This window comes from Spea bombifrons, chromosome 6 (genome assembly GCF_027358695.1).
Source record: "Spea bombifrons isolate aSpeBom1 chromosome 6, aSpeBom1.2.pri, whole genome shotgun sequence".
NCBI classification, from domain to species: Eukaryota; Metazoa; Chordata; class Amphibia; order Anura; family Pelobatidae; genus Spea; species Spea bombifrons.
This window is the reverse complement of record NC_071092.1, coordinates 26,435,384-26,554,233: the sequence shown is the minus strand read 5'-3', so window position 1 is coordinate 26,554,233 and position 118,850 is coordinate 26,435,384. Positions and strand designations below refer to the sequence as shown.

Genomic DNA, 118,850 nt, shown 5'->3' with positions numbered 1-118,850 from the left:
CGTAAAGAGGGAACACAGAAAAACAAGCAATTGAACTGCAGACACCGGGGCAGAACTGACGTTACCGAACTCAGTGACATTGAGACTGGTATCTCGCAAAAAGTTGGCAGATTCAATAACGAAGAAAAGAAGATGAATATCACCTGTATCCGTTTAACTAATTAAAAGACTGGATGGGAATTGGACAATGGGGGGGGGGGTAAGGGTATTTATTAAGTCATAGCCTCGACAAAACATGTTTTTTTGTTGTTTGTTTGTTTTACTTTGATCTTACGTGTTTTGATATACTTGTTACCTTATCCAGCAGATTTTTTCTCTGCTTCTCAGGAGAGGGTTGAGAAGAACTAAGCTGTTTTGGAATATTCCATATAGCACTTTATTGATCACCATTGCACTTTAAACAACTCTGGCACTTTTAAGTGATTTGGAAGGTGGAAGACAGATTTGATTAATTAAGCTTTTATTGCACTGAAATGATTCACAGTGGATATGTTGTTTGTGAGTGTATTTAAATACATTTGGTATTATTGCTTTTATCATATTGTGATCCTGCACCCACACAGGGTACCAAACAGCACGGTCCTCTAGGGTATTAAAGCCACATCTCGGTGAGGTAATCAACCACGATTTATTTGTAGTCCACGAATGCAGATATTTACAGAATTACATAGAACACAAATTCCCTATAAACAAAAGCCTAGCTCGTCTGAGCACTTACTAACATAGAAATCCCTCACTACTCAGGGTCTAAACTAAACAGAACGTAAGCTCACCAACCTTTTTGATGGTCTCTTTTGCACATAGCATAGCCCTGCTGCTTCCAAACAAAACTCTCTCTCTCTCCCTCTGTCCAACAGGTAAGGCTTTATTGCAGTCAGTGCAGGTAATTACTTGCAGCTGACCAGTGCATTGGAGTCAGCTTAAACGCCTGGCCTGGATCCTGTGTCAGTCCAGGTGAATGTAAACTGCGGGGTGGAGCACTAGCCTGCCCTATATGTCATACAAAACCCTGCAAAATCGAGGGGGGATATGTACCCTTTCCACAACAACAACCTGCACCTTGTTACAATATATATAGTACAGTGCTATTTTGTTCCCTTTTCTTTATTTCCATATGTCCATCCCTGTCTTCATGGAGACACCCAGCCCTATCTTTTAAATAGATATATATTTGATGCACCGTTTTTGTTTTTGTTCCAGTGAGGTAGAACGAATAAGGATGTCGTCTAGATAGATGACCATACATTGTTGCAACATATCTCATAAGAAATCATTAATGAATTATTGGAAAACAGCAGGAGCATTGCACAAATCGAAGGCCATTCCAAGATACTTGTAATGTTGTTAAATGTTGTTTTTCATTTGTGCCCTTTATTTCCTATGAGATTGTATGTGCCTCTTAGATCCAATTTGGAGAAGACCGTAGCGCCCTTAAGGCCGTTAAAAATGTATTTAATCAATGATATAGGATATACCTTTTTTTGGTCAGGCAATTAAGACCTTTTAACACAAGGTCTCAACTCACCGACCTTCTTGTTCACAAAGAAAAAGCCTACACCTGCCAGAGAGGTAGTTTTGCAGATGAACTCGCGGGAAAGAGCATCCACAACATACTCCTCCATGGCCTTAGTGAAAGACAGAGGGTATACTTGACCCCTAGGAGGAATGTGAGGAGGTAACTCTCTGGCTTGAACTTTTCCAAATACATCACTTTTTGCACCAATCAGAACTGGGATTATGCTTCTGTAACCGAGGACAACCAGGTAATGTGGAGACAAAATTGCGTGACATTGGAGTCGAATCCAGATGTGCTGCCTGGTTCAAGAGAGTTTGCAGAGCCAGCACCAATTGGTCTGTGTGTTAGTCCTAAAAGTAATGTCAGGAACCGCAAACCAGGGTGCAGTAAAATCACATCTTTATTAAACAAATCAAAATAATAATAGCACCATCCAGGGTTGTAGTTAAAAAAATAAAGTGAGAAACCAGAGAGGGTAGTCAGGCGAGCCGGAGTCAGGACACCAGAAGCCAGAGAGGGTAGTCAGAACAACCAGAGTCGGGAACACAAAAGGTGTCTTCCCTTTCTTTGCGGGCTATGGTTACCACCTTATCATGATACCTGGTTCAATCATACCTGATCCAGTTCCCATTGCATCAAAATTGATTTGTTTCTTCAGTTGTCTTCTCTGCTCACTGCACAAAGTACAAAAAAGGACTGCTGCCGTACCCTAACTCCTCGCTATCGACCAGAGTGACAAAGTGTAGTCTCTAACATCCCATATATGACATACCTGTCCTACTATCCATTGGCTTTGCTGTAATTCATCTTCAGTTACCGGACACCTAACATATCCATGTTAGGTGTCACATGTAAAAACATTTCACATGTTTTTATTGAAACCATTTGTGAACACATTCACTCAAGAGACCCCGATTCACCAGGAAATTCAAGGGGTTTTATGCTGATGCTCACAGCGTGCAACATTGTGTCCCTAGCTCTGTATTCCTGCCCCTTACTAGACCTGGTTTGTTTGTAGGATTAACCATTTGCCTTCTACCTGCCATTCTGAGTTATATGCATTCACTTCTATTCTAGACTCCTTTACTGCAACTTCTTAGGCTGGTTCCTAACAGTCTGCTTATGTGTGTGTCTGGATATGTTAGTGTGTGCATGTTAGTATGAGTCTGCGTGTGAGTATTGCTACTGTTGAGTGCCTGGTTATGTTAGCGTAAGTGGCTTAGTTGTTGTTCATGTTAGAGTAAGTCTCAGAATGAGTGATTTCATATGAGTTTCTGTGTGTGTGTGTATGTGTTAGAGTGAGTGTCTGGGTGTGCGCGTTAGGATGAGTGTCCAGATATGTGTTTTAGTGTAGGTGTCTGTGTGGATATGTTAGTGTGTATGTGTGTTAGTGTCCAGGTGTGTGTGAGTGCCTGTGTGTGTATGTGTTAGCATGTGTGTCTGGGTGTGCGCGTTAGAATGAGTGTCCAGGTATGCGTTTTAGTCAGTGGCGACTCTAGAACCAATATATAGGGGGGGGGCACACAAGATACCACAGTCAAACTGGGGGGGCATTAATAATTTCCACCATTAAATCATACCACTGAAAAAACTCCGTCATAATATCTCCAGAGAGCCACTATACTAACTTGCATTCATTAGCTACATATGTGTTCATACAATTATTTACAAATTAGATCAACAAAACTAAATTAAGATTGTTATTTGTTCTTCACATAGCTCTGAGGAAGCTCTTCAGGTTACCTTTAATCACAAGTCACACACTTATACTAAAGACACTTTCTATTGAAAAACTATTTTATCTGTACTTGATCCATTGTATATTGTATTTTTGAATATGATAGTCCTACCTATTTCTAGGTGCTACAATTTACCACATCTATAGCTGTACTTTTCTCCTGGAAAACAGTTGGGAAATGCTCCATGTGTGTGTTTGGTTGTGCTAGTGTATGTGTTAGTGGGAATGTCCCACACGAGATCAGGCTCTACTTCCCACCTGTCCCCAATTTTGTATTGTGGTATGTGTAAATGCTCCATTGTGTGTGTTTGGTTGTGCTAGTGTATGTGTTAGTGTGAATGTCCCACACGAGATCAGGCTCTACTTCCCCCCTGTCCCCAATCTTGTATTGTGGTGCTGGACACCTCTGGCGATCGGCTTGTTCAGAGTTAACCTCTGTAGCCTACATGAAACTTCAGTGATGACAAAGAGTCTACAGAGATGTTACATTATCTGAAACTGTTACAGGGTGGAAGCCATACGAGTTAAAGACTGAGCCATCTTAATAGTGCTATGAAATTGATTGTTGTAAGCAAACTCAGTAAAGGTTAGTAAATGCAACCAGTAATCCTGTTGATGAGAAATGTAAGATACTGTTCCAACGTCTGATTAATCCTTTCAGTCTGGCCATTATTTTGCAGGTGAAGGGCTGTGGACAGGTTCCTCTATATCCCTAAACACTAAAAGGCTTTCCAAAAATGAGATGTAAACTGGATGCCTCTGACTAAAGTAATTGCTATAAAGTTCATTGCTATATTCTCCCGTGGCTTGAAGGGCACAGATAAGGAATGTAGCAGACCAATAGGGCTTAAACGAGATCACTTAGTGCGAATACAAATGGTACAAGTGGATACGTAATGTAGGACATCCCTGTACAAGGAATATATTGATTAAATAGGCCAAAATGTCTCTTTTCTTCCAATCTTAAGGGATATCCACGTGTTGTCTGTAAGGTACGGCTTCTGAAGCAAAATCCATTGACCTTGAACGTACTTGTAACATCCCCACAAAGACTTATTTTCTCCAGAGAAAACAATCCCAATACGGACAGCCTTTCTTCAAAACTGAAATTCCTTTAATCGTTTTTGTAGCCCTTCTCCGAACTCTTTCTGTTTATGTATGTCCTTTTTTGTACTGGTGCCTAAAACTGCACTGCATATTCGAGATTTGGTCTTACCGATGACTAATAAAGAGACAGAATCATGTTTTTGATCTCTTAAACACATTCCCCTTTTAATACATGCAAGCATCTTGCTAGCATTAGCACACTTGTCTGAGACTGTGCACAACTGCAAAGTCTTTTGTCAATAAGAACATCCAAGTTTTTTTTGTTTTTCCTACCCTAGTGCATAATTTTACATATATCTATATTAAAACGCATCTGCCAATTTACTGCCCATTCTCCCATTTTGTCTAAATTCTTTGCAGAGAAACATGCTTAAACTTATATCATTTTGTGTCATCTGCAAAAATGTAGACATTATTTCCAGTATCTTCTTATAAATCATAGATAAATGTCCCAAGGATCAAAATGGTATCTAAAGAAAGCCTGAAAAAAACCACAATATATAATTTAACAATTATTCTAGTCTTGATGAACAAATAATTGTAATTTTAATGAAGACAGGGGGCGCATATTTGCATTATCTTCTTTTACTGTCACTATAGCAGCAAAGATAAAAATAGAACAGATCACAACCAATTAACAAAAAGATATAATAGCCAATTCTGAAGTGTTTCATTATATTTTTGTGACTGATGTGATTCCGATGTCATGCGCCCGCTTTCAATTCATGGATTGTGCCGAATTGTAATATTGATGTCATACTGTACATTACTACTGTTATTTCATGTGACACCTTCCCGATTAATAAAGAAGTTTAAAAAAAATAAAAAGATATAACATAATATAGTTGAATGCAGCCACTCCTTCTTCCTCTTTCTGATGAACGCAAACCATGAAAACTGTCAAATGGATAGAATGGAAACCAAGGAAGCGAATCCCAATAGGCTTTAAACTGGAATAAAAAAGAGGGATACATAGCAGCAAACTGCAAGAAATTGATGAATAAAAATCTAGTCTGAATAACAATAATAATCTCATAAAGAAAAAACGTGACATTTAATACAAAAAGAAAAAACGTAGTAAAAAAGTAATACACATAAGAAAGGGAAGAGCGGTAGGGAAATATTTGCCTCATGTCTTTATTAAAATTCTGATTATTCATTCATCAAGAAAAGAATAATTGTTAAATTTTAAGGCATGACAGGAGGCTTCATATTTACAATTTGAACATTGAGATAATTATGGTAATACCGCCAAAGTTAACAGACAAAAATGAAACGCACAAAATGCTCAAGACCAATCAGCTGCCTGGAGACCTAAAAGGGAGCTGCCTGCTAAAAAGGCACGTGAAGCTACCGCTCCATGGATGGAATGCACCTAAACTGTTGATCAACACCTGTCAGGGTGCAAGTAACCACTGGATCCATCGTGCTAGGGTAGAAGAGGCCACAGGATGAAAAGGTTTAGCCTACAAGATCAAAGGTTGAGAAGCTGAATATTAGAAGCAAACGAAATGTAGGTGCAAAGGCATCTAGCAAGTTTAGGGTCGTTCATAAGATACGGATAAGAAATGGAATTTGAAAGTGTTTTTGTTCATTTTCGAATCATGGAGAGAAGGAAATAGCGTCGACTTTTAGGGTCCGAATGCCAAAAGCTCTTTGAAAAGTTTGAAAAGTTTAGTCGTAGGCTAAACTTACATTACTCCTTTGCTTACTTTCTGGACAGTTAGAAAGCACTGCTACATCCCAAAAGAAATCGTAACGTGGAGCAAGAGGTCTACACAAACAAATCCTCAGGAGCAAACTAATGGATCCTTGCCAATAGGTCCCTCCTTGGAACCACATGACCACTGGAAATAGCAGAACTGAAAACATGAATAGATCGGTATGATTTTCCTGAAGGAAAAAGTTCCGCTAAATTTTTAAAAAAGAAACATTATAGGAGACAAATAAGGATCCACCTATTCCATACATCAATGAGACCAGGTTCTCCATACTGCCTGATAAGACTTGTGGGTACCTGGAGCCCGTGAATCTCTAAGCAAATCTCTAGCGTCCTGTGTAATATTGATCCCCTGAAAATCGTCCAGGCAACCAAGGAGACGACCATAAAGAATGAGAGGATGGACCTGACCTAGTAGAACAGACTGGAATATTGTAAGGATCCTAGAGGATCCTGAACGGAGAGTTCCATGAGGGCTGGAAACCAAGGTTGAGAGTGCCACAATGGAGTGACAGGGAGCATCAGGAAGATTAAAGTAGCTGGTTGTAGCTACATACTGGGATTTCATGCGCACTTTGGGTATTGATAGAAGAGACATATGTGTGGATCGTAGGGGTGAGCAGGGATGTAGGGTGTTAATAGCTCTTTCAGGTAACATGCTCCCTGGTCCTTTAGGGCTTTAAATGACAACACACCTATCTTAAAGTGAATTTGCCATTTGATAGGAAGCCAATGGAGAAACCGTAAAATAGGTGTAATATGGCATGAACGGGGTTGATTTGTTAATAGTCTGGCTGCTGCGTCCTGAGCCGAGTGCAGTTTGTGAAGTTTTTTTTCTGGGAGGCCTACATACAGTGGGTTGCAATAATCCAGACGAGATGTCACAAATGCATAGCATAGGGTGGCAGTATCCCCTGGTGGGATTAGGTGCTTTAACCTGGCTATATTCCTCAGGTGGAAGAAGGTATATTTTTTTGCAGCAGAGATTTGACGTTTAAGTGACAAACCACCGTCAAGAAGTACTCCGAGATTTCGCACTTCCCTTGACCCGAGTAGCTCTGAACCCCTGAATTCTATGACGGTTTGGTTAGTATTTCCTAGGATCGGCACAGTTATCCTTTGTCCTCTGATCCACAGGACTTCTGTTTTATCAGGATTTACCTTTAACCAGCTAGCTTGCATCCATTCTAAGAGATCTGCTAGGCATCTGTTGAAAAGAGATGTTGGATTCTTAGTTCCTAGTGTAAAGGAAAGGTAGAGCTGCGTGTCATCTGCATAGCAGTGGTATCTTAATCCATGTTGTCTGATGATGTCCCCCAGTGGCAGCATGTATATGGCAAATAGTGTGGTACTCCACATGTTAGTGGTGTGAGAGCTGAGGAACACATTCCTGATGACACCCTCAGTGACCTGTTTGTGAGGAAGGATTTAAACCATGTTAGAACTGTGCCTCCCAGCCCACATAGGTCTTGCAGCCGCTAAATAAGAATCTTTTGATCAATGGTGTCAAATGCTGTTTACAGATCTAGAAGAATTAGGATTGATCATCCAGAACGCGAACTAGGGCAGTTTCAGTGCTATGACGTTTTCTGAAGCCTGATTGGAAAGAATCAAAGATATTATTACTTGACAGATGGGCCTCTAGTTGCAGTAACACACATTTTTCAATGATTTTCCCAGAAAAGGGAGGTAAGAGACGGGCCTATAGTTCGTTAAGCATTCTGGGTCTAAGGAAGGCTTTTTTAGAAGAGGTTTCATGATTGCTTCTTTCAGTGGGTCTGGAAAAACTCTGGAGTCCAGAGAACATTGGACTATTTTTGTAAAAATTGGGCCTACTGTTTCTGAACATGCAGGGAGGAGATATATAGGTGTAGGATCTAAGTCACATGTTTTGTGAGATTGAAATGATTTCTTTCTTGCCCAGGATGTTAAAACTTGTCCACAGGGTCGGGGCATTTGAACCCCCCTTTTGGAACCTTAGTAATGCCTTTGGCTGTCCTTCTGCAATAGAGGTCCGAATGGAAGCTATCATATCTGAAAAGTAGGAGGTATGCAGGCAAGATGGCTTGCAGAGCCTTTCCACGGTGCGGAAGAGCTGTGCCGGTCTGTTGTGTGCAAGGCTGATTTCACGAGACAGGAATGTAGATTTTTTCTTAGTTATTGTGAGTTGGTAATGTGCTCAGTTAAGAAACGCTTATCATCCTGGTTGTGTGTTTTACGCCACCTTCTTTCAAGCTTACGGCCTTTTTTCTTCAGCATTCTGATGGTGTCGTCAAACCACGGAGCATGGTGGATGGTTTTGATAGGTTTAAAACTAAGTAGTTGTTGTCCTAAGGAGGTCATATCAAATTTAGTGTTCACAAATGGAGATTTGTTAACTGATATTTCTGTAGGTAAAATCAGTCTATGTGGTTTAATATATGAACAGTGGCTGTGACAGTGACAGTGAGTCACACCAAACAAAAACAAAAGTTTTAGATTTGAGAAAAGCTGACTTTTCTAAAATAAGAATATGTGTAAAGGAGTCACTATCAGACTTGGGCCATTCAAATGAAGTCCAGGAGAAATGGGATTATTTAAAAGTTGAATTATTGAAGGTAACAGAAAATTGTATTAGGCTAGTCGGTAAGAGCAAAAAATAGTTAATGTTAGCCTTTAGTAAATGCCAAAAAACTAAGTAATGAAGATAGACAGATCTATAAGACTAGGCAGAAAGAAGCAAAGCAAGTTATAAGAGCTGCCAAATCACACACAGAAAAACAACTTGCCCAGTCAGTAAAAAAGGGAGATAAAACATTTTGATATATATAGGTAAGGAAAGTAAAATAAGGAGTGGTAAGATTAAAAATAAAAGAAGAAAGGTATGTAGAAAAGGATAAAGGTCTAGCTGACTGCCTCAATGAATATTTCTGTTCAGTTTTTACAGATGAAAATGAAGGAAAAGGGCCTCAGTTTGGAAGAAAAGACTGTCATTTGATACATGTGAGTTTTTCGAGGCAGAGGGTCTACTTCATTTGTCTTACGTAAAGAGAAATAAGTCGATGGGGCCTGATGGGATATACCCCAAGTTATTAAAATAGCTTTGTGACGTACTAACAAAACTGTTAACAGATTTGATTTAACGAATCATTGGTAACGGGAGTAGTTCCAGAGGATTAGAATTTAGCAAATGTTGTGCCCATTCACAAAAAAGGCAGTAGGGAGGAGTCTGGCAACTACAAGCCAGTAAGTCTTACATTGGTGGTAGAGAAATTAATGGAAACTATGTTAAAAGATAGGATTGTTGAACATCTGAAGTCACATGAGTTTCAAAATAAAAAACAACATGGGTTTACCTCAGGAAGATCTTGCCAAACTAATCTTATTGATTTTTTTGATTGGGTGACTAAAGTAATTGATCAAGGTGGTGCAGTAGACATTGCGTATTTTGATTTCAGTAAGGCTTTTGACTTATAAATAAATTGCAATCTCTGAGTTTAGATCTCAATATATTGAATGGATTAGGCAGTGGATGAGTGACAGACAACAGAGGGTTGTAGTCAATACAGTATTTTTGGAGCTAAGTCTTGTTACCAGTAGGGTACCTTAGGAATCTGTACTTGGACCCAGTCTCTTTAATATTTTTATTAGTGATATTGCAGTAGGTCTTGATGGTAAGGTGTGCCTTTTTGCTGATAACTCAAAAAAATGCAAAAGGGTTGATGTTCTTGGTGGGAGAAGCCAAGTGGCAACTTATTTATGGAAACTGGAAAGATGGTCAGAGCTGTGGCAACTGGCTTTTAATGTGGATAAATGCCACCTGATGAACCATTACGGTGCCGATGGAGGCAAGATGTGTTCAGTGAAAAAAAAGTGACATCTTTATGGAATGGTGGATGTGGTTATTATATGCAAACTCTGCTATATGTAAGTATTGACGCTAGTCATCCTGTAGATATGTGGTGTAGCCTCTGAGGTATTGCTCGAGAGTCTGGGTCGTGCGATCGGTCTGACTGTTGCTTTGGGGGTGGTATGCCGAAGATAGGAACGTTGTATATGAAGTTGCTCACAGAACACTTTCCAAAAACGTGAGGTGAATTGGGTTCCCTGGTCGGACACTATGTTTTCAGGTAATCCATGCAGACGGAAAATCTCCTTTACAAATAAAGAGGCTGTTTCGGTGGCGAATGGAAGGTGACTGTAAGGAACAAAATGCGCCATTTTAGTGAACCTGTTGACAACTACCAGTAAGGTAGTGAAGTGATTTGAAGATGGAAGGTCTGTGACAAAGTCCATTGATATGGCCATCCATGGTTTAGAAGGATCTGGAAGGGTTTGTAATGAGCCCACCGGTAATTCCTTGGCACGAGCACATATGGTACAAGAAGAAATTCGTTTTTTAATGTCATCCTTAAGGGTAGGCCACCAAAATGACCGTTGAATTAAGTCCAGTGTCTGGTTGATGCCCCTGTGGCCGGCAACAGGTGTGTCATGGTGAGCTTGTAGAACCTGTAGCCGAACCTCGGGAGGAACATATATATGCTCCAGATGGTAATATAACCTGTGACGTTTTTGTAAACTGGAAGTCTCTGAAGTGGTACTGCGTGTTGAGTGTTGCCATACAGAATCCCAAACAGAGTGGGTAAGTGCAATAAAGTGTGTTGGTGGCAATACAGTGTCCTGTTCCAGAGGTGTTACGGTGGATACGTCAAACAAACGGGAAAGTGAGTCTGCTTTCGTGTTGCGAGAACTCCGACGATAGGTAATGTGGAGCTGGAAACAGGTAAAGAACAATGCCCATCTGGCCAACCTTGGTTGTAAACGCTTAGCCGTAGGTATTCCAGGTTCTTATGGTCGGTGTAAACGGTTACTGGATATAGTGCACCCTCCAGGAGATGCCTCCATTCATCTAGAGCTAGTTTGATGGCCAATAGTTCTCGTTCTCCTATACAGTAGTTTCTTTCAGCGGGAGAGAGGGTTTGAGAAAAATAGGCCACAGGATGCAGCTGATCGTCAGCCTCCTGTCTTTGTGACAGGACCGTTCCCACAGCAGTGTCGGAAGCATCCACCTCGAGTGTATATGAATATTTGGGGTCAGGCATCTGAAGTATAGGTGCGGAAACGAACTTGCTTTTCAAGTAATCGAATGCTCGTTGGGCAACATCGTTCCAGACGAACTTGGTGTTCTTGGAAGTTAGTGCTGTGATGGGTTGAACGTGCTTAGAAAATTCTCTTATGAACTTTCGATAGTTGGCAAAGCCTACGAATCTCTGTACCCCTTCACGAACCGTAAGTGGGGGCCAATAAAGGATAGCCTCCACTTTCTTGGGGTCCATATGGATGCTGGTGGGAGAGAGGATATACCCCAAAAACTCAATGCTTTTGACCTCAAACATGCATTTCTCCAGTTTGGCATAAAGTCCGCTTGCACGTAATCTGGCGAGTACTTGACACACATGTTCCTGAGGAAGTTCCAGCGACGGAGAGAGGATTAAAATGTCATCCAGGTACACAATGACAAAGCGGTCCAAAATGTCACGAAAGGCCTCGTTAACAAAATGTTGGAAGGTGGCAGGGGCATTGCAAAGCCCAAAAGGCATCACTAAATATTCAAAGTGGCCGTAGCGACACCTGAACGCCATCTTCCACTCATCCCCCTTTCGTATCCTCACCAAGTTGAAGGCACCCCATAGGTCAATTTTAGTAAAGATCTTAGCCGAACGTGCGTGTTTGAGTAATTCTGGGATCAGTGGAAGGGGATATTTATCTTTTTACTGTAATGTTGTTTAATTCCCTGCAATAGACACAGGGTCGCCGTCCTTCTTATGAACGAAAGATATACCAGCTCCTGCTGAGGACGTAGAGGGACGATTGAAACCCCTGGCGAGACTGTCATCAATATATATTATTTTAATGCAGCCAAGGAATAGCCGGGTCTGGTAGACAGGAATCAAGGTAAGTAAGCAGAGTCAAGGAATAGCTGGGTCCAGAGCCGGCCTTAGGTGTTCTGGCGCCCTGTGCGGACTACTCCTCTGGCGCCCCCCCATCCCAAAAAAAGAAAGGAATAAAAACTTGTAACAAAACCCCAATCACTATATACTACACCAAACATTGATGTGGTGTAGGCCTACCACTTCATTGTCTGGCTTAGTAGTAGGGATGCACCGAAACAAATTCTGGACTGAAACCGAAAGTGCAGCATTTACCTGGCCGAAACCGAATATGACCCCCCCACACCATAAAAAAATCTAACACTTTTATTTAAAGTAAGTAACACACCAAAATAGGACAAAACAATTAAATAACAATATTATATATATATATATATATATATATATATATATATATATATAATTAACAGCAATCACATTCTTATCATGCCCAGGCATACCCAGATTCCAGGATGTACTCGCAGACTTGGCATGATAGGAGTATGATTGCCCTATCTACCCCTTCTCACTCTCTTCTGCCCTATCTACCCCTTCTCACTCCCTTCTCCCTATCTACCCCCTTTCCCCTGTCTCACTCCCTTCTCCCTATCTACCCCCTCCTAACTATCTACCCTTTCCCTCTTTGAAGTTCACTTACCTTTCAGGAGTCCTGCTGTGGGGGTGCAAGGCCTCTGCCTCCCAGCTCTGCCACTGTATGGAACAGTATAGAGTGATGGGAGTTATGATGTACTTTTAGAGCATAATTAGATCATGAAAAAGACATTGGAAATGGTACAGCATAACACCCATCACTCTCACACACTTACCAATCCACACATATACTAATCCACACATATACCAATCCACACATACACCAATTCACACGTATACCAATCCACACGTATACCAATCCACACGTATACCAATCCACACACATACCAATCCACACATATACCAATCCACACATATATACCAATCCACACACATACTAATCCACACATACTAATCCACACGTACACTAATCCACACATACTAATCCACACATATACAAATCCACACATATACCAATCCACACATATACCAATCCACACATATATACCAATTCACACATATATACCAATCCACACATATATACCAATCCACATACATATATACCAATCCACACATATATACCAATCCACACATATATACCAATCCACACATATACACCAATCCACACATATACTCATGCACACATATACACCAAACCACACATACTAATCCACACATACCAATCCACTCTCACTCTCACTGAATGCTTTCCTACCTTTCCTCTTTTCTCCTTACAGCTTCTTTTCCTCCTCTTCGCTCCTCTTCTTCAGTTCTTCTGTCCTCTCTGTCTTCTTCCGGGTCAGAGGGCACGGACAGCGGTGGGCGCGGCTTCAGTGCTGTGCGCCGGGATCTTACAACAAACCCCGGCGCACAGCAGCTGTTGCCGCGCGGATCACAAGGGAGCGATATCGGAGGTCTTTAACAGACCTCCGGCTCCCTTGAACCGGCTTAAAATCACTCAAGGGAGCCGGAGGTCTGTTAAAGACCTCCGATACCGCTCCCTTGCGAGCCTGCTCCTCCAGCGGCGGACATTACTGTCCGTCTCTGGAGGGGTGCCGGGTGCCCCCCTGATGAGCGGCACCCGGTGCGGACCGCCCCCCCCCCCCCCGCTAGGTACGCTGCTGGCGGCAGCGGACCCCGCGGCGGCGCCCCCTGGAGTGTGGCGCCCTGTGCGGTCGCACAGGTCGCACACCCCAAAGGCTGGCCCTGGCTGGGTCTGGTACACAGGAATCAAGGTGGGTAAATGTAACAAGGCTATAGCAATAAGAAGCACAATAACTGAGCACTGAGCAATGCTCAGTGCTCGATTTTAAACTTGCCGCCTAAAGAACGCCACGCCCCTTGGCGTGACATCACCCAAACGCATTCCCCGCCTGAGTGGGGATGCATAAAGTTGAGTGAGGGCACGCGCTGCAGCCATGCGGGATGCAGAGGAGATGGAGAGGACCGAAGATGCACTGCTGGACCTGGTACCCGCGAGTAGCGGGTACTCAGGTGAGTCACTGCGTCTGGGTCTGTTGTACGGGCCCTGACACAATCTGTTGTATGGACCCTGACACAATCTGAACGATCTTCTTTGCAAAACTACGGATAGCAAAGTAACCTGCAATTAACTCAAGACAGCTGATATGTAAAGTGCATTCATTCTCACTCTTTATTTATTTCAATATTCCTACTACCCCTTTTCTCAATAGCTTCCTTTCCTCCCTTTTCTCACTATCTACCCCTCCCCCTATCTACCCCCTCTACCTCCCTTCTCACTATCTACCCCCTCTCCCCCCTTCTCATTATATACCTTCTCCCTCCGGTGGGCGCGCGAGGGCTCTGTCTCCCTGCTTTGCCGTGGTGCGCGCTGCTTCACTGCTGAGCACAGGAATATGACGTCATATGAGATGCTGGCACCCCGTCCGAGCTGGAGACCTTGCGGAGGAGAGTGAGGGGCGCCGAGTGGTTGCTGAAAACCTATTCATGAACGACCACTTGGCGTCCCTCTCTTCTGCGTCTGTGGTCACCCTAGTGCAGACAGTCACTGGCAGATGCAGCCCCATGGGGCAGGACTGAATTTCCTCCACAATATTATAGACATTTTTTTTAATAAAATGGTGCCCTAGAGTAAGACTGGTCAAAGAAGAGCAGCAGCAATAGTAATAGGGCACAGGGCAGGCAGACACATCCCCATGGAGCAGGACTGAATTTCTCCAATATTATAGAAATGAAAAAACAACTTCCCCCAGAGTAAGGATGATCAATGAAATGCAGCAGCGGTAGTAGTAGGGCACAGGGCAGGCAGATGCAACCCCATGGAGTAGGACTGAATGTTTCACTATACTATATAGTATACATATAATAATCAGGGCTGCCATTAATATTGATTGGACCCTGGGTAAGCATTTGCTTGAGCCCACACCACATTCCATTGCATGCAATTACATCTTCCATTCCAACATTAAAAAAACCCTATAAAAAAAGTACTTGCAGGACTGACTCCACAGGAGACCATCTCTATCCCTTAAAGCCTTAATTGTGTCAGACATAATGTTGTATACAAAACAGAAAAAAGGGCGCTTCGAAAAATTTGTGAAAATTAAACAATACTTACATTTATGAAAGTGGACTCTTCAGTAGGTGCCTTCGTTAGAAAGCCCATGGAGCCCTTTCTGGGGAATAGAAAGGAGCTTCTTCCGGTATAACAGAAGACCGGAGGAGAGATAGTTAAAAAGTCCACTTTGATACATTTCAGTATTGTTTCATTTTCACACATATTGTGGTGCCTTTTGTAAATTGTGTGCAGCACCTTATTTTTCTTTTTGTGTATTATACCTGTTTAAGTTGTGTTATTATACCATATATCTGGAATGTATATGTCAAGCGCTGAATATCACTCTCTCTCTCTCTTTTCCATGTTTTGTTGTGTTTTTTGTTTGCTTTTTCTTTTGAGTATTAATGATTGTTGAGTGCCACCTAGTGGAATACTAAGATATTTTCTGAGCCCACATATAATACAAGTCATTTAGTCATTTAGTCATTTAGAGAATATTTAGAAGTTGAACATGAGAACATGAAAACGAACATGAATGGTGCATTTTCGTTGTTGAATACTGAATAAGCTAATGTGGCGGCTGGTAAACGTACACGAAGAAGCAGAAAACGAAGAATCTTAGTGTGCGTCTCCGTTAATATCTCCTAGCTAATCTCCCTGGTTCCGTCCCCCCATACAAGTCACTGCCTCTATCCTATGTTGTCTGCTTAGCATCGCAGGGGTTAATGGTAACATGAATCTGTAGGATGACGCCAGGAGTTATAGGTCCCTAAGAGAGATGGTGACTAATAGAGTAGATAAATAAAGGCTCCAGGCACTCAAGGGTTCCAGCGTCAGGCAGATTTATTGAATGAAGAAAAAAACAATGTTTTGACCTCACAATGAGGTCTTTTTCAAGTTAACCACACATTCAAAAGTAAGAGCTTAAGTAGCACATATCAATATACGGATAGCCAATGAAAAGACCAATCCAATATAGCAACACATGTAGCATAATGATCATGCATTAACATAAGTAAATATTCAAAAGTGTACATCCTATAATAAATAAATGAGATACTTGCAGATGTTAAAAGAAACCAGTAACAAATATGAAGAAATATATCAAGATCCATATGCATTAAATGCCCAAAGGGAATATATTGATAAAATACTATGCAAATACTATAGAATACTGTGCAATCAGTGTATGTAATAGGCACTTACAGAGATTTAACCGGTGCAGTTCCATATAAAAACAGTCAGTGTTAATACTCCAAAAAAAAAATAGTGTGAATTAGGTAAAACAAAAAAACCAAAAAAAATGTGCCGATGCAAATGGGATAATCAGCGCTAAAAGAGTTAGTAAAGTGCATCGATACTAGAGGTCAGCGAAAAAATACTCAAGGTGTAACAAATTCAGTACTTTTATTAAAAACAGTTAAAGAGAGAAGAGAGATTTTGCACAAAATACTTTAAAGTGATACAGTGCTATTAAAGTGTTGCCGAAATCATGTGAATTATAAGGGCCTAAAACTAGTGTAGGACGACATCAGCACATGTAGAACAAATAAAGAATAAATAAAGAAGTTGAATCTGAAAGAAAAAAAGAATACAAATGAATCATAAAAATATGAAAAATAAAGACAATTCAACATATAATTTAAAATAAAATCAAATAAGAGGCATCAAGTCAAATTCATAATTAAGACCCCTAGGAAAGAGGGTATCCAATTCTTTAATCCAAAACGCCTCCCTATATATTTTTTTTACCTTATCTCCCCTTCTGATGGCTTCTGGCACCGTATCAATAATTTGAAATTTTAATTGTGATATATTATGTCTCTTCTCTTTAAAATGTGCAGGAATGGGGAGATCAGTAAGTCCAGTGCATATAGTGGATTTATGTTTTGAAAATCTGTCTGTAAAACGCTGTGTAGTTTGTCCAACATATACTAAGCCACAAGGACATTTTAAAATGTATACCACAAAAGTAGAATTACAAGTAACATGATATTTATTTTCCAGAGATCATTGACTGGCAAGAGACACAATTGTAGCAGGGTACATTACCCTTGTGTATTTGTGTGTCTTTGTGGATTTGGTAGTAGAGATGTCAGCCTTGACTAGTTTATCACGCAAGGACGGGCATCTTTTATATGCTATCATCGGGGGCTGACTAAATTCTGAGATATTTGGAAAGAATAAGCCAATGTTTATAAATGACTTTTTTAACGGAGCAAGATTGTTTACTAAAAGTGGTAATGAATGTGAGTCTAGGTTGTGGAACAGTCCTTTGAAAAGGGCTTAAAAGAGATTCCCTTTCCAAATCATTCACGAATAATAATTGTGATTTTACAACTTCCTCTGGATAACCTCGTTCATAAAATCTTTGTGACATCTCCTGTAACTGATCATTGACCTGCGTTTCCTGAGAGACAATTCTCTTGACCCTAAGGAATTGACTTTTTGGAAGTGATTTGAGTAAAGCAGGTGGATGAAAACTTCAGTAGTGTAGTAAGGTGTTCCTGTCAAGATATTTTCTAAATAAATTAGTCACCAATCTACCATTCTTTTTGTAGATCAGGTACGTAAAGGTACGGTCCTTTAACTGCTGGAGCCGGGTCTCAGAGCAGTTGTCTAAGTCTAAGACAACCACTGAGCAACTTGGCCTCGAAGGAACGGGGATTTGTGCCCCCCTGGCAAAGCACAGGCAGCTTGGCCTGGGGAGACTGACGGCTGCAGCATTAGGAGTTAAAGGTCCAGATGAGCGACTCTATTGGTTGCCGCCAGGGGGCTAGTCTAGCATCAACCAATATTAACCGCATTAACCCCGTATTAATCCCTGCTACAAAAACCATCAAAAAATGAAGATGAAAACGAAGACAAACACGAAAACTTGGCCGCTGCCCAAGTCTAGTAAACACTGATAGATAATCAGTTTGAATTTACTTGTTAGAATTTTATCAACGTTTATGCTGTAGGGATAAAATCATTACAAGAAAATACATTAAAAACAAAGGCATTATTTAGATAATGCACTCTTTCTCTGGTTTCCCTACTTATATCTAGCAAAGTTGCATAAGTGGGATAGTTTACATCTGTGTTACGTAACTGATGTACTTCCTAGACTACACTTTCATTACTATGTGTGTTAGGTACACATATCATACTGTGTAAATATTGAACTTTAATATAAGGCAACAAATGGGTACAGTATTCCACTGTGATTTTCCACTAACTCGTTTAGTTTACCCCTGCAAATTATATATTGTTTTTTAGTTACAATTTTATATATAAACTATCATTAAGTATGAAACAAAATCTAAAAAAGTTGGAAAAATTTAGATTTGAAAGTGTTTTTTGACCAGAATAATCAAGCATGTTCAACAAAAGTATATATATATGAGTTGATAAACCAAAGTATTTTACTTAAGGCATATTAACACTTTTTATGTAATAACTTGACTGCAAACCTGTGCCAAACTTGGCAGTAAAATGTAATTTGTTTCCCTTTTTTTTGCGGTATCAAGAGAAGTGGAGGCAGTCTGGATGTCGAGAGTGGCGGAAGCGGGAGCGCCTTTCATCTCCATCCAGCAGGGTAGTTTCCCTGGCAGCATCTGGTGGGGTGTCCTACTGGATGGATGACACAGTTCCACAGCCTCTGGCCCAGCGTGGCAGGCAAGTCTCCAGTACTGGCAGAAGATTTGTGTCTGCAAGAGATGGTGGATAAAAGCTGCACCACCTTCATCCTGTCTCGCATGGGTCTCCACTCAAAAGGCAACCCATTCAGGGCCAGCAGTGGAAAACGCTCTATTTCCAGGCTGGAAGTGGAGTGAAAGGAAGACGGTAGTGCCGCTGACACACCAGGTCCTTTGTTAGTTGCAGCTGGATGTCTGATTGTGTCAGGATTCGTGGCTGGCAGTGGTTCAGCCTACCAGCCGAGCGGTTTCCCCAGGGTTTTGTTGCTTAAAAATTTAAAATCAAGGTTAGACTAGGGGCCGGATTTAAAAATCCGGAACTGCTAAGCAGAGGCACCCTAGTATAGTTCTGCTGTACTGGTATTGTTGTATTGATTCCTATGGCAAAGTTGTTGCCCTGTTGTGTGCACCATACCTGGCTTTTCTGACTAACTGTTCTGTATATGACACTTGGCTATTTACTGTGCCAAAATCACCTGTGGCTAACCATCATTTTAGCATTGCTATCTGGCATCTGGTGCTGCCTATCCTGGAATTCTACCTGGAGTATTATCTATCTTGGTATCTGATTATTTCTACAATGCTTGCCAACTATAATGCCTATTAGAACGAATAAAACAATAATGGGGCGCAGATTCATATAAGGAAAAAAACAAATAAAACCAATAGTGTAGAGTGTAAAACCAGTGGTATGTGCGAATTCAATGTTGCACTCACAAAAGAAATGGATGATTCAGACCCATCTATGTTGAATGCAAAGTGTCTTTAATATTCTTTGTAGATTCTAAAAGATAAACTTAAAATAGTGTAGTATCCGAGAAAATGTTTAAAATTGCCAGTAGAAGATACACTCACATTTAGTTTGTGCACCAAAAGTGCTTGAAGAGTGTCAGTAAAAAGTCCACCGGTTTTCGAATGTAGAATAGTCCAAGAAATGTACTTCTAAACGCGTTTCGCCGACTTGGCTTCTTCAGCAGAAGTGTAATCAATGAAATAAGACTTATTTTGTTTTTTCCTTATATGAATCTGCGCCCCATTATTGTTTGGTTCGTTTGAATTTCTACACCCTGAGGAGGAGTGTTCGTTTTTGGGCTGCTGCAGTCTTATTAGGGAAGTATTATATTACTTGTTTATTTTATACACAACACGTGATTTTAGGTTTATCCACGTTTTTCATATAATGCCTACTAGACCTGGTCATACCTGAGCCTCCACACTGTTGGGATTATCAACCTCTTGCTAGGTGATTTAGGGCAAATAACTATGTATGTGCTCCTGGATGACAGCAGTTGTAACATTACGCTAAGGTCATGGACTGAGTTTGGCAAATCTCTTACCACCCAAGGCCAGATGCTGGAAGTCCACACAAACACTCACTTTAACTCTCCATAAAAGCTGCTGTCCTTCTACTGCATGGACCACGTTACATGATCTCACTGGGTGCCTCTGTTACACGGCACCCAAACACAATTCTGTCCAAAATATAAACATTTGGCATGTTAACAAACACATTGTGTATGCATGCCAACATAAAATCATGGTTGAGGGCCAATTTCAAAGGTCAACTTCTACATCAAGAAACCTTGTGGTACCTAAGATCTGCACCCCCTGCACTATATTCACTCTAGGGACCTGTATTATGCCCCCGTTTCAAACTGATATACAAAAGCACTTGAATTGTACTTATGTCACTGTCCCCCTATTTTTAGCAAATATTCACAGCACTCAGTACCTTTGCTGATGACATGTTTGTGACAGTCCTGAGACCAAGCATAAACAAAATACAACGTAAGTGGTCAATTTATTAAAAAGCTGAGCTGTCGAGGGCTCATTAAACTAATTTGAGTCAGCTTAAGTTGCACATTTTTGTACACTGACGTATTGGTTTTACTTTTCCACATTAAGTCAAATAGCTGTATATAGTTCCTTTACGCATCAATTCAGTCAATATGCTTTGGACAAGTTCCCACAATTATATGTTTGACTGAACTGGGTAAACACTCATCAGTGGTTAAGACATAGCTAGAAAAATGTTTTATATGTGTAGGCAGTATAGGCACTTACGTCTCATTTATCTTATTTTAAAAGCTTTTTTAAAAGGCAGTTAAATATATATTTAACATACCCTTGAATGCTAAAAGTCACAAAGCAACGTGTATATTTACTGAGGTGAGGGTTAGTGAGTTTCCAATTTGCATGCCTTTGTTCGAAACTTAAAAATGTACTTTTAACTACCCTGCAATATATCTAATAATAAAAAAAACAATAAAATACACACAATGAAAAGGTGTCCCGAGGACCCCATTAACCTAGCAAGTGCTTATGATCACCCTTTTCTTTACATTACATTATATTTATTTTTTATTTTCTCCAACCTGTGTACAGTGGGGCAGGGAAGTTATAAAATTAGCCTCATTTTACATCTAAAACTGAAAAGAAATAACCCATGGGAAACTCTGGCCCCACCCTATGCACTTCACCCCATATTCTTGCCCTGTAGGCTCACGGTTAGTGCTTGCATTTCTCTAAGTGACTTGCTTTCTGCAAGTGGTCAGTTTGTGCACCACAGCAGTTGTAAGAGAAACCAATGTAAGCCATAAATTAATTGTTTCTATTTTGTAAGAACACACATCCCTCCATAAAGTATGAGCAAGCTTGGAGATCTCACTCAGTGTACATCATGGCATATGTATGCATGCTTGCAACAGGTTTTCCTGGCTCCATACTGTTGTGGCAAGTGTTAGCAATTGGCTTCTCTGGAAGCTCACTTTGGAGCTCTGAAAAGGCATATTAAAACATTGAGAGAGATTGACAATCTTAATATGAGTCTCTTGCCTACTAAGCAGAGTTTAGATGGGGTCCTTAGCAATCAGGGAAGAGATCAGTCAGAAGAGAGCCAGGCGCATAGTTGGGTGACTGCTAGACATGGTTGCGGTGGGGGAGGGAAGAAGGAAGTAGTCCTGAGTTTTTCCAACCCAACAAATTTGCCCATTTAAGTGAGTATGTTGGAAAGGCAGACTCAGATGTGGGGTTGTTGGAAAAAACTGTTCTCCCTAACAACCGGGAGAGCAGCTCATCCAGTGTATAGGGGATCCAGAAGGAAGGGAAGCACAGGCATGTTGTGGTGGTAGGGGATTCTATTATTAAGATACAATATGTGGCTCTGATTGCAGCAACCAAATGATGAGCCATATTAGATTTAGTGTTCACAAATGTTGTTTTTTAGTGAATAGTACTGTAGATGAATGTTTGAAATCTAGCGATCATTAGTCTGTCTGGTTTAATATATGAACAGTCACACCAGACAAAAACAAAAGTTTTACATTTTAGAAAAGCTGACTCACTATAGGAGAATACTTTAAGAGTCATTATCAGACTGGGCCATTTAAATGGAGTCCATCAGAAATTGGATTATTTAAAAACTGGATTATTGAAAGTAATAGAAACTTGTATTAGGTTGGTAAGAAACCACTGTGGTACTCCGCAGAGGTGGCTAAAATAGTAAGAAACAAGAAGTTAGCATTTAGTAATAATTTAATTAAAGTGACCTAATTAATGAGAACAAAGAAAGTGAAACAAAAATAGTTTTATAGAAGTCAAAAGAAGTAAGGTATGTAGAAGATGATAAAGGTCTAGCTGACTGCCTCAATTTATATTTCTGTTCAGTTTTTACAGTAATTTGATACATATGAGTTTATCGGTGTGGTCCAGGTTGGAAGGGCCCTTTCTAAACAATTTTGAACTGGCACGAGGAGACAGGAAGAAGGGGTTACACTCCCTAGAGGCACGGGCCCGGTGGCAGCTGCAACCTCTGTAGTTACACCAGTGTGATGGGATACACCCCAAGTTATTTAAAGAGCTTGGTGGTGTACTGGCAAAATTGGTAACAGATTTAATTAAACAATCATTGTGAACGGGAGTACTTCCAGAAGATTGGAAATTAGCAAATGTTGTACCCAATCACAAAAAAGGCAGTAGGGAGTAGTTGGGAAACTACAGGCCTGTGAGTGTTAAATCAGTAGTGGGGAAATTAACTATGCTAACAATGTTAAAGGGTAGGATTGCTGAAAATCTAAAGTCACGTGGGTTTCAAGATCAATATAACATGGGTTTACTTCAGGAAGATCTTGCCAAACTAATCTTATTGATTTTTTTAATTGGGTGACTAAAATAATTGATCAAGGTCGTACAGTAGACGTGTATCCAGATTTACAGTAAGGCTTTTGACTCAGTCCCACATAGAAGACTTATTAATAAACTGCAATCTCTGAGTTTAGATCCCAATATTGTTGAATGGATTAGGGAGTGGCTGAGTGACAGACAACAGAGGGTTGGAGTATATTTAGAGCAAGGTATAAATGGTCAGAGCTATGGTAACTGACATTTAATGTGGATAAGTGCAAAATAATGCACCTAGGGCATAACTACCCAAGGGCAGAACATAGACTATTTGATACTTAGGGATTTTAGGGGTATTTTTTTCAGAGGGCTTAAATGTAGGTAGGCGATGCAATAGAGCAACAGGAAAAGCTAGCAGAATGCTTGGTTGTATAGGGAGAGGTATTAGCAGTAGAAAGAGGGAAGTGCTCATGCCATTGTGGAGAGCACTGGTGAGACCTCAATTGGAGTATTGTGTATAGTACTGGAGACCGTATCTCTTAAAGGATATAGATATGCAAGAGAAGGTTCTACTAAAGAAGGGCTACTAAAATGGTTTGTGGATTACAGGCTAAAGTTTACCTGGGAAGGTTAATATAGAAAGATGTGATGGGTGAACAATTATAGAAACATTTAAATGCTTAAAGTGAGTCAACATGATAAAGGAAGTGAGTTTATTTAAAAGAAGAAATACTACCACAACAAGAGGACATAGAAGGGCCAAGGTTTAAAAGTAACATTAGGAAATATTAGCCTTTCAGCAGAAGTGGTAAATGTTAATACAGTGAAGTCATTTAAGCCAGCATGGAATAGGCATAAGGCTAAACTACATATACAATAAGACTAGAGACTAAAGAAAGTAAGAAAGAAAGTACTCAGAGGTTGGGCTGACTAGATGGGCCGAATTATTATTATCTGCTGTCGCTCTCTATGTTTCTGTGGGATAGAGAAGGTGGTGAATAAACATTTAGGTTCTTTACTATAGGAGTGATTAGTGAAATATGACATGGGAAATTTTTCTGTGGATAGATTAGCATTTTGTATATGATAAATTGTCATTTGTTCGTAAATGTGAACCAGATTAACTGGCCAGCTGTGACAATAATGATAGTGTTGCTTAGTAAATGTGCATACGAATGATTCATACGAATTGCAAATTCACATAATTTTGTCAAATTTGACGATTCATATGAACTTCTGCCAAAATGGCGGCGCTTTCGGCCATTAGAGAATCAGGGGGGCGTCACCGGGAGGTTCACCATTTTGGCAGAAATTTGTGCAAGGTTATGTCTGCAGACAAACATAGAAGATAAAAGAGAGAAAATGAAAAAGGGAAGACGGAGAACAAGCAGAAGTGGAAGCACAAGCAGAAGTGGTCAGCAGAGAAGGTAGGGAGACATTTGGAGAGCGTGAGAGAGAACCAGAATGAGTGTGAGGGATGGGAGAGTGAATGAATGTGGGCACCAGGCAACAAATTTTGTTACTGAATTGAAAGTGCCTCCTGATTTTCATCCGGACCAATTCAGCACTCCTGACCAATATTTATTATTTTTGTATTATATATATATATATATATATATATATATAAAGCACTTTCAAAAGATGGTCAGCACTCCAGGTCTTTAAATTAACAATTTCTCTTTATTCAAAGTCAAGTCGACGTTTCAGTCATTGCTGACTTTCCTCAGGACATATGGAAACTGCTGGTTACTAGCACCAGGCTTGGGAAATTTGGAATGGTGTGCAATGGACTCTGTGAGTAAATTTATATATATATATATATATATATATATATATATATATATATACACTGCTTAAAATATTAAAGGGAACACTTAAACAACACAATGTAACTCAAAGTCAATCACACTTCTGTGAAATCACACTGTCCACTCAGGAAGCAACACTGATGGACAGTCAATTTCACATGCTGTTGTGCAAATGGAACAGACAACAGGTGGAAATTATAGGCAATTAGCAAGACACCCCCAATAAAGGAGTGGTTCTGCAGGCGGTGACCACAGACCACTTCTCAGTTCCTATGCTTCCTGGCTGATGTTTTGGTCACTTTTGAATGCTGGCGGTGCTTTCACTCTAGTGAGACAGAGTCTACAACCCACACAAGTGGCTCAGGTAGTGCAGCATATCCAGGATGGCACATCAATGCGAGCTGTGGCAAGAAGGTTTGCACTGCCAGAGCCCTGCAAAACGACCTCCAGCAGACCACAAATGTGCATGCGTCCACTCAAACGGTCAGAAACAGACTCCATGAGGATGGCATGAGGGCCCGACGTCCACAGGTGGGGGTTGTGCTTACAGCCCAACACCGTGCAGGACGTTTGGCATTTGCCAGAGAACACCAGGATGGCATATTCGCCACTGGCGCCCTGTGCTCTTCACAGATGAAAGCAGGTTCACACTGAGCACATGTGACAGACGTGACAGAGTCTGGAGACACTGTGGAGAACGTTCTGCTACCTGCAACATCCTCCAGCATGACCGGTTTGGCAGTGGGTCAGTAATGGTGTGGGGTGGCATTTCTTTGGGGGGCCGCACAGCCCTCCATGTGCTTGCCAGAGGTAGCCTGACTGCCATTAGGTACTGAGATGAGATCCTCAGACCCCTTGTGAGACGATGTAAAACAATGCTAGACCTCATGTGGCTGGAGTGTGTCAGCAGTTCCTGCAAGAGGAAGGCATTAATGCTATGGACTGGCTCACCCATTCCCCAGACCTGAATCTGATTGAGCACATCTGGGACATCATGTCTCGCTCCAACCACCAACGCCACATTGCAACACAGACAACACGGATGCTTTAGTCCAGGTATGGGAGGACATCCCTCAGGAGACCATCCGCAACCTCATCAGGAGCATGCCCAGGCGTTGTAGGGAGGTCATACGGGCACGTGGAGGCCACACACATTACTGAGCCTCATTGTGACTTGTTTTAAGGACATTACATCAAAGTTGGATCAGCCTGTAGTGTGGTTTTCCATTTTGATTTTGAGTGTGACTCCATATCCAGACCTCCATGGGTTGATAAATTTGATTTCCATTGATAATTTTTGTGTGATTTTGTTGTCAGCACATTCAACTATGTAAAGACAAAAGTATGTCATACGATTAGTTCATTCATTCAGATCTAGGATGTGTAATCTTAGTGTTCCCTTTAATTTTTGGAGCAGCGTATATATATTCACTTCAGGCACATATTATTGACTCGTCTTGAATGTCCTGCCATTATTTTATGACCTAAAGCTCAAGAGCAGTTAGGTTTTGCAACAGGGGGGACGAACGGTGTGGCTGCCCGGGTGCAGAAAGCAAGAAGATTTCCGGGTGGGCCGGCTGATTTTAAAAATGGCTCTTCGCCTCACCCCCTTGAAGACGAAACGTGACACTAGGAGGTTCCCAAAGTCACTGGAGTTCCTTGTGTGGCGGAGAGCACGGAGCAGGCATGAAAGTCAGGTAAAAAAGTACAAAAAATAGGGGCTGGCTGGGGGGCATGATTACACAAGGTGATGAAGCAACAATACACAATGAGGAGAAGGCTTGGGCATTACATATATAATTGCTAAAAGCGGTGCTGGCTGGGGGCATACATACACAATGGGGGAAGGCTAGGGAAAATACACAAGGGTGCTTGATTATAATAGTCTACAATATATAAGAACATATTTTTGTTATAGTCCTGGAGATGCTCAACAACCCAAAGAGTCCATGAAGATCCCCAGGTGCTCTCCCATCCAAATACTAACCAGATGAAACCCTGCTTAGTTTCCAAGATCAAACATATAGAGGGTGGTATGGCCATAGGCATCAGCTGAGTAACCCTGACAGACTTAGAAGCACCATTAGCCAGGTTTACGAGGCTCTCCCCGATAGATGGTCAATCAGCATCACGTACATTTTTGGCTATTTTTTTTTTTAATTTTGGGCCATTTGTTAACCCCAATTTAACTCACCTTTTTCTCTATTCCAGCATTCCCTCCTTACACAAAGTCAGACACTTTCAGGAGGGGGTTGTTGTCTTCGGAGGTTGACTTAAATTTAGACACCTTATTGGGTGACTCCTCTATCCCCACATGAGTGGTAGCAAAAATCAAAACCCTCCTAGCCTATATTTGGTGAATTGCTGGAAACACCTGAACCCAACGTAGAAGGATTTTCCTTTTTTTTGGATCCCTCATCAATCCTATTTACATATTGACTACTTTTTCATACCCTACTAGCACATCTCGCTACTGCAAAGCATGCGTAACAAATGGACCCAAGATATGCATGAAACAGGATTCCCAGTGTTTCCTCCCCATGGAGATTATGAGAGAATTCCGGAACTTATTATTGACAGTTATATAACCTCTCACAGTCTGGTGATAAACCCTCTCTACCAAACAAGCTTGCACAAATCAAGGAATACCTAGAGAACATGGTAAGGCGCAAACCACCCCCAATCCCCCCCCCCCCCCGAGGAGGCAGAGTTCCTCTTTGGGAGACAGTGCTGAGGTTAGGAGTATCTACTCTCATGCCACACTCAAAAAACTCTTAACAAGTGCTCCTGGATAGACTCCCTATCCCATTGGATAGATATGCTATCTCATCTGCTCTATTATACATAACAGATCCCCTCCCAACCATGGCATATCCCTCCTCTACCAGCTCCTCCCCAGTTTTGTTGGGAAGTGGTAACTAGCCCTGGATGTATCCCTCATCCCAACATCAGTGCTCTATAAGCAGTATAGGCCAGGAAATGTCTTTCAAACTATTGGCTCACTGATATAAGACACCCTCACTGGTATTTCAGTATCATCTCAACAAATCAAATACATGTTAGGGATGTGGTGACACGCCAGGCTCCCTCCTTCATATTTGGTGGCAATGCCCAACTTTACCAACTTTATGTGAGTCATAACTATCCTGGGACACATTCATCTATGTGCGTCATGCTTCTTAGAACAGCCTAACCAATCTTATTACTGTCTGGGTGTGTTCTTGAAAAGAAGTATTTAAACAATCAAACGCTGACACACACAACACATAATGCTCTAGTAACATAGTTTGACTTTTTTTACTTTGACTAAAGTAAGTTCCAAATCAAGCTTTACTTCAACAAGTGTCAGTAAAATGAGACTGACAAGATATAAGTGGACATAAATTAAATAGGGCTGTATGATAAGAATGTGTTGTGAGGGTCACTCCTTTTATATATACATCTTAAGCATAAAAAGATATAACATCGTCTTCTAGATTCAGGGGAACATGCTTCTTATAAAAAATAAAAAAATAAATATTCCTCTTCTTTTAGGTATTTCCAACATTTCAAAATGTGAAAGAGGCACATGCATTTTCTACATCAGAGCCCCAGCTAGGTATTATCACACAATAACATGCATTTTCTATATCAGAGCCCCAGCCAGGTAATATCACACGGTAACATGCATTTTCTATATCAGAGCCCCAGCCAGGTAATATCACACGGTAACATGCATTTTCTATATCAGAGCCCCAGCCAGGTAATATCACACAGTAACATGCATTATCATATATCACAGCCCCAGTCAGGTAATATCACACAGTAACATGCATTATATATATATCAGAGCCCTAGCCAGGTAATATCACACAGTAACATGCATTTTCTATATCAGAGCCCTAGCCAGATAATATTGCACAGTACCATGCATTATCATATATCAGAGCCCCAGCCAGGTAATAGCACACAGTAACATGAATTATATATATGTTACATGTTATAAAACATATGACATACAGGAAAAAAGGGATACTCTTGGGAACCTCTCTCAGCTCACAGGCTTCTTGCTCAGCTTCGTTCTGAGTCTCCTGACCCAGCACTTCTGTTCACTGCGCTCTATTTTCTTAGACTCTTCTGACTATTGCAGCCCCTAACTAGTCATTCCAGAATTCCTTGTACCTCCCAGAAAGTGGTTCACCCGAACCCTCTTTCAAGAGATTTCCTGTATGACCCACTTATGGAGGAGATAGACGGTCTATGTGAGAATACACACATCTAATACATCTCCTACTTCAGCTGTCTGAGTTTTTCTTCCAAACCATATGTAGTGCAAATGACCTTACATTATAAAACCAGATGTCTCACCTTACAGAAACCCAAATTTTCCCAAAACCACTATGCATAAAATGTAATATCACATTTTAAAGTCCCCCTTCATTTCTTACAAGTCTACAGTGACATTACATCTAATTAAATAAATCCAGAGCACTAGCATTTTCGGGGATCATATGCCTTTATCATTGTGATATCTCTGCACAGGACGGGCTCCACCACACACACGCATATACACACACACCCTGGAGTGATAAAACTACACCCATAGTTAAACCAACCCTGCACAAAGTCTGCACAAAACATTAACTAAATGACCGATCTAACTTGTACGATCTGTAACTATCACCTGCAGAAGGACTACTAATGACATTTGGCTGTTTTAGCACCAGAGAAAAATACTGTGTTGCTGGTGAAGGTGAACATTAAAAGGTAATGCTTAAGCTATATGAAGGAGAAATTAGAAGACAAAATCTTTTTTGCTAAAACATATTTGCAACAACCTAAAATCCTCACTAGCCAATTCTTTGCTAGAATTTTTTTATTTGGTTGACAAATTAGAACTGCTGTTAATTTGACCGTACTATATGTATTGATTTTTAACCAAGGAGCCACTGTGTGCCTTTAAGACATCTGTGGAACTATAGGAAATATTTTGATGATTTAAGATTACCCACTTCATTCTCAGAAGCCAAATCTCCTTGGTTTGATATTTCTGAAAGTCTTGTATATACCGGTATATAAAAAAAATGTACATTGTCACATGTACCATACATTTGGCTTAATGGATTTCGATCACAATTGATTTCTACTATAACAGCATTTGTTGAGAGAACATGTAATGAAACATTTGGCCCATCAAGTCTAGTCATTTTTTTGAATAGAAAGTCTCAGACTTTAATCCATCCTTGCTCTTGACTTACATTCATGATAGCTTTATGCCTATCCCATACATGTTAAAATGCCCTCCCTGTATTAGCCTCTACCACTTCTGCTGGGATGCTGTCTCACTTATCTACCACCCTCCCAGTAAAGTAAAACAATAGCTGATTGTAAGGAACAAAATCTTTAATGGGCAACAAAATATACATGAATGGTTTAATTTATTTGAAAACTGCAGTCAGGGGCATATCTAGAAATCCCCCGGGCCCACCCAACTTCAACAGCTAGTCTGTGCCATCATTGCCCCCACACAACTGGTCTGTGCCTTATTTGCCCCCCCCTTCCAACATACAACACATAAACACACGTTCCATCTCACCCCACTTACACATCCATGCTCATACATACACACAACTACACATCCATGCATATATATATATATATATATATATATATATATATATATATATATATATATACATACACACACACACACATACATATACAAACACATAAACGCTTATACATATGTCCCACCTCCCGCCCCTGCTTACCTCTCATTGCTACTGCTGCTTTCTCTCTTGCTGATGGCGCACAGTGTGCAAGCAGCCTCTGTTTCACCACGGGGGTCACGTGATGTCACATGACCCCGATACACTCCTGTCCCCCCGTGCCGGTTCAAAATAGTTTAGAAAGGGCCCTATCAACATGAATCAGTACGGACCAGGTCGGAAGTTCCCTTTATAAACATCTTTGAACCGGAACGAGGAGACAGGAAGAAGGGGTCACAGGGGGCTCCCTAGAGGTAGTTACGCCAGTGATGGCATTTGTAATATATATAAACTCTGAACAGGGTTCTCATAAAAAGACCTTCCCAAGCAGATGATGGCTATCATGCAAATTCATGGGCCTCTAGGTAGCCAAACTGTATAAATTGTAAACTGTAGACTTGACTTATTTTGGCTTTGAGTCTCTAATAATTAGCTACTCAATGCTACACATAAAATTGGAATCAGTAAAGTTCAAGGAGTACACGTAAAGCATTCAAATTCCTACAAACTTGTTTCGTGCAATTGTAACATCAGGAAATTTTCAGCAATTTCTTTCGCATCAGCTAGCACATTCCCAAACCCTTCATCAGATCTGTGTTCCACCAAGTGATTGTGCAATTTTTTTCATTTCCTGAATACAGATTGATATGTTTAATGTTGCTTGCGGTAGTATTTTGCTCACTACATTCACCTTTATATCTTATACCAAATGACAACAAAACAGATGTATTTGAATGATTTTATCTTCACTGCTGAGAAACAAGCCTGATATTTGATGTTTATGTCCCTGTTCTCGTCATCAGAGATGTCATATAGTGCATCATATACATGAGAAAAAGATTATACTAATTTCTCCAGCGTTTATTGCTGGTATGAGTGACATGGTTTTTGTTAAGAGAGTGAAGAAGAGATAATACTTGGTCATATCATAATTTGATAACACTAGAGCTGAATGAGATTGGGTCCATGAAGGTTGAATGTAACTCTCTTATATAACAAAGAATATAAAGAGCACATTATTAAGACAACTGAATTTCTTTAAATAAAACAATTCTGTAAAAATATCTAATTCTACAATATGGTGTCCAAATAAAGCAGTGTTTAGTGGTCACTTATTCAACTAGCTCAAAAAATGAGAAAATATAAAGGCCCAGAATCATCTGATTTATATATTTTTTTTATTAACTTATCAAAATCAGAGGTTGAATAACCTACAAAACTACAGTTTAAATGATACTATACAGGCATTAAAGCTGATAAAAAAAATTGACCAAAAAACTAAGAAAGGTTAGAACAAATAATATGGTTACAAAGTTAGTGGATCCGGATAAGACACATATAACACCTGAACAGTGGTGTAACTAGAAACCACAGGGTCCTGGTCTGAAAATTGCCCTATGCCCGTGACTTCACCAGCAACATTTCTCAATGTGCCATTTCCCCCCAAATGACTTCATACCACCTTTGTCCCACACAGCTTATGATTGCCATCTTTGCCCCAAACAGCTTGCCTGTGCCCTCAATCAGCTCGCTTTTGCCATCTTTGCCTTCAGACAGCTTGTCTGTTCTATCTCTGTTCCCTTCCCTGTACAATCTCTATTCAATACACAGCTTGTCAGTGTCACCAGCTTGTCTGTCTAATCGTCTGGCATCAACAAATGAGGTCTGTTGGCAGGTATGCGGATGGAAAATGTGGCACAAAAACTAAAAATGTTTTTTTTTTTTTTTTTAATGTTGTCAACATTTTATTATAAGAATAAGAAAGTCGTGTAATTATGTGTCATGAGAATGTAAATAGTGTAGTTTTTTTAGAATCAAAAACTGCGACGTGCACAACAAACTGTAACAAAATAGAGAATTTGACCTGTATTTCTATCCATTAATCAAATCTCACCTCTTGACCAATCCTCGATGCACATCAGTTTTCACGTATCCAGTGTCTCATCCGCTCTAATTCATGATAATGAATTATTCGTTTTAACTATAGTAAATAGTGTAATCTATTGTTTAGGGAAGTGTTTCAGCCATGTATCCCACATGAAGAGCATTCTGTCACTCCTACCCGAGCTCCATGCATATATCTGTTCATTTATGTAATTTTTAGATACAATGTTTATGATATCTTTAATATCCGGTATAACTGCAGTCTTCCAGAGTTTCGCAAGCAAGGTTCGGTATGCAATGAAAATATGACTTGTCGGGAATTGGACAAGACAGTTCAATTTATCTATACCTATATTCAGTAATGCTGATTCAGGAGGAATTACCATTGGTTTGAAAAATGTAAAAGGTAAATGAGTGGACAATTGGCGACCCGCTCACCTGTTTCACCCCAGAGCAAAGCATCCAAACACTGTCAGTCCATGACGTTTGGCAGTGGACTTCCAGAGCTCAGACACTAGGACCTAGCATAAGCTGCCTACTCCGGCGGAGGTAGCAGATGTTGCCACACTGCAAACGGACCCAGCCATTGGGGTAGAAACTACCCTTACCATTAGGTACATTTTGGGCATGACTCTAGCAAGGAAGCGAACTGGCAGAAAAGAGACGCTGGCGCCACCAGCAGCACTGGAAATGGAAAAAGTAAATGAGTGGGCAATTGGCGACCCACTCACCTGTTTCACCCTAGAGCAAAGCATCCAAACACGTCCATGACGTTTGACAGTGGACTTCCAGAGCTCAGACACTAGGCCCTAGCATAAGGCTACACTGGCGGAGGTAGCAGGCGTTGCCACACCGCGCGATCCACACCGCAAACAGACGCAGCCAGGGGGAGAAACTATCCTTACCATTAGGGTCATTTTGGGCATAGCGAACTGGCAAAAGACGTTGACACCACCACCAGCAGAAGCAGCATTGGAAACGGAAAAGGTGAATGAGTGGGCAAATGACGACCCACTCACCTGTTTCACCCCAGAGCAAAGCATCCAAACACTGTCAGTCCATGACGTTTGGGAGCGGACTTCCAGAGCTCAAACACTAGACCCTAGCGTAAGTTGGCTACACCGGCGGAGATAGCAGACGTTGCCACACCGTAAAAAGTGCAACCAGGGGGATAAACTACTTTTACCATTAGGGAAAATTTACTTTCCAAGCTAAGAGCTGGGTACCCCAACTTGGGCAGATTGAATTAAAGAAAGGCAATCTGCTCCATCAGATGAGGTGCCAATGCGTGAGCGCTGTGGACTCAGTATGTTTCCAGTCACGGGCTCACTTTGAACAGTGGTTGGCGGACATGATAGTAGCTGCTGCGTAACCCATGAGAGTGCATGCCACACACTCTTCTTTTCATCCCAATAGCTAAGAGGACAACATTAGGCGCAGAAGGAACTTCACAGAGGTAAAGTTTGACCATTTCAGCTGCACTACTCTCCTTTCTGCTGCTAGCTCTGTCAGATGGTCCAACTGAACCGACACAACATGGACACCGAATCAGTTACGCAGCTCATTCAATTTATACTTAACCACAATTATTTCAGGTTTGGACAGGACCTCTACATCCAGAAAACTGGGACTGCGATGGGTACTCGAATGGCACCACAATACGCCAACCTCTTTATGGCAAAATTAGAAGAGGATTTCATATCCACCTGCCAAACAAAACCCCTGGTGTACCTTCGCTATATAGATAATATTCTAATCATCTGGACCGCCAGCAAAGAGGAACGTCTCACCTTCCACGAGAACTACAACGCATTTCACCCCACCATCAACCTCACAATCAGCCACTCACCCACAGAAATAAACTTCCTGGACACCACCATCAGCATCAAGAACAATACCATCCACACATCCCTGTATCGCAAACCAGCAGACAGACCGACTTACCTTAAAAACAACCGCATCTGTTCTGATACAGCAGATCGCGACAAACAGCTCCAGAAGCTAAGGGGAGACTTTATGAACCAGGGCTACAATGCCAGGATAATTGACAACCAGATACAGAAGGCCACCAACATTCCCAGAAAAAAATTACTAAAGTACAAAGAACATCATACTGGAACCCGTGTGCCTCTGGTTGTCACTTACCACCCCCAGGTAGAAGCTCTACGCAAAATATCTAAAGAACTTCAAGCAACACTACACAGCGATGACAGACTCAGGGAAATTTTTCCACAGCCTCCCCTACTTTCCTTCAGACAGCCCCCCAATCTTAAACAACTATTAACCAGGAGTGCCCTGAACAAGTCCACAAAAAAAGGCACTTTCCCCTGCCTACAAGGAAGGTGTAAAACATGCGCACACATCCACACTGTGGACATGGTGCCTATACCCAATTCAAATACACGCCATAAGATCAATGGTGCCTTCTCCTGCAAATCTTCTAATGTGGTTTACCTTATTATGTGTGCAAAGTGTCCAACAGCCCTCTATGTGGGTGAAACAGGCCAGCCATTGCATAAAAGGTTTAATTCACACAGATTCCACATCAACAACAAGAGAGCAGAGACACCAGTGGGAGAACATTTTTGCCAAAATGGACATAGCATCAGTGACATCAGACTGGCTATATTAATGGGACTGTTCAAAACTCAGAGGGAGAGAAAAATACGGGAGGTTAAATTAATACTTAAATTTAACTCTTTAAATGCTGGCCTCAACCGGGATAGGGAATTTGTATCCCATTATCACTTTGTAGATAACAAACCAGACATGCACACAACCTGACCCCATTAGAGTTGTGAATACCTCCTGACACCTCCTTTTATGACTCCAATCCACCTCTGATTTTAACACTATTGACTGATCAAAGAACCTTGTCTTGGACATTTTGATGTTATCTGCTTCCCAATTGTAACCATGCTATTTGACTGATACTTAAAGCAGTAGCGTACCTAGCGGGGGGCGGGGGGGGCGGTCCGCACCGGGTGCCGCTCATCAGGGGGGTGCCAACTTGCCGGCACCCGACACCCCTCCAGAGACGGACAGTAATGTCCGCCGCTGGAGGAAAAGGCTCGAAAGGGAGCGGTATCGGAGGTCTTTAACAGACCTCCGGCTCCCTTGAGTGATTTTAAGCCGGTTCCCTTGAACCGGCTTAAAATCACTCAAGGGAGCCGGAGGTCTGTTAAAGACCTCCGATACCGCTCCCTCGCGATCCGCGCGGCAACTGCTGCTGAAGCAACACTGAAGCCGCGCCCACCGCCGTCCGTGCCCTCTGAACCGGAAGAAGACAGAAGAAGAGGAGCGAAGAGGAAGAAAAGGAGCTGACTGCTGCAAGAAGAAAAGAGGAAAGGTAGGAAATCATTCAGTGACAGTGAGAGTGGATTGGTAAATGTGGATTGGTATGCGTGGATTGGTATGTGTGGAATCTGGATTGATATGTGTGGAATCTGGATTGATATGTGTGGAATCTGGATTGATATGTGTGGAATCTGTGGACTGGTATGTGTGGAATCTGTGGACTGGTATGTGTGGATTGGTATGTGTGGATTGGTAAGTGTGGATTGGTATGTGTGGAATCTGTGGATTGGTATGTGTGGAATCTGTGGATTGGTAAATGTGGATTGGTAAATGTGGATTGGTATGTGTGGAATCTGTGGATTGGTATGTGTGGAATCTGGACTGGTATGTGTGGATTGGTATGTGTGGAATCTGTGGATTGGTATGTGTGGATTGGTAAATGTGGATTGGTATGTGTGGAATCTGTGGATTGGTAAGTGTGGATTGGTAAATGTGTGAGAGTGATGGGTGTTATGCTGTACCATTTCCAATGTATTTTTCATTATATAATTATGCTCTAAAGTACATCATAACTCCCATCACTCTATACTGTTCCATACAGTGGCAGAGCTGGGAGGCAGGGGCCTTGCACCCCCACCGCAGGACTCCTGAAAGGTAAGTGAACTTCAAAGGGGGGGAGAGGGTAGATAGTTAGGAGGGGGTAGATAGGGAGAAGGGAGTGAGACGGGGGGATAGGGGGTAGATAGGGAGAAGGGAGTGAGAAGGGGTAGATAGGGATAAAGGAGGGTAGCAAGAATATTGAAAGAAAGAGTCAGAATGAGAGAGCGAAAATGAATGGATTAATGTGTGGATGAATTGTGTGAATGAGTGAGAGAATTAATGAATTTGTGAGAATGCATCAATGAATATGTGTAAATAATTTGTGTGAAAGAATAAATTATTGTGTGAATGAAAGTGAATTAGTGAGTGACTGTAAAAGTGTTTGTGTTAATCATAGGTGTATAGTTGATTTGTCAAAAAAGCAAAGATGGTATAACCAGGGTGTTTATGGGACAAAAATGGCACAGGCAGGGTGTTTATGGGACAAAGATGGCACAGGTAGCGTGTTTATGGGACAAAGATGGCGTACACTCGGCTGTTTGGGAACAATGCTGACTCATGCTGGGCTGTTTGGGGGCAAAGATGGCACGTCCTATGTGTGTGTAATTTGGGTGCTGGTCAGGTTCTATGTGGGCAATGTGGACACTGTTTTTTTGGAGGGTTATTAAAGAAAGCACTATTATATGTTCAGTAAATGTTATTTAAATGTATTTATTTTACTTATAAGTTATTAATTTATTTTTTCAGATTTTACAAATTGGTTACAAATTGGTGCAATAAATATTCTTGCCAACATAATTTTGTAGATGTCTTTACATTTGGGGGGGGGTGCCACTTACAGGATCCGCCCCGGGTGCCAAATACTCTAGGTACGCCCCTGACTTAAAGAGAGGTTTTTCACATTATTGTATAACATGCCTGATGAAGGGACCTGAGAGGTCTTGAAAGCTTGCTAGCTATACTCAGTTAGCCAATAAAGGTATCATTCAAACTCCACTTGTCTCCTAATTCTACGGCTAACACGGTACCAACTCTCATCTTTTATACTATAGTGAGGCACTGTGTGCAAACTGTCAACTATACAGCACTACACAGTTGACAGAAGCACTTAAAAACAAAAATTACTAAATTAATTCAGTAGAACTAAAGAAGAGTACGCTGTGAGAAATGGCAGGCTGAGGCTTACCAGTCTCACACAGAACAGCCTCTCTCTGTAACACTCATATGCAGCACAACAGTGTTGCCAAATTAGTCACAGCAAAAAAAGAAACCCTGGAGTCATAGGCGTAAGGGGAACATGACCCTGCCAGCACTACAGGACGGTGCACATGGTATTAGGGCAGGAAAGGGTTAACTCAGCAAGGGTTAGCACGAGGTGAGAATGCACAGGGAACGAGGGGGAAGTCACAAGGAACGTGACTGTAGGGGGAAGGGGACAGGGCTATAAAGCCCCTCTAAGCACACGTGCAAGGGGCAATTACTGAACACCACAGGAGCAGTTTCCCGCCCGCCCTCCCTCTTTTTGTCTTTTGCTTTGTGTTTTTGTTTTGGCTTTGTGTGTTTTTTCTTTCCCCCTTTCCCTCTTTCTTTTTGCAGGATCCGTTTTCTTTGCTGTGGCGGAGGAGTTCCCTGGAGAAGTTTGAATGATAATGGGAGTGGCAAGTTGATGGTTTTGGTTAGAGGTTAGAGTTAATGCCCTCCCTGTACAGGATTAACCAAAGCGTTAAGGTGGAGCTCCCCTATCCGACCCGCGGTCGCTTGGGCGATTGTGGTATCCGGCGGAAGGGGTAGTGTGAAGCCATTGTTTTGTGTTTAGGTTGGGAACCCTCAGCTGTTTGTACACAGGTGTACAGAAGACTGTATAGTATTTATACAGAAGTTATTATTAAAGTGTTTTTACAATAATTTATAAGATGTTAAATAAAGTTATGTCGAGACATTTGTTAAATAAATGTCTCGGCCTTTTCTAAATCCAATCCTGCTGGTGTCTGTCTCTTATTTCGGGTTTGAGAAATGGGGAACCGCCTGGGTATGGGCAGTGCAAGGGTCAAGAATAGATCTCTAATGCAAGCTCTGCTCTCATAAAGGCGGTTTCTGAATGGAAAAAAAGCAGCACAGCCATTGGACGAGACCCTCAGCATGATGTCACAAGAGCGAGCAATCTGTGTCCTCTTCCTCCTCTTCGAAAATCTGGCAGGCGCGCCGCGAAAACGAAGATGATCATGAAGAAACGAAGATTCTTCGTCTACGTTTTACCGCCGCTATCTTCTGTTCTTCATTTCTTCGGAACAAACACGAAAACACACTCTTAGTGTTCGTTTTTATGTTCGCCTGAAGACGAATGCACAAGTCCAATTTTGAGTACCAACATGTGCGGTGCTAGCAATGCTGAGAACTGAATTATTGGCACATGCTAACTAAGTTAAATTCTGTCTTCTTCTCATAAATAATAAAGTAGATACAGCATAATTTCAGAAAAAAAAAGATTTCATGTGGTCTGCCAATTTGGGTAATCTTGATCAGTTTGTGACCCAGATGCAAAACCTTCTACTTTTATTTCATACTTGAGTGCCATGATTCCCATGTTTGTTTTAGCCAAATTCCATTGCTTAGTTCGGCCTGCACTGTTATTTTCTTTCCTAAAATAGCCACCTATCAGTCTGCAAAGTGTTAAACTACGTTAGTTTGAAATAGGGAGATTTGATCTTTTTGTTCCGTCACTGGAAATGACAAAAAAAACGGCTGCCAGCCTGCCTAATATCATTAGATTACAGTATATCACAAAAGTGAGTACACGCTTTTTTGTAAATGTGATAACACTGAAGAAATGACACTCTGCTACAATGTAAAGTAGTGAGTGTACGGCCTGTATAACAGTGTAAATTTGCTGTCCCCTCAAAATAACTCAACATAGCCATTAATGTCTAAACCTTGGCAACAAAAGTGAGTATGCCCCTAAGTGGAAATGTCCAAATTGGGCCCAAATAGCCATTTTCCCTCCCCGGTGTCATGTGACTTGTTAGTGTTACAAGGGCTCATGTGTGAATGGGGAGCAGGTGTGTTAAATTTGGTGTTATCGCTCTCACACCGGTCACTGGAAGTTCAACATGTCACCTCATGGCAAAGAACTCTCTGAGGATCTGAAAAAAAAGAATTGCTGCTCTACATAAAGATGGCCTAGGCTATAAAAAGATTGCCAAGACCCTAAACCTGAGCTGCAGTACGGTGGGCAAGACCATACAGCGGTTTCACAGGACAGGTTCCACTCAGAACAGGCATCGCCATGGTCGACCAAAGAAATTGAGTGCACATGCTCAGTGCCATATCCAGAGGTTGTCTTTGGGAAATAGACGTATGGGTGGTTCCAGCATTGCTGCAGAGGTTAAAGTGGTGGGGGGGTCAGCCTGTCAGTGCTCAGACCATATGCCGCACACTGCATCAAATTGGTCTGCATGGCTGTCGTCCCAGAAGGAAGCCTCTTCTAAAGATGATGCACAAGAAAGCCCACAAACAGTTTGCTGAAGACAAGCAGACTAAGGGCATGGATTACTGGAACCCTGTCCTGTGGTCCGATGAGACCAAGATGAACTTATTTGGTTCAGGTGGTGTTAAGCGTGTGTGGCAGCAACCAGGTGAGGAGTACAAAGACAAGTGTGTCTTGCCTACAGTCAAGCATGGTGGTGGGAGTGTCCGGCACTGGGGAGCTAAAGTTCATTGAGGGAACCATGAATGCCAAAATGTACTGTGACATACTGAAGCAGAGCATGACCCCCTCCCTTCGTAGACTAGGCCGCAGGGCAATATTCCAACATGATATTGACCCCAAACACACCTCCAAGACGACCACTGCCTTGCTAAAGAAGCTGAGGGTAAAGGTGATGGACTAGCCAAGGATGTCTCCAGTAGGGCTGCAACTAACGATTATTTTAATAATCGATTAGTTGGCCGATTATTTTTTCGATTAATCGATTAATCTGGTAAAAAAATGCAATTTTTTTTTAATTTAAAATATTGTAATAAAAAACGTACAATTTACACTTTCATCTCTTTATCGCAATGGCCTCTCTCTCTTTATTCACCTTCTTATTTTACTGACATAATAATAAAAGCTACAAGAACCCAAACACAGTGTTTCTCAAACTAGGTTTTAATACAAAGTTATTAGTAAATATTAATTCATATGTTAACTATTTTTCATATTTAATAAAAACTATGAGAAAAAAGCCTTGTTTATATTTTCTTTTATTTACCAAACTGCCCCCAATTATGCACATCTGACCCCCAGCTTGCCACTCTGCCCCATATATGCCTTATACCTCCTATATGCCAGAGATTCCACTGTGCCCCCTGATATGCCTTATACTCCTTATATGCCAGTGATATGCAACTGAGCCCCCTGATATACCTTTTACCCCCAGATATGTCTTATGCCCCCCTGATATGCCTAATATCGATATGCCTTATACCCCTATATGCCTTATAACTTCCAATATGCCACTCGCCCCCATTTATGCCTTATACCTCCCTATATGCCACTGTGCACCTTGATATGCCCCCCATAAATGCCCTGCACCAACCTGAAATTCATTTTACCCCCACACACCACTCTACCTCCCCTATACACCACTCTAACTCCCCCAGATATGCCATTCTGCCTCCCTGAAATTCATTACACCCCCATACACCACTCTGCTACCCTGACATTCATTATACCCCCATACACCTCTATAACTCACCCACACAACACTCTGCATCCTCCCCCTCCCATACACCACTCTGCCTCCTCCCCCTCCCATACTCCACTCTGCCTCCTCCCCCTCCCATACACAACGCTGGCTCCTCCCCCTCCCATACACCACTTTGCCTCCTCCCCCCTCCCATACACCACTCTGGCTGCTCCCCCCTCCCATACACCACTTTGCCTCCTCCCCCCTCCCATACACCACCCTGCCCCCCCCCCTCCCATACACCACTCTGCCTCCTCCCCCTCCCATATACCACTCTGCCTCCTCCCCCCTCCCATACTCCACTCTGCCTCCCCCCCCATACTCCACTCTGCCTCCTGTCAGCAACGGAGGTTCACAAGACACCAGGGAGCCGGGTAGAGAAGCAGAGTGGCATATGGGAGGGGGAGGAGCCAGAGTGGTGTATGGGAGGGTGGCTCACATACACCCCTCTGACTCCTCCCCCCCATACACCACTCTGCCTCTCTCCCGACTCCCTGGTGTTTTGTGAACCTCCGTTGCTGACAGGCACTTTCACTGCAGCTTCATAGAAGCCTCAGCGTAAGTGAAGGTGAGTAACGGAGGCTGTCTGTGCACATCGCGCAGACTCCCACTGGCTGACAGAGAGGATCCTCTGCAGGAGACCTTGATTCTCTGTCAGCCGGTGGGGTCTGCACGATACGCACAGGCAGCCTCCGTTACTCACCTTCACTTACGCTGAGGCTTTTATGAAGCTGCAGTGAAAGTGCCTGTCAGCAACGGAGGTTCACAAAACACCAGGGAGTCGGGAGAGAGGCAGAGTGGTGTATGGGGGGGGAGGAGTCAGAGGGGTGTATGGAAGTGGAGAGGAGAGACGGAAGTTGTCTGTGCGTATCGCACGGACACCCACCGGCCGACAGTGAGGGGAATCCAGGTCCCCTGCAGCGTTGCAGGGGATCTGGATTCTAGTGTTATAATCCGATCTCTGTTTGAGGTCGGATTATATAAGGAGAGGAGTTTTTCAGAGCATTTGCTCTGAAAAAAACTCTTTTTATAATCGTTAAAAATCGATTCGACTAATCGATACTGAAAATCGTTGTCAACAATTTTAATTATCGATTATTGTCGAGTTTATCGATTAGTTGTTTCAGCCCTAGTCTCCAGACCTAAACCCTATTGAGCCATCATCCTCAAACAGAAGGTGGGGGAGCTCAAGGTCTCTAACATCCACCAGCTCAGTGATGTTGTCATGGAGGAGTGGAAGAGGACTACAGTAGCAACCTGTGAAGCTCTGGTGACTCAATGCCCAAGAGGGTTAAGACAGTGCTGGAAAATAATGGTGGCCACACAAAATAGACACTTTGGGCCCAATTTGGACATTTCCACATAGGGGTGTACTCACTTTTGTAGCCAAGGTTTAGAAATGAATGGCTGTGTGTTGAGTTATTATGAGGGGAGAGCAAATATACACCGTTATACAGGCCGTACACTCACTACTTTACATTGTAGCAGAGTGCATTTCTTCAGTGTTATCACATTTACAAAAATGTGAGGGGTGTACTCACTTTTGTGAAATACTGTATGTGTTCCATGTTTTTTTGTGTTGCTATACTACAAATCACAGTACTACCATAAGAAAGCAAATACAACTGATACATTTGGAACCAAATCATAAATACAGCAGAGGTAAGAGTTAACTTAAGGGACCAGACCTGACTGAATCTGCTTGCCATAACATGCTAACACCAGCAAAGCAACTTCTCTGCTTACCATTGTAGTAGTGGATAATTCCTCGCCACGCTCTTCTTTTTTGTTTTATTATAAAGAAGTATTCTGTTTTAAAATAGAAAGTATAGTCTGTTAAGTTAGGAGTAAATTCCATTACTATTTCAGGTAAATCTTGTGAAGTAATACTGTTCTCTTTATTTACAGAACCAGTAACATGTGCAGATCTAACATTCTGAGGATCATTTGGGTTTTTTCTCTAGTTGCCATTCTAGTTCTTAGCTTCGTTGTCCATAGGAAATTAGCCAAGGTATGTGGGTCAATGGTTCAAATGATAACTTTCAGGGAGGGACTCTGGCTCCTTGCTTCCCACCCGGTTATAAATACACACTACAACTCACACTCACCAAAACAGATACTCGCTAAAACATCTTCAATCTGCCATCACACATCACTTCCATCATATCTACCATGCATCACAACTCACCTTTTTTACACATACCACCTCATTACTCTCATCATGCCTATCACACATCACAACTTACTCCCATCTCACTCTTATCACACATTACAGCTACTCTCATACACACTGCTCGAATGGGCTGGCTCCGGGGCCCATCTGATAACTTTCATTCGATTATATAAAGTTTTTCTTTGTAACTGTTTTTTTTTGCTTTTGTGTTTTGTTCTCTCCCACCAGACTTCGTTGAAGTTCCCATTTGTCCCTTTGGCATATTTAGAACAAAAGACCTCATTTGTTGACTCAACAGCAGTTCATGATTCTAAGGACATTCATGTGAAAATAGACAAGATCTTAAATGCCATAGATCACACAATTTCTAATGCATCTTTTAAATGTTTAAATGACACAACCAGTGGTAAAAACAGCAGAGCAACCGTATTAGATTACAGACTGAAATATTGTACTGGAGATTCATTAACTGTCCAAGTTGACATGTTTGATTACATGGGAAAAAGGAAGACATACGGTGGAGACTTTTTAAGGGCACGAATATATTCCCCTGAACTAGGAGCTGGAGCTTCTGGAAGGATTCAAGATTTTAACAATGGGACATACAAAATTAACTTCATTTTATCTTGGGAGGGGAATATAAGAATATCCATTATTTTATTACATCCAAGCGAAGGAGTGTCAGCCTTATGGAAGGCAAGGAATATTGGATATAAATATATCATATACACTGGTTTATTTCTCAATGGAACTCGAGAAGTTTACAGTGAATGTGGATTTTATTTGGATTCTCAAGAAGAAAAATGTGAATATGCAGATAAGAGAGATGGGGAATTCTTTTACTGCATTAAACCCACAGGAGTCCCTTGTGAGGCTCTAATCTCAATGATGAGCAAGAACCGACCACATTCATATCTAACCAGCTTGGAGAAGGATGTCTTTACTCGGTAAATATGACTTTGTACTGTCACAGAAAGACAAGTTTTAAACAATTTTAATTTTACAAAGATATTACACATTTAAATACATTTTAAGGGAGTTTATTACCTAAGGCTTACCTTCTTCAGGTAATTTTTCTAGCGCTCTATTAGGTAAGGTTCTGTTATGTTTAAGAGTGAGTAAAACAGTTAATATATTCAACAGAATCTTTATTAGGTTTCTTCCAACCTGAAGTGGTTCCAGTGTATAGGGTCTCAGCTTTAGTCAATGACCATTTCCAAATTAAAGATTGTACATACAAAGTAACTCAACATTTTGTAAAACCCTCTCAAAAAGAAAAGCTAACAAAACTCCAACAAAAATTTTAATTTTCTACGTTATTATAGATTGTAGGCAGGGTGAATCCTAGACCAAATTACATCACAGGCAAGACTACACCCTCAATTTTTGTTTCCATTTTAGATAGCATCATGTGTTTACACAAACTATTCTGAGCTCTTAGGATGAAAGGATATCATGGAAGATGGAGGGGCACTGGAATTCCTGTTGCAATAGGACAGCCATTGGTTGCAATGTGAGAGTAGCCAATGTAGACAATGACAGTATACTAACTGAAAACTGATCTCTGAAATAGTAGTATAAATAATTGTTTTTTTATGTTTTGATTTCTGTACATGGAATGAAAGATCAAATATTGGTGTAGAAATCACCACAGAAAATGGAAGCATTGATGTTGTCAAATGTCAAAGTAAGTTTTCCTCAATATTTTCCTTTCAGTTAAATATAGTATATGTGCTATGATAGAAACTTGTTAATATGAACCTATTACCTTGTAGTGTTCCAGAGAATATAAACATTGACTTCTGTCTAGGGGCGCTTCAAAACACACGATCGCGAATCACTCATAAAAAATAAAACGAAATAAAAAAGAAAAAAGCAAATAGTGTGATACAGTAAAAAAGTTACTGGAATTTTTGCACAATGCTTCAACCGATATATAGATCTTTAGCGCGTGTATCAACCACCCTTCGGTATGATCACTGGTTCCTTAACCTCGCGTGCATGGAAGAAAAGAAAGATCCAATAGGGTAATATCTTTAAAACCACTATTTACGCGGTGAAGTAATGCACTCACGTTTAGATGGAAGATCACAAGCTCATCTGGTAGGTAATCTTGAGTTGATGGTGTCTGGGTGGAGTTCCTGGTGCAGCTTTGCTGACCTTCAGGTGCCGCTGAGTTCCAAAAAGTTGTTGCTTTAATATTCCAGTGTAGGTTTCTTGTAAAGTGCAAGTGCTTGTGTGGGCAGGGCCGGCCCTATAATGGGGCAGACTGGGGCAATTGCCAGCGCTATTTTTTTTTTTTTTTGAAGCGGAGGAGAGAGAGAGGGGCACCGAGTGGTTTTCGCTTACCCGCTCGGCGCCCCTCTCTCTCTCTCCTCTGCGGCGAGTCTCCCTGTTCGGTCCCGGTGCCGGCTTGTAATGCAGAGCGCCGGAAGTTACGTCAATTTCCGGCGCTCAGCATTACAAGCCGGCACCGTGGCAGAGCAGGGAGACTCGCCGCAGGACTGTTTAAAGGTAAGTACCGGGGGCGGGGGATCGTAGATTATGGCGTCGGCGAAGTTTAAAATGCCGCCCCCCGGCGTCGGCGGCGTTTTAAACTTCACCCCAGGCGGCGTTAAGTCTTCGGCCGGCCCTGTGTGTGGGTAAAATAGCTATTATGATATCAGTATACAGGGTGTAGTAGGTGGTGTATATTCAGCAGTGGATAAGCTGATTATATGTGTAAAATGATCAATATAAAAAATCAATAAATATATTGAAAAATAAATAAATAAATAATTTAATCCGGGACTTAGCCCTTACAGAACATTGATCGGCAGACCACACTATATAAGTGTTTGACAAGTCTGTCCAAAATCAATTGATAAAAGCAGTATAAAAATCATGAAGTGATAAAAACAACCAAGTAAAGTACAAAGTAAACAATCCTCTACGCGTTTCGCCAGTATCGGGCTTCCTCAGGAGGTATAGTATTGACCCAGTTGTGTTCGTCCTTTTATGTTCCCCGGAGTGCGTCATCCGCGTGATTTTCGTTCCGTCTGTCTCTTCGTTTGCTGCATCTATTCCCGGCACGTCGTCGCGTATTTCTTCCTCTTGCGTGCGTGTCATGTGACCTATACGTCCGTTCGGTCTTGCGTTCTTCGTGTTTGAATGGGTAATCGGGTGTATGAGTCTTCTTCCATCTCATATGATCGAATGGGACATCCGATGTATACATCTTCTATCTGCACGGAATCGGGGATCACAAGTCCCGGGAAATAAAATACACATTTAATGTATGGACATCGTAGTGTTTATTTTTTGTAGATCGCGGGGAAAGCGGGGAAAGCTATATATCGAGGGGTCTTTTCTGTAAAAGAAATATACGTGTATTTTGTCTTTGTCGATGGTTATAGGGGTAGATGTAACGAATAAAAAAATCATTTTAAAATAGGCAAAATGGAAATACGATAAAATAATTAAATCATATGGCCATATGAATATGGTTTAACAGGGGGCATCTATCTATACACACCACAATAAATAATAAAAAAACAAATAAGAGGAGGGTAGATCAAGACCCAGTGGATCCATGTAAGGAAGAGTGTATTGGTGGGTCAAAATATATATATACACAGATAATATATATAAAAATATATAGATAATATATATAAAAATATGAAGATATATGGAAAGAATAAGTAGTGCCAACACCATGGAAAGGTAAGTGGAACCTGCTAATACTAGGACAACATTGAAAAGGTTAGTAGAATCTTTTTGTATTATATACCTATGGAAAGGTAAGTAGGGTGTTATCAAGTACTCTATAGTATCAGACAAAAAATATATATATAGAGGTTTGAAGTGGAACTGAGACCACCGATAGAGGCCACTATATAAAAGACAAAATGTCTATTTCTAAGTTCAGGCCACCTTTTTTAAAAGTTTTTAATTTAAAAATCCATTCAGTTTCTCTCTTGGAGAGGTGTTCTATATTATTGCCCCCCCTCCAGTTGGGAGGTACCCAATCAATGCCGATGATTTTGAGTGTTTCTGGAGAGAAGCGTGAACAAGAATTACAATGTTTGGGTACACTATGTTTCGTGTTGAGATTTCGAATATTTCCTATATGTTCCAGGATGCGTTCCTTCATAGGACGAATGGTTCTTCCGACATATTGTAGCCCGCAAGGGCATTCTAGAAGGTATACAACATTTTTTGAATTGCAATTAATGAAGTGTTTAATACTATATGTTATACCCGTATTTGTTCCTAAAAAGCTATCAGTTTTTTTAGGAAGATGTGTACACATCTTAAACCAGAAAGAAGGACAAGATTACCTACCAGATGAGCTTGTGATCTTCCATCTAAACGTGAGTGCATTACTTCACCGCGTAAATAGTGGTTTTAAAGATATTACCCTATTGGATCTTTCTTTTCTTCCATGCACGCGAGGTTAAGGAGCCAGTAATCATACCGAAGGGTGGTTGATACACGTGCTAAAGATCTATATATATTGTGAGTGCAACGGTTGAAGCATTGTGCAAAAATTCCAGTAACTTTTTTACTGTATCACACTATTTGCTTTTTTCTTTTTTATTTCGTTTTATTTTTTATGAGTGATTCGCGATCGTGTGTTGTGAAGCGCCCCTAGACAGAAGTCAATGTTTATATTCCTTTCAACATTCCGTGGAGAGTGTTTATAGGGCTGCAGCTATAAACCTGATCAAAGAAAAAGGAAAGTATTTTTTGTTCTTGCCTTTTGACACTTGGTTTCACCCTTTTCACATTCTACACTAGTGTTCCAGAGAAGAGTATAAAGTTCTTATGTATTACATTACCCACTTACTGTCAAAGTAAGTTTTCCTCAATATTTTCCTTTCAGTTAAATATAGTATATGTGCTATGATAGAAACTTGTTAATATGAACCTATTACCTTATAGTGTTCCAGAGAAGGCAGAGTATAAAGTTCTTATGTATTACATTACCCACTTACTGCAGGGCAGCGCTTTATGTGAAATGTAAATGTGGCTCTAGACCCAGTGGGACTCTGGGAGGTGCTGCTCTCTGTTTTGGTATTCACCACCAGTTTATCTGTTTTTCCATCTCTGGAATCTGTCAGGGGCTCAGATTCTCTCTCAATCTGTTTTGCCCATGTAGGCCATTCCACATGCATGTTCTATTTTATATACCAGAAGGTCGGTGGTACAAGTAATTCTATGACTGATAGAAAATTGTTTTTGAGGGGGTGTGTGTGGATTAAGTTTCTGGTATCATATGCCCACATGTAACACATCTCAAACAATCGGTAGGATTCTCCACTGGTCTGCTAAATTGTGATTTAAATTGTGTACTTCACAGAGTGATATATAGGAGTATAAGGCATTTCTGGAGGCATAGTGGCATATAGGTGGTTAAAAGGCATATACTGGGGCAAAGTGACATATAAGAGGGTATAAAGGCATATCAGGGAGGCAGAGTGGCAAGCCTGGAGGCAGATGTGGATAACTGGGGGGCAGGTTGCCAAATAAAAGGAAATAAAAAAAATAGTTTTCCATGTGAATTCATATTTACTAGTAAAACATTTTTCCTATAGAGTAGTCTTATATTCAGGCTTTTTTCCTAAATTAATATTCAGCTTTTGGAGGGTCATCTTATAATTGCGCAAATACGGTATTTAGTGTCTCAAATTATGTCACATTTATATTTTCAGGGAATACTACAAAAGTGAAGTCAAAATGTGCTATTGGAATGTCTCCACCATTTCCAGGTGGCTATTTCTTGAATAACATTTGGCACTCACTCTTCTGCAACCTTTCTTCATATGAACCATTGTATAACATCAAAACATGCTTATCTGGGAAAATGATTTATCTCATGGGAGATTCAACTGTTCGTCAATGGATTGAATACTTTCCAAAAGTCATGAAGGGTAAGTGTTTACATAGTAGGGATACACATATTGGTGAATAATTGTAAATAAATTCTAAAAACTGTGCCTGATTTACTATAGTAATGAATTATGATGAAAATATGTACCTTCTACAAAACCCCTGACATAATCCTAATCCTGAGTACTCGATAGCCTTACACCGGTTTATGATAACACTGTTCTAACACAGTCATGTCCTAACAGGCTTTAGTGAAACCATCCCTTGTTCACATGAGACTCTTGAGACTAGGCATCAATAGTGAGAAATTGGCATTTTGCAATATGTGTTTCAGTCGCATTGACATTTTGTGGTCCATAACTTCCCTGCTGGGCTAAGAGAAGAGCCAGCTGTCATGAGAAACAGAAAACATGTAACTGGGGGTCTTTTAAACCATATTTCAGTGATCGTTTTATTTGACAGAAGATATTGTGCTATAATTCAGTAAATATAATAAAAAGGTAACCAATACCATACAATTGTGATTCATGGACTCCACAGTTAGATACTTTTCACAAGTAGAAACCCAGGCTATTTAGTGCAGAAAAAGTTTCTCTCATGGTACAGGAGAAGCTTGAGCCAAGTGTTTCCTAGCTCACATTCTTTCATTCTTGGTGAAATGGGTCCAGGCAGATGTTGGGCTGAAACCCACACTGGTTCTCCCAGCTATAACTGTCAGCAGGACAGAAAGTTCAATACATCTCTGTAGAACTTAGTAAGACCCCATTGTGCATCTTAACATGTTCCATTTCAAACAGAGTATCTTTAAATGTTTGATGTACCTCAGCCCACTCTAGCTATCCCAGCTATATCAACAGGAACTTCTGGGAAGTGTTTAAAATCATGATTCCTATCCGATACCAGATAAAGCCTATTCCAATAATTTTTACATACATTTATTTCTTTGCCAGACTTGAAATTTTTTGATCTTCGTGGAAGCGGAAAGCTCAAGACACTTTTAACTGTGGATATGACCAGAAATGTGTATATTCAGTGGAAGAAGCATGGACACCCATTGGTGACTCAACACTTGTTTACTCTTAAAGACTATGCATCTGTCCCCCGTGAAATTGACCGCCTTCCTGGTGGACCCTACACTATCATTGTTATTGCTCTAGGACAACACTTTAGACCTTTTCCTCTGTCTTTGTTCATCAGACGAATTCTCAGTGTACGTGAGGCTTTAGAACGTCTTTTCCTGCGAAGCCCAGACACTAAGGTCATCATTAAGTCAGAAAACACCAGGGAAATAACCACAGATGTAGAACGATTCAGTGACTTTCATGGTTACATTCAGTATATTTTGATGAAGGATATCTTTAAAGGCCTTAATGTTGGGGTAATTGATGCTTGGGACATGACCACAGCTTTTGGTTCATATGATGTTCATCCTCATGAAACCGTCATTAGGAACCAAATTAATCTGTTTTTGGCCTATATATGTTAATTTAAAAAATTGCTGTAATACATACTAAATAATATAGAATTTTAGTTTTTGCTTGGGTTTACAATTACGTTTTGTAACTCATAGAATGATTTTCATCTCATTTTATAAACAACTTCAATTCATTGATTTTCCATGAGCAGATAATTCTCAAACACAGGTTATGTTGTTTGGAATATTCCATGGTCTATGGCAGGTTGAACGCGTATTAAGATAATTCTTTAAAGAGAAGGTAAACATAACGATTTGACATCTAGCATGTTTTTCTTCTATTAAGGGTGGTGTATTTGGGGTCTGTTTGCCTTAAGGTTTATTTTATTATCCTTCCCACTGCACATGGGTTTGGAAAAGAGTGAGCCCCTTATTTAATATAGGATTCTGGAGACCCTTGTTTATTTTATTTAAAATATAAGTTAATGTAATTATTTATTTAGAGTTAGTCATGCTAATTTTACAAGTTTCAGGTGAGACCTTTTGAATTGTCCTTTTACACAGGACCAACAAGCAGTATATATTATTTGAAACTTTATTTGCAGTTTTTCCTCACTCTTTTGTCTCTGCCTTCATATCACACAGTGGTCAAGAAGCATGCCTATGGTTGATTAGGTATAGGGGATTATAACTACAGGCAGAAAGGAGCCTTCAAAAAATGAAAAATGCTTCATGGAAGTTCTTAATCTCCACATCACAAGTGTTGTTGATGTATGCCACATGATCACTCAATGTGAATTGCCTTTAAAACTTAAAGGGACAGTTTACTTTCCCTGATACTCCTACTAAAGAATGCATATTAATGTACTCTTAGTAATATTCATTTTTCAAAATGATAAAAAAAACACTCTCTCTCTGTGTCCCCTAGTGCTGTCCCTGCCTTCTATCTGTCCCCTACCTGCTTACTCACCTTCTCCAGCAGTTTCCTGGTCTGCTCTGATCTCTCTGCAGACGCATTCACCATGCTGACAAGTAGCAGGGAGGAAGAGGGGGGTGTCAGTATTCACATATTAATTATGCTACACTTGAAATTTTTTACTGAAGGGGTGGTGGATATGTGAAACAGTGTTCCAGCAAAAGACACTTGAGGTCCACATAACCTCTGAGACTTGTACTTTTATTTAATGTAATAAAGATTTAATTTACTGAGGGGGTGGTGGATATGTGGAACAGCCTCCAAGCAGAGAAAGGGTAATGTCCACAGAATCCCTGAGACATGTATTTTAATGTAATCGAGTGTTACTTACTATAAGGAATGTACTTTACTGAGGCGTTGGTGGATATGTGGAACACCCACCAAGCAGAAGTAACCTGATACAAGCGTTCACGGTCATGAAGATACAGGGCAAATTAACATTTTTAATATTCATACACACGACTTCTTGTGCGGCACCATATCTGAGCGGTCGCGCTATGTTTGAGTTCCCACAGCAGCGAGCCATCCGTCACCATCTCCGACTCTGGTGGGATAGACATCTGTCCTGCTAGTTTCTACGTTGCTTGCTGGAGATGAGGTTGCTGGCCAACTTGAGCTTCCATTCGCCCAAGAGCTCACCAGCTCGTCAGAGTGCTTAGGCCCCATGTTTTAGATTTTAGAAAAGCTTACTTTTCTAAAATGAAAATATGTGTAGAGGAGTCATTATCGGACTGGCACAATTTAAATGGCGTTCAGGAGAAATGGGATTTTGTAAAAGCTGTATTATTGAAGATAACAGAAAATTGTATTAGGCTGGTCAGTAAGAGTAAAAAAATTAAAGAAACCACTGTGGTACTCTGCAGAAGTGGCCAAAATCGTAAAAGACAAGAAGTTAGCCTTTAGTAGATACAAAAATACCCAAAGTGAGGAAGATAGACAGATCTATAAAATTAGGCAGAAACAGGCAAAGAAAGTTATAAGAGCTGCCAAATCACATGCAGAAGAGCGAATTGCCCTCTCAGTAAAAAATGGAGATAAAACATTTTTTAGATATATAAATGAGAAAAGGAAAGTTAAACAAGGATTAGTTAGACTAAAAACAAAAGGCATATATGTAGAAGAGGATAAAGGTTTAGCTGACTGCCTCAATGAATATTTCTGTTCAGTTTTAACAGATGAAAATGAAGGGATGGGACCTCGTTGGGAAAAAAAAGACTGAATTTGAAATATGTGAGTTTATCGAGGCGGAGGTGCTACTTCAGTTGTAGGTAAAGTCGATGGGGCCTGATGGGATACACCCCAAGTTATTAAAAGAGCTCGGGGGTGAACCAGCAAAACCGTTAACTGATATATTTAACGAATCATTGGTAACGGGAGTTGTCCCTGGTGATTGGAAAGTAGCAAATGTTGTGCCCATTCACAAAAAAGGCAGTAGGGAGGAGTCAGGCAACTACAGGCCAGTTAGTCTTACATCTGTAGTGGGAAAATTAATGGAAACAATGTTAAAGGAAAGGATTGTTGAACATCTGAAGTCACATGGGTTTCAAGATCACAAACGACATGGGTTTTCCTCAGGAAGATCTTGCCAAACAAATCTTGCTGATTTTTTTGATTGGGTGACTAAAGTAATTGATCAAGGTGGTGCAGTAGACATTGCGTATCTGGATTTCAGTAAGGCCTTTGACACTGTCCCACATAGAAGACTTATAAATAAACTGCAATCTCTGGGCTTAGATCCCAATGTTGTTGAATGGATTAGGGAGTGGCTGAGTGACAGACAACAGAGGGTTGTAGTCAATGGCGTATATTCAGAACAAGGTCTTGTTACCAGTGGGATACCCCAGGGATCTGTACTTGGACCCAATCTCTTTAATATTTTTATTAGTGATATTGCAGATGGACTTGATGGAAAGGTATGTCTATTTGCTGACGACATAAAAATTTGCAACAGGGTTGATGTTCCTGGAGGAAGAAGCCAAATGGCAAACGATCTAGGTAAACTGGAAAAATGGTCAGAGCTGTGGCAATTGGCATTTAATGTAGATAAATGCAAAGTAATGCATCTGGGGCATAAAAACCCAAGGGCAGAGTATAGAATATTTGATACTGTCCTAACCTCAACGTGTGAGGAAAGGGATTTAGGGGTAATTATTTCTGAGGATTTAAAGGTAGGCAGACAATGCAGTAGAGCAGCAGGTAATGCTAGCAGAATGCTTGGTTTTTTAGCAAGAGGTATTAGCAGTAGAAAGAGGGAAGTGCTCATGCCGTTGTACAGATCACTGGTGAGACCTCACTTGGAGTATTGTGTACAGTACTGGAGACCGGATCTCCACAAGGATATAGAAATGTTGGAGAAAGTGCAGAGAAGGGCTACTAAAATGGTTTATGGATTACAAGATAAACCGTACCAGGACAGGTTAAAGGATGTTAACCTATATAGCCTGGAAAAAAGACGGGACAGGGGGGATATGATAGAAACATTTAAATCAACAAGGTAAAGGAAGAGAGTTTATTTAAAAGGAGAAATACTACCACAACAAGTGGACACAAGCATAAACTAGAGGCGAAAAGGTTTAATGGTAACATCAGAAAATATTACTTTACGGAAAGGGTAGTGGACGCATGGAATAGCCTTCCAGCAGAAGTGGTAGATGTTAATACAGTGAAGCATGGGATAGGCATAAGGCCAAGCTAGATATAGGATAAGGGCAAGCACTAAAAGGAAAGTACTCAGAGGTTGGGCAGACTGGATGGGCCTACTGGTTCTTATCTGCCGTCACTTTCTATGTTTCTGTGAGTTTTTAAGACCCATTTTGATCTGTTAGATTCTTGGAGGGTGTTGAATCCACAGGGGAGGGAGTAAACCTTTGTTTCTGGAATACATGGTTCCCTTTCTTTCCCTTTGATTATTTTCTTATCTAACCAGGGTTGTCGCCCCATGTCTTGAGGGGGTATTGACGATACAGATCTCTGATCATGCTCCAGTTACCCTGAGACTTTAATGGCTCTGTTTAATAGTATATTTAGTGGGGACATTCAGCTAGAATGACTGAGCCTCGCAGCATCCTGCTACCCAAACCAAAACAAGTCATTCATTGGTGACTTCATACAGGCCAGTCACACTTCTAAACCAGGATTTGATCTTTACAACCATATTGGCACAGAGGTTTCAACCTATACTTCCCGATAGCTTACATGATTTTACAGCGGGGATTCATTTGGGGGAGGTAATCAGTGGTAAATATTAGGGCAGCAATAGCCATGGGCGTAGGAACCCCTAAAAATTTGTGGGGGTAGCATTTGTACTGGCAGGGTATATTCTTGTTGTGTGTGTGTGTACAATTTCCTCACAAAAAAGTATCATGTTCAGTTTTCACAGAGAAGTTCTATATTAAACAAACAGGTCAAGGAAAATTAACCAAAAGTTTGGCATATATTTCAGTGATTTTAACAAAACAAAAGATCCTACAGAAATACAGTTTCTGCATTTGTGGTCTGGGAGCAGGCAACACTTAAATACTATTAATATCTAAATAGAAACATTTTATTAACACAGGTCGGTTGATGCCATGAGTTGTAGTTTTAAGCTGCCCTAATAAAGTAAGGTAAATAAAATACAAATTTACACAAAAATCAAGTGCTCTCAGTATTAATCTGTATTTATTAAGATTGTATGCAATTGAAGAATTAGTGTTTTTCATGGCAAGTCATCCCCCAGAGATGTAACCATGTTTGAATAAAAAAAGTTGTAATAATGCTGGGTCTCAAGTACTGGGACACCTGACCATTCTGCCAACAGGGACTTTTATGACATTGCATTATAAATACATAGACATTAATATGTAGTTGGCCCCACTTTGCAGCTATAACGGCTTCCACTCTTCTGGGAACGATTTCGACAAGATTTCGGAGTGTTTCTGTAGGGAATTTTTGCAACCATGCCTTTATGGACCTTGTTTTGTACACTGGGGTACAAAACTAGCTTAGCACACCGACATTTTTTCTTTTCCCTGTTCACACTGGGGCACAGTCATGATGGAATAGAAAATGACCTTCCCCAAAACCGTTCCCACAAAGTTAGAAGCATAATGTTGTCCAAAATGTCTTGGTATATCACCTCCAGCTCATAAAACGTTCTACTGGATGAATGGGAGAAAATTCCTACAGAAACAGAAAAATCTTACAAGCACAGATGGACCCCAATGGACACGGCCACAGAGACTACTATGATATATTGAAGTAACCATCTAAGACTCCTAACACGTCATGCACACAGGAACTTATCCACACACTTAAACACTTGAGTAACATACACACACACACACACACACACAATACACCCCAAAACATTCCAACACTAATACCTAAACACTGATAATTTTGTCCTAGCGCCTAGGTGTTTGTGAGCCAAACCGGTGGCCGAAGCACATCTTCGGCAAAATGACGAAATTAAATAAAAAAATAATAAAACAAAATCCCCGCAGGGGCCGCACTGCTTAACTGTGTGTCTTACTGTGCAAGCAGCGTCTCTTGTGCTGGCCACAGGAAGCCAGAGGAGTCACATGAATTCATCTCACATCACATGACTGCTCCATTCCTCCTCCCAGTGAGCAGGACAAGAGAAGTTCGTGCAGAGAGAGAGAGAGAGAGAGAGAGAGAGAGAGAATCAGCAGGGCACCTATGGAAGTCTGCGTGTGAGAGATCTGCAGTGCAGGTAAGGGGGTAAAGGAGGGTGTATGAATGAGTATATGAATGAGTGTGTGTGTGTGTGATAGCATGGTTGTGTAAGTGGGGGGGGAGCATGGCACAGGGGGCTCTAAGTGATGTGCAGCATCAATACACAAGGGGGGCAGCAAGCCAGGTTTCGGCATGTACTCCTATCATGCCAAGTCAGCCAGTACATGCTGGAACCTGGGTATGTTTGGGCAGGACTGTGATTGCTGAGTGCTGGGGCAAAGTGTGAGTGCTGGGGCAAAAAAAAGTCCTGGCTCCTAACCTTTTTAGCTGGCTCCTAGATGTAAAACAAAATTTGTCAAGCCCTGTACTAACATACCCATAAAAACAGATGTGCACAATAACATACGCTATCATACCCAGACACACATTGAAACACATCCTTCACTTACGCTGCCTACCCCTAGATGTAACACGTGGCGCTTTGTATTAGTGATGCCCTAGACCAAGTAGCACCCCGCAATATTCTCGTGTCCAAATGCTACATACAGTGACAGACACACACTAATTTTAACCAGAAATAGGCCTGGATTTAAACATGTGTTACAGGGAATCATTCTCTTCCCTTTAAGTACAACATGCCTGTTCATATACACACACACACACACACACACATATACATATACACTGCTTTTACGCATGCCTGCACACAAAAACACACAAATACGCTGCAATTGCCTGCACATACACACTTGCCAGTACTCACACATATGCACTACCCTTATACATGCCTCCCCATAAATATACACTGCCCTTGCACATACTTACACAGACGTATACACTATAAGACAAATACACTCCTTATATACACACACACGTATGCACATACACTGCCCTTTTATACGCGTGCCCATACACACACATATACACACCTGCCCTATACACACACACACACACGCCCAAGTGCCCATACACATTCATAAACATTGCCCATATACATGCCTCACCATATGTACACACACACACATCTACCATCAGACCCCCCCTTCGTTTTGCACATCAGACCCCCCTTCGTTCTTCACATCTCTTACCTTTCTCTTCCTCCTTTCTCTTCCTCCTGGTTTGCCGCTCACTCTCAGTGCAGTTGCGCACAGCTGTTTATGCTGAGCGCCGGGGCTGGGATATAAACGTCATATCTCGTCGTCCGGCGCTCAGTGACAGAGAGCACACTGATAAGCGTTACCTTAATGTTGGACTGGTTAGGGAAATCCGTGACCTCCCTAACCAGTCCTGCAGGCTGCAGCTGCTGATCGGGCAGCTGTGCAGCCCCTCACAGCTGCGCCTGAGGGCACTTGCGTCACTTACAGCCCTGGGGGGGGGGTTCTCTATTATCGGTCCCCCCCGCATGATTTCCTGGGGGGGGGGTCTGTCCCCCCCGGTTCCTACGCCGGTGGCAATAGCAGCAGTACAGGCCAGCTCCCTTGAAGGCTTGGATGAACATGCTCTTTTAGGGATGTCTGCTGCCTCCCTTATTGTTTGCCATCACCCTGGATCCTGTCAGATATATACAGTCATGGCCAACAGTTTTGAGAATGACACAAATATTAGTTTCAAAGTCTGCTGCCCCCTTTAGATGATGGCAATTTGCATATACTCCAGAATGTTATGAAGAGCGATCATATGTATTGCAATCAATTGCAAAGTCCCTGTCTTGAAAATGAACTTAGCCCCCCCAAAAAAAGGACCAGCTGACATGTCAGTGATTCTCTCTTTAACACAGGTAAGAACTGTTATGCTGATGGAGTTAAAACAGACTGGAAGCTTTAAAAAGGAGCATGGTGGGATCTAGGAAGTTGAGAAAGGCAGCTGTTACTTTTTATTTCTAGACCCTATGAAACTATCCCCCTTGCACTAGGGAAAAAAGCTTGGACTAGCTTGAAATGCTTTTGAGGAGTAAGGTGGAGTCATGAGATATAAGATTTATTTAAAGATTAAATCCAGATCTCTGCCCTTGTCAAATCTCTACTTTTGGTTTCTTCTTGGCCCCCTCCGCCATAGAATATCTTGGGATTTAAAATCCAAATAATCTGTTTCTACTATAAAGGCTAAATATCTCCTCCAAAGTAAATCAACATTCAGTCTGAATCACAGGCTTGCGATAAATTGAATTTAACCTTTTCAGACAGGATTACCCCGATTAAAACAGTGAGCTTCCCCAAATTGCTAAATGCACTTCAGGTAGTAATTCTTTTACACATTTATGATAATAAAAAATTTCAAATGTTTGCCAAGTTTATATGGAAGAGTAAGAGATAGAGGATAGGCATATCGTGGCTCCAGCAATCTAAATCAGATGGTATCGAATTTACCCATTCCATTGTTCTACATTATGGCTGCTTTGGTGAGGCACACAATTAACTGGCTGCGTCACAATCCGGTGTTCTGAAATTTGGAAACCCCCTCCAGCTGCAGTACCAAATGTAATAGTGCCATCTACAAAACATATGGGCACACTGGGCAGATGCCCAAAGACCCCGCGCTATGGGGGCCCTCTGATGAATCACATTGCTGCCATTAGTGTAATTCTCCACGAAGCCCATAAAAAAAAAATTAAAAATTAAAAAAAACACAGTAGAGTACCTGTCGAGTGGAGAGGCCGCCTACCCTGAGCTGGTCTTCAGGGCCGCTCTGAGGCAGGTATAAGATTGTGAACTCCCCAACCAGTCCCGCTCAGCTGAAATGATGAACCTCGCGCTCCAACAACTGGATGGAAGACGAAAGATGAGAAAGGTAAGAGATGGGGGAAAAGGGGTGCAAGGGCAGTGTATGTATAAATATATATATATAATAAAAAAAAAAAAAAAAAAAAAAAAAGTGGTGGAACTTATAAGTGCACCCCCCAGTTTTTTTGTGTTACCTTATGTGTAGGGCTGCAACAACAAAATCGATAATAGATTATGAAAACAGTCAACTATTTTCATTATTAGTATCGATTGATTTTTACCGTTTTATAAAAATTAGTTTTTTCAGAGCAAATGCTGAGAAAAACTCCCCTCCTTCTATTATCCGACCTCAAATACAGATCGGATTATAACACTAGAATCCAGATCCCCTGCAGCGCGCTGACATCCTCCGCTTCTCCCCCTCCACTTCCGCTAGGGCTTCTATTACTGAACGCCGGCGTCACGTGACTTTCCGTTGCTCCATCATGGAAGCCCCAACGGAAGTGGAGGGGAGAAGCGGAGGCTGCCTGCGCACAGACCCCCACCGGCTCCCAGAGAGGATCCAGGTCCCCTCCGCTACTTTCCTTCACTTACACTTATATTAACCCCTGGTGGGGCAGATAGATCAACAGAACAAAAGAAGATAAGGCATATCAGGGGGCACAGTGACATTTTAGGGGGTATAAGGCATATCAGGGGGGCACAGTGGCATATCGGAGAGTATAAGGCATATTGGGGCACAGTGGCATATCAGTGACATATAGGGGGCTATAAGGTATATCAGGGGGCACAGTGGCATAAAGGAGGTATAAGGGATATCAGGGGGCACATTGGCATCTCTGGCATATAGGAGATAAGGCATATATGGGGGCAGAGTAGCATATAGGAGGTATAAGGCATTTCTGGGGCAGAGTGGCAAATAAAAAATATAAACAAGAGGCATTTTTCTCAGTTTTTATTAAATATGAAAAAATAGTTTACACAAATTAATATTTACTAGTAAAACTTTTTGGTATTTTGATAAAACTAAGTTTGAGAAATAATGTGTTTTGGGTTTTTGTACCTTTAAAATATAGCTTTAATTATGTCAGTAAAATAAGAAGGCGAATAGAGAAATGCCATTGTGATAGAGATAAAAGTGTTAATGACACATCTTAAATGTAAATTAAAGTTTTTATTTTAAATAAACAAAATTCGTATATAGTTTTTTTAATCCGATTAATCGAAAAAATAATCGGCCAACTAATAGATTATGAAAATAATCGTTAGTTGCAGCCCTACTTATGTATCCCCCTATATATTTTACCTAGGGTCACCACTGGTTGCTGAGGACCTCTTTCATTGTTTTTGGACCTGCCCTGAGGTTGTTTTTTTTTTTTTTTTTTTTTTTTGAGGGGGCGGGAGACATAGCGATGCCGGGTGGGCGCCTCTGTGGTGTGGCCATACATCTTACCCCAGAGATAGCGATTCTGGGAGTTATGGGTGGGATGAGGTACCCTTATTCAAGGTTCTTGCAGATCCTTTTTGCCACAGCCGGAAGACCATCTTGCATCCATGGATCCACCCCTCCCCTCCCTTTTTAATGCCATCTGGCATTCAGAATGGATTGGTTGGAGTCTACCTTAAAAAGAGGCCAAACCAGGGAAGTTATATGATATCCGTTTCCATTAAATGGATTAATTTGATTACTTGCCTAAAATCTGCTCGTCCAATACTTTTCAACAAACCAGTTGGTTATGTGAGCAGCCCGTTGTGGATGGGTGCCCCATCCAACTATAGCACCCACCGAAGCACTTTAATAAGTCAATAATTAACCGCACACCTGGAATAACAAATCTCACCTTGTTTATTATTTTCTGTCTTTGTTCAAATATAGAAAACAGTGGCTGAGGTTTACAATGATCATTTTAGTTTTATCATCTATATTCATTGTCTAAAAACATGTGTTATTAATGTTATAACATAACATTGTTTATATGTTCTGTATTGGAATTGCTTTTCTTTGTCAATAAAAAAAATATTCACACACACAGCGATACAAAAAATATATCATAAAAAGTTTTTTTTGTATAAACAATAAATTGCCAAATTATTTCAAGAAATGTGCCAGATTTACCACAAGGCTTCCTCAGAGGTGTTGCATTGAATGACAAACAACCCTGGAAGAGATTTAGAACACAAAATATACCAAACAAGGGAGGGAGAAAAAGGGGTCAATCTATATGAGAATGTACAGGGTGCTAGATGTACAAAGATGGCACATACAAGCTGTTTCGGGGGGGGGGGTGCAGACAAGCCGTTTGGGTGCAAAAATGGTGCAGATAAGACTTTTGGGGACACAAATATTCTGTGATGAAAAGGAGGGATCATGAGAAATGTGTCAGTAGCTGATTGATGCAAATGGAGACAGTGGAGATCTCCCATTCTAAGTCATCCCGACTAGCAACCAATTTAGATTTACACTTTATATTATATGGCCGCAACGGTTTGGACACTGGGCTAGTTCTACTCAGTAGTACCCAGTTGTGGATGGTCTGGCAGGTCAGTAAATTGCAATGCTTTTTTATTTTTTGCATTAGCGTATATACCTATTCACCCTTATATCTATAGGCTTCTTGAGGTTTCCATGTCTGGTGGAAACGTTTCTCCAACAGGGTGTTAGGGGGATCTACAGCTAACTCATATTTGTTAACAAAACAAAGCAATAATTGAGTGCATGCCCAGTAAATACCATTCAAAAAGAACATCTAATACTATATGGCCATCTCTTGTTTAGCCCGCGGCTACATCAAAGTATAACTAATTCCAGATAGAGATCGTATGCATAATACTAGGGCAGGATGGACAAAGCAGAAGCCATCCTGTTATTGGGACCCATATATAAGGACTAGGGGAATTAGGGTACATCTTTTTGCAGAAGAGGGTTGTAGTTGAGCCTATAGAGATAGGTTAGATAAGGCTTGTGTAAGGTAAAGGAAATGTTTAGCTCAATTGTTTTAATCTTATGTTGTGGCAAATGTACTGCAAGGGCTTCTGATTTATGAAAATTAACTTTAAAGCCTGCCAGGACCGAATATTTTTCAATCATCTGGAACAAGAACTGAAAGGTTGTCGTCACGACCACCCGCATAATGGCACTCACCGCAGGAGTTATTCTGCCCAATCCCCTGATACCAAGAGAGAGGCCCTTAGTAACAGAACCAGGACTTAGAGGATCCCAACAGTAAGGAGGCCAAGCGTGGGCAGGTAGATATAGGTACTGAGTAAATAAGGTGAAGGAATCTCCAGACGAACCCCACAGGTAAAATGGTGCCGAAGGGTTTGACACAGAACAGGTAGTACAAGCCTGAGGGTCGAGACACGGAGCGGGAAGTCAGACAAGCCAAACTGGTACATGAATCACCGGGCAGAGGTACAGAATCAAAATCCAAAGAGTAGTCTGGCAGGCAAAGGGTCAATATTAAACGAAGATCAGGAACACAGCAGCAAACGAAGTATAGTAACACAACAGGGTGCAGGAGAAACAGATTTACGTGTTTTTAAAGCCAGCACCAATCAGAAACCCCGACTCCAAAATGACATCATGGCCGAGCCTCCAGTCATCCATCACTGCCCCGATACCAGCCACGCGGCATAGCCCCGCCCCCGGAGTTCCTGCAGTCGACCCCAGGAGAGGAGGAGAGTATACGGGCAGGGGAATCCCCAGACTCAACCCCTTGAGTCCCACGCCGGCAACGGAGCTCCGGGAAGCAGTCTCGGGTTTCCGCGGAATCCGCGGACGACAGTCCGCCCACCGGTACCGGGGACCGAGGGATCGGGAACCCGGCATCCGTGAGCGGCGATCCGCCCGGATCCATGTCAGTTGTGAGTGGTTGTGCAAGGTTGAGAAATATCATATGCATATGCAACCATTTTAAAGGATTTCTCCCCCACACCAATACCCTTGATCCTGGGATTACTTCTAATTGTTTGGCATAAGAGTTCTAGAGATACTAAAGAGCAGGGGCAAGAGGGAATGTCACTGCGTTGTGAACAAGTTCAGCCCAGGTGGTCAAAGGCTCTCCTCACTCAGAGTTTTTTTTTTTTTTTTTTTTTTAGTTCAGAGCGTACCAGAGGAGATGTTCTGGTATTGTCAGCTGCCTGCCTTGTTAGAATAAAGCCTACTTGGTCAGGGTGGATTAAGATAATCATTGAAGTGTTAAGAACAGTTGGACAATATTTTGGTGAACATTTTTAGATCAGTGTTTATTAATAAAATTGGTCAGTATGATTAGGTTAACAGTGATTTCAGTTAACATTTGTTGAAACATCGCAAGTAAATGGGGGGGGGGTGGAAGTGTTATGGTTATAAAACAGATGAGCCCGGTGCCTCCCTAAAAAGTTCCTCCTCCGTTATCGGACAGACAAAATCTTTTGATCAGAGTTAGAGCGTTTATGCAACAGGGATTGCATGATTCCGTATTAAAAGCGTGTAGAGACGTGTGCTATCTGCGTAGGGGATGTGTGTAAGCAGCCCTTGTGATCAACTATTTGGGAAATGGCATTTTAGTTTAAAACTATGATGCGTCAAGAATGGTATAGGAACATAACATATACTCAGTTTTGAAGTTAATATTTGGTGGCAGGACAATTTAAGCTTCTAAATCATGCTATATAACAAGTATGATAAAGTATTGTACTCTGTCTACCAGTCGGTTTTCTATGTTTTGTCTTCTAGGCTTTTCAGATAAGAAACAGGAAGTTCTACTTACCGAGAGCTTCTTTTCCCTGCCAATCCCTGGTGACACTAAGGATAAAGAAGCTCTCGGTAAGTAGAACTTCCCGTTTCCCTGCCATCCCAGGTGACACTAAGGATAGATGTACCAAACCAGAAGGGTGGGAAAACTTGAGACAAAACAGCCTCAAGGACCTTCCGACCAAAAAGAGAGTCCTCCTGAGCCATCTGGTCGATACGGTAATGCTGTACAAAAGCGTGGAGAGTTCGGCAAGTAGCCGTCTTGCAGATCTGGTCAGGCGAAATACAGCATCTTTCGGCCCAGGAAGCGGAGACCGCCCTAGTAGAGTGGGGCACGGATCCCCACAGGAGCAGGTTGGCCAACCGCAGAATATGCCAAGTTGATGGCCGCAACAATCCACTTAGACTCGGAGATGCCGACACTCCTGTTGGGCCCCGAAGAGGCCACAAACAAACGAGAGGACTGACGTAGGGGCAGAGGCAGAGTCCGTTCCAAATAGATGATGAGGCATCTCTTCAGATCGAGAGTGTGAAGAGCTGCTTCTTCAGCTGAGCCAGGAGCAGGAAAAAAAAAAAAAAAAAAAAAACCAGGTAGCACGATCTCCTGGTTCCTGTGGAAATCCGACGAGCAGAAGTAATGGCTACTAAAAAGGCCGTCTTCAGCGATAGAAAATACAGAGAAACCGACTGAAGAGGCTCAAAAGGAGGTAATGTGAGTCTACGAAGGACGAGATTCAAGTCCCATGGAACCATCCTGCTAACAGAGCGAGGACGCATCCGGACGATGGCCTTGGCAAAAAGTTTGACCGCAGGCAGAGCTGTAAGCTCGAACCCACTGATGGCAGAAATATGCACCCGGATAGTGGAAGGTTGAAGTCCACTGTCGAATCCCTTTTGGAAGAAGTCCAAAATGGAGGCCGAGGAACAGGAAGATGGCAAAATTCCCTTGGAACAACACCAACCCTGAAATCTCTTCCAGATCTTAATGTATCGCAGAGAGGTAACCTTCTTTCTACTCTACAGAAGCGTCTCAGCCACAGGAAAAGAAAAACCTTGCGCTCTCAGCAGTTCGCATTCAATCTCCAGGCCGTCAGGTGGAACATGGCAGGGTTTGGGCGAACGAACGAACCCTGATGCAGAAGGTCTCTCCAAGCCGGGAGCTTCAGAGGGGGAGAGAGACTTAGAGTGATGAAGTCCGAATACCAGACTCGCTTTGGCCAGTCTGGTGCTATCAGGATCACGGAGGCATGGTCCTTCTTGATTTTCTGTAGGACCCTGGAGACCAGAGCAAACTGAGGAGAAACGTAGGCGAGAAGGAAATTCCATTCCTGTTCGAAGGCATCTATCGCCAAGGGATGATCCTGAGGCCTGAGGGAACAGAAGACAGGAATCTGAGCATTTTCCTGGATGCCATAAGGTCGATCTTGGGTAAGCCCCACCGTTGGACGATGAGGTCGAAGGCTGCTGGATGCAGAGCCCACTCGCCGCTCAGCACAGGAGTTCTGCTCAGGAAATCCGCTTGAGAATTTAAAGTCCCTCTGAGGTGGACAGCAGACAGAGTCATGTGACAGGACTCTGCCCAAAAGGAAATCCTGAGCGATATACGGAGACGTCGTGCCCCACTGTCTGTTGACATAGGTTACCACTGCCTGATTGTCGGAGCGAAGCAAAGTGTCTTTGCCGGCGAGCAGATACTCCCAGTGATGCAGAGCGCTTTCTACTGCAAGTAACTCCATACAGTTCAAGGGAAGAAGTTTCGTAGCTAGAGACCAAAGACCCTGCACGAACAGGTTCTGAAACGTAGCTCCCCATCCTCTAATGCTGGCGTCGGTGGTGAGAAGTACCTTGGAGACAAGAGACCAACTCCTCCCTCCGGTGAGGATGTCCAGTTGGAGCCACCAGGAGAGGGAAGCTCTGACATGCCGAGGAAGACAGACCTGCCGGTCCAGAGCCAATGGGTTGTCTTCTAGATGGTTGAGGACAAATCTTTGAAGAACTCTCATGTGGGCCAGAGCCCAGGGCACCGCATACATTGTGGAGACCATCTTGCCCAGTAGGGACATGCATAACCGCAAGGAGCTGCGGTGCGCAGAGCAAATCCTGCGTACTAGGAATCAAATTCCCTTGATCCTGGCAGGAGGAAGGCAAGCTTTCCCGGAGCAGGAATCCAGGCAAAGACCCAGGAACACTAGTTGTTGAGAGGGAACGGTGCAGGATTTTTCCCAGTTCAGAATCCAGCCGAGATCTTGCAACGTGTCGACCACCGTGGAAAGGTGAGCCCAAAGAATCGGCGCTGACCGGGCATGGATAAGCCAATCGTCCAGATAAGGAATGACAGATTCCCTGAACTCGGAGATGGGCCGCCACGACTGCCAAGAGTTTCGTGAAGACTCTTGGGGCCGCCGACAAGCCGAATGGAAGGGCTTGAAACTGAAAAATGCTGGACAGCTGTACCCCAAGGAATCGCCACTCTCAGGAAACATTGATGAGACTGATGGATGGATGGATACGTGGAAATATGCATCCTTCAGATCTAATGAAGCCATGAGGTGTCGAGGGTGGATCTTACGGTTTCCATCTTGAACCAGACGAACTGGAGGAGACTGTTCAAAAAGCGCAAGTCTATGATTAGGAGAAGACCTCCTGGTCTCTTGGGGACCAGAAAAACCGGAGAATAAACCCCTTGGCCCAGTTCTGGCCAAGGGACAGGAACCAGGACTCTGAGGTCAGTGAACTGCTGAATGGTAGATAACAGGACCGGCCGCCTCGCCTGGTCTGGAGGAAGGTGGGAGATCAAAAAACGGTCTGAAGGTCTGGTCCGAAATTGAAGTCGATAGCCGTGCGATACAATGGCTCTCACCCAAGGGTCTCGGGTGAGTGAGAACCAACTGTCCCTGAAAAAATCAGAGCCTTCCTCCACACCTGATGTTTTCAATGGAGGCGTCACAGAGAAAATCCCCGGCCAGTTTCACGGCAGCAACATTCTTGAGGCCAGTTTCCCTGGAGGTCTTGGCAGCAATATCCTCTTCGATCTGGGAGAGCCAAATCTTGACAGCTCTGGAAACTGAGGCAGAAGCAATTCCAGGTTTAAGGATAGCAGCTGAAGCCTCAAATGATTTCTTAACTGCAGCTTCAGCTTTCTTTTCCATCTGGTCAGAGATATGAGAGCCATCCTCAAGCGGCAGAGTAGTCTTCCTGGAAACCCTCATAACAGCAGTATCTACCAGCGGGGTGGCACAAAACTGAGCAAAGTCCTCAAAGGGAAACATGCGTTTAACCTGCCTGGACAGGTTAACCCTCCTTTCCGGGTGGTTCCATTCCTGCTTGATAATGTCAGATAGCGCAGGATGAACAGGAAACGAGGCAGACTGCTTGGAGAAGCTGGCACCAAAGAAAGGGTCACTCTTCTGGGTGAAGGCCTCCACCAAATGCATAGCTGACCTCACAGCAGAAACTAAAGTCTCAATCTCTTCTACCGGGAACAAAAATGAAGTTTCCTCCCGGATCTCTCCTTCCTCCGAGGAACCTTCCTCTACCTCATCATAGTCAAACTCAGAGTCTGAGAACAAAGGCTGACGCCCCAAGAGAGTGGGGTCTTGTGCCGCTGGAAGGTGGTGATAGGCAGGAACAGTCTGACGGAAGGCAGAGAAGGTAGACTACATCTCCTCTTTAAGCCCGGTCAAAAACTCCCTACCCCCAGACGGCTCAGAATCCGCTACAGATCTCAGGCAAGCGGAGCAGAGCGTCTTCCTTGAATCCTGCAAAGCCTTGTGACACCTGGAGCATTGGGCGTGTTTAGACTTCATAACAGCCTTCTTAGTTTTGTCCTCGACAGAGGGCGGCTCAGCATTATCAGGGGCCCACATAACGAAAGATGCAACAGCACCCAGCCAAAAGAAAACAGCAGGAACACACATAGCAGTCAATTCACTTACCATCTATATATACAGTGGAAAAGAGCTAAAATTAGGCTGTTATCTGCAACAGCAGAGAATTTGGCGCCAAGAATTTGAATTCTGACAGAGAACAAGGCTTGGAACGCACAACCGGAAGTGCGAAAGCAGAGCATGGAGATTGGATGATAGGCACATGTACCCCCTTTTAGCAGGATTGAATTTCCCCAATATTACACAAATTAAAAGCCATCTCTTCCACCAGGTGTGGAGAGAGCTGCATTATCTGGGTGTTTGTTAACGGTCACAGAGAAAACCTTATCCCTTTGGACACTAGTGGGTGGGCATGAAAGCAGCTGCTGGGCCACTAAGGAGAGCCCTGGCCAGATAAAAGCTTTCTGGTGCCAGTATAAGGTAGCGGCAGTTTATAAAGGTGGGCTTTGTCCATTTCAGAGTATATGTCAGAGCGAAGTGTATGGTCTGTCCAGCTGCTTTGGATAGCTAGTCCTTCAAAAATCAGACAAAACTGGTAAAGGAAGGGCACTATTATCCTACTGAAAGTAGTGCGACAGGGAGCACAGTAGTAGGGAGGGCCTCTAGTAGCCTCTCAATAAACGGAGAAAGCAGCACCTCTGACAGCCATAAGAAGTTCAAGCAGTTGCGGAAGATGACAGTCCAGGCCAGACTTACTCTTTGTTAACAATTTTGGACCGGCATTGGGAAGCAACATTTGAGCACAAGAGAGAAAGCTGTGGGAGAGGTAAGGAGATACGAGAGGAAGGGAGCATATATGAAGGTTTGTAAGCATGGATGTTTAGGTGATCTACAGGAAAAGATGGCAGGCAGGCTGGCTGTATCGATGGATGCACAGACAAGTGTTTTTATCATATGCCTCCTGTCACGTCTTTCTTCCAAGCAATCAATGTTAAGATCCTTTAACCTTTCCTGGTAAGGTGTATCCTTAAATCCATAAACCATCCATACCAGGGCCGTAGGAAGGGTGAGGCAAGTGAGGCACTTGCCTCGGGCGCAGCTGCGAGTGGAGGGGCAAAGACACCCGATCAACAGTTGCAGCCTCCAGGACCGGTTGGGGAGATGCCGGGGGTTTAGAACGTGTGAAGAATCAAATGACGTCACCCATGGCGCTCTGCATCAATAGCTTGCTTGTATAGTGCTTGTAAGCTGGTGTGTGTATATATGTGCATAAAGGCAGTCGTGCGTAAGGACAGTGTATGTGTATATGCGTATTAATGAGCAGGTGTGTGCGTAAGTGCAGTTGTGAGGAACGACAGTGTATGTGTATCTAGGCAGGTGTGTGTGTATATAAGGACAGCGTGTATAAAACGACCTTAAAAAAAAAAAAAAAAAAAAAAAAAAAAAAAAAGCCGGGGGGGGCCACAGTTTTCCATTCTTGCCTTGGGCGCAAAAAGAGCTAGCTACGGCTCTGATCCATACCCTTCTGGAGATATAGTCTCCAAGTGAGGTTTCGCCAGTGCTCTGTACAACAGCATAAGCACTTCCCTTTTTTCTACTGCTAAAACTGCTCACAGGCAGGCAGGAAAAAAGACTAAACTAAAATATAAAAAAAAAAAACAGGGGGTATACACTCTGTCAGAGAAAAATAAATAAAACAAAATAAAAAAAATGCAATATTTAGGTTCCTTTAATTAGGTTACGCTATTAGCCACATGATATGTGGCATGTAAAGGAGTAAAAACAATGCTAGAGAGGCAGTATGTAGAGTGTGGCAGGATGGCCCAGTTCTTGACAAGAATCTCCAAATACAAACATCAGAATAGCAACATTACGATCCAACCGGAAAGCTAACACACAAGCTTGTTAAAATGTACCTTTTTCTCAGAGTGTCAGGCTTAACTGCCTCTCTCTCCCTGTTGTCAGACTCTTAATGCCTCCAGAGGCTGACCTTAAACATTGCAGTACAGGTTAATTGAATTCACCTGAAAGGGCTGCCTTCCATCTGTTAACCCTTTCATGCTGGGAGTAGAGACACTCCAACCTGCTACTGACAGAGAAAGTCTCTCTAGCTTTGCCACACCAGGTATAGAAATAAGGCTGTACCTACAGATACACCCTCTACCTACCTGCCTCAAAGATGACAGCTTGCACAGATCTAGAGGTTAAATGCCAGTTTGTTCAGTAACTCAGCTCTACTGTAGTAAGGAGATATTTACATCATGTCCACTGAGTGAAAGCTTCATCTTCATCTATCTTGGTCATCATACATGGAGGGAATTTGAGTCCTTACACAAGTTAAACAATGAATTTATGAATTTACCTTTGTTTCTCTAACACTTTTGTTGTACAAACTGTTTTGGTACACAAACTGGTCACTTACAAAAAGCAAGTCGATGGAGTAAGCCCTTACTGTGAGCAAGCTTAGTGAGTTTTTCTATTTGTATATTTTTATACAGACCAACACAGGTGATTAACCCTTTACCAATTGTACACACTGAAAAGATACTTTTTTCACAAACCCTTCCTACTGCAAATTGAAGGGTTTGTGACTAGAATTTTGGTATTTTTTTTAATGCCAATTATCTGCTGTTTTGGTGCAGAAAAAGCAAGTCATGACACAGGCAAGCTGTTTCAGGCAACAAAGCTTTTTGGGGTCTAAAATGGCACAGAAAAAGCTGTTTGGGGGTCAAGGTTGTACTGTGGGACATGTTTGTGAAGGTGGGGCGCATGGGGCAATTTTTGCACCAGAGCCCTGTGGTTCCTAGTTATCCCCCTGGTCACACCACTCAAACACGGACACTACCTTTAAATGTGAAAAAATATCACCCTCTGGTGTCAAATGTGCTAGGTTTGCCACTGGAAAAAGGATTAAGTATTGGACTATTTTATTGTATCTGCTTGTTTGCCCAGAGTAAGTCATACGGATACATCTTAAATTGTTGATTTGTGGAAATTTGGAGCTACAGCATTGCCTTTTGTGCATGCGATGGAATGTAAATGAGTAAGGGGTTACAAAAAAAAAACATTATGGTATATGCAACATTCCCTACAGAGCCCTTTGTACCGGTATATCTAAACATTTACATGCTTGTCATATAAAAAAAGATGTTCTAAACAAACTCCCTGGAGTAATAAAGCAATAAAACAATGTTAGCATGAGCCAAGGTGAGCCAAGAGCACATGTATAAATAGCAAGTGTACAGTGACAGTAAATTTAATTAAACAAATCAAGAGCATAAGTGACAAGACGACAAATATTTCAGGGGAGTGTACCCCTTTATCAATGTGCCTCGACAGGACACACACACCTACGTATAACCCCAAAAGTGATTAAACGCCTGGAGTCTGCACAAAACATTACTAATGACATTTTCTGTTTCAGCATTAGAGAAAAATACCACACACACACACACCTTGAGTGATAAAACTACGCCCATAGTTGCATCAACCCTGGAGTCTGCACAAAACATAACTACAGATTCAACCTGTAACTATCACCTGCAGAAGGACTACTAATGTCATTTGGCTGTCTTACCACCAGAGCAAAATACTGTGTTGCCAATATCCTGGTCAAGGACAACATTAAAGGTAACGATTGAGCTGAAATTAGAAGACTAAATATTCTTTTGCTAGAATGCTTTATATATATTTGCAAATTCTCCACTAGCCAATTCTTTGGAACACATCCTTATATGATTAACTAATTGCTGTTATATGTATTTATTTTAAACTAAGTAGTCCTTGGTCTCGTCTTAGATTTAAGTTACCTTTATGCCTATCCCATACATGTTAAAGTTCCCTCATTGTTTTAGCTTCTACCACATCTGCTGGGAAGCTATTCCATTTGTCTTCCAACATCATAAGAAAGCTGATTGTTAGGAAAATGAGTTAGATCCTTTAACGGGTAACAAAATATACAAGGATCTTTGAATTTAGTAGAAAACTGCAGTTATAATATGTTTATGATCTACTCATGTAAATTCATGGACCTCCTAGTAGCCACAAAAGCATTTTTAGAACCTGTTTTGTGAACTGTAGGCTTAACTTCTATCATTTTTCTTTGGGGTTAAAGTCTCTAATAATTAGCTACCAAATGCTACAAATCAAATGTGAATCAGCAAAGATCAAGGAATACATGTAAGGACCCCCTTTACGTATGTAATGCCAGACTACAGGTTCTGACAAACTCTGACTTAGAAATGTTATTTATTTAAACTAATTTATTTTATATTTGGTATTTTTTCCAGTTAACTTACTGCTTACAAATTTGTGCAATAAATATTATTGTGAACATAAAATTTTTGGTTTGTGTTTTTACCTTTTTAAGGGGGTAATGACATATTTCTGCCCTGTGTGCCAACTACTCTAGGTATACCCCTGAATTTAACTATGCATTATACAGAGCCAGCCAAGCTTCTGATACAACAGAGGTTCACTGGGGTCTGGACCTTCATAATGAATAGTGAAGTCAAGGAACACAGCTTTCATGCAAATTCTCAATGTAGTGAATAGACCCCAAAGGGAGAATTGACAGGACTGTTTGCAGGAGGGTTGTGTTTCAGTTTTATACAGAAAATAGCCGAAAAACAACATATTAACCCTTACACCAACATGCCTTCATTACGCATCACAATTCTGTTGCGTGCGCTCCAACAACTTATCCGTATCAAAGGGCTCCACCTAAGATCACTGTTAGTGCCTCACAGGTTTCACCTAAGCACATATTAACAATGCAGATATAAATAAACCTTATAATTCACACAATCATTAAAAGCTTCTTAAATTTCAGCATTGCAAAAACTAAAAAAAAAAAAAAAAAAAAAAAATCAGTAATATGCCAGCCGAGCAAGCTGTATTTTAAAATTCACAGTTACAGTAATTCCTATCAGCAAGATCAAGACCAGGTGTGCATGAAATTGTTATACTAAGAAACAGAGTATTCCATACAAAGTATCAATATCATTAAAAAACTGTGGCTATATGACAAATAAAAGGAATGGTTTCCAAAGTAAATACATTCAACTGCCCTTTTAAGCTTTTAAAACACGAGATGTCAGTGCCTGTTCTGACTACTTGATTAAGTAGACTGTAAAATAAATAGCTGGTTGTGGCTTCAGCACAGTTGATTGTCTGTACAGTTTCGTTGACCCATGTCATTTAAACATATGAATCTGTGAGTTTGTCCAAAGCCATGGAAACTTCTTATGGGTGGGCCACTTGGAGGTCTCCCTATTCTGGAGGTGTAACTTGTAGAAGGGGCATAGCCTAGCATAAGCTGTGTATATGGGCATGGTTAACAAGAGCCATAGCTAGCTCCTTTTGTGTCCGAGGCAAAAACAGAAAATTGTGCCCCCCCCAGAATATTTTACAGGGGTGAATTTGATGAAGGTAGATAAATAGGTTGATTAGTTATATTACAGCAGTAGAGAATGAAAACATTAAATAGCAAAACTAATTTCACCCAGCCGCGTGATTTATTCACATTTTGTGCAGGTGCAGGCCTGACGAAGTGTTTTGCACATAATTGGACATTAATTGGACATTAGGAACACTGACACAGCAAAGTAACCATTGGCACTCTAGGGGTTGTGTACTATGTTGTGCATTTGGAATGGAATTGCAAATTTACAAAGAACAAGCCCAGACACCCCCCCCCCACGACTCACACGATTTTCATCTGAAATACGTGAGCTTAGGGCAAAATGATGGCACATACTGTGACATTCTTTCCATCAACTGGAGGATCAGGAAGAGCGTGTCACTGGAAGCACCACCGTTTCGTAGAAGTTCCCACCGGGTTATGTCTGCAGAAATGCAGACAAAGATGATTGAAAATTATTGAAAATAGAAGAGATAAGAGAAAATAAGAGATGAAGGAAAAAGAAGATGTGGAAGTGTTGGCACTTGGCAGAAGGGTTTTGGTCAACAGAGAAGGTAGGGAAACATTGAGAGCCTACAGTGGTGTCGCTACAGGGGGGCAATTGCCCCCCCTAGGTTATTGCCCAACGGATTGCCCAGGACAGTCCCGCAATGAGACTTTAAGTCCTGGGCAGCCTCAAATGCTCAACCCCTCCAGTCTCCTCCACGAGCTGACGTCATATCCGGCGCTCAGCAGTGACGCCGTGCTTGCCGCAGCAAAGCAGGAAGACAAAAGCCTTGTTCTCCGAATTCTCTCGACTTAAAGGTGAGTGAACTACAAAGGGTGAGAGGGTAGATAGTGAGTAGGGAAAGAGGAGTGAGAGGGGTTATAAGTGATAAGGGAGGTAGAAGGGGTAGAAAGTGATAAGGGAGGGAGAAGGCGTAGAAAGTGATAAGGGAGGGAGAGGGGCTAGAAAGTGATAAGGGAGGGAGAGGGGGTAGACAGTGAGAAAGAGGGTAGTAAGAATATTGAAATAAGTAAAGTGTGAATGAGTGAGTATGAATTAATGTGTGGATGCATTGTGTGAATAAGTGAGAGTATGAATTAATGTGTGAATGAATTGTCTGAATGAGGGAGAGCATGAGTTAATATGTGGATGAATTATCTGAATGAGGGAGAGCATGAGTTAATATGTGGGTGAATTGTCTGAATGAGGGAGAGCATAAGCTAATATGTGGGTGAATTGTCTGAATGAGGGTGTCACAATGGGGTTTTAGAAATACAAGTGAGGAACCCAGTATGCAGATATGGCACTGGTAACGAACACTGGAAGCTTACGAATAGTCAGACAAGCCGGGTCAGGAGTGGAGAAGGCAGCAAAGTCAGGAACAAGCATAAATCAGCAACGGAGAGAATAGTCATATGATCTGGGTCAGGAGTGGAGAAGGCAGCGAAGTCAAGAACAAGCATAAATCAGCAACGGAGAGAATAGTCATACAATCTGGGTCAGGAGTGGAGAAGGCAGCAAAGTCAGGAACAAGCATAAATCAGAATCTTCAGAAATCACAATAGGATCAGCTCAGCCAGAACAATAACGGAGCACTGAATGGCAGTCAGTGCTCAGCTTTTGAATCTGCCACCTTGCTCAAGCTCCACCCCCAACGGATGACATAACGTAATCCACGTTACGTTGCCTCCAGGGAGGCGTACTACAAAAGAGGGGGCGTGGTTCACCCGCACTCATACCGCCCATCACTTGCGACAGGGATACTCCTAAGGACCTGCCACTGGTGTCAGCTGGATGCTGGCACCTCGAAGCAAGGTCCAGAGCCGGACGACCATGGCACTGTGAGGGAGGTAAGCTAGGCGCGGGTACTCGGGTGAAGTGCTGCGTTGTGGTTCGCGTCGTGAACCGCGACTGGTGCTGCATTGCGGTCCGTGACGCGAACCGTGACAGAGGGAGAGCATGGGTTGTCTGAATGAGGGAGAGCATGAGTTAATATGTGGATGAATTGTCTGAATGAGGGAGAGCATGAGTTAATATGTGGATGAATTGTCTGAATGAGGGAGAGCTTGAGTTAATGTGTTTGTGTGTATCATAGATTGTAGAAGGGCAAAGATGGCACTAGAAGGATGTTTGAGCCTTGGGACCAAGATGGCACAGGCAGGGTGTATATGAGACAAAGATGGCACAGACCAGGCTGTTTGGGGACAAAGTTGACTTATGCTGGGCTATTTGGGGACAAAGATGGGAAATCTTATGTGTGTTATCTGGGTGCTGGCCAGGTTATATGTGGGCAGTGTGGACAACAGGGCTGACTTTCGGGTGTGCAACCTGTGATCTATTCCTGTAATTTAGGGGGTTTAAAATATACCTTTAATGCTGAGTTTTTATGTGAATTCCAATTGATCTGTACCTGCAAAGCTGGGTTTCTGTGTTATTCTGTAGACCCATATCTGCTATGCTATGTTTCCATACATTATTTATGTATACCTGCAAGTATAGGGTTTTTTTTGTCATATTCAGTTGATTAATACCTACAATGCTGTTTCCATGTATTTATTTGATCTATACCTGCAATGCTACGTTTCATATATTATTATTGTATACCTGCAAATACAGGATTTCTATGTCTGATTCTGTTTATTTGATATATACCTTCAGTGCTGAGATCACAAGTGAATTTCAATTGATCTATACATGCAAAGCTGGGTTTGTGTGTTAATGTGTTGTTCTATACCTGCTATCGGCAGCAGGGTCTAATATTTATATATATATCGGCAGCAGGGACTAATATTAATATATATATATATATATATATCGGCAACTGGGGTTAATATTAATATATATGGGCAGCAGGGGCTAATATATATATATCAGCAACAGGATCTAATATTTATATATATCGGCAGCAGGGTCTAATATTAGGCCCTGAAATAATTTAGTGGAAAAGTTAAGGTATTGTGTTGTTTAAAGGATTTCAAGGATTAGTCGTACTAAATTGTGGCTTTAGGCTTCCCATGTTGAATGATCAAGTATTGTATTGTCCAATAACAAAAGTATCATTCCATAGCACATTACTTTTGGCAATATATATATATATATATATATATATATATATATATATATGTTTTTCAGTGATGATTTAATGGTGGAAATTATTAATGCCCCCCCCAGTTTGACTGTGGTATCTTGTGTGCCCCCCCCTATATATTGTTTCTAGAGTCGCCACTGACTGTAGCTGAACATTAACCCTTGCTCATTTTTTTTGTTAAAAAAATAGTTTTCTGTCACAAATTTATAGCTATTCACAGCTCTGAAACCTACCACAATAAATTAGATCAGGAACCAAAATATTTAAAAAATCATTTAACTGGTTAAAAATATTCAGGGTAAATATACATTTTCCTATAATGTTCATGTATAATGCTTAGTTTCTACTTTTAATTGATTCAGTACTAAAATATTTATTGATGGATTTGGTGAAAAAAATTGTAAATTTGGTTTTCCCATCAAAATAACTCAACACACAGCCATTAACCCCTTAATAGCAAAGCCTGTACATGTACGGGCTCAAAAAGCATTCTTCTCAATGGGTTTAGGGACCGCCCATTGTCCTTAAGGGGTTAATGTCTAAACCTTGGCAACAATAGTGTAGGAGGGATGATCTTGAGGAGAAATAAAAGTCCACACCACATAGGTCAAAATCCAGGTGATCAAAAACAAACACAGTATAATGGTGCAAAACTAGTTCCGAGTCAAAGTCCACACCAAGAATCAAATGAAAAATAACAAGCAGAAATGTCAAAAGCCTCCAGATGCAAGTAGAGCCAGAAAACAATTTCACTAGCAAGGAGCTAGGAGCATGCCCAGGAAGATATGGGGCAATGATCACCTGGTATAGGGAAGGCCTGAAGCCAATGAGCCACAACTGTGGCATAGGCATGCCTAAGGCTAATGTGAATAGAGACCAGCACACCTAAAACCACCCACTGGTCTAGTGGTCGGTTAAAGTACTTACTGAAGGCAGGGTTGCTGGTTCGATTCCCAGTGGGTCTGACATGCTGCTTATTAAGTATTAGGAAATGTACTTCACAGGACACAACCAAGAACAGGGTGTAAAGCAAAATGAAAAAAAGCTGTCTGTTAATTTGCCTCTACAGATAAACAAGCATTATATTATAATTTAGATCAGTGCTCCTCAACACTCTCCTCAAGGCACATATAACAGCCCGGGATTTAGGTATTACTCAGGTGTGTTTAAGGTGTTTTTGTTTTTTAATTGTACAACACGTCAGACACACCTGGATAATACCTATATCCTGGACTCTAAGGAGACGGTTGAGGAGCACTGATTTAGAGCAGCTTCTATTGCAGGCACTTCATGTGTGCACTACACGCCCCTCCCTTTCTCCTGTGTTTTTTTTTCTTTCTATGCAGCAGGACACTGTCTCATGACATGTAAACATGAAAATGAAGTAGTCGGTGAACATGTGCACGATCCACGTAGACAACCTCCACTGTCGGCACTTCTGCCGGTGCTTCTATGGTGGAGAACCGGAAGGTTTTGTGACGCCGGTGCTCCACCATAGAAGCCCCGGCGGAAGTACTGGCAGCAGAGGTTGTCTCCGCACATCGCGTAGACGTCCACAGCTGCCCAAGAGGAGGATCCAGGTCCCCTGCAGCACTGTGGGGGATCTAGATCCTAACCCTGCTGCACAGCAGGGATAAATGAAAAAGAAAAAAAACACCCGTCCGGCACCCGGGCGTCGGGTGGTGCTAACTGCGCTCAACCCTGAATATGGGCCACACCCCCACTTTAAAGACCTAAAGTGGGGTGAAAAAGCGCAGCCTATATTCGGGCCAATACTATATATATATATATATATATATATATATATATATATATATATATATATAGATATAGATATATACAGTAGATATAGATAAGTATATATGTTACAAAAGACTGTTGAATAATATGAGGAATAAACAAACGCGTTGAGGAAGGACCTTTACCCTATCTGAGGAAGGACTTTTATTTGTTATATATTTAGATCTTTTTAAAGTTTTAATAGCGTCATTTGATTTTTTAAGGGGCTAGTTCCCCCAATAAATTTGTACCATCATTACCTTTAAAGTCTATATATATATTTAATCCGGTTGGAAGAAGCTGCAGTACTTTTTTGGAAACCCTACACTGGGAAGACCATTCCTGGACGTCCCTGAGCGTCCCTCCCTGAGTGCAGTTTGCACATATATGGATGTGCATGGAATCCTGTGAGTGCAATCTGTTTCAAAGCTTATAAGCTTTCACTATAAATATCATATACATATTTTTTAAGAAATACAAAATTATTTTTGGCACTTATGTGAATGCAATTGACGCCGTATATTTAAACACAGTAGGAACACAATATGTATATAGGTTGAACTTGATGGACTTTGGTCTTTTTTCAACCTTATGAACTATGTTATGTTTTTTGTAAACACTCTACACTATTATTGTTTGTTTGCTTTCTCCCCTTGATGCATGAGCACCCCTTAACGGAATCGAATTTGAATAATCTGATTTAGCAGATGTTTTCATACATTAACATTATCCCTTAATATGTCAGAGATTTCTTGTTTACTTTTCTTACAGGTCCAGTAGCATGCACAGATCTAACATTTTAAAGATCATTTGGGGGTTTTCACTAGTTGCTATTCTGTTTCTAAGCTTCATCGTCCATCGAAAATCTTTTCAGGTACGTGGATCAGATATTGCAATTATTGTCTAATATATATTGAAATTTGTTTGCAGAAAAAATAGATTTGGTCTATAATGTTTTTTTTTTACTTCCTCACAGCCTTTTAAGATGCCATTTGTTCAAGTTACACACTTAGAAAAAAACATTTCAGCTTTTGATTATTTGGACTTAACAGGTCATAATTCCAAGGACATGGAAGTAGACAAGATTTTAGAAGCAATTAATCACACCATTGCTAATGCCTCTTTTAAATGCTTAAATGACACAACCAGTGGCAAAGACAGTATAGCAACCATATTAGATTATAGACAGAAATATTGCACTGGAGATTTCTTAACTGTCCAAGTTGACATGTTTGATTACTTTGGGAAAAGGAAGACATATGGTGGAGACTTTTTAAGGGCACGAATATATTCCCCTAAATTAAGAGCTGGAGCTTCTGGAAAGATTGAAGATTTTAACAATGGGACATACAAAGTCCACTTTACTTTATCTTGGGAAGGGAATATAAGAATATCCATTCTTTTGTTACATCCAAGCGAAGGAGTGTCAGCCTTATGGAAGGCAAGGAATATGGGATACAAAAATATTATCTACACTGGCAAATTTCTCAACGAGACTCAGGAAGTTTTTAGTGAATGTGGATTTGACTTGGATTCTCAAGAAGAGAAATGTGAACATGGGGAATTCTTTTACTGCATTAAACCCAGAGGCGTTCCTTGTGAGGCTCTAATCTCAATGATGAGCAGAAACCGACCACATGCATATCTCACTACCTTGGAAAAGAATATCTTTACCCGGTAAATATCACTGTGTACTGTTTTACCAAAGGTTCTATTCACTACTACAAGTGATTAGGAGTTGGTAAAAAATGCACAACTTTACTAATGCCAACTCACATTTGCACTCACAGAACAACACTCACCCGCCACACCACATATTACAAATCATATTAACTTAAATATAAGTATGTTAAATAAGGCCCACATCCTTGAAATTATACCCTCTGGTATTCATTACATTTAACCTAGCCAAACTAGGCAAACTTTTGTTCTGAATCTGGTACTGAGAAAGCAAAATCAAGAAGAAACATGAATTCAATTCTTTCTATCCTGGTTGAAGTTTGTAGAATCGTTGGTTTGTGATACGTTTTGTGTATTAGTTATCACATTTCAAGTTTCCATTTTAACTGAAAATATATAGATTTTGAAATTTTAGGTCTGCAACCATTTTCAAAATAATTAAACATACACAGTAACCCACTGTTACTCACCTCAAGCCTGGGGAAAACTTGAGTATGGCACAAGAAACCTCTAGAATAACAGGTGATAATACGGTTAGGATTTGAGTTTGTATTGGTATTTTTAGCACTTAACCCGGACCAAACATGTATATTACTGCAACTACTACTTGTGCTATCCACTGTAATAGACATGAAATAGCATCTAAGCTGAGCTTAATATGTGAGAATTGAACAATTAAGACTGAATAAGATAATCAAAATAATGGTATCTATTTCCTCATGGTTTTTACATTAGCTCTATCATAACAAAACACCAATCCTCTATATCAACATGTATTAAATGTGCTCACAAACAAAGTTACACAAACAACTTTTTAGTCACAAGAAACATTGTGTCTTTCTTCTGGATTTTGGATTAGTGTACTGAAGCATCCACCAAACCCACATGAGAGGTTTGCTTCTGTGTTACAACTTCCTTTCGCTGGCAGTTCACAAAACTTTTTGCAATCTAGCCCAGTATGTACGGCTAACACTTATTTTAGTGAACTAATCGGTAAAAGTTAATGAGTATCCTACTATCTGTCGTGTGACGTGATCAGCCAGTGTAGTTTTAGTCACATGGTACTGTCAGTAACAGTGGAAGCTGTATGACTCTCTGAAAGGAAATTCTCATAGTTACTGTGTCAGGAAGTTGTAGCTACAGAAAAAGAGATACTTTACAGGTGAAAGTTTGGATCTATGTTTATGGAAGTCATTGTGTATGTACAGTATGTGTAATGGATTAATGTACACATACATGTGTGTGTGCATTATGCCATTGTGTATGCGTGTATATCACTGTAGCAGCACAATTTTAAATCAAGTTTTTTTTCTGAAAAAAATAATCTGAAAAAACAACCTCCTCTTTTAATCAAGGTATGCTTTTATTCAGACCTCGGGTTCTGCAGAACTGTTGCACAACTGACTAAGCCTAGGGGCTTGTCACTCATGCGCACTCACGCTCTCTTACACTCTGACGCTGTCATGTTCTCTCACATTCTCACTCTCTCATTCACTTTATCACACTCTCTCTCTCAATGCCTCCCCACATTCTCTGCAGACTGCTTTCATGTCCCTGCCTCCTTTCCCACAGCTCTGCTTCTTCTCTTGCCTCTTTTTGTTCTTCTTTCTTCGCCCACTTCTCCCAGTGTACCATGCCTCCCAAAGCACTTCCACAAAAGAAGCCTACAAGCAAACCTTTGGATTGGAGAAATGAGGGGCTGTCCCTATGGCTCCTCCCTTTTCGGGAAGTACTCTGATAGGCCAGAATAAGGAAAATCCCTTCACAGAGAAAGAGAGGCATAGAAATGTTTCTCTTTCTCCCATAAGTCATCTTCATCATTCTGGCTCCTCAGAGTACTTCTGCAAAAGGGCAGAGCCATCGAAAGACTCTTCCTGTTCATGGCCTGGTTCATGCAAAAGTAGAAGAAGAAGACACTGTGCAAAGAGGACAAAGAAAGAACACAGGGGGAGAAGATGACAAAGAAAGAAAAGATAAGCACAAGAAAGAAAGGTGGGAAGACATTGATAGAGACTGTGAGAGAGTGTTAGAGTAAGATCCAAATGTTAGAATGAGTCCTCTTAAAATTGAGAAAATACAGTAAATTGAATGCATTGTTGTTTAAACGGTCATAAAATGTTTGTGTTAGGTTGCAGTAGTATAATAATTCATTGTTTTTTGCTTTTTATTTGTTTTTGCTTCTTAACATGGATTGAAAGATCAAATATTGGTGTAGAAATTCCCACAAAGAGTGGAGTCATTCATGTTGTCAAATGTCAAAGTAATCAAAGTAAGTTTTCTTAATTATTTTTGTTCACTTAAATATAGTAAAGATATGCTGAATAAATACTGAAACTGAAATTGTTAATCTGAAATTATTACAATGCAGTTTTCTAGAGTATGCAGAATACAGAGGTTTATGAATTTAAATCAGGATTGTCATTATTTGCATTAGTAAAGCTATTCTTTGTCAAAAATGTATGTTTAAAAATAAATGGTGTAATTCAATGTCTACTTCAATATGGGTAGATAGCAGTGGAGGAACTACCGGGGTCGCAGGGATCGCGACTGCGACCAGGCCCTGGAGTTCTGCCAGTCAGGGGGGCCCAAGGGGTGCCGAGCGGTTGCTGAAAACGACCGCTCGGCAACTCTTAGGCCCCCCTGACTGACAGAAATCCAGGATGCCTCATCTCCCCGCTGCTGCCGCCGCCGCCACCGCCTGCCTCAGCACTGCCCAGAGTGCAGTGTTGGGAGCGTGAGGCGTTTGTCTTGGGTGCCGGCGCTTCACACTGAGCGCCGGCATATGACGTCATATGCCGGCGCTCAGCAGTGAAGCGCCGGCACCCGAGACAAATGCCTCACGCTCCCAACACAGGAGTTGACGGTAAGTGACCTACAAAGGGGGGGTAGGGAGGGAGTGGGTAGATCGTGAGAAGGGGGGGTAGATTGTGAGAAGGGGGGAGGGAGTGGGTAGATCGTTAGAAGGGGGGTAGATTGTGAGAAGGGGAGGTAGGGAGGGAGAGGGTAGATTGTGAGAATTGGGTTAGGGAGGGAGAGGGGATATTGTGAGAAGAGGGGTTAGGGAGGGAGAGGGGAGACTGTGAGAAGGGGGTAGGGAGGGAGAGGGTAGATCGTGAGAAGGGGGTTAGGGGAGATCGTGAGAAGGGGGGTAGGGAGGGAGAGGGTAGATAGTGAGAAAGGGATAGATGGGTTGGGGGTGGGGGGGCCCTTAACAGAGTCTCGCACCGGGGCCCTGAGGTTTCTAGTTACACCCCTGGTAGATAGATAGATGTATTAGCACAGTATACAGCACAGTTCTAAATTACTTGCGCATTCACACGCCCGCAGTAAGTAAAACATTGAGTATGATGTCACATATCAGAGCTACACACAGAGTGGTAGTAACAAGGAGCTACAACAGAGAAAAGTTAAAAAAAATCTAATTATATATATATATATATATATATATATTTGTTGGTAACTAACATATTTCTGTTTTTAGCGAATACTACAGATGTGAAGCCAAATTGTGCAATTGGGATGTCACCACCATTTCCCGGTGGCTATTTCTTAAATAACTTTTGGCACCCACTCTTCTGCAACCTTTCTTCATATGAACCACTGTCTAAAATCAGCACATGCCTATCTGGGAAAAGTATTTATCTCATGGGAGATTCAACCATTCGTCAGTGGATTGAATACTTTCCAAAAGTTCTCAAAAGTAAGTGTCTTCATTGTTGATATTATTAGCAAATAACTGTAGATACATATTGGTATTTTTGTCTGATAGATTATGTTGGATATATGGACATTCTACAAAACTACAAAAAAATCCCCTTCATGTGTACCTTCCCTATTGCCCTCCTGTAATCATGTCCTTAGAAACAGAAAACCTGTAGCTGGGAGTATCTGCGGGAGATAAGAAGCTTTAATCCCCCACATCTGCTTGACAAATACATGACCAAAATTAAGGAGCTCACTGTAAAGAGACCCGCTGTAAAGAGAAATGGCTAAATTGTAAGTAACTTGAAATGCCCATCCAATAGGTCTTATTTTGGTACCATACAATGTTCATACAAAATAACTAAAAATCTAATAATCGTTGTTAGTTGTTTTTTTCAAGGACAAATTGGGCTTCCTTCATGAAGATGTAAGGGACATAATAAAATACTATACAGAAACATATTCTTGTTTAACCAAGTAATAAAAACATAACACATACATTTGGATGAATCAGGCCGTGGACTTTTATTCAGTTTACCAATCAATACAAATAACTTTCATTTATAACTTGAAACTTTATAACTGATACATATAAATAAACAACTCCAGCCCTTGGCATAAGCCCCAGAGCACATCTTAAAACACATCATCTTGCCAACCGCCCTATAAGCCAGCTAGCATAACTCAAATATCAGTTCACCCCATAAAATTATAGGGTAACCATACTCCAATAAAAGCCACGACACATAAGTATTATGAAATATAAGGGAGGGTGGGCAGATGCATCTTCATCAACTCGTCCATCTTCAGCTTACCACTTCGCCACTGCTCACCAGCCTCAAGGACAGTGCAGTATCGGCTAGGCGGTTCGCCAGGTAAGTAAACTAGCCCCCTCATGAGCCCTCTATTTATACTTAGTTTCCCGCCCATTTCGCAGCGCGAGACAGGGCGTGGCACACCTAAACGCAGCGCGGGGGACCCACGAGATGGCTCGAGGCAACCAAAAAAGGCAGCAAGGCGCTAGCGCAAAACACATTCTGATTATATAACATTTTTTTTTTTTTATGAAACTGACCTTTCCATGACCCTGTTTCCATTGAAGGAAATGGAATAACCCTGACGTTTCCCTGACCCTGTTACCATTGAAGTCAATGGAATAATAGCTCACTACCTTGTCCCCACATCTTCATGTCACCCTGCCCTATTTGTGCAGGCTTTATCAAATAACGGGGGAGCAGGTCTGATAGGAGCCCAGGTGCAGGGGATACGAGGGGCTTTGTCTGTACCCCACAATGCATGATGGCTTGGGGTTGGTACAGACAGGCGCCGGAAATAAACCACAGACAGAAGATGCGGATTAAGAGTTGTATTGTAGATGATGGTACAACATACAAACAAGGAAAGTCTCTTGGATGAAAGCCCCCGGAATGGGGCACACACGGCAGGAAGCCCCCGGGATGGGGCACACACGGCAGGAAGCCCTCTTGCAGGGCACACGGCTAGAAGCCCTCTTGCAGGGCACACGGCACAGCTAGAAGCCCTCTTGCAGGGCACACGGCACGGCTAGAAGCCCTCTTGCAGGGCACACGGCACGGCTAGAAGCCCTCTTGCAGGGCACACGGCACGGCTAGAAGCCCTCTTGCAGGGCACACGGCACGGCTAGAAGCCCTCTTGCAGGGCACACGGCACGGCTAGAAGCCCTCTTGCAGGGCACACGGCACGGCTAGAAGCCCTCTTGCAGGGCACACGGCTAGAAGCCCTCTTGCAGGGCACACAGCACGGCTAGAAGCCCTCTCCCAGGGCACACGGCAAGTTGCCCACTTGCAGGGCACACGGCAAGTTGCCCACTTGCAGGGCACACGGCAAGTTGCCCACTTGCAGGGCACTCGACTTGGGAGTCCACTTAGTGGGGCGCTGGCTGCAACTCAGGAACACGGCAGGTTGCCCGCTTGCAGGGCACACGGCAGGTTGCCCACTTGCAGGGCACACGGCAGGTTGCCCACTTGCAGGGCACTCGACTTTGGAGTCCACTTAGTGGGGCGCTGGCCGCAACTCAGGAACAAATCAGGAAACAAAGCAGGAACAGATCAGGAACCAGATCAGGAACCAGATCAGGAACCAGATCAGGAACCAGATCAGGAACCAGATCAGGAACCAGATCAGACAGTCCTATAATGTCAATGTCAAGGCCCAGACTGCAGGGCTGGGCAGGTTTATAAAGGCTGACTTGATCAGGTAATCAACTGCAGCTGGACCTGATAATCAGTCTGAGTGGTTCTGAGTGGCAAGGGCGGCAACTAGTGGCTGAAAACGTAAAATGAGTAGCACCAAGTTTAAACAAGTCCATACAGCGAAGGGTGAACGTTACATACACCCACCGCAAGGAGCAGCCTCCAGATGCTCACAGACCTGTGGTCTCACCATCTTTCTTTGTGTCTGGGTCTTGGTCTTTGTGTCCACGCAATCAGCTTCTAACACAGTCCTTACTGACTTGCATAAGTGAAGTACACAGTCCGCCAACAATTCCAGTACTGCAGGTATCCCCGCGGACTCCTTGTAAAGGCCTTGACATTCTGTCACGAACCGGGCGAGCAGGGGATACGAGGGGCTCTGTCTGTACCCCACGATGCATGATGGCTTGGGGTTGGTACAGACAGGCGCCGGAAATAAACCACAGACAGAAGATGCGGATTAAGAGTTGTATTGTAGATGATGGTACAACATACAAACAAGGAAAGTCTCTTGGCTGAAAGCCCTCTGTATGGGGCACACGGCAGGAAGCCCTCTGTATGGGGCACACACAGCAGGAAGCCTCCGGGAGGGGGCACACACGGCAGGAAGCCCTCGGGAGGGGGCACACACGGCAGGAAGCCCCCGGGAGGGGGCACACACGGCTGGAAGCTCCCGGGAGGGGGCACACACGGCTGGAAGCCCCCGGGAGGCTTGCAGGGCACACGGCACGGCTAGAAGCCGTCTTGCAGGGCACACGGCTAGAAGCCCTCTTGCAGGGCACACGGCTAGAAGCCCTCTTGCAGGGCACACGGCTAGAAGCCCTCTTGCAGGGCACACGGCTAGAAGCCCTCTTGCAGGGCACACGGCACGGCCAGAAGCCCTCTTCCAGGGCACGGCTAGAAGCCCTCTTCCAGGGCACGGCTAGAAGCCCTCTTCCAGGGCACACGGCAGGTTGCCCACTTGCAGGGCACTCGACTTGGGAGTCCACTTAGTGGGGTGCTGGCCGCAACTCAGGAACAAATCAGGAAACAAAGCAGAAACAGATCAGGAAACAAAGCAGGAACAGATCAGGAAACAAAGCAGGAACAGATCAGGAAACAAAGCAGGAACAGATCAGGAAACAAAGCAGGAACAGATCAGGAAACAAAGCAGGAACAGATCAGGAACAGATCAGGAAACAGATCAGGAAACCGATCAGGAAACAGATCAGGAAACAGATCAGGAAACAGATCAGGAAACAGATCAGGAAACAGATCAGGAAACAGATCAGGAAACAGATCAGGAAACAGATCAGGAAACAAAGCAGGAACAGATCAGGAAACAAACAGGCAGTCCTATAACATCAATGTCACGGCCCAGACTGCAGGGCTGGGCAGGTTTATAAAGGCTGACTTGATCAGGTAATCAACTGCAGCTGGACCTGATAATCAAGTCTGAGTGGTTCTGAGTGGCAAGGGCAGCCACTAGTGGCTGACAACGTAAAATAAGGAGCACCAAGTTTAAACAAGTCCATACAGCGAAGGGTGAACGTTACAATGGTTTTCTTATCCTGAACAGAGGTAAATTTTGTCTACTTTTATTCCCTTCTTCTGGGAAATAGTATATGACATTATTGTATATGACGGCTTGTGAGACTGCAGCTTATTACCCGTAATAATGATGTAAAAGGTTTTTTTTTTGCCTGTAACTTAAGTTTGACATTATTTGTATCTATTAAAAATTTCACTAATACTCTTTAGATATTATTAAATTATTTTTAATTGTCGTATTAGTAAGACTAATAGAGAGATAGTGATCTTTCTGTTATCGCCCTGATTATTATATTTTTTGGTTGCTGAGTGGATTGGAAATTAATTGGTTTGATGTTAACAAATGCTGTTTATATAGGGTGATATCAATTGATCAAGCTGAAAAGTTTATGCAATGTACTGTTTCATCTGTTGCATTTTGTATGTGTTAGACTCATAAGATAATGATTAATATTTGATAACTAATAAATACACTATTTTTTACTTGATTAGTTTTACATGTTTAAAGGATAATTTGTATTTTATCTTCTGCGCTGCACGGGTAACAGATATTTTGTAGATTGTGTTTTTACAATAAATATTATTTTGATTGACTATCGTGGTGATATAATACCTCATTTTGAATTATAATTTTTGGCGCGATCTGAAAGGATTTAGGATCAGACATAAAATATAGGGTATCTCTTTATATTAATATAGTGGATGTGGTCCTACAATAAGTAGCGTCGGCATTCTGTGTATGTCGTAGAATATTGGTTTTGCCTATTTTATCTCATTAATATCCCCAACAACGCACCTGCAAGAAGTAAAAAATTGAAGCTTGAGCCAACCCATCTGTGGCTACCCTTCACTCAACTATAGCTGTTGCAGGTACAAAAAATTCAGTTTGTCTTAATAAATTCATTGCACTCCTGACAATTCCACTGGATCCTAACATCTAAGAGAAGGCAAAGTTTATCTAAGAGTTTTTTCAATACAGTAACCTTTAAAGTTAATGTATCTTTAATTGGGTGTCTGGTGAGTTATTTTTTTGAGTAAATCATCATTGCCTTAGGACATAACATTCTTATCAGATAAATAAATGCCTGTCCTAACAAATGTTTCTTGACTTTTATTTTTGATAGGCTTACAGTTTTTTGATCTTCATGGAAGTGGCTGGCACAAGACATATTTAGCTTTGGATATGAAAAATAATGTATATATCCAGTGGAAAAAGCACGGACACCCATTTGTGACCCAGAGCTTTTATACTGTGAAGGACTATGCATCTGTTCCTCAAGAAATTGACCGCCTTCCTGGTGGACCCTACACAATCATTGTCATTGCTCTAGGACAACACTTTAGACCATTCCCTTTGTCTTTGTTCATCAAAAGAATTCTGAATGTACGCAAGGCTTTAGAACGTCTCTTTCTGCGAAGCCCAGACACTAAGGTCATCATAAAATCAGAAAATACCAGGGAAATAAGCACAGATGTAGAACGATTCAGTGACTTTCACGGTTACATTCAGTATATTTTGGTGAAGGACATCTTTAAAGGACTTAATGTTGGGGTGATTGATGCTTGGGACATGACTACAGCCTTTGGTTCTTTTGTCGTTCATCCTCCTGAAACTGTCATTAAGAACCAAATTAATATGTTTTTGTCTTACTTATGCTAACTGAAAATTTTAAAATAGTGATTATACACACAAAAGTAGGATAAAATGTTACTTTGTTTGAGTTGCTATGTATTTAATTTACAGATTTAACAGATTAACAGAATTGTGTCCTTCATAGCTTAAAAGGCCCATATTTTGGAAGTCAATGAGGCTGGCCAATAAGTATTTCATAGCTCCTTGGTCATAGACATCATTTTTTTCCCCTTCAATCGCAGTAGATTCATTAATCAGCACCTTTAGAGTATAGTATAGAGCTTGCCTTAGCATTTCCTTCCCATAACCCTGCCACCACCAAGACAATTTATAAATGGGGTGCCGAATAAGGCCAAAAACCCACACAATATACTTTAACACAATAATTATGTGATTTCAAATTACAAATAAAATTGTATAATCAGGTAATGTGAATCTTTACCAGATAAAGGCAGAACGTAATAAAGAAATGTATTATGAACAGAAAATATTCGCAGTGCATACAAAAAAAAAATGATAAACAATTGGTTGATGCCAGAGAAGGCCCCTGCAGGCGACCAATAGGCTCACTCGCCTGACTGGTCTCCCTGCTCCAACAGTTAAAAGTCAGCACGAACGACCAATAATGTCGCTTGTACGGACCTTTGTGACTTTGTTTATTTTGTGGGCATCTTCAAATTTGTAAAAAACACAATCTTTACTATTAATGCTACAAAACTGGCTCCCAACAGCACTACAACAGAAGGTAGACAACAACACCCTGCACCAGATAGAGAGAGCTCAAGACTACTGATTCGGCCCAGAAAACCCCACAAGCAATAAAAGACCAAGACAAATGATTATAAAATCACTGAATTTTGTGGATACGTTCAAAATCTTAGCAGCATACCTTAACATACCTGATTTACAATATGGGCCTAACAAGATAATCATATTTCAAGACTACTTTGCTGTAGTGGCTGGAAAACAATGAGAATTCACTAAGTTTGTAAACAGCTCATTAAAAAGAAAATGTTCACCATGTTCTACTCAGTAAAGCTTGGGTTTGCTCTGAATGGTTCTTCGCAAAATCTTTGACACACCACAGGAAGCAACTGCAGAACGGAAAGCTGCACAACGATTACCTACACCAACTACTCACACAGACAACACACGTGTGGACTAGTCCACTCTGAACTTACTCCATAAGATGGAAGATATGGACTCATGAAGGATTCATCAGATATTGGCTCGTAGTAAGCCTGTGTGAGTAGTTGGTGTAGGTAATCGTTGTGCGGCTTTCAGTTCTGCAGTTGCTTCCTGTGGTGTGTCACAGATTTTCTTCGTAGTAAGATTTTTTGGTTATGGTTATATTTGTTTTGGTTCTTATAAAGTATAGATTTGCACTGCTTACATCTGACAATACAACAAGGGAATTTCAACTCATCTAACATGATATGTTACATTATTTTCTAGGGGATATCCCTTAATGTACAAGGAACCCCAACATTAGCACTGAATTATATTAATCCCTTCATGACTAAGCCCGTACATGGACGGAGTCACCATGCAATGCATTGGTGACAAAGCCCGTACATGTACAGTCTGCTGTTAAATACCTGCATCAAAAACACAGCGATCGTCGGCTTTGCAGGAACCACGGAAGCCTCACAAGTAAGGCAGACCGTGGATCATGGGAGGAAAGCCACTTCCTAAGCATAATCGGTGTTGCTGACATGCCTCGATATAAGTAACACAACCCCCTGCCCCGATCGCCTTGTGATTGTTCCGAAGAGCAACCACAAGCGCCATTAGTGGATGGCGTTGCCACCACTCACAAGATGGCAGTACCGCCAACTGTCAAATGTCACAGAGGGTCTATCCAGGTACTGCATTGAACCATGCAAGTCAATGAAGCCCGACACGCTAATCACAATGTGATTAGTAAAATAAAATAAAATAATTTTAAAAAAATTAATAAAAAATAATGTAAAATATTTGGTAATATGTCAAAATAATCCCCCCCTGTCACAAGAAAAGTCCAAATATATATATATATATATATACATATATACAAAAAAGTTTTTTATGATCAAGTCCTAAAATTAGTGCTATATCTTCACAAAACATGTTGCATCGATAGTCTTAAAATATTGGCATTTTAAATACTCATGGGGTGCCTAGTTTAAAAAAATGTATGATTTTATGGGGTAAATCGAATTGAGCGGCTTGAAAGATGTCCCAAATATGAGACATGGGCACAGGTGGCATTTCACGTCCCGAATAACCCAACAAACCCATGCATGGAGGGTATCGCTGTACTTGGGAGATGTTGCTGAACAAATATTGGGATACTGTGTGACAGTGATATATACCAGGAGCGGCAAATTTACACCTGAAAAAATACAAACAGAATTACTACCATAAAGTTAGACAAAGGCTGATGGTACAATTAGTGCATGGAAAGGGTTAAAATACCAGCATTTGAAGTACCCTGGGGTGTCTAGTTTTCAAAAATATATGGTTTGACTTCAAAGATACCCGGCTGTCAGAGATCAGAGTTCCCCACACCGGGGTGGCCGGGGAACTCTGGCAGCCGGGGGTTGTCTGCGCGATGGACGCAGACAACCCCCGCTGCTAACCGCACCTCCTCCCGACTGCAGCGGAAGTTGTCTACGCGAATCGCGTAGAGCTCTACACGCTGCCCGGACTAAGCACCGGGGACTCAGAAGCACCGGTAAGTTTGGAGCAGGGAGGAGGAGGGAGTGTTAAATGGGGGGCATAAGGCATTTCGGGGGGGGCAGGTTGAAAAAAAAGGAAATAAAAACAAAATATTTTTTCTCAATCATAGCTTTTATTTAAAAAAAATTCACATAGTTTACATGAATTAACATTTACTGGTAAAACTTTTTTCCTATAGGGTCGTCTTATATTCAGGCTTTTTCTTTTTTTCATAAATTAATATTCAGATTTTGGGGGGGTCGTCTTATAATCAGGGTCGTCTTATAATCGAGCAAATACGGTACTGAGGCACACACTGGCAGTGGTACAGCATAACACCTATCACTATATATACTGAGGCGCACATTGACGGGGGTACAGCATAACACCTATCACTATATACTGAGGCACGCACTGACGACAGTAGAGCATAACAACTATCACTATATACTGATGGGGGTACAGCATAACTGTTATCATGATATACTGAAGCAGACATTAACGGGATAAAGCATAACTTTAAGAGTGCAGCCTAAAATTGGGTGCAGCCTGTATTTGAGCCAATACGGTACATTACCTCAAGAAACACATCGGAAGACAGGACATATCTCGACCCTTAAAGAGTATTGGATTCGGGATTGCTGCTCAGATTGCTACTCAGCCTCATACATAAACAAATCTAGAGTTGTAGCAGTCATGATTGGCGACTTACACAATACAATAATTGATCCCTATGCTGTCCTACTAACCCTCAGCTGACAGCAAGGTAATAAAATAGACCAAAATCGTTGTGTTTATTCCAAAACGGAGTTTACTTCTGTGAATAGTTCTGTAAAAGCTGCAACACAATCAGATAAACTAGAAATATAAAATGCATTTAGATTCAACACTTTGCAAATAAATACAATACTCAGGGCCGGTCCGAGTTGTCAGTACCTGCTCGGCGCCCCTCTCTCCTCTGCGAGCCCTCTAGCTCGGTGCCGGCTTATAATGCTGAGCGCCGGAAGATGACATCATTTCCGGCGCTCAGCATTACAAGCCGGTACCGAGACCGAGCAGGGAGACTCGCCGCAGGACTGCTGAAAGGTAAGTACAAGGGGGGGTAGGGTAGATAATAGGGAGGGAGGGAGAGGAAGGGTAGATAATGGGGGGACGGCAGGGTAGATAATGGGGGGGCAGCATTTTAAACTTCGCCCCAGGCGGCATTTTGCCTTGGGCCGGCCCTGACTATACTAATCAACTCTATACAGAGAGCTTATATTAAAATTTTACACTGTGGAATCCGAGTGTAAAATAAACTTACAGGGTTATGTGTATCTAGAAGCAAAATTGAAGAGCTTCATTTGTCTGCTTCTGACACTAAAATAGCTTCTACAACTAAAGTAAAACGTTATGTTGTTCAATAACAAACTGGGAACCAAATTGCTATTGCAACAAACACCAGGTTTGCTAGCACAACAATCATGACAGCACAATCCCAGTGGTAGAGCTAACTGTCTGTAACCAAATATTTTGTGTGGTCAATACTTATGCTCCCAATTACTCAAACAATGCCTTTTATATTCATATGTATGTAATGTTTAACAATATATCTAAGACAGTACACAAATCAGCTTCTACGGAAGGTATCCATGTTTTTACACACCTCACTATGTCCGGTAGACCCATGGCATGTAACACGGCCAACCAGTAAAGAGATTAGACATGATCCTCACCCTAGCAACTCTTCTGCCGCCAGTCTTTGCTACATAAATAGACGTTATAGTTGTCTCTGATCATGCCCCGGTTTACCTCACTCTCAACTTACCTTGTACTCTCATAGAAAATGGAGATTTCCAGCATTCTATCCCAGGAAGACTTCAAAACCATGCTAGAAACATCTTAGGCAAATTACTAAGATGATAATTTAGAACAGATAGATAATTATATTCTTTTCTGGGAGGCTCAAGCGGAAGTTGTGTACGCGAATCGCGTAGAGCTCTACACGCTGCCCGGACCAAGCACCGGGGACTCAGAAGCATCGGTAAGTTCGTCTTATAATCAAGCAAATACAATAACTGCTGTTAAATGGTTTTACGAAAATTAATACTTTTTATGGCTAAATACAGCATTAGAAACATCATATAAAGCTTGCCATATTTATCTTTGCTGGGAACTTCTTAAAACTCTGTGTGGTTTTCTGTGTTAAATCTTCTAAGGAGAGACTAAAATGAAAACGTTTATTAACTTAAAGGGACCATTCTTTCTAAGTACTTTAATATGCATTCTTCATTAATGAGGCAGCATGGGACCCTGACGTATACCATGATTGGCTGTCCATGATTGGTTGTATGAAAATGTAATAATTTATAATTCTGTGACAAATGTGAATAACTGCTTCTGTAAGCATGGTTTCTCTTCCCCTATCTTTTATAGCCTAACAAAACAGACAGCTGACAACACCTTTGGTTGCGGTAAGATTATGGAAAGTCTAAGCCTACTGGTTATACTGACAGCACTGCAAGGTAAGATCATATATGTAACAATGTAAATTGATCCTTAAAGTTCTCCATAGGTCATACATACTGTATTTATGTTTTAAAACGTCTACCTATGCTATGACTACAAAAAGTCCCAGGCTATGTCTACAGGCTGTTTTTATTTCCTAAAAAAAAATGCCATATTACTGCTGTTATACTGCTTTATTAAATATATGTATTTCTATATTTCACGGGAAACGCTTCCTTTTGATCCTTTTGACTTTTTTGGCAAGTAAAGTACACTATTTCACAATTCCTATAACATTCTTGTTAATGTAACACCCTTCAAAGAAGCACATTTTTCTACAGGTAATAAACAGTGATTAAATAAGCACAAGGTGCATTTTTATGTATGCATAGAGCATTTTCTGTAGACCAAAATACTGAACACATCTAATAAAGTAGTTATCAATATGCTAGTATTAAATATAATAGAAATCCCAAAAGAGCTCATCCAGTGTTGTGAGATTTGTGCACGTAATAAATAACTTTTACTTTTACTTTATAAATTAGAACGGTTGAGAGTAGATTTAACATGTATCAGCAATATCAAGACTTTCTCTGTTTTAGTATAAAAAAGTTTTATTTTTTTCAGCCCATTAAAAACAATATTTAATAGGTACAATACAATATCAACACCACATAGTTCCAGTCCATCCTACATCGATTGGTTTTGGCGCACAAAGTATTATTCTCACCTTGAGAATGGCACTTTTCCTCTGAAATCTTTAGAAAATGTACTACCTAGTTACTGTATCTGTGACAATTGTTTGCAATATAATTAAATGTGAAATTTTTCTTTGCAAATTGAAAACATTATATTGAAATTATTTTTGCAGGCTGCCATTTACAGATACTGCATGTAACCCAGAGGCCTTCAGCGAGTGCCGTACCAGGCAGCAGCATAACTTTAGAATGTAACTACGGCCTCAGTAGCTTATATGAGATGAGTGCCGGTTCGTTTAAATGGTACAGGCATGTACTGAATGGTGATGAGATTTCACTTACAAACAAACATTATAAAGGCAGAATTGTAAGAACAAATGGAGATGATTTCATGAAGAAAAAGTTAGCTAACATTGAACTGCAGAGATTGGAGCTCACAGACACCGGGATATATATATGTGAAGTTTCTGTAATATCCATAACCAACATAACAGAATATGGGAAAGGGACATTTCTTAATGTTGCAGGTAAGATTGTGTAATAATTCTTAATGAATATGAAACAAAAAATATATACAAGACCAATTCCATTTAGGCACAGGTTCATGATAGTAACCCTTGCAGTCAAAAAAGCCAGTGTGTGTTTTCTTGGAAGTCATTGTTTAGAATTAACATAGCTTGTTACTACAGAGGGGAGACCGACAGATTAACATCATTGGGGCTCTGGCCTGTTACATAAAAGTGCAGTAAAAGAAGCAAAAGGCATTAATCTTCTCACAGATGCAGTACATAACACAATGACAAGATTTAACTTCAGTCACAAGTAACAAGAAGCACCATTAAGACACACAACTAAAAAATAAATAATGCACACTTTCTAAAATTTGCCTAGAAAATCTCTATTTTATGAGGTGATTTTGACCTCACGACAAGTACAGTAATATATTTTGAGGGGCTTTTTTTTAAAATTATTTGCATTGTGTGGCTATTATCAATTCTAAATATATTATATTTATGAGAATATAGCTTATGTGTGTACTCTATATATATAAAAAAAGAAAATTATTGTTGAACAAAAGGCATGGTGAAAATTCTGGAAATGCCAAAAAACATTTTACTGGTATACAGTATTGAGATTCCCTTCTGCCTTTCAGGTGTTCCAGAAGTCATTCATAAACTTAACCCTTTTATCATACGTGTGTGTATAATTGGAGGAATTCTCATCATTTTAATTTCATCTGCAGTTTTATTAAAACATGCCAGACAAGGTAAGAAATATCTGGAAATGTAATACTAATGAAATGTATGATTTTTTAAATACAGTTGAAGTGGTAACTTCGCCCCAGTCGGCATTATGTCTTGGGCCGGCCCTGCATATAGTATTTAATATTTATGCCTCAAATAGGTGCTTTTAAATAGTATATGCTGGGTATATTGCTGGGTACAGTGCCCTCCACAAATGTTGGCACCCTTGGTAAACATGACTAATCAAAGCTGTGAAAATGTGTCTTTATTGTTTAACCTTTAGATCTTTTTTTTTTTTTTTTTTTAAATACACAAGAACACTCTGCTCCTCAGAATATCAAAAAATTCCAAACACAATACAGGTTTATAAAAAAAAAATATTATTATTATTGGCACTTTTTATGTGCTACCTCCCTTTGCCAAGATTACCAGCTCCGAATCTTCTCCTATAATGCCCAATGAGTTTGGAGAATACATGGTGTCTCTGGCATACTTGCAGCTTCCAGCTGGATTGTGCAGCTGCACATTATATGTTTTGGCCACATGGTTCTTCTGCCATCAAATTCTGTGTTTATACTGTTGCAGTGTACAGCATATAATGGCATATAAAGTCCCTTAAATGTATCAGATTTTTTTATGAATTATACTAACTGCAACAGTAGACAGATAACTCATCCACCAAAGAACTGTAAGTGTTACTTCTTTTTCATTATGTTTCTTCACTAAAATGTTAGCTTCCCTGTTTAATTTCAACTTCTTCTATTTCTGATTCTCCACAGAAGACCAATTGCTTTCAGTGAGTTAAAAATGTAAGGTATATTTATTTTTACTGAATAAAGTTTTTAGGGCTACCATCATGGGGGACAACCATTACCAGCCCAGGGAGACAAAAACACAACAAGATGTTTAAAAAAACAAAAAAGCTGTGCACTGGACCACTAATTTTATTGAAAGACAGGAGGCTCATATTTGCATTGACTTTCTTTACTGTCACCTTAGCAGCAAAGATAAAAATAGAACATTGGTAACCAATCATAAAAAAGTTCAACAATATAATCATGAAAGCAGACCCTCCTTTCTCCTCTTTCTTTGCTGCTCACCATGAAGTTCTATTACATTTAAATTTATGTATGATTCTCGTGTTTGTTTAGGGTAATTATAACATATTACCTTTAATTTATATTCTAGTGATTGCATCACCTTATTGTCTGTATTATTATTATTGGTTTTTGGTTTCATTCTTGTTCTCGCAAGACTTTTGACGCCATTTTGTTTTCTCTTCTGCACAGCAACTGTTGCTGTGCAGAATATGTTCCGGGAGTGGAGAACCAAACCGCAGATTGGTTTTCCAGGAATTGGAGAGATGCCAGCGACTGGATGATCCACAGGACAGTCTTTTGTTCCCTCGATTCCCTCAGGGGTCCTTTAACACTAGATCTGTTTGCCTCTCGGATAAACCGTCAGACAATGGAATTTTTCAGTTGGCTCCCAGACCCGGAGGCTCTAGCTACGGATGCATTCTTGCAAACCTGGCCTCCATTGGGAGTTAATGCTTTCCCTCCTTTTTCCCTTATTCCCAGGGCCATCCAGCACTCCTCAAGACCCAGATAACTGTAGTTCTGGTAACTCTGTTATGGCGCTCCCAACTTTGGTTTTCAGCTCTTCTGGAAATGTCGATCCAGGATCCTTTAGCGCTCCCTGTTTTTCCATCTCTTCTCCAGGGACCAGAAGGTCAGTCCCATCCTCTGATTCTCGAAGGCCGTCTCTCCTTAGTTGCTTGGACAATTTCCGGGGATTTCACCCTGTCCAGGAATTATCGCAGGATGCTAGAGATTGCTCAGAGACTCTTGGGCTCCTGGTAGACACCAGGCTTATAGAGCAGCATGGAAGTCCTTGTCTGCTTGGTGTGTGGGACGACAGAGTGATCCCCATTCTGCCCCTGTTACTTCTATATTAATTTTTTTAGCAGAAATGTTTTCCTAAGACAAATCTTACAGCTCCATTAATTTCCAGCGGACATATTGGATCCAAGGAGGGTCCCATTGGAGGGATCCTTTAGTTTGTTGTCTTCGTTTACGTCGACCTCTGAATGCTCCGTATGATTCATTCTGGGATGTTTCCATACTCCTTGATTTTTTACGGCAGCGGCCCGACAATGATTATTTGACATTACGTCAATTATCAGCAAAACTTACCATATTGCTTTGCTTACTTCCATTTCGTCGCGTGTCCGAGTTAATTTCTTAATTCATAGACATACGAAAACTTCTTCGACTTCTATTTCTTATCCTTATCTCACTGAGTATCCCAAACTCTGTATCGCTAGATGTCTTCGGACTTACCTTGCTTCTCCTTTTCGTCCAGTTTCAGCTTTTCAACTTTTAATTTCTTATTCTAAACCTTTTCATCCGGTTTCCTCGCCAACCTTAGCAAGATGGATTCGTAGGCTTCTCACTCTCGCAGATATCAATCATCATTTTGGGGCGCATTCTGTCCGAGGGGCGGCGGCTTCAGGTGCTTTCTTCGCCGGAGCTTCTCTATCAGATATTCTTCATACAGCTGATTGGTCACGTGCCTCCACTTTTAAGGCATTTTATTTTCGGCCATTATCTTCGGCTGTGTTGCCTTTATTGGCCCAACATTAAAATTGCAAATATGAGCCTCCTGTCTTGCAATAAAATTACACAATTATCCTAGACTCGATGACCGAATAATTGGAATTTTAATAAAGACAGGAGGCGAATATTTCCCCCCTACCACCCTTTTGATATATTCTTCTTATTTTATTGAAGTTTACTTATTTATATTTATTGCTGCTTGGTGGTATGTTGTATCTTATTATCTGTATATTTACGATATCTCTCATTGTATTTTGATTATTTAATGCTTATACAATCAGAGACTGTCATGTGTCTCTCTTATTTTTTCAGTGTAAACCATTGAGCGAGGTGTCCACGTTCCTGATCTTCCTAATTTCTTGGGCTTAACCTTGATGCTTCGATCAAGTTTTCTTCAGACTGTTTACTTACCTGTCTTCCATCTTCCGTTTCCATGGTTCACGTGCTGCAGAAAGAGGAGGAAGGAGGGGCTGCTTCCATGATTATATTGTTGAACTTTTTTATGATTGTTACCAATGTTCTATTTTTATCTTTGCTGCTAAGGCGATAGTAAAGAAAGTCAATGCAAATATTCGCCTCCTGTCTTTATTAAATTTCCAATTATTCGGTCATCGAGTCTAGAATAATTGTGTAATTAGAGGTGGCTGGAGAAGCCCTTACTCTGGTGAAGGAGGTTTCAGTCAATCAAGAGAGATTTCTGATTGGCTGTGTCCCTCCACGTGGAGCTCAGTGTAAGCTTCAGCCAGCAACAGGTAAGAAACCCACTGCGTGTATGATGTATGTGTGTGTAGGTGACTGTGTGTGTCTGTTTGTGTGACTGTGTGTGTAATGTCTGATAATAGCAGGTGCTAATTGTCTGAGACTACTCATGTCTGGTAATGGAGGGGTTTAATTGTCTGTGACTCCTTTTGTCTGTTAATGACTGTATGTATATTATAATAATATAAATATATGATGCAATCTAAAATCAACATGGTTCATGAGGCTTCCTGATAATTTCTATAATATAAAATGTATTTTATGTGTATACACCTGTGGAGTAACCGCATCCACCCCATAATGAATTTTTGAATGGCAGAAATAAAATGTGGGATAAGGTGACCAACCCGACAAACCCATGCATGGGTGGTATCAATGTACTCAGGAGATGTTGCTGAACACATATTGTGGTGTTGTCTGATAGAGACATATATAAGGAGCTGTAAATTTGTGGGGAAGAATATACACAAAAAATACTACTGCAAACTTTGACAAAGGCTAGTGGTAAAATGTGTTTTCTTCCCTGAGTTAAAATACCAGCATCGGAAATATCCTGGGTTGTCTAGTTTTCAAAAATATATGGTTTTATTGGGCTCATTGAATTGGCCAGGCTCAAAGATGCACCAAATAGGGCATGGGCACAAGATCACCAAATGTCAAAGTTCAACATTGAATAATGTGTATGCCCCAAATGTGGCCCTTTTGCCTCCAAACAGCCAGGCAAACCCATGAATGGGTGGTATCACTGTACTCGGGAGATGTTGCTGAACACATATCGGTGTGTTGTATGACAGTGTGACATATACCAGGAGCCATAAGTTCACACCTGAAGTAAAATGTGTGTGGAAAAAAAGCGAAACAATTACTACCACTAACAAGGGGACATCCTCTACGGCTGGAGGAAAGAAGGTTTCTACACTAGCACAGACGGGGGTTCTTTACAGTAAGAGCGGTGAGATTATGGAACTCTCTGCCAGAGGAAGTGGTGATGGTAAACTCAATAAAAGAGTTCACAAAAGAGCCTGGACGTGTTTCTTGAAAGCAATAATATTGCAAGTTATGGATATTAGATTAATAGGGACAGAACGTTGATCCAGGTATTTATTCTGATTGCCATATTTGGAGTCGGGAAGCAATTTTCCCCCTGGTATGGGGCAATTGGCATCTGCTTCATAAGAGTTCTTTGCCTTCTTCTGGATCAACACAGTAGGGACACAATATGTATATAGGTTGAACTTGATGGACTTTGGTCTTTTTTCAACCTTATGAACTATGTTACTATGTTACTATGCTGAACACATATCGGTGTGTTGTATGACAGTGTGACATATACCAGGAGCCATAAGTTCACACCTGAAGTAAAATGTGTGTGGAAAAAAAGCGAAACAATTACTACCACAGAATTTGACAAAGACTGGTGGTAGAATTAGTGAAAGAGTTAAAGTTTTCAAAAAGATATGGTTTTATGGTTTGATGGGGTAAATTGCATTGGCCAGCTTCAAAGATGTTCCAAATAGCACATGGAGGCTGAATTAGCAGATATGGAAAAAATGATTATGAAATAGCAAAATGCTATTTGTAATTATCAACCGATAACATGAAGAAAACAGTAAAACAAAAAAAACATTGGGCATTTCTAAACTTAGGACACATAGTAAATTCTACTTAGCAAGTTTTTTATTAGCTTTTATAGATGAGTAAAAGATTTTTCAAGTAAAATTCAATTGTTCACCATATTTTATACTTTTTTATAATAACTGATAAAATACAATCAAAATAATGACATCTAAATAAAGCCATTCATGTCCTGTAAAAAAAAATATATAACTTGTGTGGGTTCAGTACATGGGGAAGAAGGAAATTACAGCTAAACACGAACACCACAGAAATGTTAAAAAAAAACATCAGCCTTTGTCACGAAGGGGTGACAAATAACACTTCATTCACTTAAAATAACCTAGGAATTTGCTTCAAGTTAAATAAGTAATACTAAGACCTGTTTTGGTATTTATTTTTTCATATTTTTTAATATTCAACAATATTATTAGGTTATTGTATAAGAGTAGGCTACACAAGTACATGAGTTTAACTGTTAATAGGTCTTGGCTGGCATCCTCAGTCCTTAGGTGCTTTGATGTGGTTTGTGCAGTGGCAGAACTACCGGGGTCGCGACTGCGACCGGGCCCTGGAGTTCTGCCAGTCAGGGGGGCCCAAGGGGTGCCGAGTGCAGTGAAACTGTGCACACCGCAGCAGAGCAGCGAGACAGAGGCCTCGCACCCCCACCACAGGACTGCATGGTAAGTGACCTACAAAGGGGGGTAGGGAGACGACAGATAGTGAGAAGGGGGAGTAGGGAGAGGGTAGATAGTAAGATGGGGTAGGGAGAGGGTAGATAGTGAAAAGGGGGGAAGGAAGAGGGTAGATAGTGAGAAGTGAGAGGGTAGATTGTGAGAAGGGGGGGTAGGGAGAGGATAGATAGTGAGAAGGGAGGGGTAGAGAGTGGTAGATAGTGAGAAGGGAGGTAGGGAGAGGGTAAATAGTGAGAGGAGAGAGAAAGGAGGATAGATAGCCTGAGAAGGGAGGAGAGGGGTTAGATAGTGAGAATGGGGGGGTAGGGAGGGATAGATAGTGAGAAGGGGGTAGGGAGAGGATAGATAGCCTGAGAAGGGGGGAGAGGGGGTAGATAGTGAAAATGGGGAGGTAGGGAGGGGGTAGATTGGGTTGAGAATGGGGGGCCTTAACAGATTCTCGCACCAGGGCCCTGAGGCTTCTAGTTACGCCCCTGGGTTTGTGGTTTGTGTGGATGCCAAACCAATTCAGCTTAATAGCCTCTTGTTACTTGGCATCAGTTATCTAGCCTGAGGGTGCAATTTACCTGTCATTGTGTTGATTGGAGACTGGGATTCACATCCCCTAATGATTAAGACTCTGGATTGGTGGAGAATTAGGTGAACTAACTTTCCTTAGTAACTGCAGTTAATAATACAGCTTTCTGATTGGCCATTTATGTTCCTAGACAGGCGATACAGAACATTTAAAAACCATAGTTAACTCATGATGAAGCCTTTTGGCAAAGCATGTATCAGGTGACCCCACAGAGGCTCTCCAGCGTTGCCCCTTGTAGATTGGAGCGTGAAATTTGAGGAACAATCAGGTAATAATACCATTCACAACCAGACACTGAGGTGCCAGTATCATTTTTAAGTTTTCCCTAACAAAGTGGACGCATTATATACATACGTTGACAGGCCCCCCTCCCGGCCCATTTGCCCTTTAAATGGGGGTGTTTCCCACTGACATCAGCGGGACTTCCCACCGGCATCACGGGACTTTGCACCGGCATATCGGGACCACCCACCGATATCACAGGATCGCCCACTGACATCAGTGAAGAGTGAAGTATATATAGGGACATTTATGTTTGAGCTGTTTTGTGGGGTTCGTTAGTTGTTTTACTTATGTTTTATGTGTCAATATGTGGCTGACTAATGGCTGGGGGTGATGCGATTTATTTCTCAGCCGATTTTATTTGATCTGAGTATAAAAAAGTAAATTTGTAATAATTTATTATACCCGTTTTCTTTTGGACCCTGTGATTCGTCTTTTTACACATACAGCATATTCTTTAGTAGTAATTCATCTTTGAAGCCAGCCAATGAAATTCAAGGCATACATTTTTGAAAACTAGACACCCCAGGGTTTAAGTGTAGGGAAAAAGTGCGGCCTATAATGGGGTAATTAAGAAACGGTTTGGCGAACTCTAAATTTTTTAAGAAACGGTTCGCATGAACCGGCAAGAACCAGCTGAATCCCATCGCTGTTTTTACTGGGTGCCCCCATTTTGTGAGAGGCAGCATTTCTATTGTGTTTGTGATCTCTAGAGCGATCACATGGGCCCCTGGCTTTTTACTTTTTCAATATCGAGGCAATTCAGCAACACTGACTGTGCTTAGGATCATTGATTAAGACCAAATAATACCTCTCCCTTGAGGATTATATAATTGATGAATTTTATAAACTGTTAAATAATACATTTTGTAGTTTTGCAAACCAAGAGAGCTCCAGTCCTAATTTTTGTTGCTGTTGAGAAGGTATGGAGTAGAGCCCTGTGCGGGACTGCTTTTTTTGTCCAATCCCGCCTGCTCCTGCAATGTGTGTTTTCCACTCCTCCCTGCTCCCGCCACATGTGTCCAATCCCGCCCCCTCCAGCCACATATGTGGTCCATCCCACCCGCTCCCACCACATATGTGGTCAATCACGCCCACCTCCTTACCTGAACGCCCAGGAACACAGCAGAGTCACAGGAAGTGACGTAAAATCACGTGACTCTGTGTTCCTGGGCAGAGCAAAAGAAGAGACGCTGTGAGGAAGCAGCGCAAAGGCAGCCTTGCGGGAGTGCGTGGGATTTACGGGACCCCCAGGTACAGTGTCTGACCGCCTGCACCCTCCGCAACACCAGCAAGACTGCCTGCAAGTTTTTTGGCGGGTCCCTCATCCCAATGCAGTCCTCTAGTGTGGAGGTTTACAGACAGTGATGCTCCCTAGGGAATATAAGGTGTGTGCATAAGACGGTTATTGCCCATGAGGTCATTTGTCGTTAAGGAGTTAAAGATCACAGCTTGTCAAAACAGATCAAAGAAACTCTCCAATTAAGCCAATTGGCAGCCAATTAAGATCAAAGTATCCCTCCAGTAGACTGGAGCCCTTGGGATCCAGGACCCAGCAACATAAAAAACCTTGCTACCACTACAGTATTTGGTACATTACTTGCTAAATGTATTGAATGCACAGAATGCAAAATTTGTGGGCCAAAAACATGTCTCCCTCTCTGCCCCCCAGTCCTGTCTGTGCAGAAGAACCTTGAGGTTCACAGGAACCCTAAAATTTGTACTATTATTTAAGTCTTATTTATGGAATATTTACTATAATGTGGGGTTGGTGGATATGTGGAACAGTTTCCTAGTACAAGTAACAAAACCCCTTACTTCTCTAATATAAGTTGGTACTTTGGTTGAGATCTTTAAAGATATTAATAAAAGTTGAATTTTAGAGTGATCCGAGGTAGGATTTTTTTCAGTTTAGATATCTCTGGCGTTGCAATGGTTAACTATATACTTTTTTTTCTTTTGCTGTAGGTAACCTTTTGCACCACCATCCTTGATGTTTCCTGTAGCGTTTGCACTTACTATTACTTAATAAACAGCACCTATTAGATTGATTGGGCCATGAATGCTTAGCACATGTACCCAATTTGAACCTTAACCACATTTTCTGGGAATGCTGCCAAAATGCTAATCATAGCTTGTTTAAGCACCTGTTGCCGGGATAAAGCAACATTTTACAATTACTGGCAAACCTCCTAGAAAATGTGTGAGAGAGATAACTAATCTATGAACAAATTTAAAGACATTTCAGCAGGTTGGCAAATAATTTTTGTCTGGGATCACCAAGATTTTTGCAAAATATATAACACAGTAGTGAAATTCTGGACATAACTGCTGTTAAATGGTTTTGCGGAAATTAATACTTTTTATGGCTAAATACAGCACTAGAAACATCATTGGAATTCATGTAAAGCTTGCCATATTTATCAATCTTTGCTGGGAACTTCTTAAAACTCCTTATGTTTTTCTGTGTTAAATCTTCTAAGGAAAGACTAAAATGAAAACATTTATTTACTTTCTAACTACTTTAATATGCATTCTTCATTAATGAGGCAGCATGGGACCCTGGAGTATACCATGATTGGTTGTCCATGATTGGTTGTATGAAAATGTAATAATTTATAATTCTGTGACAAATGTGAATAACTGCTTCTGTAAGCATGGTTTCTCTTCCCCTATCTTTTATAGCCTAAGAAAACAGACAGCTGACAACACTTTTGGTTGCAGTAAGATTATGGAAAGTCTAAGCCTACTGGTTATACTGACAGCACTGCAAGGTAAGATCATATATGTAATAATGTAAATTGATCCTTAAATTTCTCCATAGGTCATACATACTGTATTTATGTTTTTAAACGTCTACCTATGACTACAAAAAGTCCCAGGCGATGTCTACAGGTTGTTTTTATTTCCTAAATTAAAGTGCCATATTACTGCTGTTATACTGCTTTATTAAATATATGTATTTCTATATTTCACGGGAAATGCTTCCTTTTGATCCTTTTGATTTTTTTTGGAATGTAAAGTACACTATTTCACAATTCCTATAAAATTCTTGTTAACGTAACACCCTTCAATGAAGCACATTTTTCTACAGGTAATAAACAGTGATTAAATAAGCACAAGGTGCATTTTTATGTATGCATAGAGCATTTTCTGTAGAACAAAATACTGAACACAACTAATAAAGTAGTTATCAATATGCTAATATTAAATATAATAGAAATCCCAAAAGAGCTCATCCAGTGTTGTGAGATTTGTGCATTTAATAAATAACTTTAACTTTATAAACTAGCACAGTTGAGAGTAGATTTAACTTGTATCAGCAATATCAAGACCTCCTCTGTTTTAGTAGAAAAAAGTTTTATTTATTTCAGGTCATTGAAAACAATATTTAACAGGGACAATACAATATCAACACCACATAGTTCCAGTCCATCCTACACCGACTGGTTTTGGCGTACAAAGTATTATTCTCACCTTGAGAATGGCACTTTTCCTCTGAAATCTTTAGAAAATGCATTACCTAGTTACTGTATCTGTGACAATTGTTTGCAATATAATTAAATGTGAAATTTTGTAAATTGAAAACATTATATTGAAATTATTTTTGCAGGCTGCCATTTACAGATACTGCATGTAACCCAGATGCCTTCAGCGAGTGCCGTACCAGGCAGCAACATAACTTTAGAATGTACCTACGGCCTCAGTAGCTTATATGAGATGAGTGCCGGTTCGTTTAAATGGTACAGGCATGTACTGAATGGTGATGAGATTTCAAATACAAACAAACATTATAAAGGCAGAATTGTAAGAACAAATCAAGATGATTTCAAGAAGAAAAAGTTAGCTAACATTGAACTGCAGAGAGTGGAGATCACAGACACCGGGATATATATATGTGAAGTTTCTGTAATATCCATAACGACAATAACAGAATATGGGAAAGGGACATTTCTTAATGTTACAGGTAAGATTGTGTAATATTTCTTAATCAATGTGAAACAAAAAATAAATACAAGACCAATTCCATTTAGGCGCAGGTTCATAATAGTAACTCTTGCAGTCAATTTCAAGTTTCCCGAAAAAGCCAGTGTGTGTTTTCTTGGAAGTCATTGTTTAGAATTAACATAGCTTGTTACTACAGAGGGGAGACTGACAGATTAACATTATTGGGGCTCAGACCTGTTACATAAAAGTGCAGTAAAAGAAGCAAAAGGCATTAATCTTCTCACAGATGCAGGGCATAACACAATGACAAGATTTAACTTCAGTCACAAGTAACAAGAAGCACCATTAAGACACACAACTAAAAAATAAATAATGCACACTTTCTAAAATTTGCCTAGAAAATCTCTGTATTATGGGGTGATTGTGACCTCACGACAAGTACATTAATATATTTTGATTTTTTTTTCATTATTTGCATTGTGTGGCTATTATCAATTCTAAATATATTATATTTATGAGCATATAGCTAATGTGTGTATATATATATATATATATAAAAAATTATTGTTGAACAAAAATGGTGAAAATTCTGGAAAAAAACATTTTACTGGTATACAGTATTGAGATTCCCTTCTGCCTTTCAGGTGTTCCAGATGTAATTCCTAAACAAACCCCTTTTATCGTACCTGTGTGTGTAATTGGAGGAATTCTCATCATTTTCATTTCATCTGCAGTTTTATTAAAACATGTCAGACAAGGTAAGAAATATCTGGAAAATACAATGTAATACTAACGCAAAGTATGATGTTTTAAATACAGTTGAAGTGGTAATACAGACTGTAGGGTTAAACACCCCACCTACCTCACAGGGGACTCATTAATAGTTTCCAGAGAAAGCTTTAAAGTGCAGTTGTTTAGAAGACAGTGCAGGCCCACTGATTCAGCTCCAAGATAAGCAATACAGCCATGTTAGGATTAAATAAGACTTGCCAAAACAGGGGGGGGGGCTATGGTATAGTGGTGGGGTAAGCAATATGTGGCCATATAGTGTGATGGAAACTTAAATATTTATGCCTCAAATAGGTGCTTTTAAATAGCATATGCTGGGTATATTGCTGGGTACAGTGCCTTCCACAAATGTTGGCACCCTTGGTAAACATGAGTAAAAAAAAAAAAGCAGAAGACAGATAGGGACCCCAATGGTGTAGTGTCAAGCAGTTATTACCGCACGCAAATGTAGGAATGCACTTACACTTTTTGAGGGGGTGTAATACCCATATACATCAAGTGTTTTTTCTCTGCTATATGGGTATTACACCCCCTCAAAAAGTGTAAGTGCATTCCTACATTTGCGTGCGGTAATAACTGCTTGACACTACACCATTGAGGTCCCTATCTGTCTTCTGCTTTTTTACATATGCTTACTACATACCCACCCGGAGGATTTGATGTTTATGAAGCCTGAATACATGTACACATTGTGAGTGCATTATATAGACATATGGTGCTTTCATCCGTGCATAATACTACACCATAATTTTTTTCTGTTTTATTTTTTATTTTTTTTCAACCGGTATACACGAGCGCCCCCTAGTGATCTTTGTTCTAATTTAAAACACCCGGAGAGTGTTGTGTACGGGTTGCAGCTGGGTATCCGGTCAAGTGACAAAAAAGGAAAGTATATTGACCATTGTTTCCTCTCTACACACCTTACTTCATACTGGTTTTCATCACCCCCTTTTTTCTAAACATGAGTAATCAAAGCTCTGAAAATGTGTCTTTATTGTTTAACCTTTTGATCTTTTTTTAAAAAAAAATACACAAGAACACTCTGCTCTCCAGGATATTAAACAATTCCAAACACAACACAGGTTTATAAAAAAAAATTTATTATTGGCTCTTTTTATGTGCTACCTCCCTTTGCCAAGATTAACAGCTCTGAATCTTCTCCTATAATGCCCAATGAGTTTGGAGAATACATGGTGTCTCTGGCATACTTGTAGCTGCCAGCTGGATTGTGCAGCTGCACATTATATTTTTGGCCACATGGTTCTTCTGCCATCAAATTCTATGTTTATAATCTTGCAGTGTGCAGCATATAATGGCTGGAAATTCCCTTTAATGTATCTGATTTGTTTTATGAATTATACTAACTGCAACAGTAGACAAACTAATTATTTTCCTCTCCCACAGCTAATTCATCCACCAAAGAAACGTAAGTGTTACTTCTTTTTCATTATGTATCTTCACTAAAATGTTAGTTTCCCTGTTTTAATTTCAACTTCTTCTATTTCTGATTCTCCACAGAAGACTGATTGCTTTCAGTGAGTTAAAAATTAAAGGTAAAGTTATTTTCACTCAATAAAGTTTTTAGGGCTACCATCATGGGGGACAACCATTACCAGCCCAGGGAGACAAAAACACAACAAGATGTTTAAAAAAATAAAAAAAAACTGTGCAATGGACCACAGATTAGAGGTGGCTGGAGGAGCCCCTGGTGAAGGAGGTTTCAGTCAATCAAGAGAGATTTCTGATTGGCTGTGTCCCTCCACGTGGAGCTCAGTGTAAGCTTCAGCCAGCAACAGGTAAGAAACCCACTGCGTGTATGATGTGTGTGTGTGTAGGTGACTATGTTTGTCTGTTTTTGTGACTGTGTGTGTAATGTCTGATAATAGCAGGTGCTAATTGTCTGAGACTACTCATGTCTGGTAATGGAGGGAGTTAATTGTCTGTGGCGCCTTATGTCTGGTAATGACTGTATGTATATTATAATATAAATATATGATACAATCTAAAATCAACATGGTTCCTGAGGCTTCCTGAAAATTTCTATAATATAAAATGTTTTTTATGTGTATATGACAGTATGTGTATATGACAGTATGTGTATATGTGAGATGTATGATATACACCTGTGAAGTAATCTCATCCACCCCATAATGAATCTTTGAATGGCAGAAATAAAATGTGGGATAAGGTGACCACATTTTTTAAGATATTGCGGGATGACGTCTTTGTCCATAACTGCTTGTCTGCGCCATCTTTGTGCCCAAATGGCTTGTCAGTGTCCCCAAAAGGCCTTTTCTGCACCATTTTTGCCCCGAAACAGCTTGTCTGTGCCATCTTTGTCAGATTTAATGGGGTAAAATGAATTGGCCGGGTTCAACAATGTCCCGGTCAACACAGGGGGCAGCATGACCACATGTCTAATTTCCAATTGAAAAAAATGCACACTTCCCAAATGTGTCCTTTTAGCCCCCAAACAACCCAACAAACTCTGTGTGGGGGATATCACTGTACTCAGGAGATGCTGCTGAACACTTTAGGTTGTTGTTTGGCAGTGACAAATACCAGGAGCTGTAAATTCATACCTGCAGTAGAATGTGCATGTAAAGAAACACTACTGCAAACTTTGATGAAGGCTTGTGGGTAAAATGTGTACATGGAAAGAGTTAAAATACCAGCATATACCCTGGGGTGTCTAGTTTTTAAAATATATGATTTGATAGGGTAAATTCCAATTTGAAAAATGCACACTTCCTAATTGTGCCTTTTAGTGCCCAAGCAACCCGACAAACCCATGAATGGGTGGTATCACTGTACTCGGGAGATGTTGCTGAACACATATTGGTGTGTTGTATGACAGTGTGACATATACCAGGAGCCATAAGTTCACACCTGAAGTAAAATGTGCGTGGAAAAAAGTGAAACAATTACTACCACAAAATCTGACAAAGACTGGTGGTAGAATTAGTGAAAGAGTTAAAATATTATAATTTGAAATACCCTGGGGTGTCTAGTCTTAAAAAATGTATGGTTTGATTGGGTAAATTGTATTGGCCAGCTTCAAAGATGTTCTAAATAGCACATGGGGGCTGAATTAGCAGATAATTGTTAACTACTGATGAAGCCTTTTGGCAAAGCATGTGTCAGAGGCTCTCCAGCGTTGCACCTTGTAGATTGGAGCGGGTAATTTGAGGAACCATCAGGTAACGAAATGTTCCAGGTTATAATACCATTCACAACCAGACACTGAGGTGCCAGTCAATGTTCAGTAAAGATTTATGTTCGGGGCTCACATTATAATTTTGAAGTTTTCCCTAACAAAGTCGATGCATTATATACATACCTTGACAGGAACCCCCTCCCCGCCCATTTTCCCTTTAAACGGGGGTGTTTCCCACTGATATCAGCGGCACTTCCCACCGGCCTCACGGGACTTCCCACCGGCATCATGGGACCACCCACCAACATCACGGGACCGCCCACTGACATCAGTGGGACCGCCTGCTGATGTCAGTGGGCAGTTCTGGTCGCGTCCTGCAAGGGAGTTCTCCGGGTAGCCAGAGTGAAGAAGTTCCCAGGTATTTTTATATATATAGGGACACTTATGTCTGAGCTATTTTGTGGGGTCCGTTAGTTGTTTTACTTATGTTTTATGTGTCTATATTATTAGTGGCTGGCTAGTGCCTAGGGGTGATGCAATTTATTTCTCAGCCAATTTTATTTGATCTGACTATAATAAAAGTAAATTTTTATACCCGTTTTCTTTTGGACCCTGTGATTAGTCTTTTTGCACATACATCATATTCTTTAGTAGTAAGTCATCTTTGAAGCCAGCCAATGAAATTCAAGCAATACATTTTTGAAAACTAGACACCCCAGGGTTTAAGTGGAGGGAAAAAGTGCGGCCTATAATGGGGTATTTAAGAAGCGGTTCGGCGAACTCTAACTTGTTAAGGAAACGGTTTGTGCGAACCGGCAAGAACCGACTGAATCCCATCGCTGTTTGTACTGGGTGCCACCATTTTGTGAGAGCCAGCATGCCTATTGTGTTTGTAATCTCTAGAGCGATCACATGGGCCCCTGGCTTTGTACTGTGTTGCTGAACGCCTCAATATCGAGGCATTTCAGCAACACCGACTGAGCTTAGGAACGGATCATTGATTAAGCCCAAATAATACCTCTCCCTTGAGGATTATATAACTGATGAATTTTATAAGCTGTTAAATAATACATTTTGTAATTTTGCCAAACCAAGAGAGCTCCATTCCTAATTTTTGTGTCAGTTGAGAAGGTATGGAGTAGAGCCCTGCGCGGGACTGCTTTTTTAATCCCGCTCCCACTAATTCCACTCCTGCCCGCTCCCGCAACATCTGTGTCCAATCACGTCCCCTCCCGCCACATATGTGGTCAATCACACCCACCTCCTTACCTGAACTGCAGATTTCCCATGCAGTCCCACAAGGCTGCCTTCGTGTTGCTCCATCACAGCGTCTCTTCTCTTGTTCCACCCAGGAACACAACGGAGTCACAGGAAATGACGTAAAATCACGTGACTCCGCTGTGTTCCTGGGCGGAGCAAAAGAAGAGACGCTGTGAGGAAGCAGCGCGAAGGCAGCCTTGTGAGACTGTGCGGGATTTCCGGGACCCGCAGGTACAGTGTCTGACCGCCCGCACCCGCCGCAACACCAGCAAGACCACCCGCAAGTTTTTTGGCGGGTCCTGCAGGCCCCTCATCCCAATGCAGTCCTCTAGTATGGAGGTTTACAGACAGTGATGCTCCCTGGGGAATATAAGGTGTGTGCATAAGACGGTTATTGTCCATGAGGTCATTTGTAGTTAAGGAGTTAAAGATCACAGCTTGTCAAAACAGATCAAAGAAAATCTCCAGGCAGCCAATTAAGATCAAAGTATCCCTCCAGTAGACTACAGCCCTTGGGATCCAGGACCCAGCAACATAAAAAACCTTGCTACCACTACAGTAGCATTCTCTATATTTGGTATAGTAAATGTATTGAATGCACAGTCCTTTCCTGGTAAAATATATTTGCATTATTTCATGCTTCACATTAGTAGCAGGATGAGGTGTTATTCACTTTTTGGCAAAGAGTTCGTACTGCTAATCTGCATTGGCAGTTTAAGTTATGCAATAACCAGTTATTTAGCCTTAACAAAAACCTGATATCTATTACATAACGTTCTGTTTTTTTTTTTGTCGTTTTAGCTCCAAAGATTGATGAGCTTCTAGTTGCAGCCTCACAACAGGTAACTAAATTGTTTGTATTGAAGCATTATAATACATTAGGCTTTATTCAACGCCTGCAAGTAATTGAATAATAGACTTTTGCATTTGGATTCATCTAAACGTAATTTTTATGAAATGTGCCTGTTTCGTACATTAGTATGAATCTCCGATAATGAAGAAAAGAATGTCAAAAACGCCAAAATTTCAGTATGATTTGTCCATTCTTTTGCCACATTTTGCACCACCATTACAAGCTGTTTCGGAGCCACTACAAACTATTTTGGAGTTCTTTGAAGAGGTAAAGTGAGAAGCAACTGTCTGTAGGAGGGACCATATAAAAAAGTAGCAAAGAAATTGGGGGCGGTCTCATTGTGTTATGGAGCTGCTACTTACCCGCTACCATGATCCAGCAGTGAGCAGAGGCTCCGTCGCGTCTCTCTCCTCTCCACCATCATGAAAAACAAACTGCTACCTCGTCTGGTGGGCAGCGCCGTAGTAAAGTGTGGGAGCATTTCAAGAGTGTGGGTGCCTTGCGAGGCAGGGTAAGGTGTAAAGAATAACGAAAGTCCTAAGTTAGAGAAGCCGGACACCAAAGTGAGCTATTAGGATGGTTGCAAACCCACAACAGCCACCACTAACAATAGCAGCTGCCAGAGCAAAGGGCCTGGGAGAGGCCTCAGCCTTCTCTCAGAGTGGGACTGGTTATGCCCATGCCTCCAGCCTCAAGATGGTGAGTCATCTGGTGGTGCTGATGTACTCACTAATAACTGTGATGGCACTGTATATTGGTATATTTCTTTATTCTTATTAACATTGGTTATTTTGGGTATATGGTTATAATATTTAATTAAAATATTTGTATCTTCCTCTTTACAGGCATGCACAAATGAACACACAGTTTATAAACTGGAAAATGTTCATTATGCAGCATTAGCATGAGTGTAACCATGGAACTGTCTAAATAGTATGCAGAAGAATGATAGAGCCTGCTTGCTTACTCCTGCTTGTCTCTGAAATCAGCACTTGGTGGACTCTGCCTTTTCTCTTCTCTTGGTTTGAGAATGGTAATATTATCATTATATTTTACACAGCTGGAAATAATACCTAGCTTTTACAATATTGCAACTCTTCCAATGTGGAATGTGGACACTGTGTGGGGATAATACATTTCTATATAAATATATATTCATTTCAATGGATTAAAAAAGTGTGTCTGGCTGTTTGTTTTCTTTATAATTAAGTGTACAGTGCAAGATGTTTTAGAGTAAACATAGTGAAAATATCTCTTCTATGAAAACACATTGGCCATTTTTTCCAGGACGCTCGCAAGTTTCATATTTTACTGACCAGCACTTAACCTTCTTGAACGATGTATTCTGCTATAAATAATCAAATATTGCTGCATCGTGTATCAGCGGGTTTTGGGCAGCAATGTCCTAAAATGTTAACATTTAATCAGTGATAGTTTCCTTTGTAAACTTTATATGTCTAGAGGATTAAAACATATGCAATGTCAAGCCTTTCTTGAATAGTTAGAGGCCAAATACAAGTGGGCTGTAGGATAGTTTTCAGAGGGCCGTGGGCTTGCGTCTTCCTTCTGGTGGGTGGAGCCTGTCATTGAAGCAGCAGGGTCTGGGTCCTCTGACACCCCCCTCTTTTTGACATGTCTCCTGAGCTATTGTAACACTGGCTGGAAGGGTGAGAAATTCATCTATTGCTTCCTTGTAGATCCCCTCTGATCAGGACATGGCTGGGGTAACCCCCCTTCTGGAATTTTCATCCCAAAGAAGTTCTGCAGAAGCTCAGATGCCAGTTTCATCTGAAATGCTATCTAGGTATGCCAGCAATGCGGGTGAGGCAGAGGCAAATGTTTGCAGCCTGTTAGCGTACGGGGGTTGCTGGGCAGCAGGACACGAGTGAGGCATGGGTAGGGCTTCTTTAGGGTCTGCTAGGTATGCTGGGATGTTATATCTGGCCAAGGTGTCTGGTGTGCATTCATTGTCTAGGTTAAATGAGCAGAGTTTGGGGTTCCGACAGAGGGACTTGGGGTGCTGTGACTCTAACCCCGGGGTGCAGTGTCAGTGAGGTGACTGTGCGATTGCCTGTAACACCTTCTTGCAAGTGAAGGAACCAGTGCAGCGTCTCAGGGGTCGACCGGGGTGGCAGATCCAGCTGGGGGGTTGCCAGACCTCTGTCCTTCCCATGGATGATCTGCCGCCTCCGGACAAAGAGATGAAAGACTCCGAAAAGGAGAAGTATCAATACAGGAAAATCCTAAGAACCCTTGGGAACTGGGCCAGTGTTATTGGTGAAAAGATGCCTGAACAATGTTCGGAGCTTTTCTGCTATCACGACCTCATATGAAATGCTTATCGTGTCTATGAAGGCCTGGGGTGGTGGAGATACGATGAGCAGTTTCGCCAGTGTCTTGCGGTCCGCCCGTCATTGAAGTGAGATCACATTATGACGCGCGTCCTTTCTTGGTGGGGCCAGTGGGTTAGGGTCTTCTTTTCTGCCGGTCGGACAACGTAGGGGGCCCAGGGTTTACTCAGCCATGCCTATGGAACTCTGGCTACTGGCCAGTTCAGGGACGTTTCCGCTGCTGTTGCTCAGGATCCCAAGCTTGCATCAAGTCGCTTTTTGGGCCATAATATCGTCAGACTCTGAGCTCTCAGTTGGTACTCCGGGATTGACACCGCTCCCTCGGGATCACCCAAACTGTGTAACTAAGCTTCGGCTAGCCACAGTGCATATGCAGCTCCGGTGCAGTGGCATCCCCTCCTCTCTCTACGCTAGTTTTGTCTGGTTCTAAAGGGATTCATCGCTGGTGTCCCAGCAGGAAGAAGCAAGAAGCAAGAAGTACACAGTCGGGGTACAGGGCGTCCCATCACATCTCTCTGCCACCATGTCTGTATAGTAGAATCAAACTTTATTGTCTCAGGGCATACTTGAGGTGATACCTAAATCTTGGTGTGATGGTATAAAAGACCCTCCTGTAGTACCAGTTGTGGCAGTCCAGAGGGCTGAGAAATATGGGCTTGGAGCAAGCCCCATTAAAAAAGGCTTTGTGACCAAGAAGCATCACTTCCTCATCACTTACCTCAAGGCTCAGTTTTAGGACCCCTTCTGTTCTCTCTTTACACTTCTTCCCTTGGCAAACTAATCTCATCCTTTGGCTTTCAATACCACCTGTACACTGATGACACCCAGATTTATCTATCCTCCCCTGATCTCTCTCCCTCTGTCTTAGATCGTGTAACTAACTGCCTTGCATCTGTCTCTACCTGGATGTCTGAACGTTTCTTGAAACTCAACCTCTCCAAAACTGAACTCCTCATCTTCCCTCCCTCCAATGCTAAGATTCCCCCATCTATCTCCCTCATTGTTTATGGTGCCATCATCTCCCCGTCTACTCATGCACGCTGTCTTGGTGTCACCCTTGACTCCGACCTTTCGTTCACACTCTATATTCAGTCTGTCTCTAAAAACTGTCGCCTTCATCTTAAAAACATTGCCCGCATTCGTCCCTTCCTTCCACAGAATGCCACTAAGGCTCTTGTCCATGCCCTGATTATCTCCCGTCTTGACTACTGTTACTCTGTCTTAGCCGGTCTCCCTCTTAACCGTCTCACCCCTCTACAATCCACCATGAATCCTGCTGCCAGACTTATCTTCCTCTCACATCGCTTTACTAACGTCTCTCCCCTCTGTCAGTCTCTTCGCTGGCTGCCTGTATGCTTCAGGATTCATTTCAAAATCCTCGCTCTTATTTTCAAAGCCCTTCACAGCGGTTCCCCTCCCTACATCTCCTCTCTCATCTCTAAATACACTCCTAACCGGTCTCTCCGCTCATCCAATGATCTCCTTCTATCCTCTCCTCTGATTTCTAGCTCTCATGCCCGCTTACAAGATTTCTCAAGGGCTGCCCCTATCCTCTGGAATGCCCTCCCCCGACCTATCCGTCTCTCCCCCTGCCTTTATTCCTTCAATAAAACCCTCAAGACCCACTTCTTTAAGGATGCTTACAACATAGCAGGCTAACGCCCTCCCATACTCCCATATTCCTTTAGCTCACCTTTCCTACTCCCTCTCCTGCAATAGTTTTACTAGTGTGGGTGGGTTATTCCTAACAACAGCACTTTTACCTATTGTGTAATACACCCTAAATCCCTCTAGACTGTAAGCTCGGTTGAGCAGGGCCCTCCTCACCTGTTGTCTCTGTTAGTCAATTTGTTATGTTACATACTACTTGTTATGTCCTGTCTACCCATTGTACAGTGCTACTGAATTTGATGGCATTATATAAAACAATAAATAATAATACTTGCATAAGACATCTCTCATTCTTCTGCTGGTTTCACTAAATGATGCATACAAGAAAGGTCATTGGCCTTACCATTCTTGGAACGGTACAATAGGTGATATGCAGATCAACGCAACAGAAGAACAAAGCTCAGCGGGCTTGTCAGGGTTTTAGCCGTTGTGCTGAACAAAAGGTACTAAAGTTTTCTATGATGAGAGTAGACTAGGACAGGGTGTTTGCATCCCTCCAGATGTTGCCTCCACTCCTCAAGTGCAAGTTTTATATCAAGCAGCTGTCAATCTTCCACATTGTAGTTTCTCTTAGAAGCCCTGCCCCTCGTGCTGGCAAACGTGTCAGCTTGCAATCACCAACGTCAGATCTCTGCGAGCTAGCGGGGGCGAAGAAAGGGAGGCAGAGGTCAGCATCCAGTGCCGATAAGAAGAGGATCGGCACCCTGCCACATACTCTGTATTACAGGCCAAATGGACTTAGAACAAGATATCCAAGTTGATAAGCTTTCTAACTTTTTAGAGGCATTCTTTGGAGCTCTGCTGCCAAAGGTAGTTTCCTCTGATATCCAATTAGATTGAATGCATCCCAAAATCAAGGAGTGCTAAACTTAATCTGCTCAGGGATATAATTAATTTGAAATATTTCTATGACAGTAAAAAGCATCACATGAACTGTACCTGGGAACTATGAAATCCTAGTGCAGGTAAACTAAAAACAGAGATGGGAGTCTTAGTTAACGAGGACCAGGAAAAAGCAGAAACGTTTGGCACCTACAGCAAAGGATATTATAGCACTGGAAAAGGTGCAGAGAGATGGCCTACAAAATAAATAAAAGGAATGGAACACTTAATTTATGAAGAAAGGTTCATTAATTTAAATCTGTTTACTTTAGAAAAACAGAGCCTCAGAGGGGATATGATAGGATTATATTCGTGGCCAATACAAACCATTGTGTGAACATCTACTCATAAACAGGACTATGCATAGGACACGTGGTCACGCATTTAGACTGGAAGAAAGGAGATTTAGTCTAAGGCAGAGGAAAGGGTTTTTTTTACAGTAACTTTTATCTGAGTCTGTAGAGACATTTAAACAACAATTGGATGAATACTTGGAAAAACATAATATTCAGGGAAACAGCTTCTTGAGAGATTTGACTGCCATTCTGGGTCAAGAAGGATTTTTTTCCCCACAACTGTTTTTTGCGTTCTTTTGGATCAACAGCAAGAAATGAACAGATGTGGGGAAGGCTGAACTTTATGGACGCAGGTCTTTTTTCAGCCTATGTAATATGTAACAATTTAATCTGATGTCTTCTGCTCTCACCCTGCAGAAAATGAAGGTTGTTATATACAACTCATTTGAAAATTCCTCTTAGGCTGTCATGCTATATTAAAACACCAAGTCTGTTCTGATGTAAGGACTTACCTGCCTCTCCGGTCCCGCGCCGTGGCCGGTCCCGCGACGCTTCCTCCTCGGCCGCCTACCCGGGCAGCGAGTACCACCGCTACCCGGTCGGCGTCTTCACCGCGTGGCCGACCACGCGGCAAACCGGTAGCACAGCGCCACCGTGTGGTCAAAACATAATATTGCACGTTACAAATGTAACGTGTTCTTATAACCTCGGGTGACCTCCTTAATGCAGGACACACCTCCACCTGTCCCTATTTAAACCTGGACTTCCTCTTCTGGGTCACCCTTGGTTGCTGTATTTCTGCTATTTGCTTGCGCATTAGATTGTTACTGACTGCTCTGGTTTGACTTGGCTTGTTGACCTCGTTCCTGTCTCTCTGATTCGTCTCCTGATTCCTGCTCGTCTGGTATTGATTCGGCTTGTTGACCTCGTCTCTGGATTCTGATTTGGCTTATCCTGATTACCTGTCTGACCCGGTTGGTTCTCTGACTTTCTGGTTCCAGTTTGGCCTGGCCCACTCCACCATCTGGGGTCCTACCTCACCATACCATTACATCTGAGCTCTGAGAGATGTAGAGGACTTCCTATTCCTGCATGAAGGCATCTAAAAATTGATATATTTTCATGTTTATCATCAGTATCACTTCCTTAAGAAGTAAAGTGTGGTATGGGCACAGTGCTTTCAGTCTTTTCTTGGCTGTCATTGTGAAATGATAAAAGGTGTGGGATTGCTGTTACTACTTGGAGCCATGCAAGGTGAGACCCAGAGTTCAGTTTTCTATTTATTTAATATATTTTAACAAAATAATGTCAGCTCAGAAGTGTTACATTATAAAAACTAAGCCTCTGATCAAGTTTTTCCAGCAATGCACGTGTTAACAAACCACATTTGTTATAAATATAAGAGCTTGAGAAGAAAAAAATGAGACAACTAACCCACCAGGCATTTGTGCATCCTCAGGAAAGATTCATACATTTTAAAAATTAGTTTTTTGTATTCATCGCTGCACTGTAATTATGTACTGATAAATAAATAGACACTGAT

The 118,850-nt window shown here is 41.4% G+C and overlaps 4 protein-coding genes across 11 annotated transcripts; all 4 read left to right on the top strand.

Annotated features, from left to right (window-relative positions):
- Positions 1 to 29,340: 29,340 nt before the first annotated feature.
- Positions 29,341 to 50,638, top strand: LOC128500737 (NXPE family member 1-like). 7 transcript variants are annotated; one of them, XM_053469994.1, is made up of 7 exons: positions 29,341 to 29,473; positions 39,858 to 39,887; positions 42,891 to 42,993; positions 43,384 to 44,102; positions 44,781 to 44,842; positions 48,849 to 49,067; positions 49,977 to 50,638. In XM_053469994.1, exons 3-7 carry the CDS (start codon positions 42,901 to 42,903, stop codon positions 50,510 to 50,512), a joined length of 1,629 nt encoding a protein of 542 aa, XP_053325969.1. In that variant the 5' UTR covers positions 29,341 to 29,473; positions 39,858 to 39,887; positions 42,891 to 42,900; the 3' UTR covers positions 50,513 to 50,638. The 7 variants fall into 7 exon arrangements, with proteins under 7 accessions (XP_053325969.1, XP_053325965.1, XP_053325970.1 ...); XM_053469990.1 differs by having other exon boundaries at positions 42,891 to 44,102; XM_053469995.1 differs by lacking the exon at positions 39,858 to 39,887 and having other exon boundaries at positions 29,347 to 29,473.
- A 20,262-nt stretch (positions 50,639 to 70,900) lies between these two features.
- LOC128500040 (NXPE family member 1-like) lies at positions 70,901 to 88,520 on the top strand. Of its 2 annotated transcripts, none has more exons than XM_053469055.1 (6): positions 70,901 to 71,005; positions 78,422 to 78,524; positions 78,627 to 79,327; positions 81,529 to 81,599; positions 82,812 to 83,030; positions 87,918 to 88,520. In XM_053469055.1, exons 2-6 carry the CDS (start codon positions 78,432 to 78,434, stop codon positions 88,451 to 88,453), a joined length of 1,620 nt encoding a protein of 539 aa, XP_053325030.1. In that variant the 5' UTR covers positions 70,901 to 71,005; positions 78,422 to 78,431; the 3' UTR covers positions 88,454 to 88,520. The 2 variants fall into 2 exon arrangements, with proteins under 2 accessions (XP_053325030.1, XP_053325029.1); XM_053469054.1 differs by having other exon boundaries at positions 78,396 to 78,524.
- Positions 88,521 to 93,575: 5,055 nt separating this feature from the next.
- LOC128500041 (natural cytotoxicity triggering receptor 3-like) lies at positions 93,576 to 113,010 on the top strand. The gene is made up of 7 exons (XM_053469056.1): positions 93,576 to 93,630; positions 94,485 to 94,838; positions 95,465 to 95,578; positions 96,222 to 96,243; positions 96,335 to 96,369; positions 112,056 to 112,096; positions 112,953 to 113,010. Exons 1-5 carry the CDS (start codon positions 93,588 to 93,590, stop codon positions 96,366 to 96,368), a joined length of 567 nt encoding a protein of 188 aa, XP_053325031.1. The 5' UTR covers positions 93,576 to 93,587; the 3' UTR covers position 96,369; positions 112,056 to 112,096; positions 112,953 to 113,010.
- LOC128500042 (natural cytotoxicity triggering receptor 3-like) lies at positions 104,773 to 107,180 on the top strand. The gene is made up of 3 exons (XM_053469057.1): positions 104,773 to 104,874; positions 105,714 to 106,067; positions 106,693 to 107,180. Exons 1-3 carry the CDS (start codon positions 104,832 to 104,834, stop codon positions 106,833 to 106,835), a joined length of 540 nt encoding a protein of 179 aa, XP_053325032.1. The 5' UTR covers positions 104,773 to 104,831; the 3' UTR covers positions 106,836 to 107,180.
- Positions 113,011 to 118,850: the final 5,840 nt, after the last annotated feature.

Bases quoted from the DNA above. Each gene is read 5' to 3' on its own strand.
- LOC128500737 (XM_053469990.1), top strand. From the start codon at position 42,901: ATGTGCAGATCTAACATTCTGAGGATCATTTGGGTTTTTTCTCTAGTT. The intron at 44,843-48,848 runs GTAAGTTTTCCT...TTATATTTTCAG, and splicing joins TGATGTTGTCAAATGTCAAA to GGAATACTACAAAAGTGAAG. The intron at 49,068-49,976 runs GTAAGTGTTTAC...TTTCTTTGCCAG, and splicing joins CTTTCCAAAAGTCATGAAGG to ACTTGAAATTTTTTGATCTT.
- LOC128500040 (XM_053469055.1), top strand. From the start codon at position 78,432: ATGCACAGATCTAACATTTTAAAGATCATTTGGGGGTTTTCACTAGTT. The intron at 79,328-81,528 runs GTAAATATCACT...ATGGATTGAAAG, and splicing joins GAAAAGAATATCTTTACCCG to ATCAAATATTGGTGTAGAAA. The intron at 83,031-87,917 runs GTAAGTGTCTTC...TATTTTTGATAG, and splicing joins CTTTCCAAAAGTTCTCAAAA to GCTTACAGTTTTTTGATCTT.
- LOC128500041 (XM_053469056.1), top strand. From the start codon at position 93,588: ATGGAAAGTCTAAGCCTACTGGTTATACTGACAGCACTGCAAG. The intron at 93,631-94,484 runs GTAAGATCATAT...TTATTTTTGCAG, and splicing joins TATACTGACAGCACTGCAAG to GCTGCCATTTACAGATACTG. The intron at 94,839-95,464 runs GTAAGATTGTGT...TCTGCCTTTCAG, and splicing joins GACATTTCTTAATGTTGCAG to GTGTTCCAGAAGTCATTCAT.
- LOC128500042 (XM_053469057.1), top strand. From the start codon at position 104,832: ATGGAAAGTCTAAGCCTACTGGTTATACTGACAGCACTGCAAG. The intron at 104,875-105,713 runs GTAAGATCATAT...TTATTTTTGCAG, and splicing joins TATACTGACAGCACTGCAAG to GCTGCCATTTACAGATACTG. The intron at 106,068-106,692 runs GTAAGATTGTGT...TCTGCCTTTCAG, and splicing joins GACATTTCTTAATGTTACAG to GTGTTCCAGATGTAATTCCT.